The sequence below is a fragment of the Rissa tridactyla genome, chromosome 2, assembly GCF_028500815.1.
Source record: "Rissa tridactyla isolate bRisTri1 chromosome 2, bRisTri1.patW.cur.20221130, whole genome shotgun sequence".
In the NCBI taxonomy this organism is placed as follows: Eukaryota; Metazoa; Chordata; class Aves; order Charadriiformes; family Laridae; genus Rissa; species Rissa tridactyla.
This window is the reverse complement of record NC_071467.1, coordinates 47,839,760-47,970,394: the sequence shown is the minus strand read 5'-3', so window position 1 is coordinate 47,970,394 and position 130,635 is coordinate 47,839,760. Positions and strand designations below refer to the sequence as shown.

General features: G+C 42.9%; 1 protein-coding gene across 6 annotated transcripts; it reads right to left on the bottom strand.

The window, feature by feature from the left end:
• Positions 1 to 19,405: 19,405 nt before the first annotated feature.
• On the bottom strand, positions 19,406 to 125,088 carry GAREM1 (GRB2 associated regulator of MAPK1 subtype 1). Of its 6 annotated transcripts, XM_054193563.1 has the most exons (8): positions 124,716 to 124,792; positions 123,505 to 123,624; positions 121,837 to 121,961; positions 99,974 to 100,114; positions 45,349 to 45,479; positions 33,574 to 34,752; positions 28,078 to 28,244; positions 19,406 to 24,399 (listed from the first exon to the last, which is right to left on the bottom strand). In XM_054193563.1, exons 3-8 carry the CDS (start codon positions 121,925 to 121,927, stop codon positions 23,487 to 23,489), a joined length of 2,622 nt encoding a protein of 873 aa, XP_054049538.1. In that variant the 5' UTR covers positions 121,928 to 121,961; positions 123,505 to 123,624; positions 124,716 to 124,792; the 3' UTR covers positions 19,406 to 23,486. The 6 variants fall into 6 exon arrangements, with proteins under 6 accessions (XP_054049538.1, XP_054049541.1, XP_054049539.1 ...); XM_054193566.1 differs by lacking the exons at positions 121,837 to 121,961; positions 123,505 to 123,624 and adding an exon at positions 116,489 to 116,684 and having other exon boundaries at positions 124,716 to 124,793; XM_054193564.1 differs by lacking the exon at positions 123,505 to 123,624 and having other exon boundaries at positions 124,716 to 124,786.
• Between the last annotated feature and the right edge of the window lie 5,547 nt (positions 125,089 to 130,635).

Here is a 130,635-nt window from a genome sequence, read left to right as displayed (position 1 = left end):
GGTCAACTGCCTTGTTCCTGTCCTTCGTTCAAGTGTGGGTCTCTGCTGGTACCCGGTGGCTGCCCCTCTAGCAAAGACCCAGAGGCTTAAGCGAATGTTGTCTTCTCTGCTCCTCCTTTTCTGGGCTCTGGACTAGCTGTACAGCTGGACCCAGCAAAGTATGTGCACATTGTCTTCAAAGCTCTGTGCATGACTCATTCCCCACCGCTGAGTCTATCAGGAGTCACAGCATGGGCTTAAAAATAAAATAACATAACCCCAGCATTTAAGTCAGTGGCTCGGGTTTGAAGTAAAAAAAAAAAAAAAAAAAAAAAGGTAGGTTGTTATTCTAGCTACTTATCTGTCTGTCTTCAAGAAACTCAGCATTGCAGAAAATCTTTTAGGCATGCCACCTAATATCTATGCTAAACAGTACACACAGCCTCATATTCCTGATTTAGGCAAACTAGACCAATTTCATTGCTATTTGCATCACACGGATCAGCTCGCTCAGTCTAGCTTCTGCACAAGTAGCAAATAGCTGAATCATAATGTCTAATAGTCTGGCTGACACTGTATTGTCTAAATGCAAAAAGGGGACCGATCCTAGACACTCGCTCTCTCCTTTCAGCTAAGCATGTCAGGTGTCTTGTACCACCCACGCCAGGCAGACTCAGCTCCAGAGTGCAAGGTAGGAGTCCATGAGTTGTCATTTTTTTAGGTGCAGATGAGAACAAAGTTGTATTTCTTCATTTTATTTTCCCCACAGCTCTCCTTTTCCACTGTTATTAGAGCTCAGGGGCTTTTGCTGAGACACAGACGCCACGTGTCAGTTAAAGTACCTTTGATTCTCATAAATGGGATCTTAATTCCCCCATCTACTTGGACTGCATTTTCAAGCTATCTTCAAGTGCCGGTAGTACAGAGATTCATGTCTCAAAAGGAGATGATAACCACTAAATAAACCGCATTTTCTGAACAGTCATGCAGTCAATTGCTGTTTGTTAAATCTGGAGTTGTTGCTTAGAGACTTTTGTAGTATCTGAGCCAGTAAGGGCAAAATATCTGTATTTTGCCCGGATTGTGCTATGAAATTATGAAGAAATTAAATATATGGTGATCTCATTTCCCCACTTCTTTTATATATTCTAGTTTATTACAAAAGACATCTCTAAAGTCAAGTTTTAGTAATTCATTTTGTGCAAGAAGATTATGAATTTTTTGCAGCAGATAGATTCCACGTGGCTTCTCTCCTTGTCCTCTCCCCTTTCTGAGCATCAACAGAATGAACTGAGGGAAAAGAAAAGACCACAGCAATCCCGACTGGTCACCCCTCCTACACCCAAAGTAATAATTTTCTGGAGTGTATATGGATAGGTCTCCTTTGTATTAAACTTCAAAACCATCACCGTTGCCACCTTTTTCTTTTTTTCATGGAATGCCTTTTTCTTTTTTTCCCCCCAAAGTTCATTACTTAGAACATGTACACTATAACTGGTATCATAAAGCTTGCAGACAGGTTTCCATTCCAGTTTTCGTCTTCATTTGCTCGCAAATTCCTAAACTTCCACTTGAGATGAAACGGTCTATGCTTGATCTCTGCCTTTGACTTCACCTACTGTGAAAACAAAACAGCATCTAAGAAGTTTAACCTGAATGTCTGGAACTTAAAAGAACAAAATCAAATTTCATTGTTTCCCAAGGTTGCAATGCTTAATCATACAATAAACATGATTGCTCTTCCAGTGCAATACTCATGGGAAAAAAAAGAACGTGTGTTTTTTATCAGATTTAAACCTTATCTCTAAACTTGATGGAACATTTTGATTAACTTCTTAATGATACCTTTTCTGCTTAGCGGTTACTAATATGTAACTAGAACCAGCCATCCTGTGCTGCTGGAGCTCTGTGTACGTGCATTTGCCCTTGATTTTTTTTTTTTAACACCATCTGGATCCATGCAGTCTATGCTACAAAAAGCCAGATCAAATCTTGTCAGCAGCACGTCTCCCTCTTCATCTGGGATTGCTGCTTTTTTTTTTCATACCTCTCATCATGTTGTGAACACTTGGGTTTGGAGGCAGCTTTCACTCATGTAAATGATGTTTACTCGTTCAGCACAGAGCATTGTGAATTGCATAAAATAACACTGCAACTTCAGTTGAGTTTGTTAGGTAAGCTATTAGTTTATTAAGTTTGGTAGTTATTAAGTTGTTTAATAAACTTCATTTTTTTAACTTTGGTAGGAGTCTCTGTTTCCTCTTAGAAGAGTCAGGTTTCATTCTGACTGCTGGTGTCATGCCTTTGTCACCAGAAAAGATTTGTCAGAGTAAACTGAAAGGAGAGAAAAAAAATGAAAGTATCTCTCATCTCATCTGGCTAAGGAACATCCCCTGCAGGCACTCAGGACAACTGCAGGTTCGCCTTGGCCAAAAGGAATAGTGATCATGTTTAAGCGTTAGTGTGTGTGATCGGGAGGAATGGAAAAAGAAAAGCTGCTGGGATAAGAAAATATTAATTTCCTTAAGGGAAAAAAAACTCTAAGGTAAAAAAAGAAAATTAAATTGAGATAGTGAAAACCCACCATGGGCCACTGCATGATAGTCCACAGGCCACGTCTCCCAAGCAGATTGATGCTCTTTTGCGACATGAAGCCTGAACAATTCCTCCTGCTCAGCAGCCCATGTGTTTGCTCTGCTTTTCATAGGTTCCCACCTCACAACAAGATCAATTGCCACTACTTACGTTCTTTTTAAACCTATTTCCATTAGCTTATAGCAATGCACACGTCTCACTTGCAAGCACCATGAGACCCCCCGCTGCCCCAGCCGCAGCAGCTCTCTCCTCGGGGAGGTCTAAGAAAGTGGCAGCCAGGGAGATGCGAAGGCTGCCCTGGCACAGGGATCACATAAAACATACTTTGTCGCTGGAAGCTGGAAGCCTGAAGAAAAACTTGGAAATGTAACCCCTTCCATGGCCTCTGCTGGGGACAAAGCCAGTGGTGGTACCCTGTGGTGCTGTCTCTGTTGTCCCTACGGAGAGGTCATCCCTGCATAGCCTGCTGCTGGGGACAATAAATAAGAGTCGTTCTTGCCTTGGAAGATTTGCTGGAGGAACTGTTGGAGACCAACGCTCTGTTTCACAGAGCCACGGAAGACCAGATATAAATATTTGCCGTCCTCCCTTGGGAGGGAAGTGTCCGTCGCACACTCAATCCCCCTTGCCAGGAAAAGCTGTGGCTGCCCCATCCCAGAGCTCTGCCTCATGTTGGCTTTCCTGGCCAGGTGCCCGAGCGGTCACACGGTGGGAGTGACTGTGTAGCCATTTGGTTGACATCAAACATCCCCACTGGCTACACCCCTGTCCAAAAAAGACCTGCAGAGTTGCCTGGCTGGCAACCGCCTTCCCCCGAAGAGTGAATCTTAAGCGTTGGAACAAATTTGAATTTCTGAGAAATACAAATAGCCACAGATGCATTCATTTTGAATGCGGTCCCAGCAACCTCAGAGGTATTTCTGAAATTAAATGTGGGGAAAGGAGGAATAGTGGTTTATTTACCCCTTTTCCCCCTCAAGTTTGTTTACCTTTTTTCCCCTGGGGTTCAAATGAGCAAGCCGCTCTGCCCTTTGTGCTAGCAAAGTCACAGAAATGCTTTCATTTACACCATAATCATGCCTGAGTGCCTCGACTAAGCGGTGCCACTTGCTCTCCTAAGAGCAAGTTATCTTGGCTTTCACTTGCCTTGGTTTATACCCCTATTGCACAAAACTACTTCGCAGGCGTTTCAGATCACCCTCAGATCAGCTGTAGTTGGGCTTATTTACATATTTTCTTTCTGTCTTGTTTCCCACAGCACCTCAGTCATCTGGTGGAATAGGACTGGGCAGGCGAAAGATGATTTTTTTTTTTTTTTTGTCCATTCCACAAAAGACTTTCCCATTTCTTATTAGGTGGCATCAAGATGATTTCAAAACTTTGTTATCAAAAAAACCTAGGATTTTTTGGCTGGGGCTGGGGTGCAGGAGCTCCATTACGTGGGCTGATGCGCACACAGGTGCGCAGCGTGCAGCCGGGCGCGCGGGGCCCCTCGCACAACAGGAGGGTTTTAGAGCTCGAAAGACGGGAAGTTCGGTATCTTTGGAAATGCACGGCTGAGCATCATTTTCTTAATCAGCAGTTACAGCTGCTGTCAAACTGCCTTCCTGGTGACTCCCCGCTGATGGTGGAAGCACTTTAGGGAATATTTTGCAATACGAAGATCACCTCTTAAAGGGGAAAGCAGAGCACTTTGCCATCTTTCAGCTGTAGGGCCAAAGCCTTTTGCAGACTGGTTTTCGAGCAGTGGAAAAAATTAAATAGCCTAATAAGCAGTAGAGAAATCCTAACCTTTTTTTACTACCATTTTGTTCAGTATATATTTATGAATGATTAATTTGTGCTGAATAACTTGTACAGTATCCGTGATAGCATGACTTCCTTTACTTTATCAAACAGGAGTGCAGTAAGCATCCTCTCCTTCCCCACCACTTTTGGCTTTTGTCACAAGGGGTGATGAAAGTATTTGAAATTTAAATAGCTACCAGTGAAGTCAGAATATTTTTCGCACATCCCACCCAAGAGTCACTGTGTAAGACATAGCCACACACTTCTAAGGGTCTGGATCATCTCAGATGGAGCCACACATTATCAGGATTACCCTTGTCTTTTCCCAGCTGCAGCTGGGCTTATTGGTCATTAAACCTCAAACTTCAGTTATGTTTAAAAATATGGCAACCCCATGCAAATACAGATGTGTGCAGTACAAAACTTTTACGGAAGGGGAAATGTCGTGGGTCCCAGCAGTCGGAGCCCCAACTCCTCTCCATGGATGTGCAAAAGAAATGAGGGCAGGAGGAGCATCACGGTCACGCCTTTCAGATCCAGGGACTGCTGGATGCAGGCCCAGACCTCTGAGCTGGGTGTTAGGGATAGTCATTATATATTTGCTGATGATGTTGGGGGCTAATTGTTCCAGTAAACTTGAATCTTGGTACTTTCAAGCTTTGGCAGGAATGAACTTGAATGAGATAAATGTTCTTGCACTTACAGTGTATTTTTACAATTAATTGACCAAATACTCCTGGGAAATGGGAAATCAGTTTCCTCAATTTATTGGAAAGGCAGTTAAATTGGGACTATTAGGAGGCTTAAGTAAGAGCACAGAGTAAATCGCTGCCAAATCAGATTGAGAAAAGGCAACCCAATGGTACCTGTTTGTTGGTCTGATGCTTTGCTGCCTCGATGGTGCCGTTTAGTCCAGCAGCCACAAGCAGGGACACAGCACTCGGTTGGTGCAAACCCAGGACCTCTGGCAGTGCTGGTCTGCCACGGCCACAATCGTCACCAAGATACTTCTTCCTCCTTGGCCCCCAAAACCTGACAGCCATCGGCTTCATCACTGTTGGCAGACAGCCCTCAATAGCTGGGATGAAGGTGGTGGGAGCTGGAGAGCCAAGAGTCCTCACTGATGGATCAGGGGATGCTAACCCTGCTATTGCTAACTCCAGGGGAGCCTGGGGCTGTGGCCTCAAAAAACAGAGTTTGCCGGGCATCTGAAGGGTGGTTACATCCAGCTTTTATAAGCTACCACTTGATCTCCATAGTAAGTATTTTTTATTCAGTGTTTCTAAGCTCCTTCACAGTAAAATGCAGAAGATGCCTCTGACAGTGCCGCAAGTATGTTGTGAGTATCTTGAGATGGCTATTGAGAAGTAGCAAAGTGCTTCCTCTTTTCAAGTAACGAAGATCAAAGCTTCCAAAGTTTAAAACGTTCACTTAAATCTTGTAAGTACCTTGAAACACCATCAGTACATGTTTTTTTGTAACCTTGCAGCCTTTTGTTTAATTTGTCATTCAGAAACACAGCTTCCATATAAATGTCATGAGGTGTAATGTTCAACTTCAGTTTAACAGGAAAAAATTGTGAGCAAATCAAATCAACAGTAATAGTTATTCCAGGTACATGAATCTGCCATGCTTCACCAGCATCTCCAAAACCACAAGTTCAGGCAACTGAAAGAAGACAAAGCATTGTCCTGGTGTCCTGGTGGACAACAGGATGACCATGAGCCAGCAATGTGCCCTTGTGAACGAGAAGGACAATGGCATCCTGGGGTGCATCCAGAAGAGTGTGGCAAGGAGGTTGAGGGAGGTCATCCTCCCCCTCTACTCTGCCCTGGTGAGGCTGCATCTGGAGTACTGTGTCCAGTTCTGGGCTCCCTGGTTCAAGAAGGACAGGGAACTGCTGGAGAGGGGACAGCAAAAGGCTACCGAGATGATTAGGGGACTGGAACACCTCTCTTATGAAGAAAGGTTGAGGGACTTGGGTCTCTTCAGTCTGGAAAAAAGATGGCTGAGGGGGGATCTTATCAATGCTTATAAATACTTAAAGGGTGGGTGTCAGGAGGATGGGGCCAGGCTCTTTTCAGTGGTGCCCGGGGACAGGACAAGAGGTAATGGGCACAAACTTGAGCATAGGAAGTTCCACCTAAACATGAGGAGGAACTTCTTTACTTTGAGGGTGGCAGAGCTCTGGAACAGGCTGCCCAGAGAGGTGGTGGAGTTTCTGTCTCTGGAGATATTCAAACCAGCCTGGACACGTTCCTGTGCAACCTGCTCTAGGTGACCCTGCTTTGTCAGGGGGGTTGGACTGGATGATCTCCAGAGGTCCTTTCCAACCCCTATCATTCTGTGGTTCTGTGATAACAGAGACAAGTTCTTGAGCCTTCAAGTTCACAAAGTTGAGGGACTCTGGTAAGAAATCCTCCACGTTTTAGGATTTTAGTTTTGTTTTTTTTTTTTTCCCAGCATTTCCCCTCCAGAATGTTCCTGAGTCTTAGCAAACTTGGAAATCTTGCACCACTGATTAGCTTCTAAATTGCTTTAGACAGTTTTAAGAGTTGTAAGATTATACCAAGAGTATTGGTGTATAAGAAGAATTGCAGTTTCTCATTTCAGCCTCAAACTGGAAAGAAAAGAAAGAGAAGCTGGCATTTCTAAGGTCAGGTGTGTAAATTTTTATAAATATAAATTTGTATCTATATATATATAAATATATAAAAAGAAACCACATACCTAACACCCCACCAGACATTACTGCAACACAGGTAGGTACCAAAAACATCTTCAGAAATCTTGCTGTTTCATTAAAATGAGATAGAACTGCTCAAACTACACTTTCTTTCTTAGAGTTCTTGCTTCAGAATCCTCCCAGAATAAATCTTTTCTTCTTTTTTTTAATTTAAGATGTCATTCCAAATTTCGAGGAAGTATGCCTATGTCCAACCTAGTTTTACATTTTATTAAGGGACCAGCTTTTGGCTTTATTAAAGCTTTAGTAGGCAGTCCTTTGGATTGCAAAGCCCAGCAGATGCATTAACATGTCATTGAGTGCCATTATAGAAATACTTTGAATTTTCATGGCTTCACATGTGCTATATTTGGATACACAGCAAGGTAATTCATGTGCTGGGCAAGCACTTTTGACAAGGGGTTTGTTGGATAACAGATCCCATCTGTACTGACATGGTTAAAATGCCAGGAGTGTGGTGTGGATGAAGCATGGTTTCAATAGTGCCAATAAGTCAGCACGCAAGTTGCCCTCTTCAGGAGAGAAAGGACATACTCAAACAGAAAGATTTGAATAGGATTATTGTTTTAGGTTAATCCATTTTTAAAGCAAGTTATCAAATATTTGATTGAAGCTTTGTAGAGAAACAAAGAGCTTGATTTATGCAAGGAAGCTGACACCTCTGCCAGGAGCTGTTAAGTAGCAGGTTAGCATTGTCAGGCTAATGCAACTTAATTACGGGTACTGAAAACAAAGCATCTAGAAATGAAGTCACAACTGAACAACCACCGTGCCTACAAGTGACAGAAGTAGAATAGTTCCATCAACTTGAGCGATAAACTGAAGCCCATTCGTGAAATCAGTGGGTGTCTCGCCCGAATGAGCAGTGCAGGATTAGACTCGATTGCTCATCATGCCGGCACTAGTCAGAAACATAGAACAGATGTCAAGTAAATAGGGAAGTGTGGGACGAAACAGAAATAATTGTAAAAATGTGCCCAAGGATAAAATAAATTGATCCTAAGACACTAACAAACATTCTTGTATAAGACGAAATGAGTCTTTGTACTGAGTTGGCTTTTATTTTCTTGCTAATATTGTATAACAGAACTCCATTGGCATGATAGGAGGGGGGATAATAAAATAACTTATCAATGCACTATTAACTCTACATGCTCTTACCTAATAATAAGATATTGATGTCTCCTTTAATGCGTGTCCCATTGTTGAGAACTTTCTCATTACCCCGCAGTAGCATACACAAAATGGCTTTTTTAATATACTCATGGCCATGAACGTTTGGTGCTAAAGACTTGCTTAAATGGTCAAAGATATCCTATTTAAGAAACAGCAAACACTTACATTGCACATTACCAACATTAGAATGGAATCTCATTATCCATTAGCCAGTATTAGTGCAATTTATAACTTACTTTAGTTTGAGCTTTGCAGAATTTCTTGATCTTTGCCACATCATCAGCTGAGAATGTGGGTGCTATTTCTTTGCTCATCAGTTTGATATTATTAGCCAGCGTTATTGTCCCGGGTATTTTCCTCCAGATGCAGAGAAATGTCATGAGATTAACTATTAAACAGATGAACTATTAAATACAAACTGGACCCTTGTTTTCATGACACAAAAAGCTGCTTAGGAAAGAGAAAGTGCAAGTGGAATCAAATTCAAAGAAATTATTAGATTTATCCATTTTATTATGGCTTAGCAAGTGAAATCCACACCAAAAGAGGATTTAAAGAATTTCCAACATGAGAATTCAAAAGAACTAGAACTACGTTGTACAGCTGTATAGCACCGGGGATTTTGTTTCTTCCTTGCCCCGTGATAATGGGTGAGCTATCTGTATGGCGTGGAGCAGGGGACATCTTCTCCAAGAACATACTCTGATGTTAGGGCTTCCTTTGAAGGAAGGAGAGAGGACAACTCAGGTTTTGCTTTGTTTTCAAAAGGCTTGTCAGACACTTGAGCTTCTCCTAAACACCGATCAGACAAGCCTTGAAAACCCCACAGGGTGAGAAAAAGCAATCATCTCAGAAACCTAAATTTTAAAGCAGGAAGCAGGGCAACATCACCTTAACTTCTACTTTATGAACCTATTGATCTTTTGTAAGTTTACAGGCTTTGCAGGGACGTGCTGGTGAGACAGATGACCCTTCAGAAGGGCCGTGATAAAATGCTTTGGCGAGGGGAGAGTGCAATTGATATAAACCGTCTAGAGAAAGGAGCGAAGGCAGCCCAAGATCTGCGCGTGAGCAACATGAGCACCCCCCCAGGGCATGGCTGCGTCTCCCAGGTAAGAGGACTCGAACAGAAACTAAATCAAAAAGGAATCCAATTCCAGCTCGGGCTGCCTCTGTAGGCTCCTAACAAGCTTCTGTGTTTGCTGAGCCTGCCTCAGCCATTGCAGTCAGGCAGAGCTCTCCCAGCTGCCCGGTCTGGCCCTGCCCAGGCCGGGGCTGAGCTGCGGATCCACCACAGCCGCCCAGGCCGAGGGCTCATGGAGGAGCAGGGAGACAGCCCAGGGGGCGTTCAGCTGTCATGGGGGGAGGGTCCGAGGCCAGGCCAGACAAAGTGGGGAAATTTGGCAATGAGGAGAGGAGGATGGGTGGACATGGTTGTCCTCAGCTTCACAGGCGATGCGACAGGCGTCCCCACTGGCCACGCGGAGCAGCAGGCCACAGCCACCACAGGCGAGCCCTGACTCTGGCTCTAAAAAAACGGCATCTTTATTGTAATCAGTACAGAAGAAAATTACGATTAGAATTCATAGCACGCGCAACCATGCTGACAAGAAGTTTTAAACTGTTCACGGTAAAAAACAATCCCTACGATTTGATATCACGTTCACTCCGAGCCAGCCCTGACAGCCTCCATTGCTGCTGTACCCAACCGTGCGGCCAGCCGGCAGCCCCCTGGGGAGGGGGTGCTGGGCAAAGGGACCTTGGTGCAAAGAGATTTTTATGACTCCTGCACACCGTCCAAAAGAAACTAATTTTTCTGTAAACAGCTTTCATGCGATACTTGCAGTGTTGTAAGCAGAACTGTTCGCTCTTGGGATACGCGATTTTCGGGTATTTCCCCACTGAGGAGGAGGATGGATGGCAACCCCAGCAGCAACACTCCCACCATGGTACAGTGAGGAAAGGAGCACGCAATGGCACATAAGCTGCCCTTAAGTGAAACCAACCTTACTGCGTGGGCTTCTGCATTTATTTCTCAGACAAAATTCATCCTGAAATGAAATAATACGATTTTTAGAAGCCAGAGGGGATTTCAGCCAAGAAACTAAGACAACATTCATCAGCAAAATTTGACCCAAGGTGTTATTGAGCCACTTACGCCTGTGTTATATATCAGAAAAATTCTTCCCAGAGAGCCATCCTCCATAAGAGCCACTGCTTATTGCTCTGCATTTTGCAATAAGCCAAGTTCATAAATGCATTTTTAATTGATGTAATGGAAGACTTGGAATTTTTTTGGGGAAAAAAAGGACTATAATTCCTTCAATTATGCTGAAATAATTCAGATAACACCTTGAGGTAAATCAGGACATCCAGACCTGAAGAGACGTTTGCCTGGAGGTGCTCGCTCTGCATTGACTGAGAGGTGCCAGCTCCCCACCGCAGCCACACGCCCAGGACCAGCACAGGCAGTGGGCACCCAACGAGACCAGTGCCACCAGCAGAGCAGGGGAAAAATGCTGTATTAATACTTGCCATTAATACTTAGCGATTAAGAAAACCCAACAACCAGTGCATATTGCCTTTTATACAGCTGAGAGACAAAACACAGACCAAGTTACAAAAAAGCTTAAATCCAAAATAATTACATTTTGTCACAATTCCTTCCACACAGCCCAAGCTACCAAGGAAGCGAGCTGCCAGCACCCGGGGAGAGACACGATTTGCTCCACAGCTCCCTTCAATCCCAGCATGAAAATTTCCAAATGTTTGAAACAGGGAGCAACTAAATCTTTTAATGCTCTCTGAAAAGCAATCAGCTCACCGAACGCATCATTCAGCAGCCTCCAATATAAAATAATTAAACCATGAAAAGCTGCTGCAGTAATCTTACTTTAAAATCCTAAATTCCTTTACATTTTGAGGATCTGATGGCATTGACTCCAGTCAGACACACACAGACAGGGCAGAGACCGCAGGAGCTTCTCACAGCTCAGCTGAACACACCTCTTCCATTCCTTGAGCAGAGGCAGCTTAACTTTATGAAGATTTGTTGTTGCAGCAAAACTATCCAAGAGATACAACTAAATCCAAATTCATTTCATTTCCAGCCAAATTATATTTTGATGTAGGTCACTAGAAGCTAATCTTTCATCTCTGTTTTTCATACTTGAAAATGAAGAAAAAGAATTTCAGATTAAACAGCATTTATCATACTAAATAGAATTAAATCAAATGGAAAATTGCATAAAGAAACTCAGCTAAAACAATCAAACTAAAAAAGCCCTTTACCTGTGTGAATGTAATCTTTGATTTTCTCAGCAGAGAAGAAAACCTTATTATTAAGCGAACTTAAAAGGGAGCCTGGATTACCCTTTTCCCATTTCCCTGCACTTGAAGCGTCAGTCTGTCTTCACAAACAGATTTTGCTTCCTGTCTGTCAGGCAAGTTCACTTGCTTGTTCTCACATGCTGGAAAAATTCGTGTTTTCAGCATCACAGAAGCACTTAAGCTGTACAGTAAGCAGCAGACGATTTTTTTATTCATGCCTTTTTTGTAAGTTACATGCATATATACACAGACACACAGGTGCATACATGCACCTGCATTCAGTAATATAACCCAGCTTTAGCAAAAGACCGAGCTAATCAGAGGCTAGCCTGCTTTTAAAAACCTTTTATTGATGCTCTCACTTTTAAAGAGCTCCCATCTGAAATAGCTTATGGTAAGTATTAAAAATGAAGAAACAGCAAAGCCTTCCAGAAGACACCCATTTAAAATGATCTGATATATTTCAGTATAATTGAAGGAATTATAGTCCTTTTTTTCCCCAAAAAAATTCCAAGTCTTCCATTACATCAATTAAAAATGCATTTATGAACTTGGCTTATTGCAAAATGCAGAGCAATACGCAGTGGCTCTTATGGAGGATGGCTCTCTGGGAAGAATTTTTCTGATGTATAACACAGGCGTAAGTGGCTCAATAACACCTTGGGTCAAATTTTGCTGATGAATGTTGTCTTAGTTCCTTGGCTGAAATCCCCTCTGGCTTCTAAAAATCGTATTATTTCATTTCAGGATGAATTTTGTCTGAGAAATAAATGCAGAAGCCCATGCAGTAAGGTTGGTTTCACACAGAACTTGAGAAATGCTAAGGTTTAGGGTCCAAGGCAACATTTACTTTGTTCCTTGGTATTTGGGCATGTTTCCTTTAGATCCCCATGAATGAGCAGGTGCAAACTGCATCCCTTGAGAATTGGGAGGGCTTTTTTTTTTTTTAACCCAGTCAGAAAGAAGCATCCCCTAATTCAAGGTGCTCCACAGGTTATTGCATGAATCTCAAGCTCCGTAAGTACCAACAGAAAGTTGTAACACCTTGGAAAAGCATGCAAGAACAAAAATACCAGCAGCAGAGTCACAGATGGTTTACAAACACAACGGGCTGATATTGTTTTAGTGGTGGCTCAGGAGGCTTTAAATTCATCTGTTCCTAAAATCTTCATTTTTGCCTCGTGCTTCTGAATAAAACCCAACATAAGTTTCAGGTAAAATTTTGCATTTTAGCATGAAACTTTGAAATTCATTAGTGAAGACAGTGACTTTTAAATACAAAATACTACTACTGTCCCTGAAAGCTCCTAAGATGTAAATCCCTGGAGACGGGGAAAGCAGTCCCAAGAAATGTCCCGGTGTGTCCTGTTCCCATTCCTTTGCCATGCTCTTTGCTTGGGGCTGCTGTGAGGGAGGCGATACCGAGCTGCAACCTCAGGCTGAGCCACTGCGGCTCAGCTTACGCTGGCTCTTCGTCTCTATGTTGGTCCTTTGTGTTTGGAGATGAAAGGCACAGTGTGTCAGAGAGGCCTCTCCTCTGTCTTTTAGAAACTGCCTTCTCATCTCTGGTTTTCCACAGTTCAAAAGTAAGACTTTGAAAAAGATTTCAAAGCTGCATCTTGTATATGGAAATTCATGGCTCCAGGCAGGTTCATGGTCAGCTCTGAGATTTCAACTTTAAGAGTAAGAACCTGCAGCCTAAATATAACTCCTTTTACTTGTGCTTTGCCCTTCTCTGTTTTTTCTGTTTAAAGCCATCAGTAGGAATAAGATGGCACCAATTTTCATGAATAATCTATATAGTTTTGCTTTAGGTAGGTATTTTGATTTTCTTGTAAAAACACTGGGTTAAGGAAATATGAACACAAGCCATTTGGATAAGCTACAAAAATCAAATTCCAGCTGCTAGTTATCAAATATCAGTCACATTATATATGCTTAGGAAGCAACTAAACAGTAGCTGAAGGTATCTCAGAAATACTCAGGAATGTATTCCTCCACAGGAAGCTGAGGAAGTAACCAACCCGCTTTCAGGCCAGTAGGAGCAGAAATATTGTGCCATACACTGGGCTTGGTGACGGGTTCATTTTACACATGAAGACCCTAGGGAAGAAGAATGAAAGAAACTCTGTCAACTGAAAGCTTTGTGGTCCTTAAAACAGTTCCCTGCGCTCAACAGCTGTGGGTTATTTTGTAAACGTTAGTTACGTGCTTTTATAAGGGGATATCACCCTACAGCAAGTTAGTCTGCAATGGAAGCTCAGAGGTTAAAGCTCTCAGCACAAGAGGGATGCAGCCGGCAGGAGCAGGGCAGGAAAAGGATGGGCTGCTTTGCCTGGACATACTAGCAGGGCTCCGTGTGGGACCAGAGGCAGAGACAGCCACCCACCCGCTGCAACCGTCCCGTCACCCGTGACAAGAGGCACCCAGTCAGTCTCTGCAGGCCAAAAGGTAGCAGAGGAGGGTGACAAAATGAAACGATATGCTGTTTCGGGTTTGTAGGTCAAGCTGGGAAAGCTGGATTTGTTCTGTTTGTCGCTTCTTTAATTAGTGGGCTTTTTATCCTTGGCCTGCTGCGCTCCCGCTGGAGGCTCAGTTGCCAAGTCCTAGTTTTTAGCATTGCACAAGAAAAAAAAGCCAAAGTTAACGTCGGAGACCCTGTGAAATGACACTTCCTTGTTTCAATAAACCAGCTGCAGCAGAGAAGACTCAAAAAAAAAAAAGAAGAAACAATATGTGCCCTTACTTTTTTTTTTTTTGAAGTCAGGAAGGAAGGGTTATTGGAAAGCTTACTAGATAGGTGAGAGAGAAGTGTTTAACTACCACTGCCTTTCATTACAGGAAGCAGAAGACAAAAACTTTCGAGAAATTAATAGTAAGGCAAGAGTAACACGGCAAGAGTCTGTGGTTACACAGACCTATGTGGGACAGATGTAGACAGAGGGCCATTCCCATCTCTACTGCAGTTTCACTGATTTGTTAGTAAAAGGAGAAATTTCAGGGCCATGAAAATGGTCAGAGGGCTGGAACACCTCTCCCTTGAAGAAAGGCTGAGAGAGTTAGGGTTGTAAGGCCTGGAGAACAGAAGGCTGTGGACCTTATAGCGTCCTTTCAATATATAAAGGGGGCTCATAAGGAAGATGGAGAGAGCCTTTTTACCAAGGCATGTAGTGACAGGACAAGAGACAATGGTTTTAAACTTAAGAGGGTAGATTTAGATTGGATATAAAGATGACATTTTTTATGATGAGGTTGGGGGGACACAGCTACAGGTTGCCCAGAGGAGTTGTGGATGCCCCGTCATTGGAAATGTTCAAGGCCAGGTTGGATGGGGCTTTGAGCAGCCTGGTCTAGTGGGAGGTGTCCCTGCCCATGGCAGATCTAGTTGGAACTAGATGATCTTTAATGGTCCCTTCCAACCCAAACCATTCTATGGTTCTTTTTGAAGGATAAAAATACACATTGTCTTCAGGAGGAAACTGGTGGACTGCTTACAGGATGGCCTGTGCTTCATTATTCAGGAGCAAAGGCTATCTGGAACTAGCATTTAGGATAGTTTCTAGCTGTCATACATTTCTCCCACTTCCAGAGCTGCAGTTAAATAAATAAGATTAGCCAAGATACATGCAGTTCTTCAGGGCTCTGCCAGTTCTGAACAGCGTCGACCCATTAGAGCTTCCTCCTGCTTTCTGTTTGCACTAATCCACCGGAAACCCAGCCCTGGAGACCTGCTTCACTGACCCCCATATTCATTAAGAATAATTGTTGATACTGTATAATGGAATAGCAGCAGCGCAATTAAAGCAGCTCCTTCTTGTGGCAGAGCTTTTATGGGATTGGCAGAGAGTCCTAATGAGATCCATGAGCCCATCTATCACCCTCTGCAGCCCCTCCAGCTGGTTTCATCTGTCGGCGGCCGTGTGCCAGTCTGACGCTGTGTGGCACGTACAAGTACTACAGCAGCCACCGCCACACAAAGCAAGAGGACACATCCCTCTGCTTCATTGCCAGGTCCTTAGACTTGGCACCTCAAATATGCTGTCTCCTTTCTCCCTGTTTTCTTTCTTTTCATTCTTCTCCCTCCTACCCCAGACTCCCTGTGAGGAATGGTTTTCATTTAATCCAAGCGTGTTTGGCACCACATTCCTTTTGTCCCGCCCAGGAGTCAAGGGCATTTTGAGGTCTCATTGAGCAATAAAGAAAGAATTGGGTCATATTTCTATGCTCACATTGTGGCGGCCTGGTTATCCATCTTGAGCTTCCCACCTTTGGAATTTGATGGTGAGAACAGGGAGAAGACACCTTCTTCTCAAAGCCGCTCTTCGTGTCAGCTTTTCATTGTGCCGAATGAAAATGAATAGCGATGCTTTTATCCTGGGAAAGGAGAAACACTGGATCCAGGCAACTGAATAAAAATATAAATACCATCAACTTTCAACAAAAGTTGATCTTCACTGAGCATGATAACCACAGGCAAGAGAAGAAAAAAAATAATCTATGTACAGAATACAATTAATCTTGAGTTTTTGCATAACCCCCAGAGCTGCCATTCCAACAGCTGCCCATAGAGGCAGAGGCAGTGGTTAGCAACGGGTGCCAAGGGAACCCTTAAAAATCTTGCTGCCATGGGAGCAAGGCTGCTATGGAGATGGTCCAGCAGCATCGAGGGCCTGGGCAAAATCACTGAGGGCAGCTGCCCAAGCAGCCCAGATTTTCTGTTCATTCTTCAGTGGCAAATCCCACCATCTGCTCGTGACGTGAAACAAAGGGAGAACAGGAGAACTTCGCCCAGGTTTGCAGCTTTTGGTCACCCTGTGCACAGGAGAAAGTGGTTGCACAGGACATGTGCATCTGATGACATAAAGCATGTTTATATCTGGGCAACAGAGCATGGTGCAGAGTGCCCCGAGCAGTGATGACCTGAGCTAGCACAGTCTACTGCAACTAAGGACTTCAGTGATTAGTCACTGGCAACATGAGACAGGACGTCAGGCTCTCTCAATATCCTGAATCCTATAGCAACTCGACTCAAGGACAGGAGCCCCAGCGAGAGCGAGAACAGGGTACATACACACCTAACAGATCTAGGGGAGGTCTAATTAGCAAATTTATGATACGAAGAGGAGCAGCATGTCCACAAGTGTTAAGCTTGCACTTCCCAAAGAGAGCTGTGTTTTCAGGTCCCTCCCCTGCCTGCATTCCTTATTCACATTTACAGGTAGCCATGGTGATTAGAGTCAGACAGGAGATTTATGTCAGGCTTGATGACTACTATAACACACACACGTAAACAGAAAACACCTGTCTTAGAAGAGCTCTTCCCTGATAGGGGGATGGCCACATTTTGGCTTGGGCTATAGCCCTTCCCTTCCCCTTCCTGCACTGAATGCTTTCCTGTAGACCCTTTTGCCTAACCTGGAACCAACTGACCAGAGCATTCAGAAAATTAATTATTTTCCTTTCCCCTCCTTGGAGAGCGGAGCAGAGATGTGCCCTAGACAGCCCTGCTCATGGCGGAAGAGATTTTTCTTAACTTGTGAAAGCAACTCTGCTTCTCTCTGTTCCCCAACCCACACGATGCACATCCTGCCTCCAGACACGCTTCTCCCCTCTCCCAGATGTGAGGGCTGGAGGCAAGTAAACCCCATCTGTCTCAAATCCAATGGCAACCATTGTTGCAGATTCTGCCCTGCTTTATTTCTCATAAACATACCAGTCCCTCCATAAAACCCTCCACAACTTTCTTTTGGCCTAGTACGAGCGAAAGAAGGTTCAGCCCAAGGGGAATTTGGCACAACAGCACCTTACCTGCATGACGTGTGGGTGGTTGTAGAGCTGACATTTCCCCCTGTTGCCAATATTGGAGGGAACGTGAGCAGACAATCCAGAGCACAACGTTGTTTTGTCTCTTATTTTCTCCCCACCCAATAAATGCTTCAGCGACATTTTGCAAAGCAGAAATACTTGCGCGTGGTCTTTGCACTTGAAAGCATATCCAAATTATAATTGACTGCATTTCTCTAAAACAAAGATAATCGGCTGAGGGCCTGGGAAAATAGTGTTTTAGGTGAATATCTGCTGGAGACAGGAAAGCTATCTGGCAACAAATTCTGTGGGGAACACACAGCTCGATGCTCTTGCTGAAGGGGACCACGTGAAATTACAAGACAGGGAAAAGTAATGTGTCTTGAGAGGTTAAATGCAAAAGTCTGATCACTCCTCTCGATTAAACCAATCTTACTTTGTAAATTCACTATTTGAGAAGTGCTTATTTCCAAATTATACCGAGATGAGCAAGAGGATAAGTCAGTGAAATTACTGAACAAAAACCATTTTATATAATACAAGCAACCCAACCAATTCCGTACAACAAATTCTGTACACGTTTGAAATATCATGAAAATAGCGTCTTTAATATACAGTTTATATACTTACAATACGCGGTTTAAATTTGTTCATATACATTACAGGGATATTTATTTGCACCTGGTTTAAATAATAATCTGCCTTCAGCCTTTTACACAAAAGCCCAAAACAGCACAGAATTCCACAAAACCCATGCTTCGTTTTATAACGGAAATGTACTTTTTTGACCTACCCAAAGTGAACCTAAAGAGCTAAGAACTAACAGAGATTTTGAATATAATTCAGAAGATTGTCCAAGTCAAGAGAATCACTCTGCAGATTTGCACGCTGAAAATTTGGTTATTACGCACAGAAATGGTAAAGTCTGAACAACTCCTGGACTATTAGGAGTTTAAGACGTAACAAATGAAGAGTCATTTATTGCTAGGTCTCAACAAGGGGCCTGCGTTTCCCTACTGCCCTGCCACCCCTAATACCATGAAGAAAATGGACAATCCCTCACTTGTATTAGGATTTCATTCGTACCTTCTAGCTCATACACGGGAAAGCTGCAATTTCACAGCATCAAAAAGAGGAGCCAGGAGAGCTGGGCGAAGCCCTTGTCCTTTCACACAGGGCTGGTGTTTGGCTTTTAGGTAGCGTGGTGTACCCCCCGCCTGGCCCGCAGGCAGGCACCCCCCCGGGCAGCACGCAAGGAACTGGTGCCAGCACACTTTATGTAGCGGGGACACAATCAAGGAGTTGACTCAAGAAGAAAAGATAGGGGAAAACACTTCAAGTATTTACAGACAGATTTGAAACGTGGTGTTTTTTTGCGACAAACATCGCTATTCACGCTGTTTCTCTTGAAGCTGTTGTTGTGGAATAAAGTCAATTAAAGTGGCAAGTAAAATTGTTGTATTGGAAAAAACTGTGCAATTTGCAGTTACTTCAACCCTTGCTTCTAGCTGCAAAGAACACTTCAAAATACATTTTCCTTCCAATTTTGGATGGACCAAATGTTTTCTGTCTCTAAATTTCTAGCCGTAGGCAATTTTTACAAAACGGCAAGAATAAGAACGCAAATATGCACTTGATTTCAATACAGCTTTGGTTAGCCAGCCAGGCAGCAACACAAAGAGTCTTAATCCTAGGCACAACGAGCATTTAAAGGAAACCAGCATTTCCCCTCAAGTTTCCTCCCCATTCCTCCCCTGGTCGATTCCGTGTCCACCTCCAGAAAAGCCCCCATGTCAGAATCCAGCTTTCGCCGCTGAAGGCAGCATCAGTCCTTGCGCTGCCATGCAACTGTTGCATAGAAAGGATGTGTTTCTTGGTGCAGGACAAAGAGACGGCTCCATACAGAATGACACACCAGATTTTTTTGCTACCAAAACCCCCAGACAAACAAAACCCCCAAGGATGACACACAACTTCAGACATCGATCACTAAATAAGCACCAGAGGCCTTACATTTATTTAATCTGAGGAAAGAAGTCCAAGGTTAGGGTTGGGCTATTTTAGCAGAGTGCCGTGAAAAAGTAGAAGACTCTAGGTCCACTCTGGCATGACACGTGTTGTCTGAACTCAATAGCTACATCTCTGTTAGCAGATAAAATGGGCCAGAGCCTTCTCTCAGGCCCCAAGGACAAACAACAGAGCTCGTATCAACATGGGTGAACTCCACTTCTCTTCAAAACCAGGCTGCTTTCCCCGTTGCTAACCTCCGAGCCGTGCTTGGGAGCTGCCTGGGATCACTCATTGCACAGGCCGGTTGGGTTGCACCAAATCAGGCAAGACCTCATGTCAGCTTCTCAGCAGCAAGGGACTCCCACAAGAGAGTGCCCGGCGCTGCTCGGTTTGCTAGGGCGGTTTGCAAGTCCTATCAAACCCTGAGTGTTGTCTCCTCCTATTCACATCAGCTGGTAAAAAGTTCATATCACAGGGATATTCCCCAGAGTTTTCAGATACTTCCTAATCACAGTGGGAACATTAAAGTTACCCTCCATCTCAAAGTACAATAAGCAATGCAGCATTTTGTAACATTTAACAGATTAAAGTCGCCAGGTTTTACACCCCATCCTTCTAAAGGGACTGTGTGGTTCTCTGCTAAGGCCTGAAGGACTTAGCTCCTGCCCCATTTCAAAGGTGCCAACATCCATTTATTGCCAGGGACTTTCCATGAGATCGACACATTCACATTGGTCTGCCTTGTTCAGCCTTCCTTCTACAGCGCTGAGGATGGTCCTGACCCCCTGAACACCATGGCAACAAAGCTCAAGAGGAAAGCAAATAAATTAGATCCCATGGGCATCAGTGTTGCCATAGCCTGGCTACCTACACAGCGGTGGAGAGGCCGAGCCACCATACTCAGATGGGGGCTGACCTCTTCTCCCTGGTGACAAGTGATAGGACGAGAGGAAATGGGTTCAAGTTACGTCAGGGGAGGTTTAGATTAGATATTAGGAAACATTTTTTCACTGAAAGGGTTATTAAACATTGGAATAGGCTGCCCAGGGAGGTGGTGGATTCACCATCCCTGGAGGTGTTTAAAAAAAGGGTAGATGGGGCACTTAGGGACATGGTTTAGAAGTGGCTTTTGTCAGGGTAGGTTAAAGGTTGGACTCGATGATCTTAAAGGTCCCTTCCAACCTCAGCAATTCTATGATTCTATGATTCTATGATTCTATGATTCTACTCCGTCTCCTGATTTCACCAGAGCAGATGCTTCAGTTCAGCTTGGACATCACAGCAGGTGGCTTGACGCCGCAGTCATCTAATTCACACAACACAAAGGTTAGGAACACCTAAATTGCAAAAAATGGCTTGGAAAATTAAGATGATGAGCTGCTAAGGGCAAAAGAAAAGTGAAATGCTAACATATTATGCATAAAAATGAGTAAGCAGTGCCAAGCCAGAGCAAGACAACTGGAAGGACATCAATAGCAAGTTTGCAATTAGAGGCTTTAGCTGTACTTTTGCACACAGGATCTGCTTCTGAAATCATTGCACATTTCTGGGCCTTTCAACAGGCCAGTTTTATTTTGGTCTATGCATACGCCATCTTAATGCAGCACGCTCATGAATGCAAATTTGCAAATTCCACCAGGGTGATGGCCAGAAAAAACATTCCAAGCAGGTAAACAGAGATAACAGAACAGGTATCCATCCGCAGTCAAACAACGTTATTTTCTTGAGGATGTTAATATCCTAGGGGCATCCGAAATATTTAATGTTAATATTACAAGACTGCCTTTTTTTTTTTTTTTTGAGAGAGAGAGCTATTTTACTTATTTTACCTGGAATTTTTTACTTACTTTACCTGGAATTAACAAGCCAAGTAAAACAAACAGAAGTACCTGACATTTAAAATTTGGCCCTTTCAAATCTGAATGCTCATTGGACATAGTGAGGGATAAATGCAGTTGACTTCAACTTGCACATGCCTACCAACAAGCATACACATCTGAACAGTACTTGGATTTGATTTAGTCTTACTTGCAGCTAAAATATGTTAGGACGCTAATTAAAATGCACCCGGAGAAAGCTATTGATCTGTTGCTAAAAGTCAATACATTAAGAAAAAGAGTAGGATTATGAACTCTTGGGGTTTTTCTATTGGGATGTTTTTTGGCTCACTGCTTTCTAGTACCCACGTCAATTGGGCTTTGCTCTCTGGTTGGGAACCGGTGGTTTGAATTATTGCAAGACAAATGATGCATCTTGACTTCCGCATGGAGACATGACATGAAATTTGCCCGGGCAACAGGAAACTCCATTTGCAGGAAATTCTTTTTAATGAGTCAATATGGTTGAGAGAACAGGCAACAGCAGCCTCTCATTTTGTCCCTCCTCTGTATTTCCTCTTGATGCTCCCACTACGTGCTCTACAATGGAAAAAGTGAGATTTTTTGTACTTCAAAAAGGTAAGAAAAGCAGGTGATGGTGTCACCCTGTCCAGGGCTCTGCTCAGCAGCGGATGAAGGTGAAGCTGCTCCAGCATCCCTGGCTCTGACCACCTGAGGATCCTGGGCACGCACGGTTGCTGAGGATGGACACCACGGACTGTTTCCTGAATCCCTGCAATCAGTACTACAAAAGCAGAGGATCCTGGGGTTATTTAGACATAATTCAGAGAGCTCTACCAAGCACAAGACATCAGCTAACGGACTAACAAAAGTTAATCCTATTTCTAGCCTTCGAAACAGTTAAATTTGAAAGGTCTCCAGGGGCAGCCTAATGTCCCCTTCCCATTTCTGTGCTCCCTTTTGACTGCTGCCTCCATGTGACATCTATTGCAGTGAGTTTTTGCAGCTGGGCAACTGAATTAGCACATCTTACGATGCTACGGTTCCTCCCACTTTGACACACGCATCCTCCTGCATCCACTGCAAACAGGACAGGTGAACTCAAACATCACAAGCACTTCCCAAGGCATGGCCCAAACCCTCACTTGGCCCCTTCTTACCAGCATGTAAGGCGCTGTTTCTGCTCCCACCTCGCTAATGCTTTATTTCAAAGGCATCCTACAGGAGTACTATCACCTTCCCACACAGATCCGACCGCAGGAATAGGATAGCACATCAAGCGCATTTTCAGAGGATGGTAACAGCAGCAGAGGAAATAGGAGGGGTTGCCTTTCGCCAGAGCAAGGCCATTGCAGGGGCTGCGCTAGCAGGATCTGCCGAGAGAAGAGTCTGTGTGCTGAACTGCTTTTCCCATGAGAAAGCTGCACGACCAGAAGTCATGCTACTTGCTCCAGCCATCCGACTACAAAAGCAACTTTTGAAATCTACAGGTCATAAACTTTTAATTGGCCAGGGCAGAGTGGCTCAGTAGGAAAATCCCCCTTCTCCCTCCCCTCTGGGCAATGAGCTGAGCAAGACTCTTGTTTTGAAAACATTTAACTCTTTTTGCCCAAAGTCGCACGGAAAGTGTATCCACATTACAGGTAGTCAGGAAGATACTGTTAGTAAAAATAGGCTGCAAGAGTAGTGTATTAGTGGCACTTCACAGCAACTCTTAACATTTTCAGATGTAGTGTCAAAATGATGTTTTTGTATATCTGAACGTGCTTCTTGTTAACAGAAACGGAAGAAAGTCACAGCATGTTGCCAAATATTATTTGAACAGAAATAATCCCGTAAGAAATACATTTTTTTTTTGCAGTTAACACAAAACTGTAAACTGGATTGGTGTGTGTCTTTCAGCATCAAATTGTTCAGTAATAAATACAACTAAGTCTTAACAGACTACGAAGTAAAAGTTCCCTTAGTGTCCAGTTTTTAGCAGCTGTTGAACGTTCAGGGATGCACAAGGCACACCTCTGCAGATTCTCTACCTTTATTATTGACAAACCAAACCAAAAAAAAATATCCATCCACCACTCGAAAACGTTTATCTGCATAGTAAGAATTTTTCTACTACTATTTACAAGAAGGGCTTTTAGTGCAAAAAACAGGAAGTGATGTATTAGCTGAAGTGCATCGAGCACATCGCGTACAGTTTCTCTAATAACTAGTCGGCATCACATCTTGGGCCGCCAGCCATTAATGAACTGTAGTATTTTCTTAACCTGCAATTTGCTTAGCTTAAAGTCTTCTGACAGGATTTCTTCCGTAAGCTGAACCAGTAAATTGCCATCAATCTTCTCTGTAACAAAAAATGATATGACGTCTTCTGACAGACCAATAAACCTCAGCGATTTAGACACTTCCTCTATGGAGAGTCCAGAAAGGTCCGTAGGTGGCTGCCAGGGAGAGCCATCCCCACAAGATCTTGGTGCTAACTGGAGATGGAGGGGAGATGAGAAGGGATAAGACACAGAGAATGTATCCTGTATGCCCTTTTTAACGAGATACTGATCTTCCAAGAGGTCTGGAGAACCAGTTTTCAACTCCTCCTCGGCACCATCTATTTTCAGTGGCAAGGGACACATGTCTGTAACTGTTTTCTCTTCACTTGACTTCGGTGCCCGAGGAGGTAAGGCAGGACACGAATGGCTCTGCTTTGTGTTGCTGACTCCCAGAGTTTTCTCATCAGTGCAGTCTAGAGAGTAACTTGCCGACTTTGGACAGTTAGAGATGGTGTTCGTGAACTCTGCTGGGGTCAGCGGGGAGTACCCCGCCGGGAGCTCACACCCATCGAAGTCAAAAGTCAAAGGTGCTGGACAGTTTCTCTTTGGCGTACCTGGAGTCTTCTGTCTGGGGTAACTGTAGCTCTTGCTTGGATCGAGCAGGAAATCACTTCTATTCTGGCCTTCAGCAGTCCCCGAAAAATGGTTTGGCCAAGATAACCTCGAAGGCAGGGCTTCAGTTGAGGGGCTTCCCAAAGGCATCGTGCTCTCGGGCTCTTTGGACTCGGATTTCATCATGTTACAAGGGTAGCAGGAAACAGGTGTGCTCTCAGTTGGGTTGGTGTTGTCGCTCTCTGTGACATTGCTTAAGGAACAAAGCAGAAAGGATGTTGTTAGTACAAAAAAATGTGGCATTTGAATAAATTAATAAATCATCTGACAGAGTCAGAGGGTGGCTGTCACAAGGAAAGAATCTTCTTTCCTCTGGCAGAACTTTTCAGATTTGAATTAACAACACGTCTGAATAATGCATTGACAGTTCTTTTACTCCTTCTACGAGCCTGACAAGATGCTGATATACCCAAAGGCCTCACGTCTTGGTTTTTCAAGCTTGTAAAAAAGTAGATGTCTCAATTCAATTCTGTATCATCTCCTGAACACTCAGTTTTTCCACTGGCAAATTCCTGAGGGACGCCACCATGGAAAAGGAACAGCCTCACATTCACTAGAAGATGTTCTAATCCTGTATTTTATATTTATATACCGCAGATGTGTCATGGCATGCAAAAGCTCGTAACAGGAGCAGGTCATCATTGCACCAGACCCAAGCTTGACTGACGTAAGAGATGACCTAAAGCTCTTTTGGAGCCAACGTTTTCATTTGTTACGGCACTTGCACGTGCACACAATCCTTCCCCACCAGTCACCGGTGCAAAAACTGCACCAGTGCACAGTATAATAACACAGAATAAGTTAATGCTTACTGCCAAAGGAAGAGTTTTACCTGGAAGTGTAAGCAGACCTAGCTGCGTGTGCTGAAGTATCAGGTTTTAAGCTTACCCCGCAGTAACTTAGTTTTTCGTCCATATCCTTCAAAAGCTATGATGAGAAACGCTTGCTTTTCAAAGGCACGTAAAGAAAGTCACCCTGACCTACTTCCAGGTGGTAAACTAAGCTCAGCCTGTCTGAGGGAACTGATGGTTTATATCCAGGTGTTCCTGAGAGGCAGAGACGCCAACAAAAGCATGTAATCTGTTATCAAAAGCAAATGCTTGCTGCTTTTACGCCACTTTCTTTTAGAAAGTCTGAAGGACTGGGAATTACAGAATCTGGAATTCTGGCCAATTAAGCCAGAACACTGGAAAAACAATTAGCAGATTTACAAAATCCTCATCTAACAAAACAGAGGGAAACCAACAGTTGAAATAATTGTTTTAATTACTCACCTCCCTCTTCTGGAAACTAACTAACTCAAGAAAGAAACTAGGTAGTCATTTTGTGACAGCTCAGTGAGAACCGCTTGAGGAGGGCAGCAGCTTTCAAAAAACCAGCATAGTTCTGAATGGATTGACACAAAAAATAGACCCCTGTGTGCTTACAGTAAGTCAGAGAGGCAGCCAACCTGGACTTGCCCAGCTCAAACACAAAGAGCAGATGCGTAAAAGCAGCTCTAATCTATATGACTGAAAGTGAGTTATAAAACTAATTTTATAAGTTAGAAAACAGCCCTAAGAGATGCAGTTTCCCCTCTCTGTCTAACCATCCCTCGCTCTCCACTCCATGCCCTCCAAACTTTTATTTTTTACTGTTTACGTCACAAATACAAGTCTGCAAGTTAAAGCAGCTGGATGTTTACAATAGCAGTTTACAAGGCTGAAAGCGTTGGGGTTGTTCAGCCTGAAGAAGACAAGGCTCCGGGAAGACCTCACAGCAGCCTTCCAGCACCTAAAGGGGGCCTACAAGAAAGCTGGGGAGGGACTTTTTACAAGGGCATGTAGTGATAGGACGAGGGGTAATGGCTTCAAATTGGAAAAGGGTAGACTTAGATTAGATATAAGGAAGAAATTTTTCACTATGAGGGTGGTGAGGCACAGGAACAGGCTGTCCAGGGAAGTTGTGGATGTCCCATCCCTGGAAGTGTTCAAGGCCAGGCTGGATGGGGCTTTGAGCAAACCTGGTCTAGTGGGAGGTGTCCCTGCCCATGGCACAGGGGTTGGAACTAGACAATCTTTAAGGTCCCTTCCAATCTAAACCATTCTATGATTATTTTTTTTCCCTCCTCAACAAGAATACACCGTCATGCGGTCATTTCTGGCTGTTTAAAGGCCAACTGCTGTGACATACACAGTGCAAAGCATTTTTCACAAATCTAGCCATTGGGCTGTTCAATTCAGAGAAGACAGTCAGTGAGGTGTCGTAAGCAATACAGAGGAATTAAAGGGATTGATCGTATTTCTGTTCTCTAATTCAATATCAGAAATGGGAACATTTAATGATTTAAAAGATTAACGGAATTACTGGAAACTGATAAAGTAACATTTTCAAAGTGCTTCCTCATTCATCCTCCACCAAAATTAACTCACTGGGACTCAGTGCCAAAGGATGCAAGAGAAACCTCAAATACAGCTGAAGTCAGACATCAGACATTTTTATAGGCAGATAAGGACAAATCATATTGGTTTTGTTTGGGTTTAAAATATTGGCTGCAACCCTTTACAATCCAGAAAATAAGATCATTGATAAAAATGGGAAGACATGAAAAGCAACCTCACTAGCAACCTGGTTACTCCACACATTGCCATTTTTTTAGCAGCATCCTCTGCAGCACTCAGTCAATTCTACCAAGATGGAGATATCTGGTCTGGACTCAAGCTGGAGATGAATTTCATGCAAATATTGTGAAGTTCAGGGCAAATAATACCACCTGTATTCCTGAGAAACTTCACTTCTCATTGTTTTCCTGGTTTCTTGGGAGGCAGATGTATTCTTAGCTACAAAGAGAGAAAGCAGCATTTGGTGGGCCTCAAATGCTGGGAGGTCTGGTGCCTCCTGTGGAGTAGACCTTGACAGAACTACCCAACAGGCTTTCATAAAAACAAACGAGCAGCCTTGATCTAGAGTGATCATTGCCAGATACACAACACTAAGCTGCAAATGTGCAGTATGGCTTAGAAAGGCAATTCCAGCATAAGTTATTATACCAATGGCATCTAGGCTGAAATGATTTCAGTGGCATTTCAGATCAATTTGTAATATCCAGACAGGTAGTATCTTGTCATTGAATAGATACCAAAAATAATGGCAACAAGACAATAAAGTCAAAAAGAAGGTGAGACTTCAAAAGCTATACACTTTCTAAAGCCAAAGGAAGAACACCGCATTGCTACGAAAAGGTTTGCAGCCACATAATCCAAAATCTACTTTTGACTAACCTGAGTGGATTTTCCAGTTTGTGGGCTAGGTTTGTGCTGAAGTGGGTTTGATCTGGAAGCTGTCTGGCCCCCTTCCGCTACACCTCACTTTGCACTCAGTGGTGTCTGCTGGCCTCTCTGTTCTCCATCACACCCACCCCGTTGGTTCCCATATAGATGGCACAACACATTTCTGGATTACTACACCCCTTTTGTGCCCCCACTTATCAGAGCTGGTTGCACTGCATGCATGTAGCACTGAAATCCCACTCGAAAACTAGCTTTGAGATGTTCTGGTTTGAAGATTCAAGTCTTGCAAAAATTATACAGAACTGTACAGGATTTTCCATTTAGACAGCCTGTGCCACTTTACAGTGAGATTACCTATAGCAATATGTGCAGGTATTTAATGTAAAATGCTACATCCTATCTAGTAAAACATAGTTTCTGCTGGAGCTTTGCTTCCCCTTGATTCTTTAAAAGTAACTTGACAGATTAGCCCATTTCACAAAAAGTCAGCAACTCCGACACAGTACCACGCCTCTATACACAAGCACCTTCAAAAAGAATATTGTTAAATTTAACTTTCTCAAAAAGTGCTAGCACAGGGCTCTGACAGCTCGAACACGTACATGTTGTGGAGTCCCGAAGAGTAGTAGGACAGAGTAGGGCTAGGAGAGCGGGTCTGCTGTCGTGCCGGTTTGACTGTACGAGGAGGGATGGACGGACTGGTGGAGGATGGCTTTGAACTCCGTGGTGGGACGGGGGGAGCATTCAGGAGCCTGCATTCCTCTTTTACCTGTACAAAAAGAAGCACATGTAAGTAAGCAGCGAGAAAATCTGGGCAACAGCACTCTTAGCCAGATGAAACACATCTGGTTCTGCCTTATTCTGTGAAAGGAAATAATTAAAAAGGGAGGAGAAGAGAAAAATGATCCTAAGTATATACATTTGCAACAGTATGCGGCTGTCATAAAGAAGCCCAAAAGAATGCCTTGCTACCAGTAGAGCTACTGGCAATCTTTTTTAGGGTGCCCTTCAGTAGTTTGATATCCACTCATTTAAAAAGGAGCAGCAATGAAACAATGTAAAAGAACCTTCCAGTAACATACAAAATCAGACCGACTGTTCCAGAAATTTTACATTTTGTAAGGAGCAATTCATTAGGCTTAAACTTCATTAGCGTTGTTTATTTAGATGTAATGAACCAGGCTTACGTAATGAAAAGATATCAACAGACTTTGATGTTTCCTGACTTCACCAGTGATACTCAGCCGTCCAGCTCTAGGATAATTCCCAGCCTTCCTCCCCCAGGGACAGTACATGTATCCTGTGTTTACCAGATGCTGGTATTCAGACCTGGAGCTTCAGTCCTTCTGCAGCTGCCAAAGCAGCCCAGGATAAGGTTAACTACGTAATGTACAAGTTGAAAGGTGTGGGCAGAAGACCCTGTTCAAGTAACGCACCCAGCCAACGGGTCTACCTTTTTGCAGCCAGCCAACTTTGCAGCTTAAAACACCCAACTATAGCACTGTACTCCCCACAGAAAAACTGATGGAATTAAAACCTTCATCTCATCAGTACATACAGGGAGGGAGTCTTTATCAGGGAATGTAGTGACAGGACAAGGGGTAACAGTTTTAAATTGAAAGAGGGGAGATTTAGATTAGATATCAGGAGGAAATTCTTTACTCTGAGGGCGGTGAGGCACTGGAACAGGTTGCCCAGAGAGGTTGTGGATGCCCTGTCCCTGGAAGTGTTCAAGGATGGGGCTTTGAGCAACCTGGCCTAGTGGGAGGTGTCCCTGCCCATGGCAGGGTGGTTGGAACTAGATGGTCTTTAAGGTCCCTTCCAGCCCCATCCATTCTATGATCCTATATTTGGGAGAGCAACTTTATTTAGTAGGCCTAGAGGTGAGCAAGGCTACTGAGAAGTAGGTTGCCAGTCAGGATTTTTAAGGACTCACCACCTCCCCCTGGGCAGGAGCAGACCTCTATGTTCTCCTTGTCTGAAACAGTCTTAGATGCAGCAGAAAAGGGAAATTCTCTTTGTGTTTGAAAGTTATAGTTTATTTTTAAATTCAACAACACTGCAGAACTAAAAGTTATCTTAGCAGTTCTGCAACACACAATTAGCAATTAAAGTGATTTAATTTATTTAAAAACAAAATAAATGTGGAACCTTTTGCAATCTTCAGTGCTTTCAGAATGCAACAACCCATTTAGTACTTTTGTGAAATGGAAAATTGGGGACTAGGACATTATAGTACATTTTTTCCCTAATTCAAAACAAGTCAAAATTACAGGAAATGCCCGACAGCATAAAACACTGAAATAAATCTTGCTCTAAGGGTTCTTATTTGCTCTTTCAAGAAAAAAAAAAAAAAGAATCAATTTCATTCATGTTTGTTATTGAATTCAGGCATAAAACTCTTCAACCATTTTAGTGCCGTGCCCCAAGGATGCCTAAGGACTTCATTTTTATATTTTCTTCTTTTCCCCAAGTCAGACTAGGCAAAGTTAATACTGCATGCTACTGAATATATACTCATGGGGTTAGAGAGACCATTCAGGGGAGCTCTTGGAGCACAGCAGACGGTCAAGGGGTTAAAAGGAATTCTTTCCTGGGAAGACTGCCGGCATTCAAAGGTGCTGGCATACCAAACTATGCCAAGCTCCCTTGCTGACCTAGATTGCAGATCAGAACGAGGCCATAAATAATACCGGTTTGCAGTCCCAGTTGGTCCCTCGTCACAAGACCGCGATTACAGCTGCCAGGCACAGCCCTCGGGAAACCCAGCAGAGGAACAGAAAGGAGAGATCTTGCAAGAGCAAGGGAATGCTTCAGAGGAGAGCTACCCTCGTTAGGTCCAAGCGAAGAGCAACGAAATCCACGCAGGAGAGGAGGGGAACAGCTGCCGTGCGACACGATGACTGCGATGGCTGCTGCTGTTACAAGGAAATACTCTTTCGCCCAGAAGCACTAGATGCCAAGCGGCTGCCAGATACAGACAAAGTGCATGTCGGAGCCTTCCCATGCTCCAGCACTCCTTCCCGTGACCTGGAGATGGTGACCCCTTTCCGATGGCGTGAGGTGGATTTTATAGAGCTCTGCTCCTTTTCCTGGGTGCCAGCCCAAGCTCTGCCACCACCCCCTGTGCCCTGGGGTATCACTCACAAATCTGGGCATCGCAGGTGCCCATCGCAGTGACCACTTCTGACGCCACCAGGGTAAAACCCACCCCATCGTCGGCATGACCGTGGGCATAAAGCAAGGTTCAACACTCCTTGTCAACCGGAGCCTGCACTGCTGGCACGCTCCATCGGGGATGTGCTTTAAATCAATCAGGAAAACAGCCTCTGATTTTATGCAAATTAGCGTTTGGGGACTGAAGCAATTTGAAATTTACAGGCCTTAATTCAGAGGTTACCCCGCCCCCCCCCTTGCCTTCTGCCTTCATGCTACTTTGATTTTCTGAAAGGTTGTTGAGAAAATAAGCATTATATATCCGAATGCTTCATCCTCCTGCTGAGGAGAAAACCAGAACAGCTTCTGAAACACCCGAATGTCCTTGTCTCTCTCCTACAACCAGCTCCTGTACACACATTTTAAATTTAGTGCATGCAAAAATACAATTGCCAGCCAACCTTTATGCAGAAACACTACAGAATATCATTCTAGAGGGAGTGATGACTAAACCTCATGTTCATCAGCAGCTCCTGAGATCTACTTATTCTATAAATACCCTACATGGAAACCATGCAAACATCGCCTTGGCCCCAGCCCACTGATGAATTCAGTAGATCACTGATACTCATTCCAAAGCTGTTCCAGGAAGCCACAAAACCAAGTCTAAATGATTATCATCTACAGAGAAGCAGGGTTTTTTTATTTTGTTTTATTTCTTATGGGGTTACACCCCCTGCCCACCTCTAAATGCAAGCTAATATCTTTAGCAGAAATTAGTTCTCCTGCACGGCTAGAAAGTAATACCAAAATTGCTGACAGCACTCACACATTACCTCAGTAACATAAGACACACATGACAAAATCGACAACTTTTCAAAGTGACCTTAAAAGGCAACATATGTAGGTATCCCAAAGGCCGCCCTGCCGCCCCCAGAAGGGAGTCGCTATGCCACGAGGGATCCCCAAGCATGAGGGTCCACACCAATGCTGTGCAGGTGCTCCATGGCTCTCCCACCATCCCAAAACCCATGTCACAGGTGTGAGATGAGACACCCACGCCTCCGGCATGACCCGGGGTGGGGGCCAGCAACCCCCTGCCAGGACGGCTGCCCTCACCCCGCCACAGGGGCAGCCTTCCCCCGCCTCCCCGCCTTGCCCTCCCACCCGCTCCCCAGCACTGGCTCCGGTACTCCTTTGACCCTGCGCTGAAGCAGTTCAGCTTGCAGAAATCAGCAGGAAACTAATCATTTTCCAGATCCAGACCTGGCTGCCTGCCCAGGAGCAGGAGTGCCAGAGCCAGCACAAAAGAGGAGCCAGGACCATGTGGCTGGGAAAGGAGGAGGAGGAGGAGGAGGGAGGGACCAGCCCCACATGGGTTTACATCAGCATAGGCTGCCAGGGAACCTCATCCTGATACGGTGCTGCTGGGCACTTGTCCAAGGGAGTCTGGACAACGTGTCAGCGCGTACCTGACCTCGGAGGCAAGGAAGTGCTCTCGGGTTCCTGCACCTAGACGTTACACATAAACACTCTTTGCTAAGAAGACGTAATGTCTTGACTTTCCTGCCTTTGCTGCGGCTGCTTTTCGAGGAAGTTTTGGCGGCATAGTCCAAGGGCTGCCGTTGTGTGTTCCATGCCTGCACTGGCATTGTCCTCCCCTCTCCTCATCGCACCTCCCCAGCAGCTGCAGAGCCAGGCCAGGGGGATCCGAACAGCGACCCACTGCAGGCTAACCCAGCACAAATAAATGCAACAATAAATACAGGATGGAAAGGCTACGGCCAACACTGCTGGACTGTAAAAGGGGAATAGGAAAGGGACGGGATCACCATGGTTTGCTGCAGTTTGGCCTTAGATTAGTCTCACCTTACTGGGCAGCCACGCTCTTGAAAATATCACTGGACTTGCAAATGGAACAGTATTTTATTTATTTAAATTCCAGCAAAAACTCTGCAAAACTAATTTGTTAAATCATAATATCTGTCAAGAATCACATGACATAAGTATGTATCATTTAAATTTTGCTAAAGATTCCTAGGCACTCTTTCCTGGGGGAAGTTTTCTTTTTTCTTTTGTGTTTTTTAAAAAATAATGTTTAGGGCTATGTCAAGAGACCACGTAATGGCTGGATTTTCCACCCAGTCCACATAAGCTCCAGTTGATAAAATATACTTGTATTTTTGCCTCTGAAGTCTCCATGACGTTTCAGGTTTGGAGAAGTGATTTCTCCCATGAGTTTTCATTAGAAAACCTAGGACAGGAAACATGCTCTGTTTAAAATTGAGACCTCTAGAAAGCTCATTTGTCAACTCTGCAGAGTTTCTATTTAAACATGTTTTCTTTCAATAAGCGGCACAGAGCGATTAGTTCAGGTCTAGCTTGATAAAGTTTCCTTAAGGTCAATGACACTTAATATTCTTCAAAACCTGCCATAGACTCATAACCAAGAAGAAAATATCTCATTAACAAACACTTCAAATCCATAAAAATCCTAGCTGTCCTCATTATCGGGGCCTATCAGTTGAAGACGCACACACTTGGGTGATCCGAGGCAGTTCCAAGCGGAGTCACGCCACAGAATAGCGCCACAGAAAATATGAGAAAACATGGAGGCCACGTGGAGAGATGATGGGGAAAGCAAGGGAAGGAAGTGACCTAGCAATTCTTAGACCTTGTTGGTGGGAGCAAAAACCCCCAATAATATCACCTGAAAGTATCAGGATTAAGTTACTAGATCAGATATATTAAATATACTACGGTGATTCTTAGGATATGATTTACACTTGGTAGGAAACTAGTTGAAGTTGCACATCTCACAGTCTCCCTGTTTCCTTCCCCTCTGTGTGCGCCCCCCTCAAGTCTTCCCTTAAAAAAATCCCCAAGCAAATTCTGCACCAGCTGAAAAAAGAAACAAACCAACATAAATAACCCTCACTTACTGCTTCTGATTTGGGAGGCACTGGAGGTGGAGGTAGGGAAACATCTGAAGACTTTGTGGTTGCTCCGACAGCCGCAGGCACAGGAAGAGATGCGGTACCACACTTTGATCGGAAAGACCCTCTGTAGTTGTCACATTTGTTCTTCTCACTTAGCGAGCGAGTGAGAGGCTGGTCACCAGCCTTTCCAGACCCTTGGTCCAACCACAGCTCTTCGTAAGGAAGTTCGGGTTTTGTAGGCAGAAACATCGATTCTTCGCTAACTTCAGGAAAAAGGTAATCGCTGCTGCTGTCACCAGACTCCTGGTACTGAAGAGCATCATGAGAGAACAGGGCCCACTCGTTACACAAGTCCCTGCAGCCGTGGAGGTTCACTTCACTATTGCCATGCAAGTTGTTTCCATAGACGCACACCGAAAGCCGGTGGAAGGACTGAGTAAGTTCGTCCCGTGCGTAGCTGAGGGAGTTCGGCACGTGGCTGTGCCCCGTGCATCGGCTCTTCTTCGGGCTCTTGCAGTCTTCGTTCCAGTCAGCTTTCACATCTCGCACAGCACGGGAATACTCATCTATGTCAAACTGTTCCTGGCATATATTAAACCAGTGCTGGATGAGGGATTCGTGCCATAGCTCCCCCTTCACCAGACTGTCAGGTAGAATAAATTTCGGAAGTGTCAAGTGCAAGGGAAAATGCATGGGAATAATTTTGTTGCCACGAAGCACACAACAAACCACCACAGTCTTGGTTTGAATGTTGACAAACTTGTACCTGTGCCCTTCACGGATAAAATGCAGGTCATAAGGGTTTCTTGGTGTAGGACTCGGAACAGTCACGTTAACGGGCAGCCTGGTTTTTTCTACTATATTGCGAATCGTGTGCTCACCTTCTTGCATCTGCACCTCCAACGGGCTGCGGGTGCTAAACTTGCCCTTACACTGGAAAGGGAGACTGATGCTTTCGTTGGTCCTGTGGTTCATGCAGATGAGGCAGGGCATTTTGCCTCTGCCTAGTTTACTAATTGAATTAAGTTTCCCAATTTTTTTGAAGATGGTGTTCAGTCGTGACTTCTCCTTAGAAGATTTTGCATAAAGGATTTCTGCTTGCCCCATTAAAGTGAGCTCATCCCCAGTACTAAGGGTAATGTTGTAAACCTCAGTGTCTTCATTGCATTCACCTGAAGCCACCTGCAAAATAATAACAAAAAATTTGGGTTTCGCTCACTGGAGATAATACTTCAAATCATATCAAGTCTATTGAGACTGAACTGACTATACACTGGGAGAAACTAAACTAACTTTATTTGAACAGCTGAGTAGTCAAGTGCAAGGTGTGTAACCTGAAGGTTGGCCAAGTAACCTTTGTTACTGTTCTGCACATTCCTGCGTCTTCTGTGAGGGGAAACAGCCACCTGAAATTGCCAAAGAAGGCAAGAGAACAAACATAACCAGTTCTTAAAGAAAGGACAGATCCACATATCCCAGCAATTCAAATAGCTACCTGCGTCATGCAGCAATGACAGAGCATATCTGGTTCCCTCGGGTATCTCTTTCCCACCCCTTTGTTTTTGCTGTTTGCTAGAACTTATTTGCCAAGCTCTTGAGGGAAGCAAACTTCTTTCACCATCTTCAGCTCCCTGAGGAGCAGAAAAGGTGATCTCATCATTATGGATGAAGCATATCGCTTTGATATAATCTCTTCCAGGCTAGGGGGAATGACAGATGACATCTATTCCCTTAAGGAGAAGTCAAGAATATCGGTCTATCCCATATGCCTAACTCCCCCTCTGCCTTGCTCTCCTAGTCATAGACTTCCTTCCTCATTTTTTGATCATAATTGCAATTAAGAGATTAAACAACATATGCACAGCCATGTGTGTGCTTTTCTAGTATGGAAATTGTACTGGAAAGAAAAAAAAAAGACAAAACAGATGTCCAAAGCTCATTTGTTCCTGAAGTTATTTCCTTAAGACTGGAATAACTCTTTATAGACAAGATTGCTCTGTTTCGTATTTGAATGGTTTAACTTGAAAAGCCCTTTCCAAGGACCTAACGGAACCCACTCAGCTCTTCATCATCATCATCAGATACCTCATCATAAAGGATGGTGCATCAGATAAATGCTACTAACATGTATAGACCATTTTATTCAGAAAGATGGAATATACTAAAAAAAATGCAAAGGAAAACATACACTGAAATAGTATATCCCTTCCTCACCTCCACAACCCCTAAAACCCCACAATCCCTGAACATGGAGCAGTGTGAAGTTCAAATTCTGGGCTTCAAATTCGGGTGTCATCACAGAATGGCCATTGCATGGCATCAAGGCTGTAATTCCCATCAGTTAATAACTGAGAAGCGCTGTGAATAATGCTTCCTCTTGTAAGACGTGATCTGCAGCTCACCCGTATTTGTAAAGCTGTGATTATCTTCCGCAAGCCCTTCAGAGCAAAGGCACAGGCAGCTCCGCCGAGGTGTGCCGCCTTTGCACTTCAGTCCTGGGGCTTCCGGAGAGGAAGTCATTCAAGCCCTGAATTATCTAAACAAACACTAATTGGTCTAATCCAGGAAACTGCTAGGTTTTATGGTACGTAATACTCATTCACAGTTCACACCGCTGGCCAGACAACATTTTTGAAACACCGCAACATGAAAGGAAAGCACTCGGGTTTTTTGCTGATAACACCGGTGGGATGCTCTTTGCTGGTTTCTCCTCAAAACTGCCGCAGAGCTGGGGGTGGCCACGTAGCCCTGCCTTCGGTGGAGCTGACAGGAGCTGAGGACACACAGGGCTCTGGTGCACGTCTCCCCCTTCTCTTTTTGAAAGGGCACGTTCTGTAAAAATATCAGTTTCTAGCATCAACGAGTACCCACAAATGGCTTCTTTGGACAACATGAGCTACGCTACCAGAAATTTTAACTTGAGACAGTATGGATACAGCTTTTTCTTGCTTCCTGCGGGGACACCGGCCGGAGCGAGGGAGGTGTCACCACCTACGGCTGTGGGAGCTGCTTCTTGGCCAACTCGCAGTTCCCTGGTGATTCGCAAACAAACAAGCCGCTGTAGAAGGAAACGGCGGGTCAGATGTGAAACCACAGGGGTAACTAACTGGCCGAGCTTCACAACAAAGGTCTCATGAAGCAGCTGCTTATTAATGGCATCCATTTCCACCAGCCAAATAGCAAATGGATTTTTATATTCCCCAGGCATGTTTAAAGGCAAAATTATTCTCAATTAAAAAATATGGAAATATTTTTTTTATAGTCACAGGATAATAATAGGTGAAATAAGGCTAAATCTTACTGTGCTGGAACAGAAGAAAAATCATGCCACAGTTCTAGTTTGGCACGCTGAGAAAAATACTGTTCTGCACTCTTCCTTCTGAACATAAATATAAGGTATCAGCTGCTGTCCAAAATTGTAATAAAAAACTGAAAAAATGAAATGAAAAGTCTAAGACTGCACAACTTTATTCCTACCCACTAAACCTTACTATGGTGAAGTTAAGGCTGCTGGTGCATATTTTAAAATTTAAGTTCTGAAAGTGAAGAAAGCTAACTCCTCTCTTCTTGTGTTAGGTTAATTCATTCATTACCGTGTGTTAGTTAACATCTGTAAAGCATAGATGGTAGGTAAATATGTGTTCCAGGATATTAGCAACAAATACATACCATACATATCATATCATATCATATCAATATATATCATACCATACATAGCAATCACTCTAAAATCATCTAGAAACTCATGCACAGATATCTCTAAGTTTTTGTTTCTCAGATTACATAGCTAAATGATCTTCACTTTGTCCTCGTAGCAATAATCTATGAAAATCAAACTTGCTCCATCTTGTTCACTCAAACAAGAGTCAGTGGTCACAAAACTTATAGAAACATCAACAAAGGACCGTGGACTTTAGCACAGGACATCAGGTGAGACTTGTAGAATCCTCCAGGTTGGACAGGACCCCCAGAGTCATCTAGTGCAACCTGCTCCTCAAAGCAGGTCTAGTTATGGCAGGCTGCCTAGGGCCATGTCCAATTAAATTTTTAGTTTTTCCACATTCGGAGAATCCACACTTTCTCTGAGCAACCTCTTTCTTTGTTCGACCACCCTCATGTTAGAATATTTTTTTTTCTTATACTGAAGCAGAATTCTCCTGTTCCAACTTGTGCCTGTTGCCTCTTGTCCTCCCACTGGGCACCTCAGATGAATCTGTTGGTCTTCTTTATACCCTCCCATTAGATAGGTATGCACAGCAGAGAAATCTCCCCTCAGCCCTCTCAACGCTGAATAAACCCAGTTCTCCCTGCCTCTCCTAACACATAATTTGCTACAGCCCCCTAACCATCTTGGTACACTGGAATTGCTCCCACTGGAAAAAAAGCTGTTTCCCAAACTGGAAGCAATACTCCAGCTGTAGCATCATGAGTGCTGAATGATGGGGAATAATCACCAACTGCGACCTGCTGGCTGCACTCTTGCTTATACAGCCCTATATGCTGTTGGCCGCTTTTGCAACACCACCGCTGCTGTCTCACCAGGTACCCCTCAGACTTTTTCAACAGAGCCACTTTCTAGCCTGTCAGCGTGTTGCATCCCAGGTGCTGGGCTTTGCCTGTGCTTTTGGTAAACTTCACAGGGCTCCCACTGGCCCAGGAAATCAGTCAGGCACAGCAGCTCCCCAGAACAGATTTCATTCATGCTAAATAATACACCTAAAGACAACACGATCCAGGAGAAAGAGCATACCATAAATTATTCCTAAAAGGCAGAATAGATAACCCACGCTAGACTTGTCTCCCTCTACCCTCTAAGCTTCCAGCACTGACCCAACAGGATTTGCACCTTCAGGCACCCCTACGTTCCTTCACACCCCTGCTGAGAGCTTGCCCCGTGCACCCTCTGCTTCCTGCTACGCAGTCACTGGTAGGGTGTAGCAGAGCCCTACGCTATTTCAGACACTCGGACCTGCTAGTGGCATGTCCCAGCCCACGCGTGTGACACGGCATATCACTGGTTACGACGAAGAAAAGGACAGCAGCGCACTGTCTCCGAGTGACAGAGTTAAGATGGTCCAGAACACAGACTGACCAGGTGTAACCATATATTTTTGTGGCAAGCTGTTAGAATGTCCTCATGTTTTTGGAAATTGGGTAATGCTACAGAAGGCTGAAAGCACCTGAGAAGCCTTCATTCAGCTGTGTAATGTTCCCGGGCAGGGCTGACTCCGGTCCCAGTCCGGCTCCACTCTGCCCCACACTTCCAGCTCACTCCCCTCCTCCTGTTTTGTCCACACTCGAGCAATGCTCTTGCCTCCTTTGGGACTTCTCCCAGGTTTGGTTTCGAACCTTCAGGTGTGAAGACCTTGCTGGTAGGAAGCTGAGACCAGCTGAAGGAATGGGACGAAGGAAGGTAGGACATCACATTTTCCTCAAACATCTCCACAGTGGGACTGTGCCCTCATGTTTTCATTTTTTGTGTGTACCACCCCCTCACATCGTCTATTTAAAAAAAGGAATTCTTCACTGGACAATTCTAGTGCAACAACATGCAGCAGTAACCACCATACCTCCAGTTGCTGTCATTACCTTATAAACACAAAGTCTCCCCCAGTTATTAAACTATTAGCCTTGGGAGCATCCTGAAATAACTCCTTCCCCAAACACATTTATCGTCATGGTTGCCCTGTTTTACACATTATAACAATGATGCTTTATGCATTAAAACAATTACTCCTGCAGTTTTACTTTCCTCTTGCCCCTCTTTTGCCTTTCCCAGCCAGTTTTCACTTTCTGGTGAGAACAATCAGTAAGTTTTCACTTTCTGGTGAGAATAATCAGTGCTTCTAGCTCTGTGGAAGAGGCAGTGCTTGCCACACTATACTCCAAAGCCTTCTAGAAATCACTAGCAGATGTTCAAACTGAACAACTCCTAATGCAGAGGACCCACAGCACCAGAACCTACTCCATGCTGTACTTGCCCTCTACCTCCCTACTGCCAGATGTTGATCCATATTAACCACTCACTATTGATGCCAGGAAGCTGACCACAAAGATTACTGGCTTACAGACACATCCCAGAACAGCAGTGGGCTAAGTCACTGTAATGTTTTAAATTTTAAGACTCCTGCAATTCAATAACATCCAGAAGCCAATTATACCTACTGCAGGTGACAGGCATCAGGAAAGTGATGAATGATTATTTAGGAAACATGTTCTTTTGGGAAAGCTCAAGTACATTGTTTCTTCTGCTTAAGGAAAGGTTAACTCAGACAAATAGGTTTTGATAACACCTGAGTCAATATCCCATCTTGGACTCCAATTGTTCTAATTTGTTACAGTTTGACGTAGAAGTCTTTAATCACTTGGACACAGGTGAACTCCTTATAAAAATGATTTGTGGCTTTATATTGCTCGTTATACCTGCTAGATTTTATTAGAGTAACGCAAGCATTGCATTCACTTTAAAAATACACAGTTAGGATTTTTTTTTGGTAGAGCTCTTCTCAACTGTGAGGTCTCTGATTCATAGTTACTGCATATGGTTTTTACTATTAAAGCCAAGGGGCCAATCACAGCACTACATATATATCTAATATATCCTATACACATTATTTTTTTTTACAGGTCAGAAAAAACGGATAAAGATTTTTTCAAGTATAAACCAAAGAGTTTGCAGACCAGCTATTAGCAGAAAAAATAAGCAAACTTTTTCAAGGAAGTACACTAAATTCAGTGACCCATTTCACTATCCCATTTTTCTTTTATAAAGGTCTATCTCCCAAGTATCAGCAGCTACAACTCTTCATATTATTATATGTTCATTTCCCTCTCAACTGAGAGGGACTTTGCCCTGATTGCTACGTTAAAAGCTGACTTCAGTGCTGTTTAGGCACGTCTCAAATAAATCAAAGTATTCCAAAAATGACCCAAAACGTGGCAGGTAATACCAGAGAGCTCTAACACAAAGCATGGGACCATTTCTGTTTAACGTTTTTATTGATGACCTTGATAAGGACATAGAGTGTATCATCAGCAAGTTCGCAGATGACACCAAGCTAAGTGGGAGTGTTGATCTACATGAGGATAGGGAGGCTCTACAGAGAGACTCGGATAGATTGGACCGATGGGCCAATGCTAACGGTAGGAGCTTCAACAAGGCCAAGTGCCAGGTCCTGCAGTTGGGCCACAACAACCCCATGCATCGCCACAGGCTTGGGGAAGTGTGGCTGGAGAGCTGCCTGGCAGAAAAGGACCTGGGGGTTCTAATTGACAAGCGGCTGAACATCAGCCAGCAGTGTGCCCAGGTGGCCAAGAGGGCCAATGGCATCCTGGCTTGTATTAGAAATAGTGTGACCAGCAAAAGTCGGGAGGTGATTGTCCCCCTGTACTCAGCACTGGTGAGGCCACACCTTGAGTACTGTGTCCAGTTTTGGGCACCTCGATACGAGAGAGATGTCGAGGTGCTGGAGCGAGTGCAGAGGAGGGCAACGAAGCTGGTGAAGGGCCTGGAGAATAAATCTTATGAGGAGCGATTGAAGGAGCTGGGACTGTTTAGTTTGAGGAAGAGGAGGCTGAGGGGAGACCTCATCACTCTCTACAACTACTTGAAAGGACATTGTAGAGAGGTTGGTGCTGGTCTCTTCTCACAGGTAATTAGCGATAGAACAAGAGGGAATGGCTTCAGGCTGCAGCAGGGTAGGTTTAGGCTGGACATTAGGAAAAAATTCTTCACAGAAAGAGTGGTCAGACACTGGAATAGGCTGCCCAGGGAAGTGGTGGAGTCACCATCCCTGAATGTGTTTAAGACTTGTTTAGATGTGGTGTTAAGGGATATGGTGTAGGGGAGAACTTTGTAGAGTGGGGTTGATGGTTGGACTCGATGATCTCAAGGGTCTTTTCCAACCTAAATGATTCTATGATTCTATTCTATGATCTCTTTACGTGGGACGTCAGGAAGGCCACGTCATGAAGCCACTGAGAGGCAATGGCGCTCGCTATCCTGGCTCCTTTCGGAGCAGAAACATTCCAGCAGGCACATGGATGTAGGCACGAAGCAGCAGGTCTAAGCTTCTCTCTCGCTTGAGCTGTGCACCAGATGCTGGAGGAAAGGGGCAGCCACAGCATGGTGCTGCCAAGGCAAGACACCAACGTGCCACAGCCTGTGTGTAATGGGGAGAGATGGGGAAGAGAAGAAGAAAAACCTTCTTGGAGCTGAGGCTTGCAGCCTTATAAGGCCGGCATCAAGGCACGAGGCAACGAGAGGACTTAAAGCACTAATTCTCAAGGTGAAGTACTATGAATTGCCTGCAAGTTTGGAGCTAAAATCTACACACGAACTGATTTAAAGAAAGTCGCTATTGCAACGTATAAAAATGCCAGTGTTGGTTAAAACCTTCCACATATGTGCGTTTTGGAAACTCACGGAAAGTTTACCAGAGCCAACAGAACTGCAAGCAGAACTGCAAGGAAATCAGGAGATCAATTTTGCTCCACTGTACTGCACTAACATTTGTGGGAAGGGGAAGGGGAAGGGGAAGGGGAAGGGGAAGGGAAGGGAGAAAAGAGAAAAGTTTTCACAATAGATTTATTTCTGCCAAAATGCACGCTGTATGGGCCAACAGAGTTAAACCACTGTGAACAGAGGATTATGTTAAATAAAAAAAAAAATAAATCAGGTATCAAAAGCTCACACCAGCCAAACAATGTCTTTGATAAGAAAGAAAAGAATCCTTATAGGGCTAATTAACTAACCCACCTTTCCACCCTGGAAAGGCTTGGCAAACAGCTTCACAGCCTCTCCAGGGCGACAGAGTGATATCTTCACGACAAAAATGACATCCCGGAAGATCTGAAGGGTTGTGCAACATTAAGTGGGCTGTTTTTTAGAGTGCAGGAATTCATGGCTCGTCCAATGCTCAATCTTTCAGATAAAATTGTTGTTTTTTAAGGGAACTTTTTGTGGGGTTTCTGTTCCTGGTTTTGTTTCTGAGTCTTAATGCAAATAGCTTCCTGGGTATTTGTGCAGACTGTCATCTGTATGGGACCAGAGCATCCGACTGCAGAAACCTACTGCTCTTGGTTCAGCAAAAAAAAACCAACAAAAAGCTAGGCCCTGGGGTAGCTCCACTTCCTTAATATTTTTCTTCCTAGCATAGAGAATCAAAAAAACCCTCATTTTTGTAGTGTAATGCTGTTACCTAAGCAAAATTCTCTGCAATTGTGTGCTGAATATTAATACCAAAAAAAGGTTATCACCTATTTGGTCAGTGAGGAAAAGACAGAACGCCTCTAGTTTTCAGTTAGGAACAGATTAAATACCTTTTTACTGAGTGAAATAGCTTATCTCCAGAAGTTTCTAAATTGCTGTGCCTGTAAATGCTGCTGGCCACCTGAGGTACCTGAGGCAATTGACTGGGTACACAAGCGCAGTACTGACACACACGTATGTCCAAAGAAATTACCAGAAGCAGTTTTAGCCATTATGAAAATTTGGATTAATCTAAAATTTTTATTTGCTACTCTGTGAAAAGTGACTCCACCTTCCACTCCCAGCTCTGCTTGATGGCACGTGTTAACAGCCCACCTTACACAAAGTAAAAATAAAGTAAATCCCCCCCCTCTTTGGAGAAGATCCCATGGCCCGTCACAGCCCGAAGGCAGTTCTCTGAACAGCAGCACTAGCTGTAAAATTCTGTCACAGCAGCAAAAGGATTTACACGGAGGAGGAAGGTTCGCACCAAGTCGAACCATAACCGTGGCATATCCGCACACGCAGGCAGACCTTAATAAGCACAGACAAAACCACGCAGTGACCGTCTGGTGTAACTCTACAGCCTCTTTCTCCAAAAATTAGCCATGAAAGACCTGAGTGTTTGAGACGAGAAAGAATTCCCACAGTTCCTCCTCATCTTAAATGCTTCATCAGATATTGTGGGCATTTTTTTTCTTTTTATATCGGATTAGCTACCTTCTGAATTTAAAGGGGCACACCACATTGGACAGAAATCAACCATACTTAGTTTTCCTCCCTTTGCTCTAATCAGTTTGACAGGATCTCCCATGTATTAAAATTTTAGCATACATAATTCTCTTGCATGTAAAGGGTTATTAAACACTTTAATAAATCCTGTTAAGTTCATTTATTTTTTGGAAGATGATAACCTTGGAACAGACTTCTATGAAACTGGAAAAACTGCCAAGAGAAATGCTGCCAAGATAACTGTGTAACTAGGTTAAACCTGGATTATTATTACTGTTATTTACATTAAGGAGTATACTATAATATCTTTTTTAAATCAATTTGATATCTAACAGTAATCTCTGCTTAATTCTTAGTTTGCTAAATATGACAAAGAGTTTCACGAACATTCATATTAAACTCAAGACACAACATTTTACATTTAAACAAGCCTGCAGACAAATATTTTTCTCCCTATAAAATCAAAGCTGCACATTTTCCTGTGCCACTTTCCTGATTTGGTCATTGATCAACTGAAAAATAACAGCACAGCACTGGATAAGGCTAGCAGTGCCAAGGGAATACTGATATTCCCTGGTAGAAATGGAATTTTCTTGTTGTCTTGATTTGCCCAACTACATTCTAAACATACAAAACTGTTCCAACTTTCTCATGTAGCCTTCATTCATGAAAGGCTCTGTTTTATGGGTTTAGGTTAACGGAGAGCAGAAATGGAAATAACCTACTGTCTTGAAAGGCATGAGTCTGTGTTGCTAAATGAATTAACTGATGAGCTCTGGCACTTACAGCAGTCTTCAGCAATCTTGCCTCACACCTATAAAAATTGCAGACTAGCTGGTGACCCTCAACTCTAGCAGTGCGAGAAAGAGAAATAAGCCATTAAAAGGCTGTTATAAAAACCCCATGTCACTACACATGGCACCAGGAAACTCTATATTGGTTTTGCACCAGCAGGATCAACCAGTTTCCCCTGTAGGGTACATGACGTGGATCTGCGCCATTGCATCCCAAGCTCTAGGATGCTCTGGAACCAGTCCAGCAACCAGAGTGGTTGCAACCCAGGTGAACCCAAAGACCACTCTGCTCTGTTGGCAGAGCTGACCTACCTTGTGTAGTGTCACACACATAGGTAGGACATATAGGTAGGACAACGAAGAACAAGTTCTGTCTTCACTGTGTCATGCCACTGCCCTGCAGTGTGTTTGGTGACAGCAAGCCCTCTTACACTCATGGGATCGCTGACCCTCTGATGAGCCCAAGAGGCGTGCACACACACACGAACACACACACGCAGAGAACAAGTGTGTCTTTTGTTCTGGTTTTCTTTTTTTTTTTTTGTTTTATTCACAATGCTATTTAGCTGCAGTAATTTTGAGACAAGCAAGCCCATCATTTCACCCTGCGTGCTCTCTGAGAATAAGTCTTTCTGGACAGGGATTTGAGCAGCTGCTGCTTAGCAGAGAATAAAATTCAGACTGATGGAGGGGGAGGGGAAAGGGGGCAACAAACAACATTTGTTTAAAATCTGGCAGAAGCATCCTAATTAGATGAATTATTGGATGGATCATCAGGACTGCTCCCCAAAGTGCCATAGGACAGGAGAGCCCTTGAAGGACACGTTGATTTAAGACTGCAAAAACAATCCCGAAGAGCACCATCATTGAATGCAGAAGACTAAAGGCTCATTTGTCTCAAAAATCACACTTCCCACACAGTGCCGTTGCTCACTTGCCGTGTATATAAAGGTTGTAACAGTTAATCATTTAGACAGGGATAAATATTTATTCAGGGACTACCTTAACGTTGAATGTTATTTCCTCCATGACGTAAACTCGTTCAGGAAATGCTTTAGCCACCTCCTCCACACTGTTAAAATACTGCACTGGCTCCTTAATATCTCGGTCTTGTTCCAGCAGCTTAAACTGCCCTGAAAACAGATGATAAACAGAAGAGTTGTAAGATATTTATATTGGACAACTGTCACTGTGGCAACTGCTGGCTCAACTTCTTCACCATTTCGCTTGGTCAATTTTTCCGGTTATTAGCAGCCAAACAAGAAGACGAAAGATTGCAGAGAGTCTCCTGAACCTGCTGTGAGAGACACCCAGACTCACCAGGTCGGAAAAAAAAGAACGTGTGGGAGCTGAAGTTAAATTAAAAAAGATCCTTTTATCACATGCTCTCTAGAAATAGTAAATAACTCTGGAGGCATGTGTGTTTGTGTACTTAATTTGGTGTAACAGTATCTGTACAGATAGCATTTTTTGGCCCTTAATATCAAAAGCTTTACAGAAAGAAAACACAGCCATTACTACAAAACCCCAAAACAATAAACATAAGGGTTTTGTTTCTGTTTTTAGCATCATCAAACAGCTATTAAAAAATGCCGGGCTAAAGCCCTTTTCCCCCCAGCCTTCCCTAAGAGTGGAAGAGCACCTAACTTTCCTTAATCATAAACTAAGCCCTTTGAGAACTTTAGCTAACATAAGAAATTAAACCATACACATTTAAAACCCTTTTGAAGGTGGTCGCCTCTAGAAGAGCATTAGAAAGAAGTGTTTCTTGCTGATTTTACCTCCCCCCAGCATGAAAACCTTGGCTATTTTCTACATCTTGTAAAAGGGAAGAACTAAGTCCCGGGCAAACCTGCCAGGGAAGTCAATCACCTCTGTGCGCTACAAACACAAAGTTTAAAAGCTTTCTTTTATAAATACAGCGATAACAAAAGCTTAGGTGGACGTATTTGCTGTTGGTATGACTAAGACTTAAAATCAGTGATCTTCCCAAATTTAGAAACTTTAACTACTAAGTTAAAGGCTGGTCTCAGCAAGAGAATAGCACAGCAAGACTCGATGTAAGAAACAACTCAAGAAAACGAGTAAAAGGCTGCATAAAATCAATGGTCAGTGCATCTCCTGTAAGTCATATTTTAACATTAGCAATGCATGCAGCCACTGGATTATTGTTCCCAAACTGTGCTCAACTTCATTGAAATTCATCCAGTACATCAGGATGTCAGCCACCTACAGAAATATTTTCTCATTCCTTCAGCATTTTTGCGCACAACGCCCCGCTGCCCCTCTACATCCCATCAGACTTGAGACTTTTGTGACACGTTCAGGAGAATTCACCCACACTGAATGATTTCAGCCCACCTCGCAGCAGAGGAGGAAACGAACGCAAGCTCAGCAAGTCCTGACACCCCGTGAGAACCACCCATCCCACCATCCTGCCAGGTGTGCGCACACACGTGTACACGCACATGCACACCAAGAGAAGCGCGAGACCAAGAGGCTGAGCTCCTCCACCCAACCACAGCATCCCGCTGATGGAGGCACACACTTTTTAGTCGGTATGCTCGAGTGGTTGTAAGCCTAAATATCAACTTACAAGTCAGAAGGCTTCCTTTTATTGCCTTCCATACGTTCTGTCTTTCTAAAATGACCACAGTAACTTTGAAGTATTATCAGCAAGGTAACTAAAGATGCTGATGCTGTCCACCATGAGACTGTATTTTGCAACTGTTCAATAAACTTCACCACACTTCAAAAATCAGTTGCCTTGGAGTTTTCCTAATTTACTGTCTGCTTTAGGACACACTACTATTTGAAGTTCAGCCAAGGCAATTCAAGTGCTTCAAAGACCAACCAACACTGGGGTAGAAGCAGCAGGACCTTTGGTCTGACCTGGAGAAGCCATTTGTGTAGTAAATTACAGCAATGTAGTTGACTACAGGAATGGCTTCTCCAGGTCACACCAAAGATCTGCCTCGTGCAGGATTAGACAGGAGGCACAGGAGCCTCCACAACAGCTGTGTAAGGAGGACTTTAAGCACAATTAGCAATACCCCCCAGAGTCTCCTCCGCTCCTCTAGGAGGAACTCATGGCTCAAGGATGCCCAGAGCAGGGGAAAGTATCTTTGGGCTTTGTAGCTCCAGAAGTTTTCTTCCCTGTATATTTGTTTAATTGCTTACTGAAGGTTCTCTAAAACTTTCATTGGAGACATACTCTCTATCTCGAAAAACTCTGGCAACCTCTTCTTCAGCATTTGGAAAAACACGTCAAGTACTCAATAGAAACGTGCCAGCGTCCTGAAGCTGAATTCCTCAACCCGTCTGCTCTGAGCCCCTTTCGGTGCAAAGCAATAGAAGGGGCAGGCAGCTGGCACCTCTGGGCTCAGGGAATCTGGACAATAAGCAGGGAACAAGAAGCAGGGAGAACAAGCTTTGGCTCAGTTAGCCAAAGCTGGAAAGCATGTTGTGACTGAAGCCCGAGGTGCAGCCAGGGAGACATGAAGAGAGAACTGTGCTTTTTAATTCCCAGTCTGCCATATAGATCATTTAAGTCCTGGTATCAGGATTTCCCTGTCAGACACCATGAGGAAGATGCGTTCCCCAGCTCTGCAGGTCCTTCTCCCTGCAGGCATCCCGCTTCCCTGCAAAGGAAATTCAGGTGTGTGGGGGAACTGAGTGAAGTCAGACCTCATTCCACATGGGGTCAGGACATGCCAGGACACTAGGCAGCAGCAGGGACTGTGAGTTACACCAAGGAGCACCTGATAGCACAGAAACACTGCGACTCTAGAGCAGAGCCAATGACTGTATTTCACAGAGAGTCACTAAGGGCAAGATGTTCTTAAATTTTACAGAAGTCATCACACAGTGTTCGTTCTCCATGGGCTGATCTGAAGCTGTTGCTGCTCTCTCCTACTTACTTCTGAATTCCTCCTCAGGAAGCATTGCTGTCCTCTTCGACAACTGACAGAGACACCTGGATGCAACCCTAATTAATTGCCCGATTTGGGATCCAAGGGTCTGATTTGTTCCCTGAAGAAAATACCCCCAAATCACAGCAACCTCAGACAGATCCAAATCCAAAATCCAGTGAGGTTACTCCTGATTTAACAATCCCCCCTTATGTACAGCACAGGGTTCAATACAATACTGCACGGAAGCTACATAGTTTTTTTGAAACTGTGAGATACTAAGTGATAAAATTTTGCTAGTTCAGAAACAAACTGAGAATGCTCACTTCAGAGCAGGAATTGAGTTGGGCACAGTAACAAGGCATGAATTCACATGAACAAGGAAGGAAAACAACATATTGCATAATAATACATTATATGAAAAATACTCATCCAGCACTTTGAATGAGATGGTGGTCTTTAATTCTAGGTTCTCTCGTTACTGTGTTTGGAATCATAATATTATTTTACTATGACTGTCATGTATTTAACAATAGATAGTCTGGCGTCAGGAAAGGGCTAGTTATCCACTGCAACCCAAACTTCCCAAATGCCTCAGCACAGAACAAACGCTTTAGGCTCTCTGCAACTGGGAGCAGGGTCTGATACCTATTGCAGGCTTACACGTGCTTCTGAAAAAAAAAAAAAAAAAAAAAAAAGAAAAATCAGCTGGAGTTGCTTCGGTACAAAGAGATGCTCAGAACCATCTACGTCGCTATCTGTGCCATCCTCCCCTTCCTTCAGCTGAGCCGCGCAAACACAAAGCCGTCTGTGCCTCCACTGCTAATAAGCAGCAGTTCACGAGGAGGTTGACTACAGAGGAGTACACACAGATCCCAAAGCATGTAATAGAAGGGCAGCATTAATCTCCCCCTGTTACGAAATCAAGAAGTATGCCGTGCATGGAAGCTGTCAGGGCTGGATGTTAGTTAAAACGCCTCTTCTTTGGAAAAGATGGTTTATAACTTGAGGTTTTCTATAGACAGTTTTTCTAAATTTATTTCCTCATTGAAAAAGGCAGACTTTTTTATTGGAAGGAGAGCAACAAGGGCTGAAGAGGGGCCTGCAATCCACATTCGAGCCAGATGTCAAGTAACTAACTAACAAGGAGGAAGGAGACAATTTCTTATTATGTTTCTCCCTGGTCTCTACTCAAGCTGCCATAAAAGAGACAGCATGGCTGAAATACGAGTTAAACGGACATAAGTCTGGCTTGACTGCAAGTTAAAGTGGAATTTTATTACACTTTGCAAGAGGCACGATTTCATCGGGAGACTTTACAAAACTGCCAGTAACCTTAAACAATCACAAGGCAATTTGACTCTGTGTTAATTAGGAATTTAACCAAAAAAAAAAGTAAAGAAAATATAAAGCTAAAACTATACTTTTATAGAATTACCCCCATTTCCCTCTTACTAGCACGAAAAGAATAATGGAAAGTTTCTCTAGTAAATCAATGCAGGTTCAGAAAGATCAAAGATTTGTAACACCTACACGGTCCACCGAGCAGGTGTGGTTACTCCTTCCCAGCCAAATGCAAGGGTGTAATGAACGACTACTGCAAGCTTTATATCTCTTTATCTTTCAGCCTGGCCTCTGGCAGGCACAGTATTGGAACAGTTTCATTCTAATATATATTATCTCTGCAGATTATGAATTCTTATTTCCCTGCGAAGGTACTTACAGCAAAGACAGTAAATCCACTACTGCTGGAAATGAGCGCAGAAGGATAGAAAGGCGGGGAAAGACCTAAACCAGGGTTTATCCTCCAGTTTATGGAGGCATTTATTAAAACCCAGTAGGAGCAGGAAGATCAGTCCATCTTCCTTCTTGCCAGAAGCTGGCCCTGCAACATCTTGAGCAGGGTCATTAACCAGCCTTTTCCGTCCCAGCCTTCAGGTTGCTTCTGCTGCTTCCACCGCTTTGGTTCTTGCAGGCTTACACACGTTCGCAACTCTAATCCACCTCATACACGTTATTTCTGTAATATAAAATCCCCTGCTTTTCACAGCAACTTGCCGCTCAGCTCCAATTAGTCCAGCCATTTCCAAGTGTTCGGAACGTTTCCAAGACAGAAACACTCATTTTTTTTTGTCTGTATTGTGCCTAGACCGAGGGAGCCCTTATCTATGGCAAGGGTACACAGACTGAACAAGCAGCCAACTTTTCATGGATATAAAAGGGTGAGAGCATGTATATGCTGACATACCAAAAAGAAAATCTGAAAAAAGAAATTATGTTAAAAAAAAAAGAAAAGAAAAGTAACTGCATGCCATCGGTAGGAAACACGGAAGGTCACCAAAACATCGGCTCAACTGCGTTTGCTGGTAAATGTTTCTCCAAGGAGGCAGGAGTTGTATTGTCTTTCAGCAGCTTTGATTATTTAGTAAGTCTCACATCTCTCTATGTGAGACTGTGCAAAGCCCAGCGCTTGTCAAGAATGCGCAGACGGCACAGCAGGGTAGCAAGAGTACTGCAGAGGTTTGTGTTTCATATTATTTGTTGACTGCTGACTGCTTTTAAGTATTTCAAAGAACAGCAGAGCTAACTCAAAAAGAAAAGGCTCTCTACCTGCCAGAATACAATAATTTTGGAAAAAGATAATTTTTGTCTACATTTTGCTGCATTCCTGTGCAGCCATCTGATAGGAAATAACTTTGTTTTCCTCCCCCAAAACAATGATTCTTGATATAACTGGGCAGAATTGAAGAGCGTAAACCTAAAGCATAAATAAGACATAATAACAAAGGGCACATAGAGGTGGCTTGCTAGATATCAGGGAGAATGCAGTTGCATGAATTGGAAAGCACACTTCAGCACGCCCGGTTCTTAGATGGACCTGTATAATCTTCAGCTGACAGCGTACACAACTGCCCTCAATGCCTGATGCAGAAGTAAATTTGTCTCAGTGGGGGATGATGGAAGGAAATCTCAGTTTATGGTCTCACTTGTCACCCCATCAGCTGGATCATATGGTAGAGCTATTTCGTCCCTACCTAATCCTTAAACAAGGCAAACCAAAGACTCTAAAATAACAGATTAACACATAATCCTAACACTCCAGCCTACATGTAATCTTTTTAAAAAAACATTTTTTTATTTAAATCGACATTCACCAATACGTCTTTACATAGAACCTACATGTGGCATTTTGCTGTTGGAAGAGGTGTTGCCATGGCAGTGGTTGTAGCTGGCTAGACCTGAAAAAAGGAGGAACAAAAAAGAATCTATCACATCTTTGATACATCTATTACGTGACTAACTGGAATCAAGGTGTAAAAAGTTAATATTGCAGCTCTTTCGGGGACCTAGCACCAAGTAAATGTGAAAATGTTTGACAGACGTGCTGAACTAATGATGAGTGGGAAATGAATGCCTTGCTTCACTTTTGTCACCTTCCAGCTGGCTCGAAACCTAGTTCAGAGTTCTCCAGAGGAGAGAAGAGTGCCCACAGTCTCAGGTCCTCTGAGCTGCCGGGTCACCACTGCAGAAGGGACAGTGCAGGGGGAAAAGACTCATCGCAGAGAGAAACTGCACGTATGAATGGAATTACAGAACGGTTTTCAACAGCGAGAGCAGACAGTAGTCCGCAACTGAATTAGTGCAGACAGGCTCACAGCCCTACTGCCCAAGGAGGGGACAGGAAAGCTAATAATCTGCTCTGTCACCTCGGGGTTCCCCATTGAAGGAGCTACTGACTCTACCTCAGGGTGGGACCTGGCAGCAAACTAACATGGATGCAATCCTATGGTAAGTTCATCCCCTCAGCCAAAGAAAGAGCAAGATGACCCAAAGGTACAGGTTCACCCTTATCTGCCACGCCGAGAGCTTCTGTGAGCTATATAAAAAAAAATAAATGGTTTGGGAAGGCAGAGAAGGAAGGAAGCTTTTCCGAGTTTTAAGAATTGTTTGTTTATTTTCATATTGTAGCCTGCTGAAACCATACAGAAGACTATGAAAGGGTGGAAAATACACCAGGAAAATACATGAGAGTCTTAGGTACACAGCTTCCAAAGGAAAATGACTCGGCCACAAACTAGAAAAACTACGATTGATTCTTATATTATCATCACCATGAAATAGCTATTAAACAGACTTTGAAATACTGCCTTTGCTTTTTAAGAACTGCCTGTCAGTACTTTTTTTTGAGAGGAGGAAGAGGGGTGAAGAAGATGACCTCCCGTGTCCCCACCTACACACAATCTTCTGGGAGTTTTGGGAATGCCTTAAAAAACCAGATGAAACATGAACTAGAGACATATCTAAGTAAACATAATGCAATTAGAATTCATCAAGTGTACTGGAGCTAAACTTATGGCACTGCAAAGCAGAGGGCAGGACACAAAGGCACATTCAGTCAGTAGAGATTGTGCAACATTTCATGGGGAAGGAGCCCTTCAGAATGAATAGTTCAACTTCTCGGAAGTATTATGAAGATTTTGAGGCCTTAAACGCTTTTATTCCTCTCTGTGGTACAAATACCCATTCAACCCAGAGCGAATGAGTCAGGCATCACAACCTGGCGAGACGTGTCGAAGCAGAGCATCAGCACGCTGACACATCGCCTGCGCGTACCCAAACCCACCGTTGGAGAGATCAAGGCAGGGAATCCAACCACGTTTCCCACACAGCAACGCAATGCTGGCTAATCAAAACCTCTAATCCTGGCTGGCAAAGCAAAGAGGATGGCACAGCCTAGTTTTCTCGTTTCTCTTATCTTACTTTTATGACTTTTAAGTACCATAACAAAAAAAAAAAAAAATTTGATTCTGTTGGCAGCTTAACAAAGGAAAATCAGTTCAAATGGTGACTGATGATAGCTTAAAGCAGATTTAACTCACAGATATCGCATGAGAGGGAATTTTAGGTTACAGATGATGTAAAAAGACAGACAGGGAAAACAAGCCGAACCTCTAACCTTTGTTTCATGTGTTATTATCATCACAAATAAGAGATTACCACAATGAAATGTTCCATTTTACAGGGTCACATGTTTGAGTGTCTGGACTGTAAGTTAACTAGAGTTAACTTACTCACTCAGTTATCATTGATCTAACTTGTAATTAACATCATTCTATTCCTTTCCCATGTGCTGACAACAGACACCAAGAATATTCCACAGGCAGCGTGTTAGTTCACACGCTTAAGTGACCACACAGAGGAGTCTGATGACTACTGCTCTGTCTGACTTTCTTAATTACTATTAACAAAACGTTGTTGCTAGTTTCCTATTGAACAGTAAGATGGCATGCTCTCCGGGTGAATAACAGAGCTCATCCAGGTCGCAGCACAAAAAGCCATCAAGAGAAAGAGAGAAAAGTTGCAGAAAGCCCAACTAAACCAACCCAGAGCTTGCATGACACAGTGTTGTGAAGACGATGACTACGCTTAACAGCAGCTGCCTGATGACAAAAGCTTTTCTTATGTGACTACTGACACTGCTCCCTTGGTACCAGAGTGAAGGCCCACTTAGACCTCAGTTACGAAAATGACAAGTGTCACTAAAAGCTTATGGCTCCAACCAACTAGAGTGGCATCCAGGATCCTTATGAGAATGTCTGCTGGAAGAGAGGATGATTTGATAAAAGGTGAAGCCAGTTTATCCCTTGCTTAACAGAAACCTCTACCAAAACCTGTCGTCCTCTCTATGAACAACCGGAAAAGAAAATGATGTAGAAACAAAGGTGAAAATGTACATGGTTACAGTTCTTACTGCACTTTGAATCACTTGTCTTACTAAGCAAATACATGGCTTTCACTTATACATTAACACTGATTCAGGGCTAAAAATCTGTCCCTAAGGAGTGGATAATCCCAGTCTGGATAAGCCAAGGCAAGTTGGAGATCAAAACTTGCACTTAAGTGCAAGTACCTTAACAGCATCTTACATTGTTCTGCCCAAGCAGATTTTCCCGTTTTAGAGAAAGAGATTACATACATTTAAAATTAAGAGGCAGCACAGGCTTAATCTGCCTTTGGACCTATTCTTAACTAGGTGATCTCCTCCCAAATCATCAGTGTACATTCATCCCAAGACATTCATCAAGAGAACAGGGATGTCTACAATAGATTAACATTTAATTAAAGCACAGAAGAAAGTTGAGATGAGAGTAACAGAATAAACTCCCAGTTAACGTTTGAAATTAATATTACTAGTTCAAGCAGGTTCAAACAGGCCATGTTAGAATACCTGTTAAAGGTTAGCCAAGCGTGCTGGGATTTTATAGCACAGCTGAATCAAAAATTTCTGTCTTTACGCCATAGATTCCGCCAATTTATTAACGCTAATTTCAGTAGAAATTATGAATGTGTGAGAACATCAGATTTAGTCTGTAATGCAGAAGGAGCAAAATACCATTTTTTTATTTGTAGTCATTACTGTGAGGAAAACACAGTAGCATAAATTTGTTCCGTTTGGGCTGATGCCCCCACCAGGAACGGTGCACTTGTAATTTATAATCTGAATGAGTACAGAAACCCAACTCCATTCTTCTCCCGCTTCAGAGAGCACCTCCTTAGGGGAAATCCACACTGGAAGAAACCTTTCTTCCCTTTCACTCTCCCCATTTTGGTTGCTAAAGAGTGAACTTTAGTTTCTTATGCAACCGAAGAGTCAATGAAAGAGACTGGAATATCTTCTAAGGGCAGCAATATTTCAGAACCGGAAACCAGTGCAGCTGCAGTTGAACAAAATTATTCTACTTTTGGTATCTAAATTTGTTCAAAAAGGTAAAGAAGAATTTGGCACTGATGGAAAGTTAAAGTATTTTAAACACAGACTGTACTTACAGGGAACAGTTTAATTTATCTCCTCATTACCAGTGATTACCAAGTAAATGATATTTATTTAAAGTTAAGATAAAAAACAGCACACAAAAAAGAAAACTCATCCACCAGTGGCAACAGAGAAACCTTAAACTGAAAGATGAAAGAGGCTTCTTTCTCAGATGAACAACTGAGTTTGGAAAGAGAGTTAATCATTTTAGGGGACAAAAATTTGTTTGCATTGAAGAAAGCAAACTTTTTGCAATTTAGAAACCACCAGGTCCCAATCTCTGTATCAGGCCTTCACTGAATTGTATTACTTCATTTTGTTGATTAAAAAATTGGAGAGAGTTGCAATTACAGGGAGGAAGTTAAGATGTGCAGATGCATATTTTTGGCCATAACTTGGATTGCAGAGATTCTAACCATGAGCGACTTGTGGATCTAGACCAGACACAACTTTTTGGATTTGGTAGCCATCTCTTAAAAAATAAACTTGACTTAATGGAAGTGTTTTTTCCAAACGACTCATACACGTTCTATTTCTTGGCAAGTCGAAGCTTTTGCTAAAATAACAGCAGCAACTGCTGAGCTTAATCGTTAACTTTGCCTGACTGAGTAACAGCTTTTACTTATTTATTTTGCAAAATCTTCGAAGTCAACACTCGCCAAAACTCAAGCTCTTAGCGTTTCTGCCACAGTGCAAAGACACTTTCTTTGATTGCAAACCCACCACCCTTTCTGCTTTCTGCTCTTTTGCTGACAGATCTTTTTCCTCCTGCTACTCCCACGTGAGTATCCCCATTTCCATGGCCTGACTTTAGGGCCATTCATTGCTTTCATGCTCGCTGAGCGGCCTTTTGTGCCTTTCAGGTTCTGACCCCGTCCCATGCTCAACAGGCCCCTGGCACGAGTGTAGGACGGTGTGTCGTGAAATATTCCACCCAAGAAGGACAGTCATGTCCACAGTCCTGCCTCTGGCAGGCACTTGGGCTGCAGTAAACAAAGCTAAAGAAAAAGCGCATTCACGGAGCAGAAATCTTGAAAATGTACATAGATCAATTCTGTATAAAAAGTGCTTTTGTTTCCTGTTCAGGAACAGGTTTTTTAATTAACTGAATGGGAGGAGTTGTAAAAACCAGGAACAATGACTGAGTCAGCAGCTCAGTCACTTCTTAGTAGCTTACAGGGCTTTACATGAGACAGAATAAACGTATTTCATTCAGAGTCAGACATTTTTATCAATGTGTAGAGAGACTTCAGAGCTTGGGCTTGGTAGCCTGAAAGACTGTCTGTGCATTATAGAGCGGCTTATTGTTTCAAAGCTCATATCTCATCTACTTGCTGAATATACATGTGGTTTACAACCTCTAACAGTGTCTCTGTATCTTTTTCCTCCTCTTCTCTCTCTCTCAAATCTACTGAAGTATTGCACTCAAATTACTGGAGAACCTGTTGCTCAAATAATTCCCAACATTTGGGTATGAGCAACAGAAAGGAGTTGGTGGTCGTTCTTCTACGTGCTTAAAAAGACAATTTTCTTAGGAAAGATACTATCACTTTGTATCGTCAATGCCCGGTGCAGACTGTAGCTCAGTTTACGTATTTACAAAGTGCTTAAATTAGGAAGGAATTCTATTTGTTATAGCTCTGACCACCAGCAATTATGAACAAGTTCTGAAAAACAAGTTCACTTTACTTCCGGAACAAATTAGACAACATATTTAAAACTGAAATGAAGCCAATTTCCAAAGAAACTCCTTTAATTACACAACAGATCTGGTTTATAAAGCTAAAGTCTCCTGTCAAGGAGAGTGTTCAGTACATTTACGCTACAGCTAAAACTATATTAAAGAGGATTTAAAAGAAGCGTAGAGCCAAAAAAATACACGACCTGAAAATCATCTTAATGAAATACATGTAGTAGCTTATGCTCCAAAAATTGTCATCCATAACACTGGAATATCTATCAAGCATGCAAAGTAGCTTGCAGCAAGCAAACATTTCTAATTTTTGTCGTTTAGGATCAGCAGCCACATTTATATCACCGCCTCAGTTGAGAAGCAGAAGGTGTTTTGATCCCCGTATTCTGCCTGAGGTAAGCCATCTCTTCACTCGCTCTGTAGGAATGCAACAGAGTTTCTGTCAGAATCGTTTGTCTGGTTTCCAGTACAAGAGGACATTGATTCAGCATTGTGCAACTTATCTACGAAGCAGACAAAGCTCTCAATAACAGCTCAAGATGAATGAAGGCAGCTTTTAAGAATAAGCATTTTGGCGTATGTTCTCAACATGTGCTAAAGTGTCTCACAAAAAAAAAGGGGGAAAAAAAAAGGAATAGAGGAGCCAAGCTGAAAAGGTGGGTGAATAGAGATGGTAGGTAAGAGCACACTGCTTCAGCACTGCCACTTCATTTAGTTTTCATTGCTACTCTAAAAGGCAACAAAGACGATAAATCTAAAATTCATACCTAAGCAAGATACGCATCTGCCTCAGCTCTCTTGAACATATTCCTTCACACACATTTTGTTTCATTACCTTAAATAAGGTGGGTACCATCTAAACCCCTCTCTGGCAGTTCAAATGATCACAGCTGGATCCAAAAGGTATAAAGAAGAAGAATGCCCGGCCAATTTTTCCCTCTCAAAAGATGTCTGCCAGGTTGGTGAGAGACAAACAAAACCAGCTAGTGGGGGCCACCTAGCCTAAAACAGCTCGACAGAAAAGAAATGCTACAGACTACACATGGGGTGGTTTAATTTCCAAAGTGTTTCTAGAAGACCACTTAGGGGATTTTGTTCTCTCGAGGTAAAGGATAATTCGTGATCTAAAGAGTTGCACTATGCCTTATTAATGCTTTCTGAAATGCTATTGAATATTTTATCCCATATGTGTTTCTAGTGAAACCTTCTTGCTAGTATCGGTTTGGGGCATCTCCGGTTGAAGGCCGTTTTTGCACCAATTCCATTTTGTAGCCTTTCACAGAAAGGGCTGTGAAGTGGTAATTATCAGAGTGGCTGGCCGCCTATTTGTCTTTGAATGCACGTGGACTTCCCCAGCTGCTAGATTATCATGAGATATGTTATTACATACTGATTTCTAAGTACACAAGCTAACATTAGCAGCTGCAAACGCTCCAGAGAAATTTTGTGCTTTAAATTTCTGTGAAAAAATTTTAGCTTTAAAACAAGGTGATCTTAAATCTACCTCTGGGATTAAGGGAAGTATGTTTAATATTTTTGGTTCCAAAAAAAAAAAAAGTTATTCCTTGAATAATGAAACTAAATCAATACTGACAGTTTGTATTAGCACCCAGATTTAAGGTTGGGAAGATGCCATTAATAGAAGAAAAAGATATTATGGTTTCAGACACTTAGAACTGGTTAGTGTAGATACGTAGAAAGAGAGACAGATGATGGTTAGAAACCAGAAAAACTGGAACATCCCAAGCTAAATGCAACTCAAACCCAAAAACCATCAAAAGATCAGTCTTTGCTAGAGTTATCACAAAGCACTGAAAAAGTTTCCCAATAGTTTAATGTTCCTTTAAGGAAAATTTCTATTTCAGTTGAGATTCCTGAACACAGGGAGCAGAAAGGCAAAGACACAGTTAAGAAACCCCGCCTTTGAAATGACATGAATTGCCCACCTTGAAGCAGTAATTTCCCAAAAAAGTCCTTTCCTTCCTTTCTCAACTGCACTACTGCATACCCAGCAAGAGCAAAACGCAACATCATACATGGCCTCCCACACACCGAGCCTCCTCAGTCATACAGGGGCACGGCCATTACCATGCTGCAGAAGATCACTTGGAGAAGGGTCACCTGCTCCAAGGAAGCACCCCAAGACTTCTCTCACCCCTGCAGTCTGCCACCTCCTTCTACCACGCTGGGTTGCCTTGAGGGGACCAAGCGTCTACCCCACCAAAACCCTGCCATTGCAAGTGATGGTCTTTACCGCCAGTAAACTTGGCCAACAGTACGTGCTGGGTTCACTGAAAGTAGCCACAGGCAAGGCTTACTCTGACTGGACATACGGCACCACAGCTAACAGGCTTATCTACACGCAGTTTCAATGCCTGCTTAACTAAATCAGTATAAAACATGTTGAGTTAAATCACTGGAAAGACTGGGACCAGGTAAGACAAGCCAGATACAACCTGGTTTACAATCTGTGTCATTTTGTGTGCTGGGGGCTCTCTGAGGGATGTCAAAGTGGGCGATTCCAGGGTCTTCACCTTTCTTCCCAGCAACCGCTCTGCTTTCTTTGAGCACAACACGCAAAATTCCCCAGCTGCTCTTCAGTCTGAATTGCCCAAGAGGCTGGGAGCCTAAATACCTCTAAAAGTTACTTAATGTCTTACCTAGAGGTTATTCTTCACCATCCCCTAGCATTGCACTCCTGCCTGCTACATGGCTGACCAGGCAGCTCAGTTGCCAGCTCCGGCAAGACTCAGCTGAGCCAGCTCTCAGAAAGCTGTATGCCAACTGACCCAAGGTTTTCCTTGGACAGGAGTCAGAAAACCGCTCTGCATGCTTTCCATCTGATTCACATTAAATGAGCCTTGTGATAGCCAAACACGACGAAGCGACAAACATCTGCAATATGATAAAAAGGTGGCTATTTTTCATTTTCCACCGTAGAGAAGACGAGTGGTGTGTCTAAGCAGAATGAAGTGTCACGTACGCTATCACACACATCTGCTTCCTTGAACCAGCACGTCTGACAGCAGTAGGGCAGATAGGGCAGCACCAGGTTTCGTCCTCAGCAGCGCAGGACGTCTTCCAGGTCCTGGCACGAGACCTTGGTTGCTGTCACATGCTGGGCTGCTGTTGCTTCCCTGCTGGTGCAAAGCAGGCAAGCCAGGACACGCTGTGATCTTACACCTCCATGGTGCAGACCCAACGTGCCTCACTTCCAGGATTTCCAAGGGGAAAGCCTAAGGCCACGTCAGGCAGCTCATCTGTGAAGCCTGCACACATCTTCGTGCAGAGCTGAAAGTTTAGCATGGCTCTTTATATTTTATTTACTCGCTTCTTGCCTGGCAAACATCACGTGTGCCAGTTCCTCCCTGCTCCCCCTCTCCCTCGCTCAGAATTACTTCCCTCTGAAGAAAGGAAAAGAAAGCACGTAAAATATATCTTTGATTCTCTTGTAGGAAGTAGTATAGCTGTGAATCAGTATGACACAAATTTCTTAATAAATGCATGAAATGTACAGTAAAGAAATCTATGCTACTCAAAATAATTTTCTTCTACCATTAAAAAAAGCATTAGAGTTAGTATTAATATTGAGAGAAATTAAAGTTAAAAAGCATTCTTCCCAGAGTAATAACAGAGGATGAGCTTATCTATGACCATATAGCACACTAATGATCAGCAAAAAAAAGAAGGTTAATTAGTCAATAAATTGAGCCAGACGCCAATCCTTCACAACAGAAAAGCTACTATATTAGCAGCTTACATGTACCAGAAATATCAAAACCACACACTTAAGATCTTCATGCAAGATTATAGCACGAAGCACTATGGGCTAATCCAGGAATGCCAGACAATTTAATTACACTTTCTACTGAAAAATTAAACCATGTGCATAGCTCATCAGACCAAACCTTCTAATATGTTTCTGCTTTTCATATGCAACATCTGTCTGAAAATGAGATTTTTGTTTCTCTTATGAAATTTGATTCAATCTCCATGGCCAAACTCAAGCAGTCTTGATGGAAAGAGGTGAGGGAAAATGAGCAAGTGTTGGGTCATCTGACTGGGCCTTATCACACAGTTCAACCTCTAAATAGTAAAAATGTTAGAATACGACAACTCTTCCTTTACAGGCGAAGGCAATAGGGCAATGCAAGTATAATCAGAATTTCTTTCCCCCGAAAAAATATCCTAAATTTTCTTCAGTTTCTTCCTCCATGTCCACAATTAGGGTCTCATTCCTCATTAAACTTCTCTGACACTGTAGTGCTATCTCACTAGTTTTGTCTGTCTGCTTGAGAAAACCATGTAGGACTTCACACGTGCAACGTAAAGACAAAGAAATGACACAATGCTGCTGCTGAATCAGCTCATCTGCCATCTTCATCACCTGCCACCTACTGTCACTGCAACGTGAAGCAGGGTGAGCTTTAGAAACCTGCCCGTCATGAGGATCTGGGCAATGCACAGTGCTCCAGCTCCTATCAGATGAATGACATCTATACTAAGGAGAAACATGTGAGTAGGGATTTAACCCAAAAAATGCTTGCTGTAAGTGTTGTTTTACAAAGCTGTTACACCAATAAAAAGTGCTTTTCTGAAGGAAGAATGCAAGCCTGCGTATTTATTCCATCTGTATTCTATCTTACGCTAGCAATTTGCGACCCGTTTTTTCAGCAGCCTCTTTCCAAAGGATCTTAAGCTGTCTAAGAAAACTTTACAGAATAGTTCTGTATTCAGAAACTTGGTTAAACTTTTCCGCCCCTCATACAGATCTGAAGTTTTACAGCTATTTCTTTCTTTTCTGCAGCAGAATTATTCTGAGACGCTTTCCCAGCGCTTTGGTGCCCGCAGAAGGGATGCCTGCATGCGCGCTCACTCAGTGCCACCAACCAGGGCTGGGCAACCCTACATCTTGGTGAGCAACTTCAGATCACGCTACCCCTCTTCTGTTTCATTTGAGCTAGCGCTTTGAATCCAACCTCTCACATCCCTGCTACAAAAACCAATCTGTTTGCTGCAGTCAGAACTCCATATACAAAAACCCGAACTGCTCCACATATAATCCTTGGGGCAAAGCAGCTGATTATCCACCCTTATGGTCAGGGAACCGTGAAGGTTTGGAAGCAAATTTCAAGTCACTGCTTCAAATTCAGCAGGGCAGGAAATGCATGAACATACAGATCTTATGTTAAATGCTGAAGTTTTAAATCACCAGTTACTGCATGGTACAATTTTCTTTTCTATTTTCATTGTGAATCTGAGAAGCCTTTCAATAAAAATAAAAATAAAAAAACCACCACCAAAACCCCTTCAGATTGAACTCAACGTGGTCCTGCAATAGTTCCAACAGGTCAGCGTTCCCAAGGAAAAATGGTATAGCTGAAAATTAATTCTGCCAACACTAATTTCAGACCCCTATGAAGAGATCATTATGAATGTTCGCTCACAACATTCACCCACACTTACACTAATAGCCTGTATTTGACTGCAAATTTCCTGGTGACGGAAATGCGATACAAAGCAACAGCAAAACGTCTTGCCCACGCTGCCGTCAATTTAGCAGAAAAAAATCAACCTGCATTCCTCTGGTTCAAGAAAAGTTTCATCAATACACATCAGACAGAGCTGTGTATATGTTCTTTTAACGATTTCCAAGTAGTGTTTGCTCATTACGGTAATTAAAATAATAGCTCAATCCTTTCAGGGTCGACAGTTTTCTAAAAATTGAACTGCTTTATTTCAGCTTCATCCATCACCAAGCGTAGGAAATCATTCTTACACCAGAAGGGGGTTCCTTCTCACCAGGCAATTTACAGGATAATCCGAGATGCTGCCGCGTTGGGAGAAGCCTGGCAGCACAAGGGGTGCATTGTTAGTAGCCCCCTGCCTTGCAGGGGCACCCTGGCTCCCCTCAGGGCAAGGGTTCAAAGGCTTTACACAAAGCAGTGGAAGGGGCAAAGCTGCAATTCATCCTCCGCCCTGCTCTTTCTCCTTGCCCGGGGTGCCAGAGCCGATGCACTGGAGATAGGTTTCAAGGATCAGGTCTCCGCCTTGACGTTCTTCACTCTTCTGACTTGACAACAAACGCTCCTGAAGGCTGGTGGTAAAGAGAGGGTTTGGGCTGTGTTTCCTGCCCTGTCAGGACTAGTCCCACAGGAGCAGAGACGCAGCTTAGCTATTACACAGAAGGGAGGTTTGTTTTCGTTTGGCGTCAGAACTGATACAGGGAATCAAAGGGAGGATCAGCGCTGAAGATTTATTTGTATATCGAGGGGAAATCCAGAAGCCATTGGAATTGTTTACAGCAGGTTGAAAGAATAATACAAAGAACAAACATTGTGCTGACAGATATCCAGATGGGAGTTGTAGGCAAACCTCAATGCTTTTAGCCCAGCTAAGTTTCATTAACATTTACATATCATTTCAGGATTTTATTTTTAATATTTAAAAAGCACCAAATTATGAAGGTTTCAGAGAAACGGGAGTCCTCCTTCCCACCACCAACTTTGCTTTGCGACTGAATAAAAATTACCTGGCAGAACAAAATAGTTTGAGCAACTGGTGCAGATGACAAAAAGAGGAATGGAGGACAAGGTGTAATGCACTGTGGAACTACAGGATGGTGCTTGTGCATCTACAGGGCTTTTCTGTGACAGAGTTTCGCAGAGTTCTTGCCAAGTTACTCACTGCCAGGAACAGGCTTCCCCAAAGTTTGAAAAAGGCAAAAGAAGGCAGGTCCATCACCTTCTATTCAAACACTTAATTCTTCCTACACAGACTCACTCCGGCTACTTGCATTGTCATTTGAAGGCCCTGTGTCATAGAATATGTTGGGTTGGAAGGGACCTTTAAAGGTCATCCAGTCCAACCCCCCTGCAGTAAGCAGGGACATCTTCAACTAGATCAGATTGCTCAGAGCCTCATCCAGCCTGGCCTTGAATGTCTCCAGGGATGGGGCCTCCAACACCTCTCTGGGCAACCTGTTCCAGTGTCTCACCACGCTCATTGTAAAGAACTTCATCCTAATGTCTAATCTAAACCTACCCTGCTCTAGTTTAAAACCATTGCCCCTCATCCTATGGCTACATGCCCTTGCAAACAGCCCCTCCCCAGCTTTCCTGTAGGCCCCCTTCAGGTACTGGAAGGCTGCTCTAAGGTCTCCCTGGAGCCTTCTCTTCTCCAGGTTGAACAACCCCAACTCTCTTAGCTTGTCCTCATAGCAGAGGTGCTCCAGCCCTCTGATCATTTTCATGACCCTCCTCTGGACCCACTTCAACAGGTCCATGTCCTTCTTGTGCTGAGGGTTCCAGAGCTGGACACAGTACTCCAGGTGGGGTCTCATGAGAGCAGAGTAGAGGGGGAGAATCACCTCTCTCAATCTGCTGGCCACGGTTCCTCCACGGTGTCTAGGAGGATGGTGGCAAACCACAGCAAGGGATGTTTCCCCACCAGATACAAGAGCCAGTCAGGAGTGATGTGTCAAGGAGTTGCAGTATTCCATGGAGGCCACTCTCTCCTCAGTGGGAATCAGTGCACAAGTATTCAGACTTGTTTTAAGACAGAGTGCCACAAAAGTTGAAAATACCTATCAAAGTTTACCAGGCAAACCCTTTTTGTGATACCAAATTTTCTGTACTTCTGTACCAATGCATTATTGGCTACACCACTGACAATTTTTTCCTGCACTGGGTATGGACGGAGTAGAAACATTTAATGTTTTTCAGTCTATCCAAGTAAATCATTCCAGGTTGCTGCTGGAGGCAAGAAAGGGTGAAAAAGTAGCACCAAATCCTTCACTTTCATATAATGACACTGAAGTTAAAAATAGATTTATAAAATATGCGTAATCCTTGATCTCCCTTCAAATCAAAGCGATGGCTAGATTTGTGAGTGATTAGAGACCCCAAGAGCCATTTGTAAATGGCTGGCTCAGACTCTGCTAAATCCTCCTTCTTTTTATTTAGCCAGTTTGCTCACCTGGCAACTACTCAAAACATAAATTTTAATGAGAAAAGTATCCAACCACCTCCAGCACATGAAACCTCTGTAACAGACATTATGAAGGGGGGAAAAAAAAAAAATAATAAAAGAAAAAAGGTGTTGGTTCACACAACACTGGGGGGAGGGGAGACCTTTTCAGCAGTAGATGAATTCAATGTTGAGAGGAGGTCTAAATCTTCAATATAGGCAATGTATTTTGTGGTTCCCTGCACAACTAATCTGTTGTTACTTATTCTTTTTCCTTCAGTATAGATGGACCCCATGTAGCAGGGAACAGGGTTTTGGAGAACAGCCCTCATTTTGTGCAGTACAATAAAGCCTTCTCAACTCTTACACTGCCACTTGAACCCTCAAGTCGTACACAGGCGAGAGAAGGACAATTTTGAAATGAATAATTGATTTTAGTCTCCTTTGGGTGTAATGCCACATCCCTACTAAGGGCTGGTAAGAACTTTTATGTAATATTTTCCACGCCTGGTAGTTTATACAAATGCACCCTATAGGTATTTCTTGGCTTTCCAGGAAAACAGAGAGCTGCAAACACACTGAACAGATTTCCAATCAGATGTTCAGTGAAAGTTGGAGAAGACAGCATTAAGTGTCTGATTGCACTTGACCAATTAGCATCCACCGTAGACTAGTGGATAGCTGCATTTGTCTAAGGAAAAGGTTTTAGGCTGTATCAGTGACGTGTTAGATCACAGCCAAGGAAGGATTGCCGATCTACCATGACTCACATGGATTAATATTTCCCAGAATAAATTTAGTAATACAGAAAGAAGTATAAAAGTGCCCACAATAACCCAGAAAAAAAATTTCCCAACTGAAAGCCAGTTTCGGTGAATGTTAATGTTTTCATATTGCAACACCCAAGAATACAATTCATATACTAAATGTGTTCCACTTAGATAAAGTTTTAACAGATTTTTATCCACGGAGGTTCAGAAATGCAAGAGTAATTTCCAAAAGACGAAGGAATTCCCATTCTCATAGTTAGAAGTGAAAGGAGCGGGCTGGAGAGGGAAGTGACTGTAGTTAAAACTGTCAAGGAGTCTCAAGGAATGAACATGTATTGTCTGACCTGAATCTATTCCAGTTTCACGTGGTATGAGAACAGAACATTTGTTTCCAGCTGAAGAACAGAAAAATAAATGGGTTTCCATGGCTTTCCTGAGTAAAGCTGTATTTGAATTTGTTTTGAGATAGCACTTTTGGTAAAATGGTTCAATTTAATATTAAATAGTTCAGAGCACTTCAGGCTTGTTAAGGATACAGTAGGTTAGACTGTTGGCTCACTAAAATAACACTGCTTTTAAATATTGTACAATAAACAGAAAAGCACCCTTAATTTCAAGCAAAGAAAACCATGATCAGCAGTTCATACTTCATTAAAAAGGATGGAATTTATTGCTCAATAAGAAAGTTCAAGATGTCAGATTTTTGCCATTTGTTGCAAAGCTGGACGTTGGTGTGAGAAGCAGGTGTGACGCAGGGAAGAGTTGTTCAAGCATGCTAAAGCAAGCACGTCCTGCAAACGCCTCCAGAACACTGAGGTTTCATTTAAGAAGTTTGTCATCTTAAAGTGGTACTTGTCAGCTTTATGTTTCTGAACCTGAATGTGCCTGAGCACAGTATCGGCACTTCACGTACTCACCCCCCGAGGAGAACGTATGACTAACCTGCCTTTTAAGGATACCTATGCTGAGCCACGAGACACGGGTCAGAACTTCAGCATTCACTCTTGTGGGAAATTGGGCACTGAGAGGGATTTTATTTTATCTTTTATAAGCAATTTTTGGCAAGTGTCATTACCAGCACTGGAAGAAAGAAATCGCAGAAGATAGAAAAGAGAAAAAAATAAAAGAAAAAAGGAGGAAAAAAAAGGTTATATCTAGCAAGGAACTAAATTTAAATAATATTATAAAATTATGAAGCTTAGAAATCACGGTCCTTTAGCTACAAAAAGGAAACTCTACCCTAGTTAGCACAGTGGCAGTATATTTATTGTACCCCAAGGAATGGGGGGAAAAAGGAGAGGTGAGAATTCAGAGGAAGCTATTTGGCATCTATCCCAGAGAGCCACTAAGCCCTCTCCTTCCTTTCCTGCCTGAAGCCCCAATCCACCGGATCGCAAAGAAGAGCTTCCAAGGAACTAACTTATGCTCTGGTTCAAGGGAAATCTGGAACCGCATATACGGAGAAGGAAACAGTGTTGCTCAAGTCTATCAGGGACATTACATCTGATGGCGAGAAAGTTTGAGCGCACAGATAATTTAGGGGAGATGATATGAACAATTGGCAAGAGGCTGTTTATTCTTAAAAAAAAAAAAAAAAAAAGACTAATCCTAAAATGCAAAGTTGGTTTCTGCTCGTACCTGTTCGCCTTTGAAAAACTGTGTGGGTGTTTGACTAGCCCAAGAGGCAACCTGGAGGGGTGGGAAAAATCTCCTGGAAGGAAGAAAACAAGGAGAAGGAAGAAAACTGTGTGCATCAGGGCAACCACTAAGATGAGCCTGAGTATTCCCAACTTGGAATCATAAGAACTTAAACCAGTAGGATCCAGTTTTCACAAGTTAACAGCCATGAGCACTGAGACCTTCTCTCTCAAGAGAAAGGAAGAGAGGGGGAGGAGAACCAGCAAGTTAGCCAAGGAAGGCCATCTGTTAAGTGAACCTCAGCTATGAACTCAAGACCTGCCCTTACGAGGCTCAAACACTAATAGAAGCGTCCAGAAAACACCAACAGCTAAGCAGAAAAATTCCTTTAAATGAAAAAAAAATGAGGTGTCTTATTTCAAGAGTGTTATCATATGCTGTGGCCAATTAGTCACAAATTAGATACAAAAGAAACTTTACAAACTGCAAAATGAGAATATTTTAGTATTTTTGAAGGCATATTCTTGTCGATTAAGTTAACAGTTAAATTATACACACTTGGCAAATTTTCTCCTGGCAATATTAGTAAAGTTTAGAAAGAACTATCTTGGAGAGATACAAGGAAGAAAAGGGGGGGGGGGAGGGAAGAAAAAAACCCTCCCACACAAATCCCCAGCTCCTAGCAGAAAGGGGAGGGGAAAAAAAAGTGAATCTGAACATCAGCTCCAAATTTCATACTATAATTCAGAAGGTAGGGAACCAGAGAAACTCGATGGCTATAGCCCTTACCACTACTCCTTGTAGTACCCCATAGAACTTCCTTTCCAAGGAAAAGAAATTTCACCAGTGCACTGCAGGTGATAAAGACAGGTTCATTCCTTTCCTCATCTTACTGCCCAATTCTTAACAGCATCTCATAAAATGAGATAAATGTCAGAATAAAATCGTCCATTTTAAGCTAAGGTTTCACTACTACGGTTTTTAGCTTTTAGTAATAAGCAGGAAATAAAGGGATGGGATGGGATTTCTACCCTTACAGGACAAATCTGTAATGTCCTTAACAAGTCGTACCATTTAATTTGGAAGGGACCTCTGGAGGTCATGACATCTAATCCCAGACTAACCATTCCATCAAGGTATGAAGGTGTCCAAGGCTGGAGACTCCACAGCACCTCTAGGCAATCCCTTTAAACCCCAATCGTGATGACAAAGCTTTTCCTTACATCTAAGTGGAATTTTCCCTGTTGGATATCGTGTACATTGCCCTTTCATTGTGCACCTCTGAGAAGAGCCTGACTTGTCTTCTCTACAACCCCTCTCTGGCTGGTGGAAGACTGTGCATCCCTCCCCCTCCCATGTTTCTCTTCTCCAGGGTGAACAAGCCTAACTTCCTCCAGCTTTCCCCATATACCACGTGCTACAGCCCCCAACTATTCCAGTGACTTTTTGCTGTTGCTTACTAATTCCAGATGACACACTAAATTTTGCAGTGAGCTCTTTATGGCTAAATAAGCTCGCCAGCAAGATCATTTTGAAGTCAGCAACCTTTCTTCTTTGACATCATCTACTTCCCTTTGTGTAGTATGTTGTTACCATATCCTTCAACATGAAGTGTGTAGTTTCATAATTCTATCTATAAACAGTTAACATATACTGGAAATGGAAGCCAAGCCTCCTCTACCCCAAAATAAATTCCTGATATATATGACACAAAAAATATCCACACCACCAACTGCTTGGTTCCTCTTTTTCCTCAGATTTTGGAGCTTTCAGGATACATTTGTATAGTATTTTCTGGCTTTTCTTTATACTAAATAATGAAAGAAATTTATGTCAGTAATTATGTGACTCCAGAAACTGTGGTGTTAGAGAAAATAACAAACGAAACAATTATTGAAGTAAAAAAACCCAAAACACCAAACAACAAAAAACCAAAAATCAAGAGTTGAGAGGAATTCCCTTGATGGTAACTGAACAGTTCACTCCCTGCTAAGAGAAGTAAAAAAAAAAAGCTAAAAGATGCTCCTGTGACATCAAAACCGACAGAAATATTAAAGACCTGAAAAGAGCAGGCACAAAGACTGAAAAAGACACTTTGAGAGTACAAAATGCCAGTCATGGGAAAACACTCCCTCCATTCCCATGAGAGCTGCTAATCTCTCATTTAACCTCCCCACCACTTCGCAAAATAAATTATGAAGCCAGAAGGAGCCAATGTAATCATCTAAGTCTTATCTCTTTGATAGCACAAGCCAGAGGACTGCAATGAATTATTTCTTTGGGGTTAAGGCTTATGGGTTTTTTTCTTTTTCCAAAGGGGAGAAAAAAATTCCTCCATCAATCTTGATTGAAATGTTTCCAGGGAAGGAAGTTCTACCCTCAAATTCATATTTTTCCTCATGCTCACCGCTACCATTTTGTTTACTTTCGGTTCCAGTTCTGCTGTGACTTGGCCTGGCAGGCTCTTTCAGCCTTAGAATTACATAGCTTAATTTCACTGCTTTGATAAGGGAAAACTCTTGGAGACTACAGCTGAATAAAACTAACTGCCCTTTCCAAACCCCCAGAGTTTGCAAGCAATATTCTTTTCAGGCCTATCATGTTTATCCCTCTTCTAGGAACCCTGCTTTTCTCCCAGTACCTCTTCCACTGTGAAAACCTGCCATAAACTGTGTATCAGCTGCAGTCACATCAGTCCCAAAGAGAGAAGGAGATTTGTATATGCCTGTTTTATATACCCATTGATTACATCTGGCCTTTTACCACGTAAATCAGACAAAAATCTCACAGTGCATGACCAAGTCCTTTTCAGAAATAGTGCTTCTTAAATCAGTGTTCCACTATCCTGTAATTGTAACTTATATTCCTTTGCTCCTGCATATATAATTTTTATATCTGTCTGTACAGAAATAAATACAGTTTTAACACAGATCAGTATGTAACCTGGTTACTACTTATGTCTGACCTTCTGTTTCCCAGTCCTTTAATTCATTAATAAAAATACTAAAAACCACACAGATGAGAAACAATGGGTATGAACGCAGCTTTATACAATCTCAGTTCTTAATTTACAGAAAATAAAAGCAGACATTCAAAGGTTCCCTCTTTCCTCCCTTCTCTTGCTTCCAGTGCAGAATTTATTGTCTCTAAATCAATTCTGGCAAATATCTGACCTGTTTGTAAAAACTTCCAACATGAGAGGTTTCTCAAAGTGCCTAGGCAATTCCTGCCAATATACAGAAACCTCACATTCAGAAAAGTTTTTTGTGATACTTTGAATAACTCCTTTAATTCTCCCTTGCTAGAGCTGTTTCCTTCAGAGGTTGTGTTTTCTAGATCTTGATTATTCTTGCTGCTGTAATGGGGACTTTCAGTTGTCTGTATTTTTCTTGACGTTCAAAATGTGAACATGCTGCTTGGCTGATGCCTTACCAACCGCCGACAGCGCAGAATCGTATCATCCTACAAACTAGAAGTTTCATCTCAGACACTTTACCCCTCCCCTTTCCTTGAGGCAACATCATGACACCGTTGACTCATGTTCAGATTTATAAACAGAAGTAAACTATTACTACATTTGTTTTCCATATCTAAATATCCAGCTGAAAATAAGGTCTTTGATGTCTGTTGCCAGCAGTGTGCTTGACGCCTGCCTTTTAACTTTTTTTTCATGCTCTCATTCTAAAGTGGATTCCCTTTCAGCTGTCAACAATTTTCAAACTGCAACCATCAGTAGCTTGGATGGTTGATTTTCAGACGTATCAGAAGGCCGCTTTCTTAATAAATAAAAGCATAGCAGAGCAGTAGATACAGACCATAAATACTACTTGCTTGAATCTCAGTTCTCTGTACGGGTGAAAGGGAATGCTTTCATTTTCATTACCCCCAACCACCTTCCAACATACCCCCTCAGCATGGTCAATACCTTTGCTAGTTCTTCAGGAAAAAGAAAATATATCATAAAAAAATCCCCCAACAATCAAATAACAGGGAAAAAGAACTACTGATGGCAAATACAGTATTTTAAAAACCAACTCAAGTGTCACATGGAACAGGAAAAGAAACACGTTCTTTATTTGTCCTATTCTTTAAAGTTTCAGTGAGATGGAACATCTTAGAGAACTGGACCACAAGTAGGAAAAAGAGGTACCTGCAATGATCACCAAGATAAACAAGCAAAGTGTTCAGCTGCACACAGGCATTTCTGTCTTTGTAGCAATACAGAAGTAGGCTATAAAAAGCCAGCAAGGGAGCACTCAGGCTGCAACCCTCTCAAACATTCCTGAGTTTTGACAGCTTCTGTTCCTTATATAGAAACCCAATTGTTTTCATCACACATACACTCCCCACGTTTTAGAAATGCTTGTAAATAATATGCACTCCAAAACTGTACTGAGTTAGAACATTTGATAGAGTAGATGTTTGTATTGAATACCACTACAATAGTTTTCCAAATGGGACGCTGATGTGCAAGAGCAGTGAGGGCAGTGCAAGATGGGCAGTGAGTTGAGAAAGAGTCAAAAGAAGCATTTTAACTATGTGAAGTAATGGGTAGGAGTGATATTACGCATATATAAGTGCGAGTGTCTTGGGTTCCAATAGCTCCTAATGAAAGGAGATGAACAAACACTATGAAACAAATGTAGAAGTCTTAATTTTAACAATAAAAAAAAATTCCTATCTTTTCTAAATGCTGTTGGACACACAGACTGGTAGTGAATGAAATAATCTGTTGCTTGAAGCAATTAAATTTCTTTACTTGTTACTCCCTAAGATATGCTTAAAAATTCTGACATGGGCTTTGAATTCCTCAATGTAAATTAGTTCAAGAAACCAAGAAAACAGAGAAGCTTCTGTTGAATATCCTCCTTCTGAAAGGTGTCAGGAAAACATTTTTTTTCCCTCCTAAGGAAGAAGTCAGAAGCAGCATTAAGAATACGTAAGAGTTTACAGAAATAAACAGTGAAGTAACACCATAAAAGGCAGAAATGAGCCATAAAATTAAGAACTACAAAATGTGACATCTCAACGACGCCTCCCAAGTAATGATTAATATTTTCCTTGCCTCATATATCTGTACAAGTTCTGGAAGCTGCTGTATGCCAGGCTAGAGCCTTCTTTCCGGAAAGAAATAAAAATCCCTGGATTTCTCTTTTAAAAGCCATAAACCAGAGAAGCATGAAGGAGCTTAAGTGAACCAACTCCTGTACTTTGTACACTGAGTGCAGAGGCTACCCTTAAAGTAGCTTGAATCTTGGAAGCTGCTTTCGAGTATTAGCAGTTACATAGTGCTAGTCCTCTGGATTCTAGAAAGGGACATAATTTAAGAAACAGTTCTGCCTGACTGATTTCTGAATCGCTAATTGAGGTAGCAACATTCAAATCTCACAGGGAGGGAAGTACTTTTAAACTGGAGTAAATATCATTAAAACCATCCTCATTCATAATGAAAGATGCTACTGTCTTACATGAGACCAACAGACATGAATTGCATTTTCTGTCAATGAACCTAGTTTATCCTTTCCTTCAAGCATATTTTTCCACATTTTACTAAACAGTGTTTTGTACCACAAACGTAATTTTTCCAGTGCTCCCATTCTCAGCTGTGGAATTAAAGTAACCTAACTTTAGCAAGATTTCAAAACCATTTATGGAAGCAACATTATTTTACTAAGTATACCAAGATAACCACTATATAAATTTCAACAACAGTCTTGTTTGGTAACAGCATACGAAAGTGTTCTGAGTCCTAGAAATATTTCTAGATGACCAGCCAATATTCTTTTAAATCAAGTGATTAGCACACCCCAGCCACCTAACCATCAACAACAATAAGCATCTTTAAGAACCTCTTGGCTCATCTGATTTTTCAGGACACTACCTAAGCTTAAATACTACTAAACCTACTACTCCCAATAAAGACTAATGAAAGAAATTTAGAAAGGGCAATCACTTGCTTTCTTACACAGACACATTGCTGTACTTTTCACTATATAGACAGATTAAGTAACTCTATATGCGTGTAAGGTATTTTTACACACTGATCTTCTACTGCATGCCTAGTATATCATATTTGCCTTTATTACTGCCCCCCTGATGCTTATAGTCACTATAATGTTTAGGATCTGAATTACATCAGAAGTAAAAGTGCTATGACGTTAATTAGAGAATAAAAATTTTCTTATAATAGCTTTGAGTTCAGGTCTATTAGAAGACATCAATAGGGTCTTTCACATGGTTAAAGTGCCTAAATTAAGTTCTTGCATGTGTGGTCTCTTTAATCCAGATTAATCGCAGATAGTGAACACGTGCAGTGTAAGATCACGCACCTAGCTCACTCTCTGAACCCTTCTTTTGGTAGCTAGTAAATGAATGCTTTTGAGAAGGACTTGCAGAGCAGAAGTCCTCTTTAACCCATTCTCAATCAGGTAAGTGTAAAATTACATAGTAAACAGCCATCTTCAATTTTCTAAAAGAGAACTGGTTGAGATCAGAGGTTAAGAAGGTACATCCAGTTAGGCAGTGACCTATTACAGTACAGAGATACAGGAGTTGTTTTGTGTGTTGTTTTTTTTTTTTAAATACTATCCATTAAAAAATAATATCTATTTTAACTGTATAAACAAAAAAAAATTAAAATGGTTACTTCTAAGCAATCTTCACTGGATTTTTCCACTACAGCCACTGGATTTCAGATCCTGTAACACCCTTCCTCATGGTTCACTTCTTAGATTTGGGACTACAGGTAGCATCTCTCTTCCATGCCTCAAAAACAAGGCAGTCAGCAGGCTCACCTGCAACACAAGAGATCCAGCTTTCCAGTCTGCTATACTAGGGACTGAAGTGGAGATTACTCATGTTCAGGTGACACTGCTGGCTACTCTATAAGAAGATGTCTAACGTGGCTTTTTCTCCCCCCTGTATAACAAGAAAACCTCCTCTCCTCACTTGCTGCTTCCCACAGAAGACAAATTTCCCAGGTGTTGAAGCACCAAGAGTCAGAAGGTGTCTTAGCTGAAGGCACCACTCCAAAAACAACATGGTGTCCACAGAACACTCAACTGGGCTCCTTCCATGCTGCTATCCATCAAGTAACAATACCTGGTCACACAGAAAACAAAGTCTCACCCTGTAAGGCCAAGATCAGAGGCTGAGATCATTTTCTGCTGTATATCAAACTGAACTGTGCTTTGCCCTCCTACTTAGATACTCACGTCCTCCATTTTTTTTCCTCCCGCCAAGGCCTCCGTGTGTCTCATCCCTCCCGTGCAGTGCAAAAATAGCTGTTCCTCCCTAAGGACCATGTGCCCCAAAGTCTGCCTGCCTTTTCCAACTGTATCTTATGAAATTCCAGCTGGTCTAACAAAAATATTATGTCTCCCTATGTAACTTGTTGTCACAGAGAAACAACATACCTACAAACACTACAGCTACCATCCCTCTCTGCCTGCATTTTTCCTTCTTCCTCACTTTTTCCACAGAGAAAGAAAAAATAAGACATTCCAGGGTATCCGGGTTTTAAACCTTTAGCTAGGATTTAAAGTCAGGACTCCAACTGCTACCCAAAAAGCTGCCGTTTGATTTACAGAGAAAGGACTGAAACTGCTCAGACTGCTAGCCAAAGGCCTTCTGCCCTCTGATACCTCAAACATACCCTGGCATTTTGGCACTAGCTAGATGTAGCGTCCACAGAAACATGGGACTGGAAAGAGTCACCTGGGCCAAAGTTCACATTTTCGATCAACCGCAGACCATCACAGTAACAGTTCTGTAGTCCATCGAGATTTCCAGGATAACCAGCCCCCACTGTTTGTCTCATTTTGGACACGGGCACCACAGGATTGTGCACTGGCCTCGCTGTGACCAGCAAAGGAGGACTAGCCTATAGTTTAGAGAAAGACCAAAGCAATTCTTTTACGAAAGGGTTCATTTAATCAGAAAGCATTACCAACCTCTGCTTTCCATAGACACGACTGGAAGACGTAGCTCGCCAGCCGTCTCAGCAGGGAAGTGGCTCAGGTTTATGCACCCAGATTTTAAAAGCCTAGGTCCCCATCTTCTCCCAGGTGATCCTTTCCCTTCCCAGGGAGGAGAGCACCCTCCCTCAGACCCAGACTGGCTTCGCACCTGGCCACACAAGCCCCCGGGTCAGGGCAAACCCTGTACCACCCTTCAGAAGAGGCGGGTGGCCAGCTGTGGCTCTGAGTAGGGTCTCTACGACCACTACCAGGCAAGATTCACTCCAATGTGATTTTCATCCTGAACTCTCTCCTCAGCTTTCACCTGAAAGTCTCAGCCCTATGCCCAGGGCTAGAATTTCTCTTGTGATCACAGAAGGTCAAAAATGCCTCACCTCATCCAAGGAGGTAGTGGCCACCCATCAAAAGCTAGTTTTCCTGTTAATACACACTATGGGATGTATTCCTCAGTTTGGGTCATCTGTGCAGGATTTCCAGACTCAGAATGTAAACTGGTGGAACACATATAAGCCATAAACTTTGAGTTTTAATTCAGACAGAGGACAAGCAGTGAGTTTAAGCTTCTTTTGGATGCTTTAACAAGTCGACTTACATTCATCCACCCATATGATATTGTCAGGCATCTTTCTCCTTCGCTGCAGGACAGTCGTAATTACCTACAAACCTTAGGTCCTTACACAGATTTTAATTAAGTATGTCTATAAACTGATTTGTAAGATTACAGACAGCATCTGAATATCCAGGAAAGCCCTTAGGAAGCATTTAGTAAAGTAAGAGAATTCACAAACAAAAACACACCTGGAAAAAGCTAGATAAAAATGTTTTGGCAGTTCCCCAACAATTTATTTTACTGGTAGCAATCAACAACCACCACAGACTCTGATTTGTCATCTACTACTTTCAGAAATCATGAGGCCAATCCATTAGCCCCAAATACCACCTCAAGCAAAAACTCCATTCAAATCAAGCTTCCAGAAACACTGAGCTAGGAAATGTACCCTTCTCCACTCTTGCTAAGTAAAAGGTAACACACACACACACTACAGAAAGTTTATGCTTCAGAGTAATGACACGACAAAATCAAGTACTTGGTAGTTATAGCTATTCTTGATTAGTCCGGAAGTAATATGCAAATTAACGCACTTTAATTCGGTACAATGTCATTTCAATCAGCTAGGCATAACTGAGTCAATATGCAATCAAGAATCCTCATAAACAGAAGTTTCATCATCCAAGTTAGACCAGCATAGTCCTTCGCTTGACGTAAGTACACTTTAGCCCGCACAGCAGCTACTGGTTTTATATATAAAATAACCTAAAGAAGAACAAACCCTGTACGTCCTACTCATCCACTAGGGAAGAATCAGACCAGCAGAGAACTGACAGCAATCAGCACATTTAGTAACTGAAACCTGGTTCTATCCTCCTACTTCTGCCATGCTTCCTATTCTCACCATCACGTGAAAGGTGTCAACATCTAGTGTTGCCAGGCTTGCTCTGCCTCTATCACTATTTCAATTCCATTTTCATTTAAGTTTTTACTTCGATACAGCCCCTAGGTGAAAACGTACCCAATGGACACCTTTGGGGAAGATTTTCAGGACTATCTACCACCCAGCAGCTCATACCTACAAAAGCAGAACTGGGTGAGAAGTACAACACCTATGTCTTTGAATTGGCTTGAGGATGTGCTGATGATCATCATATTACTTACAGTACTTGTTTCAAGTATATTTAATCAGTGAGGTGTGAGCCTTAATTTTTGCTTTGCATTTCATTTTCTACCAATTGTCTTCTATTTTCCTGCAGGGGCTTAGAGAAGATTCGTTAAGAGTACGCACAGTTCAGTACACAAGAGACTTTCGAGGGAAAAAGGAAGACTTCCAAGTTTGTTCCCTCTGCAGCAATGGCTTTTAATGGTCTATCAGCTACATTTAATGCAACTGCGAAAAGCAAGATTTTTTTGTTATTATGCTTACACTGGCCATAGAAGTATCAGGATCTGCACTGAAAAAAATATTCAGATGGGTCAAAGACATAACACTGAAAGGAGAACCCTGTGCAACTTGAACAGCAGAAAGTGGTCCAACCACTCCAGTGAAGCTACAACGACTGTCTCCAACTGCCCAAGTCTGTCCACCGATGTAATGAGTTTGCTGTACTGAGACAGCCTCCGGGGTATCTAACTTTCAAACGTTAGATAAAAGTTGGAAACAAGGAGCAGAACAGCGTCACCACCCTGCTAGTTCTCCAAAGGCCAACTAGTAGGTGCTCCCGCAGGCCATAATTAAAAACCTTCTGCTTTGGAACCAAACACCTCTAGGAACTAGTTAACTCGGCAAGATTTGTGAAGAGCAGAATGAATGAATGCAGTCTAAGACACTCAGTTCCACATAAGCATAATTAATGTATCCAACTACCATGCATAAGACTGACATTATCTTGGAAAAACTCCAAGGGTCACAGGCATGATACAGGAAAGGAAGCTACAGAAGGAGCTACTGTATTTGCTTAATAAATCTATGGCACAGACTGCTGTCAGTGGATTTTGTTCCAAGAAACTATGCAAACAAAACAGTCCTTACAGACAGAAGAGAGGGAAGAGGGTGGGAGAGAGGCAAGAAGGATTTGATCTCATGATCTCTAGCAAAGTTGAACAGCTTAAACATTCGCAGAAAATGTCTGTGGAACTCATGAATTTCTGAATTATTGTGACAAACTTCAATTTCACAGCTTAAAGAAGTGGTCTTCATCTCCTTTAAGAAACCAAGAAAGTGCCACAGCTTGTTGTTTGAACATGAGGCTGTAATTAAACAGATGACTTGGTTTTTGTTGAGCCATTTGGATTCTTTGATAATTTTACATCTTTTTCCAAGACGGGAGTCATCTGCGCATTGTCTATAATAGCTTTTCTAACAGAATAAATGCATCAAATTTTACACAATCACCTTTCCTATAAGATCACTGGAGAATCCTAAATATACACAAAAGTTTGATTTTTCACATTACCCTCTCAGATCACTATTGTTTAACTAGTAGAGTTAAACTGCACTCTCTCAGCACAGAAACATAAATGTTAAGCGTACAAAAGATGTCTTTATCACAAATTCTTCTAAATTTAAGACTATATACACCACAAACGTAAGGATGCCTTAACATTACACAGAAATAATCTTTCTTCATTCAGCTTTGGGAACAGGAAAAAAATGACAAAGGGTAACCAGTTCTTCTTACATGCCTCAGCTATGCTGCCTTTCAGTTAAATTGGATTAATATACCACAAAAGGTGTTACTTTCATATCAGACTGGCTGTAAAGTAATCACTGAAACAGAACATTAAGTAAAATACATATGAACAGGATCTCACTACTAGCTCTCTCAAAGTTGTCCTGAGGAAACATTTCAAACAGGACTCTCAGACAACTTAGTAGATGGCAAAATTCACTGTGCTGCCATTTATTAATTAAGGCTTATTTTCGAGAATTAAGCTCACATATGAGGGTCTCTTGTAACTCGGAAACTCCTTGCAACTAGGCCTTGGCATGTGATTCTGGTACTCATTACCCTCCAAACAGGCTTAATTGTTTTGCAGAAATACTTTTTTCCTTCACTTGTTACTGTTAAGGAAGCTTGGTATTAGTACCCTGTTATTTTTCTGTTCTCTGTAACAAGAAATTTGCCTTCAGCGGCAGCATCATACAACTCTGAATTACTAAGAGTCACTAAAAGAGGTGGCAGCAATTAGTAATCATAGCTTTATATATAGATAGGTAGATATGTGTGCATATACGTGCGTATATATTTTTATATATGCACATGCATATACACATCTAAAATACATATATACATACCAATTTTAAAAATAGGGACCTTACAAACACCACCAAAAATCCCACTTCATAAACAAAAAATTTTTCCCACAATTTCCCCCTCTCCACATCTACCACGATACACTTAAAGCATCTGTAGACACTCCTTCAACACATTACCCTGACCCACTTCACTGCGGAAAGCTAGTGAAACAGGCTCCAAATATTTCATTCTGCAGCTGGTCTTTAAGCCCTAATAACCAAGGGAGGTTGAAGTCACTCTCTAATCTCCTAATGTGTAAGAATCAACAGAGCTCCCCTTTGAGCAGCCAGCCTACGCTGGAGCACAGAACAGATTGTGTCAATGACAGCTGCTTTCTGGCAGAACAGGCAGGCTCCCGACCAAGAAAGGGAGGCAGGAAACATCACTCAGTTGTGGAAGAGGTTGCCAGCTTAAAAAAAAATAAATATATATATAAAAAAAAAATCATACAGACATTTGAATAAGATCTGTGCAGCTCTAAAGAGAGCCCTAAATGTATATACTCTGCTGCCGTCTCCCCTTCCCCTCTCCTCTCTTGCTCGCCTTCAGTAGGATGCAAGTTTCCCACCGCAAGGACTATTTGCTTATGTTTCTGAATGATGCTTAATATATCATAGCTGCTCTACAAAGACAAATAATAAAGTATTGTCAAGCTCTCTAACTAGTTAAACCAGGTTTGAAATTAAACATGTGATACAGATACTCACTTTTCTTTAAAAAGCATTAGACGTAAGAAAATGAGCTGTAGCCTGCTGACTGATCTCAGGTATCACCGTGTGCGTATACACACATACAAACACATGGAAGCACGTTCCTTGCAATCGTGTCAGCCATGCAGAAACTAGGCATGTAATAAAAAGGAGTTTCATACCTCCGTGTTCTGCCCAGTTTGTACAAGTATGATTTTAATTTGGAAGTAGCCGCTAAATACGGCTTAAGACCAGTTGCAGTTTAATTCGAGTAAGAGGTTTCTAAACTTACATAACCTTTTTTTTCTGGGTGTCTGTAGTGTTCTGCAGCACAAGGTTAGAATTTTTTTAAACACTACATTTTTGAAGACAAGTTGCTGGAATTACACTTTTGTACTTCTGGGTGTATTATGTTCCAAGATGAGGGGGAAAAAAAAAAATTCAGCCCAAGTACCTCTCCCACCTCTGTTAAAGAAATAGAAACAAAATCTCCCCAAGAAAAACTTGGCAACCGATCAGCAACTGATTTTTTTAAAGGACCATTTAGATATTACGGCTGCAACAATCGACAAATATGCATTCACATAGTTTAGCTGTATGATTTAAGCTCTTGTTAGCTAGATTTCAGTCCTGATTAAAACCTTTGTCAATACGTTAGACACAAAGCAGGCTGCAACTAACTGCTATGTCAAATCCACATTTATGTGCAAGCAGTCAACATACCAACCAAAGGCTTTTAACAAAAGGATTTTTACCAGTTAGCTTCAGCAGGGTGAAGAAAGGACTGGAAAAGGGTATGGGATTAAGCAGTTGTAGAGGAAATGGACTATCCAGGTTGGTTGTTCTGTTGAAAGAAGAATGTCATATAAATCAGACTCAAAGCAGTCCTAATACTATATGGTCGGTGGAGAATATTAAATTGCAGACTGGAACCTTTCAAGAATGGCAAAATGGGTGTAACGTAAATATACCAGACGTTAACAGATCAATTTGGGGATGAAAGAAAAGTCCCAGCCCCTAAGAATAAACACACGTACAAACAGATCCAGTAATAGGAAGAGGTTTGCAATACAAGATAATACTAATAAAACAGGAAAGACAGTTACAAAATTCCTTCTTGTAAGCGTCCTGATTACATCATGAATTTAAGACTATAAATTATTGTCATTACTACTTCCTCTAGTGCTTTACATTCTCTTTACCAAACAGAAATAGCATGCGAAGAGTTTATAACAGGCGTCCCATTTTGCTCAGAGGCAGCAGTGCCCCACTTGGCCACTGCCAGCCACATGCCAGCAGTGGGACACCTCCGTGGAGACAATGCTCCAGCCCACAGGACAGCTACAGAGCTGAGGCACAGCTGGGGTGCACGAAGGGAGCTATGTAACCAAAAGCTGCTGCTGCTTTTGAGATGTTAGTGGTTGGACAGACATTTTCCATCCTAGCTACATGATGCTCTTCTAGTTTTGCATCTGTGTTCATGAATACACTGCAACTCAGTGCCAAATTACAACTGATCTCACAAATACTACTCTCTAGCCAGATAGCAAGGACTTTTAAAGCTGGTCTCTGGTTCAGGATCAGGCTAGTTTAGTTACTGTCCTTAATTCAGGGTCTCTGTAACACAAGCCCACGTGAATCAAAACCTAAACACTAAGGGACAGCAGGACAGCAAGACAAAACTTGCAGGACAGCGGTGCTTAACAGCTTACAGAAGAACATGTATCTCTGAACGACTGCAAAACAAGAGGGAGAAAACAGTCTAAAAGTGACTTTGCTATATTTAGGAATAGCACAATCAATACAATACAGACATCAACTCCACAAATAAAACTCGGGTCAGTCGCCAATGCCTGAAGCCAATACATCTGCAGGGGAAAAAAAAAAAAGTAGTAAATAAATAAATAGATAAATCAGTCTGATAGCATAAGGGGGAAAAAATTCCAATAAAAGGATTTGCCAAGCACAAAAGAAATGCTTTTTTCCTTTCCTTCTTTTGGGAGAATTTACCAAATCTAGTCTATAGGAGTTTAGCAATCTCTCAGCTATTCTTCACATGTTTACTTTAATTTAGTGTTAATTAACATGAGATTGTTGAGCAGTCAAAAAACATTAAGGTGATACCACACACAGACTCAAAATGACAGCAAAAAAACATAGTGGCAACCCAACAACCTCTACTAACAAAATAACTCTGACTTTGCAGCTCAGAGGGAAATGTTGCATTATAATCTGGACGCAATCAAATCTCTGGTGGGTTTGTAAATCATTGCTAAGAATAATCCGTCTGGTTGTTTACACTATTTAAAAGAATACTGATGTCGACACCCAAAGTTTGATTTCCATGTTGGTCTAAACTCTTGCATCTGTAACTATTTGCAGACAAAATTTTGTCATCTCTATTAGTCGGACGTTCTGGAATAGGCAAACATTGTCATATTAGGTCTCCACAAATCATAAGTGATAACTCCCATGTAGAAAAGTCTGCAAAAGAAATTGAAAAGATACAACAAAAAACTCAACCAAAACATCTACCACCAGACTGAAAGACATCCACAGAAACAATACTGTGGGATTTTACATTTACTCTGTTATTGACTTCTGCATCATGTACGTTCCACTGACAATGAAAAATTCTTTAAGTTTACATGGCCATGAAAACAAGTAGATTTGACTACTTATGGAAAGCAACAGTTTGGGTGTAGGGTTTTTTCGGTTTCTTTGTTTTGTTTTTTCTTTTTTTTTTTTTTTAACTAAAAAGTTATTATACAGAATTAATCCTTATCAGCTAGTTTTAATATGTGCAATTGTATCCACTGGAAGGGAAGAGAGGAGAAACAACAGTCAAGCGCATCTGTTTCCAAATATTTGATTGGATATGGTTCAAACAGTCTGCAGCCCAACCCTTACAAGAAGAGGTGCTCTTATTAAATAATACAAGTTCTTTGTATATGCTCTTGCACCTGCTCTTTTCAGTGGAAAACACATTTATACTGTTCTTCTCTCCTACAATGTTTCTGAGCCATAGCAGCTAAAACTAAGAAGCCAAGATTTGGTGCTCCAGAATGCAACACTCAAAGCCATCGGTGTGGGTGGTTTGAAGTGACTAATTTACTGCATTTAAAATGAATAATTGTACTTACATGCCCTGAGTTAGTAGGTACACATTTTGTTGTTGCTGCCATTACATCTGAACTACATTAACTGATTTGGCTATAATTTATTTCTACATGGATATAGATGGACATTCTTTTATAGCCGCCAGATTAAGCTTCAAAGTTTAAGGCAACATGCTTTTGGATCTCAGTTGTTTCTGATTAAGATTCGAAAAAATTGCCATTTGTAGCCTGCACCTCCTCTCATCCAGGACACTGCGTTCAAATAGCTAGAAGTCACCCACATTGCTTCCTTGTATTTCTCACTTTTTGAACTATGGTAGTATCAGCAGAATACCAGGGAATACAAGTATTTTCAAATACTCAGAAGTAGGCTCTTCTCGAGAGCCCTTATCAGTAATCTAGCTCTGCTCCCATTGAAATTAGCAGGGCTTTTATTACTTTCTTGAAAAACAAAAAAAATCCATGGGTCAACTCAGGAAATGTTACGCACTTTGGCAAAACTACTTGTAACAGAGAGTACAAAGTTTTCCTCTGACCTGAGAGACCAGTTAAGAGCTTCATCTAATCCCTCCCTGATGCTATTTCTGTTTTCACTTATTCCAAACGTTACCCAAAAGTTCTGACATCACCCACGTGCCATAACCACTCTCCTCCTACGGCAGAGAAAGAAGAATGTTCTGCTTCAGTGAGGAATTACCAAGATGAAAGACCGATGAGATTTTTAAATGTGAAGAATTACCTGATGAGGGTTCTAAGCCCCAGAACTACAAAAATGATAATTCAAGACAAATTTCTGAGCTATAGCATTTGTTAATTTTAAGCATAATTGACTTGTGCAGCTCATCTGGCCTAAGAAGCCACAATATGACACGTTCTAGCATGCAGCAATACAGAGTTGCAGCTGCATACCACAAACAGACCCCAAAGGTAAGAAAATAACGTACAAAGTTATTTTTAAATCCATTTCAGGGAAACTGTTTGAGGACATAGGTAAGAGGGTGTTTGTATTCGTTTTAATGGTTCCTCACATAAAAGAACGATTTTTTTTTTTTTAAACAGTTTTGGTTTTTTATTTGTTTAGTACAGAGAATTCCTGGAGGGGAGACTAATATTTATAACGATGCTAGTCAGAGCATTCTGTCTCCATTCCCAAGATCATCCCTCCAACTAAGGAAAGGAAGAAACAAAAAGCCGCCTCTGCCAAAACCAGACCAAGTCATTTCTATTGTTGACTTCTTTTGAAGTCAATGATACTGAAGCCTAGGGCAAATGCTAACCAACCAGGTCCCGCATTTTAGTTTTCCAAATAGCTATCCACACAAGGTCTTGAGCTTTACAAACAACTAAATCAGCCTTTAAAGAGAGAACTTGTTTTAAACTGATCCAACTAAACTATGAACGTGATCAAGTATTACTCAAGTGCTGCTTTTCAAAACGCAACAGTTGAAACTTTCGATTCAGATTGGGAAGAGCAAGACTTACTGTTGCTCTAGGTGAGGCCCCAGGCAGTAATGCTTATTTTTTCCTCCCCTTTATTTTAGAAATGCATCTGAGGATCACCTTGACTGGATCAGTAACTACAAACTATGAAAATCAATCAGTTCCCATCATCGCAACACACAACAACAAACACTAGAAATACGCACATAAAGCACACGTACGGTTCCCTCCAAAGTGAGGGTCCCTATTTATACGCAATACAGCTCCTATCCATCATAGCAGCTTATGAGCACAACAGGCGTTTAAAGCTGAAAATGTTCTTACCCCAAAGAAGTAGCCTGCTACTAAACAAGGCAGCAGACACTTTGTGTTATTGATTTGGGCAGAGCAATCCTCTCAGAAGCATTCATACAGTGGTTTTGTTTTCAAAATTTGAGGAAGAGAAATTTGATTTTCGTAAGACATAAACACTTATTAGGTTTCTAATTCTAGGACTCAACCCCCCTTCCCCGCTCCCTTTAGAGCTTTTTCAAAATGGAAAGGGCTGGCTGGAACCTTCTTTTGCAGAAGCTTTCTAATGGAAACACCAGCTTCCTTGCACACCCACTCAGATGTATACAGGCAGTGTCAATCTGTCATACAGAAATTTCACAGCATCGCAGACTTCTTTTGCCATCTCCCTCAAGCACACTAGTTAATTTTATTCTATGTTCTTAAAATTTGTTACATTCATGTATTTCAGTATTTCATTTAGCTTCAAGTGTCTAAAGCACTGTAGTTTTGTTGAAAATTGCATATGAAAGAATTCCTTCAGCTGTTTTTTGAGTAACCAGAGATATGGAAAATTGAAAAGCCTGCTTTTGGGGTTGCATGAAATTTACCCTACCCTTTTTCAGATGAATTTAAGATAGTGGAAATAAACTAGTTACCTTACTAGTTTATTCCCAAATAGGAATGCAGTCACTGCAAAAACTTTCTACCACTTACTGTACAGTTGGCAGGACCTACCGACTCCTCATCGATCCGATTTAATTCATCATGCTACAGAAGTGTATATGCTTTACAATGGAAAAACTAGATTTAAAAAAAATAATGTTTAAATATCCCCCTACACATATACCAACAGCAAAGAACATAGTTTAACTGAGCGACATTGGTAAAATTAGGTAGACAATTTTGCTGCATTGCTTTTTTTTTTTTAGTTATTTGCCCATAAGAGCTTAACTTCCTTAAAATATATTTACATTTTTCCCCAAAAAAAGTTCAACCCACTCACGCTGAATGGTTTTTACTGCTCACGCACAAAGAAAAGGTAATGTGGAAGTAGTGTGCTTCCTGGCATACAGATACCTTGGGAATCAAATCGAAGTGAGATCTGGCATTTGTGTGTGTATATATAGAGAGAGAGTGGCTGTTACTCACACCTTGCTATGATAATATGACTTGGCAAATACAGAGAGCAAATGCCTTCCCCCTCCTCCCTTCCATATTGTACTGCTATAATTGGTCACCAGCAATTTGACACAGAGGTGGTTTGTACGTAGGGGCTCCAGGGTCCAGGGAAGGTCTGAGGAGGGAGAACTTCACAGGAGTCGCTGCGAGATGCACGCAGTTGGAAGAAAGCCCGTGAGACTGCAGATTAACAGTCTACAAAAAAAAAAAAAAAAAAAAACCCACCCAGACTGTGTTGGGCAGCTGAAAAGCTCGTCCCCAGATTTCGAGCCAGTTTGTCAGACGCTAGACCTGGTAGCGTCCCAGACTAGCGGCACAGCCCTGTTCCCAGGCTGCTTAGATAACTGCGCAGCTAACAAGATGGACCGGGAGAAGTTATTTTAAGTTGCAATTACTAGTTCATATCTTATCAGAAGAGCTGGATGCGCACAATCGTTGCTGCTAATAGCTTCCCTTCCTCTTCTGAAAGAGCAACAAGAATTTTATTCATGGCAACTAAAGACAGAGTAAATAGCAGCAGGTGAGGGGTTGGGTGGACTCTGCTGCTGCAGCCACCCCACTGAACTCCAGTACCTCCCACTCTTCTTGCAGGCAGTCCCACTGAAACAGGTCTGAAATACAGTTCTCTTTCTTGTAGAAGTGCTTAGCCAGCCCTTTTTCTTACAGTGACAAAGGATCCAACTAAACCACCGTGTGGTGGCTGTGCCCAAAGACGCAGTCTCCACGAGCAGCCCTCTCTCTTTAGCTGCAGGCTGGGCAGTCCCCACTGCACACAGAGGGTGGCAAAGGACCTCGGACTTTCAAAGCAATCACTGAGCAGCAGGGAGAAGTGTTAGAAATCACAGCTAGAAGGAAAAGTGGCACCTCTGCACATCAGGCGAAGCAGAGCTTCACGGGGGATCAGTAGCAGGATGACAGAGAACAAGGTTTGCTCCATTTGCTATACACAAACTAACTTCAATATGAGAACAAACATCAACATTGGATCCGACATTAAAAGTCACTGTCATAGCACAGAATACTCTTCAGCAGGCTCGGTTAAGTGTTGAAGGACAGCCTGACCTTGCGACAAGTTCATCTGAGGTCATAAGGTTGAATGAGGTAGTTGGACATAAATAAGTAAAAATGTTTTTACTTGCATGACTCTTTACACAGCTACACCTCGGCGATGGATTTCTCTTACATCAGTCACGCAGCTGTTACTAACAGCAAAGACTGGTCATCATAACTTTTATGCTCCCATACTGGTGGCACATAGAGTTTAGAAACAATGGTCCCATCAATCCTCCAGATCCACTACTGGCTACCAAATACAGTATTTTCCATCAAGTATTTAATGAAATTAATTTTAATAGGTTTTTATAGACCAGCTGCAATCAGTTACTGTGGCCTTTTGGACTACTGTGGCTTTCAGTTATGTTACTTTATTTATGATTAGAAAACCCCACATGTTGTAAAGAGGTACCTATGGTACCCAACCACCACTGAGAGGTAAAGAACTGGGTACTTTCCAGCTTTCTAAAATAGGTTCTGGAACATTTTCTTATAGTTTGGTAACAAATAGTTGAAGAAGCTAATGTGAGGCTTTGTCTTTCTCTAATACTTACATTATAATCCGTTCTCCCTCTCCCTGCAAGAAAAAACTCACCAAAAGGTTGCAGGATTTTTTTTTTTTTTTCTGGCAATAAGATGCTGCTCTAAGACTGTGCCACACACAAACTGGATGAGCAGCCAACTGCTGAGTGGGAGGCTCATTAAAAAGAGCCATTTGCTTGCCATATGTCTCTTTCTTCTAGACAGACTAATTCCAGTCATTAGAGTTTTAACCAGAAATGCAGATTAACAAAGCAACTTTTTGTTAAAATGGTACCAGAAATTTTCCTAAGCATCAGAGTATGGAGAACCACTCGGTGCTTGGAGTGAGTTGCCAGTTAGAAACAAGAGTCCTGATCCCGAACCGGGACTGGCAGAGCACCTCATCCTTGCAAGGCTGGCATTTCCCAACCTCCCATAGGGGAGCCCCAGTCCCACCACCTCTTTCTGCCCTCCACCGCCACCCAGGCTGCTGCTGCTATTGTCTCCTGCTTCCCCCCTCCACCACCATCTCCCCCTCATTCCTCTCCCTCCCAGCTACGACCCTAACACTTCCCCCACTCATTCCCACACCCAGCAGGATGACTACAGGAGTATAAGCGGAGAAGACCAGCCGGGCTTGTCTGCCATTGAGAAGTCTGTGCACTGTGCTCCCAGCTTGGGAAGGCAGCACAAGCACATCTGCTCCCAACCATCTATCTAGAACAGGTCTTGCAGACCTCCAGGTCCACACTGTGTATCTTTAGTGGCGTGGGTATTACCCACACCAGTAGACAAACACAGGTACCCCACAGGGTTCCACAGACTTCCTCCAATGGGGTAGTGGTCAGTCAGCAGGAATCAAATTGGCAAAAAAACCAACCAATCACCCAACAAGCCCCAACCCCGTAGGATTTCAAGTGCATCCCTCAGCCCCTTTTTTAAAACCAGATAGAGCAGTTTTTCAGATAGGAACATATGCATGCTAGATCTTCTTATAAATGTTAGTCTCTCTTCTATTTACATACTGTTTTAAGACACTACCAGTCTGAAGTTAAACTCAAGTTCTCCATTAATTTTAATTAGCAAGTTTGTCTAAATTCACTTGTTATGATTCTCTAGCAACTGTCCTCATGAAGGATCTGAAAGCACTTCACAGGAAAAAACTGATACCACAAGCAGTTAGAAGTAATGACCATTTCCCCCATCCAGCTTCCCAATAACATCTAGGGAAGGCTAAAGCTGATTTACTATCCCACTGCAACTCTCATTCCTTCTCAGAGTATTTCTCATCCCACACCCAAGGATATGCTGTAGCTCTTCCCTTATACAGACACTGAGGGATGCATCCTTCCCAGCAAGCTGGTTCTGGGTTTCCAAGCCACGCTCATAAGAATCTCTCAACTCGGCACTATTTTGTTTTTCTTCTTTCTTTTGGTGATGCCATTTATGTAGCAAATGTCTTAATTCCCCCCACGCACTTTGAACCCTAGACATTAAATAATCAGGGACAGAGGAGCTAAAGAACTGGATTAGGCAAGCCACCCTGCCCATCCACCTCACCAAGGTTTCACTTTTCCTGTCAAGCTTCACAGGAGTCCCGCTTGGCCTGCACGGCCTTTATTTTTTGAGTTTGGAAATGTAGAGGCCTATGCAGCTCTTTATCAGAGACAGCTTTCCCTAATCAGTGCTTCCTACTGAATGCTCTTTCTCCTCCGTAGATACACATCTCACACTTGCCTATGTTCAAAAGGTTATTAATGGTAAAATACATAAATATAAGCAAACCTATTCTTCTGGCAGAAGACAACAAGTGCATGTCCCACCATTTTGATGAAGACCTTCAGAAACCTTCAGATGCGATCATGCATCCTAATCGCATGTCCCTCCTTCCTCTTTCAAGCACGTATGCAGCCATCGTGGCAAAAACAGGACCTTTCACAGGATGAGCCGGTCCACACACACACTAAAAGAGGGATCAGGTGAGCACCATGAAACAAGGCAACAAGGAACAGACGCAGCCAGCTTGAATTATTTAAGCCACCCAAATGCAGCCAGCCAGCCTTGGCTGGCTATTCCCAGTCTACTGCAATACAGAATTCATGTGAGATGAACCGGAAAAGGTTGAACTGGTAACAAATATTTCAAGAGCATGCTGTGAAGGTGACTCACACGAAAAACATAACCTTCTTAGCATTTAGATTTAAAAGATCTGTCTTACTGTACATAGGCTATCAACCATCCAAGATGACAGTAGCATCTGTCAGCATTGTAGGTTTTGTGACAGGTGGCTCACCAGCCAGGTGCTCCTAGTTTGAGGACGCTCCTGAAAGCCCCCGTACAATATACACATGTACACTGTATTTCCTTCGTTGCCTCTGCCCTGTCTGTCTTTGGGATCAAACTGCATGCTCTGGTTCAAAAGAGGAGCTGACTCTCACCTGCAGTAAAGGGAACGAGTGGGAGAAATGGAGCTTCACGTCTGCACATAAAGCTGTGAGGAAAATAAGTACAGGCTTCAGTTTCCCACTAATACGTAGGTCCTTCAGAATGAGAAGTTAAATACCCATGTTTCTCCCATCCAGTTAATAATGGTCACCTTTGCTATTACTGTTAATAGCTTCCCACACACACGCACTGAAACAAGTTAATCTCTGCCAACTGAGAACAGAAAATCTCTGCACAACAGCTCACAACAGAGGAAAAAAAAAAAGCCAGTTTTTCCACTCCTCGAAGTTTCAAAGCTCACAGAAGTGCCTTTCCCTGACACAGCAGAATTACTGTCTTGGATCACAGGCTAAATTAAACATACAAATTACATTCTCCATATAAACAGTTATACGTGGCTTAAATAGCATGGTTTTATTTTCCTATTGGCACCAATTGGAACAGTAGTGCAGTCAAAGCTTAAGACATCCGTGATGTCAGTTGCTTTAATAGGCATCACTGACGTGACCGGCTCTCGTTCCCAGACGTGAAGCGTGCTGGTTTCCATGGGGAGGATGCTGACCGAAGAATTCCTACCGCACTTCCTATCGGTTGTTTTGAGCAGCAAACACCGGCTCCAAGGGAAAAAAACAAAACAAAACAAAAACAACTCAAAACCCAAAAAACCAACAAACAAAAACACAACAAAAAGTCTGTTTGGGCATCCAAAAATTCACAAGGTGACATCATCCTGTGTGACAGATTTCTCTGCAGCTCCCTCCCCAAACACACACGACCTATCAAACCCCCTGCTCTACATTCCTGCCAGCTGGGTTGTGTATTTACAGAAGGGAAAGACATTCATAATTTTTGCCTTGCTTGTTTGCCATGTGAGCTCAGTCGTAATAGTTCCCCCTCCAGCCCCGAGAAGCAAAAGGGACAGTCAGTCTAAAAGAGATTTCTTAGACTAATCATAGGAAGCTAATAGCAATTTCTTCCTTCTCAAATTCCCATGCAAATTTAGACCATGTAACAAGTCAGAACATTGGCAAAGGAAAAAGAGGGGACGAACTCGAGACAAACTGAAACCAAAGGCAGAAGAGACAGCCAAATGTTAAAAAAAAAAAAAAGAAAAAGTATGCAGTAAACCATACCCAAATCCCCTAAGCATTAAGGGCTGTACTTCTCTGGAAAAATCTTTATCTGTTACCAACACGTACTGCAATCCAAGAAAGACTATCATGGAATAGTCAAATTGGGGACTGCATCATTCTTTGTAAAGATTTCCTAGCAGTGACACGTGCTTGCTTTCTTCTGTACCTGCTACTCGGTTCATATGAAAAACTAAAGCCCAACTTCATGCACCAGAGCTAAGTAAGAGATTAACAAAAGACATCATTATCCATATGAACTATCAACTCAAAACATACCACTTTTCAGCTCCAACAGATTTTTATAAAAATTCTTCCTCAAGGTACAGAAGGGAAAGCATATATTTTTTTACTGATTAAACAGTGACCATGGCCTTTACAAACACTTTCTCTTTATTCTCTTCTCCCACCAAGGGTCAACTTTGAGGCCAGATGGGGTGGTGTTAAGTCCGTAAAATTCCAATATTCCTACTTTAGGAAAACAGGTGTGAAGTTCCAGACTTGCGGTTACAGACTATAGGCTAACAAACTCTCTTTGACCTTCTGACTACCCTTAAAGTTTTTTAACTGTATGGTTTTCTACATGCTTGAACATCTACTTAAGGGTAGGAAAGGGTGAAGCAGCTTCATGCTTAATTCATGGCATGTTGAGTGCCTAGAAACAGACAGCTCATCCCTACCCCAACCTCTCCGGCAGGAGCTTACCAACTGGGTAGGCTGTAGTGTTCATGCATCTCCTACCTTTTAAATACTTAAGTTACACCTCATGAAAGAGGAAAACAGCTTCTCCTTGGGGAACTCAGGAGCCACATTCCCAGTTTCCTTGTAGCTAGTACTTAGGGCAGCCTCAAGTGGTCGGAAACGTGGGATGGGACCAGAACCTCAAGTGCAGTCTAAATACACCTCGAATTCCCGGTGGGGGTCAGCCTTTTCCTCTCAGCTTCCTAGTGGTTAAGTTAGGCAGCTTTTAAGACCCTTCTCCCAAGCACTTAAGTCTTTCTATCGTCATGCAAACGAGCCCAGTGCTCCACTGTACCAGCCAAGAGCTAAGGCAAAGTAATTCAAGCAATGCCAAGCAAATCCTGTGTGATTTAGCCCATCTCCCAGCCTTCTGGGAGCCAGTTTCCTGACTGCTATTCTACCCTTCCCTCAACTGCAATCTTTCAAAACGTATTCCTCCCCAGTTAATTTCTTTTGTACAAGCCTCTAGAGTTTTTTTCCCCCCTAATTGATGCAACTCCAATCAGCTTCTTTGCTGCCCACAGAGATACGAAACAAGCAAACAACACAAACAACCCCCCACCACCACCTTACGGTGAATAAGTCCACAGCTGAATTTCAGCAAGTTGCAAGTTTGCCGACTTAAGAGTAACAGCCAAGAACTGTAAAAGTCTGAGAGGAACATGTGATACTTCAAACCATCAGCTGTAAAAGCTGCAAGTTTCCCCTCTTTCCTCCTACTCCCTTTCCCTTCTCACAAATAAAACACAGAAAGTTCAATGCTGAGGCAAATTCGGTTTTGTGTGTGTGTTGTTTTTTTTTTTTTTTTTTTTTTTTTTTAAATGAGGGTAAGATGATACTCATGCTTAAGTCCAAGTAGGGGAGAGCAAGACAGCTGTATGTAAAAGCATACGCCTCTTTCCACCTAGTGCCTCACTGAGACAGTATTGAAAAGTATCATTATCATAACAAGCTTTTGTTTCTTTTAAGGCACCAAGCAAACCTCATGAAACCAAACAAGTTTTATAGTACAAACTGGTGTCTACAAGCAACAAACTCTTATTCCAGCAAGAGGGAAAACGCAGGTATTTTCTTTCCATGAACTTCTGGGACATAATCGGACTCTTCCTCCCTTACTTGGAATAATACTACCCTGCGAACTAACCCTACTGTTCTCATTACATCAAAGAGCAGCAGCCTTTGAGAGCATCTGTTCAAGAGCTTGCTGCTTTGAGAGCTACATCAGTTTCAGACTTTTCAGCTGGGCCAGGCAGCTAAACTGGAAGGTGGATGGGAACTAAAACAGAGTTGAATGGGGTTTCAGCAGAAGGCTGAACACAAACTTTGATATATCCAGACGCCAACCTGAACGTCAAGCAAATTTATGAATTCTGTAGGTGGCTCCAGAAATCTCTCACAGACATGAGATCGTATACATACAAAGTGAGAAGCAGACTCATGATCCACTCCTTTTAATTTATGAGGAAGAGAACGTTAAGGAAACTAGACACTGCAAAAGAGTCTGTCTGACTCCAGAGAGATGAAGTTGAGAGTGAAAGATTCTCAGCAGTGCAACCTGATGAAGAATTGCACACCGCTGTTTCACTAGAAGTTAAATTTGAACCATCTCCCTACACTGAAAAGGTATTTCTGATCCATAGCTTGCATTCTGGGAAGCTGCCAGCACACAATACTAGAAAGCAAGTACCATATATGCTCAGAACAAATTCCTTGGGCTCAGGACACACGGCTCAATCAAAAATCAAATAAGCAAGCAAGCAAACAGAAAAAAAAATAATTGGAAGACATATGCATATATTCCTCAGTAGGTATAAAACAAAATGCAAGGTATAAGAGATTCTGCAGTACAGGTGGTCAGACAAAAGGGGAATATTTCATTAAACTTAGGTAAAAAGCTGCTACTTTGCCAGACTGGCTAACGGGGGGAAATAAAGGAACCAGAAGAACACATGCACCCACAGGTGCAAAAGAAATAAGCAGTTTTTTGGCAGCAATTTCAGTGGCTGCATTTTGATCCTGTGATTTGATACGGCACGGTAGATCAACAGAGAGGCATTTGCCAAAATTTAAACAGGCACAGAAAAGTGGAACAACAAACATATAGGACCATGGGGAAGTCTGACAGCAACTAAACTTGTTGAAGGTAACACTCTGGGGGTAGGTGGGGAAACAAAAAAAGATATTTGCTCATGTATGGAAGAACACCCATTATTTCAAGGTGACAGGTTTGAAAAATCCAGGAATATGAAGAGACAGTTTCCAGACTACAAAGCCATGATTGCTTAGAATAGAAAGAAGAGGTAACAATTAAACTAAAAACAAGTAGATAAATATATGTTAAGGCATAATCATTTCCCTGACAGAAAAGCATGGAATGATGCTATATGGGCAATTACAAGTGTTTCGTACATGACTGATCTCAGACTTACAGCTGAAGAGACATGCACTGCTCACAAAAACGAGTGCCCTCTGCGATATCCAGGCGCTACTCTACAATCAGACTTTTAAATGAATACCGAATAGACTTTCTTCTATTTGTTTATGGAGAGAAAAGTCAAGTATTCAGAGCTACAGAAGTTCTATTTCTCTTTTAGAGGCATGAAGACTAGATGCTGGTGGCAATGCTTTTATTAGCAGTACCTGTGAAGAAAAGCTTTCAAACCTCCAACTGCTTTTCAGATCATGCAACCTTGTTCAAGAAAAAAAAAAAACAACACAAAAAAATGATACTCAGGTACCAGGGGGTTAAGCATGTGGGTTGGTTTTTTTTCTTGGTTTTCTTCTCAGAACATACATTCATTAATCGTTTACCAGCCCTCAGACACACGGCAGCCTACCTCTCTCAGAAGCAATGCATTCGAGACCTGTTCTCTAGAAGTTACACTCAGTCGTACAGCACAAAAGCCCCAGGAGAACTACGTGATAGTTGGGTGCCAGGTTAAGTTCAAAGCAAAACACAAATTAAAACGCAAAACACGTTTCATATCAGGGAGTGGTGTACCTGTTGGCTGGAAAGGACTCACCTAAGTAAGTTCCCTACTCCAGAGCAGTGTCCCTCCCTGTCTTAGATCTCACCCACCTCTTTGAACTCAAAAATTACCCCGTCAGAGTTGTACTGCTCCACTCACACAGAACAGGCGTAGCTCTCTCTGGCACCACACACTGTTCCCAGGGAGGCAAAGCCCAGGACAAAGGGCTCTTTGTCCAATGCCGCCTTCCTTCCAATCTGCCGACCAGCAGATTGACGGAGTGAAGAGACTAAATTGAATGTAAGACAGGGAAGCACCCCTCTGTCCTCGAAGTAATCCAAGTTGGCAGCAGATACCATAAAGTCATCAAGCAAAGGACGTTTGGCAGTATAATGTTTGCTCTTTCTCTCTAGGGCCACAAAGAGAGCCATACAGCACACTTACAGAGACCTAACATCTAAGAGGGCTCAGTATCACCAAAGTAAAAATCCAAGCTCTTCCAGATCTTGGATGAAACAGGTTCAGGGTAGGCACTGAGCACGAGCAGCTGCGGTCACCATCTCAAGACAGCTAGGGGATGCCTAACTCACACCATACTTCAGCAGTCTCCTCCCTCAAGTGTCCGAGGTCTGACTATCCCAGAGTGGGCAGCAGCAGGCCTGGTGGGACTGTAAAATTGTGCCTTAGAGGCAGACACGCCTTTGGACATGAGAGAGAAACTCTGGCAGCTGCACATTGCAAAATCTCAGGGAGCTCTCCTGCTCCACTGCTGCAGAGGCAAGTTCACTCTTGAGAAGACCTGCAGAGAGCGTCTTCCTCCGTGTTAGCAGGACACAATGGGGAATAGGCCCATCAGGCACTGCTCCATGATTAACAAATCAAACCAGTAGAAACAGGTTTCAGTAGGACATTTGTTGTACACTGAACACCGTTCACATGTTCTAACGCTAGAGAAGGGACTTCTGACTCATTCCCACCCATTGCCCCACCTGGGGAAGGTTCACATGACATGGTTTTATATTTCCTCATTTAAAAGGCATTAAGAAAGCTATCAGCACACTTAGGTAAGCAACAGGACAGGGCACCAGCGATTACTCGGTATTGGCAACTGCACACCTTCACTATGTGGTGGGGAGGTGTGGGTTCACAGGAAGAGTATTTCCAACACCCCGGATGTGTTACAGTGAGGCACACCCTGCAATAGGGTGTTACTTTCTAACGTCTTAAAAAAAGTATTTTCTTCATCAGTTGCCTCCTATGAGCACACAGATGGCAGCACTGATGCAAGAAGTATTCCCTCCAAACCTTGGACAAAGCAGAGTAGAAGCTTAAACAAAAATAAGTGGCAGGAGTTTGTATTTTTTCTTTTTTTTTTTTCTTCCTTTTTTTTTTTAAACATCATCTCAAGGCAACATCTTTGCTCTCTAAAGAAAAAAAACTCTTAATGGGCAAAACAGGAGAGCAAACGAACCACCAGTTGCAACAACAGAGATAAGGCCCTAAAAACCACCACTGAGAGTCCTGTTATGATTTGATTAAATGTGGGAGTATTTGGGGCAAAATAACCTAGACGCTGCCAACCCACCCCAAAGCAATTTTTCGTTCATTACATACCCTCACTGATACTAGCACAGCCTTTGAAAGAAAAGACTACATTGCGTAGGTGAGGGTACGCATGCACACATGGGTCACTCCACAGCCCTCTGTGCTGCTTTTTTTATATGGGAAGTTTTAAGCAACCACATCCAGCTCCACAAAACTTTCACATCAGTCACCTCCACACATAAGGAACTGTAGCCACGTAGCAAAGGTGCTTACAACAGACTGAACTTGGGCTCTTTAGAGTCAGAGTAGAAGATTGGTGCAGCTTGCGTTGATGGATCCTCAAAAATGCTTTTGATAGTTTTGGCCTATATATACACCTGGAAGGTAACACAAGAAGAGTCAGACCACACCCGAGGGCCACAGCATTCAAACCCCCAGACGGCGGCTTCAATCGCTTTCAGTTATCACAGAATACGTTTGAGATGTGGTCATCAACACCCCTGGGACAAATCGTCCCATGCAGCTACCTCTGCACAGAGAAGCAAGAGCCGTACCTCTTGACAAGCAGCAGCACAGTGAAGGCTAATTCTGCAAGATACCAACATGCTCTGTACCTTCCAAATTCAGATCATAAAACACTGTTGCCTGGAGGCTACTAACAGAGACATTTATCAAGGTAAAGGTTACAGTGCTGCCTAAGCCAAAACTAGCGGTAATATTTGTCATCAGCTGGCAGGTACGAATGATACACACTCACTTTTAGAGCAAAAATTTAGTAGTAAGGATATCACAGTACCAGGAACACATAAAACTAGTTCAGACAGAAAGCTGGTAGGACCTTGCTCTAAGCATCAAGTGTGAATTACAGGTACCTGAGGAAAGCAAAGGACATGAAAGCAAGGTCCATCTGTTGTGATGGTTTACCTTGGAATCTTGCGAAGTCCACTCTCTCACAGCAAGACAGGGCACTATCAGGACAGTAATTTTAATCTGCTCTCTATTCTATATGCACGTAAAGACTTCTTTTGTTTTAGGAGCCAGAAACACATTAGCCATTTGGTTTTAGTTACATGAAAATTGAACTTGATGCTACATTAACTTTAAAGAGAAGCAGACTGGAAAGAGTATTCAACAGGGAATGGTTAGACTAACAGCTGTCATATATGACAGTTCTGACAGAAACAGCAAAAATTAGCTATGTCAGCCATCCCCAACAGAAACAACCAGGGTAGCAGTTTCCCAAGTAGGGAAAGGAGCATCCTGAGGTCTGCAGAACTCAGGTTCTGCTAACGAGATTTCACTTAAATGTAAAATACAACATTTTCCTTCTTTAATAAGGCTTTATTGTATTTAGGTTTAATAAGTGTATCAAGAGCCGATTTAGCAAGTAGCAAAATAAGATTTACTTTATACTTGTATTTATGTAGGTGAGTGATGACTTCGTGGTACTTAAGCCCATAATCTTAGGGGAATAACATCAGTTTCAACTTCCCTTCCTGCTCAGCTGTTGCAACCAAAATAGCGCTGCAATTCGCTACATTAAAATTGCGCTAGGGAGGAGAAAAAAAGAAAGAAGTTATTCCATGAAAGCAGAAACAAACCTGGAAAGTCATTTTAATGAACTCTTTTGTTCAATGTCTAAGGGTCATGCCGGTAGGCAGTATAGCAGTAATGTCAGCTGTGTGTTCATAATACATGTCCTACTTGACAGAAATTTAAAAGCATGCAAAAGGTCAGTCCTGTAATCCAAAATTTATACAGCAATACAGTTTACAAGCATTTGCCTATGAGGACATAAAACTCCTCCTCGGAAAACAAAACATGATGTCTGAGCCCCTGAGTTCTAGTTGTGTTTTCCGCAAAGATGGAAGTTTCTCGCAGGCCGATGCCCCAGCTATCTCCAGAGCCGGCAGTATTGCTGTGTCAGGCCAGTACCCAGCCCAAAAAAGTCTTCTTAGGCAACTACGTTAAACTTCATTTCTTCAAGTGCAGGGTTTGGATCCCAAAAGCAGTGATGCCATGAGGCATGGCATAATGCAGCGCTGAAAGCACACGCAGGGTTAGCTTATAGGTTTCTGAATGGTAATCCACAGCTGCATACGCTTATCTTTCGGGTATGGAAGACGTTTCTATATCCATTTAGATGCACCAGATCGCAGTGCTTTGCCAACTAAACCTTCACACGCTTGGACACATTTCTTATAGGCAAGTCCATCAGACGTGCTCTGGTACTGCAAGCGAGCACTGATCACTTTTGTGAAGTTCCTTTGGCAGCATTGCAGCCCATCACACATTCAGTAAGTGCCCTCGCTACACGTCAGTTTCTGAACTTTCCCGTATTTTCATCTCATTAATGAGGGGTTTGTGGCAGGGAACTTTCTGGAGATTGTTTGACAGCAAAACATATTCTGCCAACTAAACACACACTCTTTTCCTGCATTAACACAAGCTGGGAAGAAAAACACATGGATGCTTTTGCAATACCTTAGGGTACAGGTTTCGATTTTGCTGGTATCTATATAAATATATGCTATGGATGAATGGAAGTATGAAGAGTCAGGAAACCCTGCTTAGCAGATCTTTGTCAATTTCTTTAAAAATTAAGACTCAAGCTTTCGTAAAACCCTTAAAATCCAATCTTCTTTCATGCCAATAGCCAGTTTATTTTCTGTTCTCCTGCTTCCAGGAATCACAGTGAGGATTCTAAAACGCACCATTCAGTTTGAAGGAAGTGAAGTGTTTATCTGGCCACGGCACTGAAGCTTAAGCAGCCAGGAGGTGAAATAAATAAATAAATCGATGTTACTAAGCACAGGCACTAGAAGTTGTTTATACTAAGAAAGTTTGAATTCAGAGTTTTAAAGCCACGTATATTACGGCACTATATGCCATCACACCAAAGCTTTTAAACACGTCTTAAAAACATTAACCTTCCAGAAGTGAACTCCAAGGAGAAACAGTACATAAGGAGGTAACTGGTGTTAAGTTCGTCACTGAAATAGGCTGCATCGCTGCAGTCGCAGCACTGGTGTGACTGAAACAAAACATTTCAGTCAGCTCTTGTACAACTCAGCACAGCCTCATCACACCAACATTTTAAAGGAGACCGTAAGAGATTTGAGCAGATTACTCAATTGACAGCTGTCTATACAGAAGACCAAGTAAAACACTCATCCCACATCTCTGCTTCGTAGCCATGGATCTTTCAGGTCACACTTTCCAGCTTTTTAAATTTTGGTATTTACTGCAGTAAGATAAGCACTTCCCACTCATACAGTGTTGCCCTACTCCGCTTGTAAATAAGGACATTAAGCAGTGGGAAACAGTATTAAAAATCATTTCTGAGGAAATTAAAAATAATTTGAAATCATAAAATAAATATGGATTAGTTGCACCATATTACTTGGAAGAACATTATTACCGCATCGTCCAAAAAGGCAGAGTGACAAGGAGCTACCAAGGAGCATTAGTGTAAAACTGCAGTATTATTACAAAGGGTCTCTGGCTTTTAACATGGAAATAATAAAAAAAGTCCCCTCCAGCTTGAGTATGCAATGAAGTGTAAAACCCACTCCATCTTTGACCCAGCATTTCAAGGCATTTTCAAACTTTCACACTTTTGTCACCATGTTCACAGATGAGAAGCCATTCATTGTACTCAAATTGAAAACAGATCTTCTATGTAGCTACCTGTTCCGTCAACCTGCTGCCCAATGAAATACATCTATTTAGTATCCCTGGGGGTAAAATAGTATCTCTTGCACCCTGTAACGTTATTAAAAAGTTAAGTCACAGGCACCGGCATCAGAGGTGCCATCTCTCTGCCAAAGTGATCAGCTTAAGTGGTAGGCAATTCATACTCTTTCAATTTGCATTTCAGTTCAACAATAGCTTTACCTGCATAATGTACGGGGATTTCTATCTTTGGCCCTATGACGTAGTGACCCTCCTCCAGACTGTGAGCTGTAATTGTCGTCCACTGCCGACATGAATGAATCAGAAGATAATCGCTCTCTCGAAGGCCTTCTACAGTTTCTCCTGCAAAACAGATGTAATTTATTAAAAAAAACCAAAAAATCACACATGAAGAATTATGAAAACTTCACAACAAGCATTTTATACATATTGCTATTTATTTTTTCAGACATTATTATATTTAAAAATCCAATTAACTAAATTTCAATTCTACATGGTATTCATTTTTGCAACATAAGCACTTTATCTTACAGTAAACCAACATAAAGCAAAACAACTCAGTGTATGAATATAATACCACAGAGGTGTAATGCAGATTACTCAGCAGTGGCTCTGGGGCTCCTTTTTCAGCTTTCTGCATAAACAGACTTTTCGTATCGCTGTTTATGTCCGCCTATCTCACTTGATATGAATTCTTGAGAGCTCTTTTAATTTTTAAATAAAGGAAAAAAAAAAAGTACCTTTTCATATTTTGAAAGATAAGCATCACACTACCCTACAGGTACCCGAAGCCAAATCTTGTTCATCGCTATGAAGTAACTGGGTATCACACTTGCAGATTTCAGCTTTGTCACTCTATCCCTTTGCAAGTTACTGCTTTACATACCTGTGAAGGTATAGGAAGGGACCTCTGGAGATCATCCAGTCCAACCCCCCTGCCAGAGCAGGGTCACCTAGAGCAGGTTGCACAGGAACGTGTCCAGGCGGGTTTTGAATGTCTCCAGAGTTGGAGACTCCACCACCTCTCTGGGCAGCTTGTGCCAGTGCTCTGCCACCCTCAAAGTAAAGAGGTTCCTCCTCATGTTTAGGTGTCCCAATACCCAGCTCATCTTTGCAGTGCCCTTTGTTGTACTGTGCTGTCTGCCCAACCCATCCCAAAACACAGCCAGCGATCCAGCTCTCCTTTCTTCCCCTGTCCCTACCAAGTCCTCTGCATTTCCACCATGTACCCTCCCCTGCTCCACCAGCTGCAGTGCCCGATCAGGACTAGAGTGCTTTGCTTGGCTTTCTGGCAATTGCAAGAGCCACATTGTATAGACTACTCAAAGTGCTGGCTATACATCTCAAGCATGATATATGAACAAAATTTCATAGAGCAGGGCGTATCACGGCAGACCGCTCTTACATACCTGCAGTCCTACTCAGTACACTTCTGCATTAAACACACAGAAAACAGCCTTTCTCAAGGTGTCTTTAATGCAGCCACATGAACTTCCAGGAACACTTAGCAGACACTAAACATGGGCCAAGAATAACGAAGCTTTAAATTCCATTTTCCTTCTCTCCCACCAGCTCTCTGCAGTTACAGCCAAAAATAAAGCAAGTAGTTTAGCCCTGGAATCAAGTTTGGACAAAACCCATCCCCTTCAGCTACTACAACAAACTGCACTTTCCCTTCACTGTCCTCTAATATCCTTAAAAGTCAGTGGAAGAATGAGACTTTCCTCAGCCTGGGGCAGCAGACATTTCCACTGTTCAGTCTCTGCAGAGGAGAGATACTTCCCATTGAGCATTTATTTTTTTGCCCACACCAGGCAATCTTTTCCAGCATAGGCAGTGGCTACTACACACCCCATTCCTGCCTGATTTCATGCTCCCATTCTATCAGAAAGCGCCCTCCTACACGATTCAAAACGCGGCAACTGGTGTGTGTGAGAATTCTTAGATTTAAAATCAGAAGAGACCGTTACGGCCACCTGCTCTGACACTCTCTGGCCACAGGATTCTGCTCGTTTCCTCCAGAAGCTTGGGTTTGGCTAAAGAAGGGAGGGACCCCTCCCAACCTGCCTGCAGAGTCCAAGAGGTAGACTTCCCTGGGTCTGCTGTCCCACAGCCTGTTAAACCTTAAAAAAAGTTCCTGTTTTGCTCATTCGGGGCTTTAGCTTATAACTGTGGATAAACTGCTGTTATGGGGATGTACACGGAGAAAAAAACCCAAAAACAACCCAACACCAAAACGTATACAGAGCTCCTTAGTACTGGTTATTCTTGCTCCTATGCAGGTATCATTTCCAGGTTTCCTTCTTTTTCACAGCACAGAAAGTAGCTTCCAGGTAAGCAGGATGTTTCAAGAAGTGATTCCAAGCGCTCCTTGGAGCATAGTCCTTGGCAGCCCAGCCAGGCAGACAGACTGCTTGACACCAGCTCCTGTCCCCTGGAAAGCACCACCCCCACCACCCACAGCGTGCTGGGAGAAGGGACTTCAGAAAGCCTAGGGGAGAGAGGCAAAACTGCCATGCAGCACCGGAGAACTCTTCAGTCCCTACCATATCTTGAAGGAAATTCAGATGCATTTGATAGAGGGGTCATGCACCCACTAAATGTTACCAAGTCATCTGACCTTGAGCGTCTCCTGCTTTCTACTCAGAGAGCGACTCCTAATACGTATAAAAAAATATCTTCAGCTTGTGTCAACAGAGCGTTACAATTTTGGGAAAAAACACCATAATAATAATATATGGTGTTATTTGAAACTCATGTTTCAGTTCAGAGAGTTACACTCATGCTTTCTGTAATCCATGGCAACAAGTAATTATTCCATCCCACAACAAAATAAAACCAATGACACCTAAGGGAAGAACTAGTATTCTACTAGTTTCACTGACAGTAGTAAACAAATGTTGAAGAAAATACAAGGCATCTCTGGTAGGCTTTTTCTCTGCCTTATGGCTTGTAACTATAATTTCAGAATGTTACCTAAAGGAAGGCTGGATTCTACATCCAGGATTGCAAGGAAATAATTACAATATGGGTCATCCTTGAAGACTCTCACAAAGATATTCTCAGGAAAATAACGACACCCATGATGAAAAGGTGCTTCCAGTCATGGCTCACATGCCATGATCTGTTTAAATGGTTACTCCACTAAAACTGGGTGGGACAGGTGAGTGTGAAAAGAGATTACTAAGGCAGGCCCAAAAGTGACTACGTCTGAAGCTGGAAGTAGCTGTATTTTTTAAACAGAACCCTGGAAACCATTCTTGTTACATTAATTATTTGCTCCAACCAATCACATTGGAAACAAATGTCGTGCTTTGCCACAGGAGTTCGAGCCCAGGAGAGGAGGTAGAGCGGATCCAAAGAGGAGGTCACAGTTCCCCGGCTCCCTCACAACAGGCAGGTCTATCCACACCAAATCCTGACCTTTCCCAACCATGGTAAAACCAAATTCCTGAGGCTGCTTTGTAGGAAGAGTCTCCTTGTCACCAAAGGGATTAATTGACTTGCAAAACCACCTGGCTGACGATGGCCTCCGTGCCATGGGGGGAAAAATACAAGGAAGGGTCAAACGTGACTGAGGACAAGAAGACATGGCCATATGTACTCTCTTCCTTCTTCCATTCTTTTCTAGTCTGTCTCCTCCCATAACACTCACTCACTGACTCCCGGGATGGAGGACCTTTCAGGCAGGAGACACCTCTGACCCTAGCTACACGGCTCAACTCCTGGCCCAAGCACCGACCAGACTTAGCCCTTTATGCTTTTCTCAGCCAACTGTACCTTGCAAAACAGCCACACATACCCAATCTCATTTTTACCGCCCCCCCTCAGTAACAGAAGTTATGCAAGCCTTTCATTAATCACATTTTAACTATGTGGGAGAGAACTCGGCAGTCCTCACATCCACCAGCTACGCAACTCGGTTCTCACCTATTCAACATACTCCCACACTGCTGCTTACACAAAAATCAGACTCCATGAGAAAACAGAGAACACAGGCCACTCATCTTTAGTAACAGTTCTGTCTCTTATGATCAAATATGGATTAGCTCTATCTTCTCGCCCTCTCCTCCCCGCCCCACCTGCCTGCAACATAATTAAACCACTACAAAGAATCTACAGGCAAATACTTGAGTTGTTTTTTTCCCCCAAACAAAAAACATAGAAGCAATGGATTATCACATGCAATTCCCTACCCCTCCCCAAGTTACCAACCTCTTTCCAAAATATGAGTCAAGTTTATTCATAATAAAGCCCAAGACTAAGAAACCCATGATTCGCTTACAGTGCCTAAACCCTAAATAAAGAGTTAACGCCCATCCTTGCCTCACAATAAAAGCCTCACACCTCCAAATCGAAAAGTTAGCTGTTATGTTCATACACAAGCTGTCCTCCTATAAGCGCTCTGACCACAACCAGTACTTGGGCTGCTTCATCGTGAATCACCGAAGCAGCCCTGCAACAGCTATTCATGTGTTCATGGCAAATAAGATGTATTACCATTTTTAATTACACATTCCATTTCCATACAATTCCTAAAAACTACAAATATTGCAAAGCCCACCCCTATTGAAAGCCAATTGCAGAGGGAGCTCTGACCCTGAAAGGAAAATTGTTCACATGTTGATATAGTCAAAAAAACAGGTAATTGCTTAATCAAGATTCCCATGCTTATTAAATACCACCTACATTAAATGCCAATACTTCTTTAATAATTCTTTCCAGTTCCAAAACTGGATCATCCACATTTGGCAAATCTTGGCTCTGTCATTGTAAACACTCCAATCTCCAATTAACAGTTAACAACTGTAGCAAGACTGGGAGCAGAATACCTTGATCTACAAGTTCGGAGATGAATTTCTGTTCTCACTTGCAGTTTTCAAAAACCAGGTGAGAAAACGGAGGTTGGCTACACGCAGGGACCAAGTTTATATACGGCAATGCCGCAGCACAGAAAGGAAGCCCATTTCTTTTGAAGCAAGCAGTGACCTCCCTGCAGGTTGTTACCACCACTTACTTTCTAAAGGCGCGCACTTTTATTTAGTTTAGCATTTCACAATTTGCAAATGTCCGGGGTAAAGCCTCAGGAGTAGAACTGAAGACCACTCCAGTTTTGAAGGGTCTGAGTGCTCCCACCTCCTCTTTGCTTCCTTCCAGATCAGCGATTACAGCTTGGCCCATTACAGTCCGTAAAAGAAAATTCACGCAGGTTCTACGTATTTTGGTTAGCCAAAGACAGCAATGACTTTTCAACACCAGCCACTAAAGAAAAATCATGAAACAAATGGAAACAAAAAACAAAACAAAACCACCAACTTTTAAGGTTCTCCTCCTAGTATAGAGAAACTAACATTCAAGTCACTGCAAAATGTGCAGGCCAACGTGACTCATTCACTCACAGAAACTACACTGCTAAAAATAAGCAGCGATCTACAGGAATATAAACACTTTATAATGCCACACACTTTGTCATCTTGGCTAGGAGTTTGCATCACTGCCTTAAAGCATAAGCTTTGCATCTGGAGACATTAAAATAGTAGGTAACAAGCAATTCAGAGAAAGAGAAGAAGTCGCATGCAAGGTTCCAGCAATGTAACAGATACCATTTACACACGCCAGATGAACTAGATACCATCTCCTCCTGCCAGGAAGATGGTTACGGAGACATTCCTCTCATCTCATTCATCACTGAAGACTGTAAAGTGAGCTTAACACTGCCCCTTGCACATCAGTTCAAGCATGCAGAATTTGCTCTTCCTGGAACAAAAAGGCTTACAGAAAAGAGCTAGGAGCTCACGAGAAACTTAAGATGGATTTTGTGAAATAGCTGGTGAAGAAGATGCCTGCAAAACTCCAGGGAAAACTCATCAAGGCTTTGGGCCATGTGGTTTCATTAAGCCTGAACACCATCTGCATGCAGGTAACAGCTGCTGTACAAGCAAGTGCATCACCCAGCCTGCCTTGGTCAGTTAAGTAGGCGGTGAGTTTAATTATTCCACCTGATGTTCCACAATCACATAACATATCATTACATAGGAAAACCTCAGCAACATTAAATAAAAAAAAAATCATTTCAGTGGGTGCTCAGCCAGGTACTACAAAACACACAAATTAATATCTTCAACTTTATCCCCACTTGAGCTTGCACTAACACTTGCTGGGAATAAAGGGTTAATTTGTGGAACAGCAACATACTGTCAGCATGTGGCTAGTATTACAAGGGAAGACTAGCAACCAAAGTTTATTTTGCAACAACTGGAAGCTAAGAGAAAGCAGAATGATTACAAGCCAGGAAGAAGAAAGAAGTGAGGTTCTCTCTTATTTATGGCGCTATCATCGCACTGAGGAGCCTTACTTACACGGTGTCTGCTTCACTGGACGTGCAGCTCCACTGGACTTTCCCTGGCCGAGGGCCGAACAAGCCATGCATTAAGATACACCTTAACATTATCCTACCGCATCATGAAAAACAAAGTACAGCCCCAGCCAGTATGAAATGAAGTTATAATTTATTGTTAAAAAAAAAAAAAGACAAAAAAAAAAAAGAAGACAGTATTATGGACTTCATGGCTCTGAGCAAAGAGATGTTTCGGGTCAGAGGGAGGTCACACTGCTAGCACAAATACAAATGCCAGCACTGCTGTTCCACTCCAAAAGAAGGACTCTACAACACCGTACACTAGTCAACTAATAAAAGCTGCCTTGTTTTTGGAAAGGCCAACTTGTGTTTCTGCAAACATTTGCTAGTCACATAGCTCCCTCACAGGTAACAGCTTAAGACGAATTTGATTTCTTTTTATCGTATTGGAAGATTCACAGCAGGTAAAAGCCGAAGCCAAGGCCTCCTCTCGGCACAAAAAGCTCAGGGGTCCCCCCCATCTAAAAGCAGGGAGCCCAGGGCCTCGCGCTGGTGAGATGGCCCACCTGAAGAGACCACACACAGGTCAGAAACACCCAGCTGTGCACAGCGAGCGCCTACGAACTGTGGGCACTGCCCACGCTAACTTCAGCCTCCTTGGCAATGAGGGTCTGCGAGAGCATCACAGGCACCTGCAGCCTTCCCAAGGTAGGCTTTGGGGTCTCACCAGGTGTTAAAACCAGGCTGGGCACCACAGCACCCTTTTGCCTTTAGAAAAAAAAAAACTGTAAATTTTAAAATCAATCATAACTTGGAGCTATTCTCATCTGGGAATCTGTGTTTCCTTTCACTGGTGGGCTCATCCTTTACACAGTCTTCAAACAGCTCCTGACACTTTGGTTCTGGTTCAGCCAGTTGGTTGTTTGGGCTTCTGATCTCTTGAAATACAAGACAACAAAAACCTAGGCGTAACCGCCCACAAGAAACAGCAGACAGCACCTCCTTGTTCCATACAAAACAAGTAAGCCAAAAAAGATCAAGGCATACATCAGGCTGCATCACAAAGATTCTTCCCTGTTAATTTCAATTTGGTCTCATTTGATGCAGGGACACACGGAAGCATCACTAACACTCATGAAGCACTGCACTGAGTATGTTGCTCTTATGTTAGTAAGAGTTCTTTGAAAAACATACACAAAAGAGCCAAACAGTCCGCATGGTGATTAGGCTACTGGAAGAGAACTCCAAGTAGTCAATTTCCCACTATCTCTGAGGCTTAGCATTTACTTTTATTGGAGTCTGAATTCAGAGAGCAGTGTGAATTCTTTCACTTAGGGGACCAGACTGAGCTCCTAAATAACACTCTCTGGTTTTAATACACGCAACGGAGGAGAAACAAAAGACATGGGTATGTGACAACTCAGCAGAAGATGAATCTACTATATTCTGTTTGTTAATGAAATACCTGCAGTGCTGTCATACATGACAACATGCGATCCTTCACCTCCAACGCTCAGCCTTATTACCACAGCAACATCTCGCAGGCAGAACAGGTGCCTCTTCTCCTACAGATCACTTCACTAATACCTTTCTTGTTTTATACTGCTGAGCTTGGAATTTATGTTTTGGGGGATGAAACACAAAGTTCTCGTTAAAGTCCAAATATTCAAATTAGGACAATTAAGTTTCTTTTATTGTTATTTAGCAGGTTATGCAACCTCTCCTCACGACAAATAACTTCTATCTGAACTCCGAAGGAGGGTGGAGGGAGGAAGTCAAACCTTTTGTTTTCTGCATGCTGCATCATACTCCAGAGTATCTGTTGGGTATTTATCTATGGAGACATACCTCAATGAATGTCAAGGACTAATAAATATTAGGGTGGTGTGCTTGCTTAAGCTTTGGCACTTGGTTACTGAGTCAAATCTCAATGAGCCGTTCAGCCTGCCAATCCTATTTCTTGCGCAAAAATAAAATTTGCACTAGTCTACGATGTAGGTCAGAGGAAAAAATTCATTAGGAGGAAAACAACATCTGAATTTTCCAGTTTGAAGTATCAACAGGAATTTGTATGGAAAAAAAACCCCCACATCCTTGTAATGTTTCTTAAAAAAGGAAGGAAAGAAAACCCCAGAAACATTTTGCTACATGAAGAACCCTACTTGTAGCAACAATAAGGAACATTGGATCTACAAGGATTGAAAATTTTATCTTTTTTTCATCAGTACGACTGAACAGATGTTTGGAAGAGTTACTCTTGCATAAAATGCCTAATGGGAGATACGTAAAAAGAGCATGTAGTTGTAGAAAATACTACTACTACCAAAGAAAAACCTGCTTTGAAAGCCTCTCCATGTTATCACTTTGTCATTCCATACACATTCCAGACACAAAAAAGGTAGATTAAAAGAAATTATCTAGCTGATCAGACAAACTTATTTGTTTAAAGAAAAGCAAAACAATTTGCATGGGGCTGTATCATGCAAAGTCTAAATACAGACTGCCAGTGAGTTAAAAGGGTAAATATTGCAATTTCTAGGAGCAAATATTGTAGTTTCTGGGAGTGAGATGGAAAAAAAAACCAACCATAACAAACCCAACCCATGTTAAAATTTAAACATCTCAGGGCTGTAAGATGTAGCGTACTAAATTTTTAATTTAAAGTGGGCAGATTCATTAGGAAAGCCTGACAGTGGTCTCATCTGACTGTCTATGTGTCTGAACATAGTGGAAAAGATGAAAGCAGAGGGCTCTGTCCCCAGCTACACAACCTTTTGAGCTTGCAACACAAAGATCTGGAATGAAAATTGCAGTTATATCTAGGACTGTTGACAATCAACCTCTCTTTTCAGTTTCCCTTCTTCCTTCTCATACAATTTCCCGAGTAGTTTTAAATACGTACTTCCATTTAATTGTTCCATTCCTGCAGCACATTTGTTTGTGCTGGTTCCTATTATTCGGATCAGCCAGTATTTCTTTCATGATTCAAACTGCAATCGAACACCCCTCTCTCCAAAGAAATCCAAAGTAATATTGACTTGACCTTCCATCAACTGCATAGACTCCGCATCTTTCAGTGGATGAAAGGCTTCCCCTGACAGCATAAGGATTCATACTCATTTTGTTTTCCAGATGACTTACATGCTTCCTTCCTTTGCCAAAAGCAAGGAAAGGCAAAGGAATTGCACCTAAAGGAGGGAATATCAGGCAAAAGTGGTTGAAAAATCTCGTATGCTGCCTCTCAAATTAAGATTCAACCAGCTGGTCTTCAGAGTTGCTTTTTACATTACAAAAGAGTTTAAAAAAAAAACAGTGCCTTTTTTTTTTTTTCTTAAAAAAGTATATTTTTATTTGAGCCACAGGAGAGCCCAGGCATCGAAGCCAGCTCAGGCTGTGCCTCACAAACTTATCAAGAATTTCAGATGGCTTCTTTGGTACTTTGCTGCAGAGACCATGCAGGACATGCCCAGAAGAATGACCCAACCCCATCCAGCCCAGACTGAGACACTCAGCTGCCCAAAACTGCTCATCTGCAGCAAGATCCGTTACCAGCAATTACACTTTTCTCAGTCTTGCATGGCAGAGGGAGAGGGACTGATTCTTGTCGCAGCTTCAGGAAGAGCTGAGCAAGATGCAGCTACCCAAGAAATAATTTGACCAGGATTAAGCCTCTCCCCACTGTACCCCTTTCTCCTTGGATCAAACACAGCTGTTGTTGGCCACACTGCAGCAATTTTCAGTCTTGTCTGAACAACAGGACATCCAGTTTGCTTCACTGACCCTACCTGCTTAGCGAGGAAGGGGCAGGGATGGCATCACCCTCAGACCCTAACCCTACCATCACTACTTGCGGTACTTTGTGCATTGATGTAATCCCGCAGCCTCACAGCACTGTGACCAAACTTTGCTCTGGGTGACCACTACATATTTCACAACCAAGCGAAAGGAGATAAGGCTTTATTTCTGCCATTTCCAATCCCCCTGCAAAAGCCTGATACAATCAAATTGCTTTAATCCAACTGATGCTGAACTCAAGCTATCACCCACCAATACCTAACAAGAGAGCAGAGACTCCCATCCCCCTATTCTTTTTATGCCTGCCAGCAAGAAGACAGATTTATTTCTTTAGGATTAGAATTTTGCTATTGGAATGACTGGATATACCAGTACTGTTGCAACAAATCAGCATAAACCATAATCTTGTTAACAGGCTATGGGACAGATTAAGCCACTGAAAAATCCAGTTTGTTCCAAGACAAGCTTTTCTCTAGCTGCAAATACACAGAGACAGCATCTCAGCCAGTCTTCAAAAAAACCTGTTTGACCTACTGCAGGGAAGAGGAGCACAAATATTTTAAATAAACACTAAGTGGAATTCTGGTGCCACTGCCACTGATGGTAAATGCTCTGCTGACTTTAGCAATCTCACAGTTTGAACCTTGGCATCTTGCTTTCTTTACATTCATAAGAAAACTAGTTAAAAAAAAAAAAAGAAAGAAGAGTAACAACACAGATTTCATTGAGCTTTGTTTGTGTTTGTTTCAAGCCTTCAGAACAAACATCCCAGAATGAGAAACCTTACTTTTTATGAACTCAAGCCAAACAAGGCAAAACACATCTTTCAACACAGACTGCTCTCCACCCCCACAAAGGGGGGAAAAAAACAACTCAGTACAACAACATCTTAACATTTGCATTCCAAAACACAGTAACTTTCTGCTGCTATCATAATTACTCTTCTTATTAATGCAGATGTAACTGCAGATTTGCTGTATCCTCATGGTGGATTTAGCTGTAAGATTGATCCAACAGAACAGTCAATCACCATGGTTACTCACAAACCACCCTAGAAAGTCTCAGCAATTCTTTAAACTACTCCCATACCCTGAAACATGTTGAATGGTGCCAATTATTTATCATAGTATCTTATATTTGAAGAAAAAAAAAAGTAAAAAAAAATAATTTTAGAATCATTCATTTAACTGAAATTCTTATGGAAGAAAGATCTCTGGTTTTGAAGTCACATAAGATCACAAACCTGAAGCATTAATAAGAGTAAAGAATGCCAAGTTTAACTACACTAAAAGTGATCGCAGGTTAAAAATACTGAGAAGGAGAAAGCTGCGTAACTTTTCATTGCATGCAAGAGAGGTTCCAGCCTAGCTAGTGTTACCACAGATAGGGAAAGAAAGGAATTTTTAATGTCAGTCTCACGTTTAGTTTATTTTCCATTTTGAATTCTCATGGCCAAAGTGTGTGTGTGGGGGGAATACTTAAAATATTTATTTGCCCTTTGCAATAAAGGCACCGGGTTTGGAAATGAGGAATCCAAAGTGTAGCTTTCATAAGCAGTCTGATAGGTATGAATAAGGAGAATGACAGCACTACCTGACCAAAAGAAAAGCACAGCTGTAATGAGTCTTCTCAGCAGCCTGCTGCCATCTAAATCAGCTCTTTTAAATACTTCATTAAGAGAGATGAGGTTTTCTTTCATTAGAGGCAAGCATTCCTCGTGCTAGAAAGCTCCTGCTCAGATGCATCTATAAACATTGTGAGGTCCACTGGAGGATACACTTCCAAGTGCCTGTTTAACATCAGGTGCCTAATTGGAGAAGCTTAATACTTAGAGGTGGGAGATCAGCATTCAGCATTGCACTTCATGCTTTTACTGGCTTCCTATTTATTTCCAAGCACAGCTACAGAACAGTTGCTTTAATTGATAAAACTGAAGGCAGCTGCACACCTTAGCTGCTGCAGAAGGCATCTCCCACCACGTGCGATGGTTGGGAGTCTGGTCAGGGAAGTCTGTCTAAAGCTCCCCAGATTCAGGATGCCAATGAAGAAAACTTGAACCCTACCAACCTTGTGGATTTAAGACATAGAATTTGATTCTAGATTGCCCTGGCAGACAGAAAAGCAGCCTATTCATTCAGACATTTCCTGGGCACAGCATGAGAGCCGGGGAGCTCTCATTGATAGTTATTTATAATTAGATGATATTTGGAAATAGTATCCAAATAAACATGCTCAGTTCTCTCATTATATATCTCAAGTCCTAAAGAGAGACTATGCTGCTTTGTGTTGCACAGCAGTGATCCCTGGTTGAACTTGGGGCATCTCAGACAAGCTCCCAATTAAAAATAAAGCTGCCCAAATGCAGGAGCCCAAATGCTCAAGCATAGTTTTCTTTGGCTTTGAAAGAACTCATCATTACACTTTAATTTGCCTCTGATTTTTTTTTCTTTTTTTTTTTTTTTTTTTTTTTTTTGCAGTCTGGGTTAAGGATGGAATAAAAACAGCTGGAAGCGAGCAAAAGTTCAGCTCTGCTCTGAAGTCGGGTTGCCACCTGGCTGCTTGCCCAGTGGCCTGGCCCATTTCCCCCTGCTCCCGGAGACCGTGCAGGCACTAATTAATTGTGCACACACAGCACCCACTTGTTGGGGCTGCCATTGCCTTTGCATTTTAGCTATGTCCATCCTACCCCTCCTGCTCAACCTGGAAAAATTCAAATATCACTAAAAAGAGGGTAATGCCTCTTCAAACACGGGCTGACCGCATACACTCACAGAAATTTTGGATGTTCAACTGTAATTAGGCACCGGTTTGGTTACCTCCTGGTACAGTGAGAGTATCTGAGCAATATGGGAATACTAACAAGAGGAATGCAATCAAACCTGCACCTAATTATTTTCTAATCAAGAACAGTCCTAATCCTGAATGCAATTTATTTCCATTGTTTCAGAGAAATCCACACTTAAACTGCAAGGTATAAGAAGAATGGCTTTGTTTTTAATAAAACATAAGGGATAAGTGAATAACATCCCTTTGATAATATTTTTATCATCTTAACAAGGCACAAAAGGAAGAAAACAAAACCCCTCCTGCGAAGAGGAAAGCTTCTACTCTTGGTGAGCAGCATGCAGAACACAGAGTGAAGAAAAGCCCATCATGCCTCACTCTCCCTTTGAGGGCACATTTATCTTCGCCCACAGGCCATTTGGCCTTCAGATATTTTGTTACATATTGACAGGAAGCCAAATGATATTCGACAACGCAACCCATAGAACAGGCAAAAAGAAATGATCTTTTCCTCCAGCTTGCCCTATACGCAGCTGCGGTGCTGTCGCAGCTCTGCTGTGTTTTTGTCTACAGCCACATCCTGGGCTTGCTGACTGCAGGAACACACATGTGTAACTAGTCACATTTTGTATTTGCATCACCTCTCTGAGTCACATACGCACTGATGCTTTCTATATTTTCCCGCTACGAGTATAACGTAGCTTCACATTCGGAGGTGAAGACAGAAAAAAATTACTACCGTAGTGAAATTACATAAATACAACTCAGGTAAGATCTTATATATTGCCCAATATGCGTGGTTATGGCCCCCTTCAAAGAGGGAAAGGGGCATTTTGACCTTTCACTAAACAGAAGCCTGAACAAAACTGTTAAGAAAGAAGCAGGAATAATTTAATGGTTTTGAAAACCAGTCTTCCAACAAGAATATACACATAAGATTCTCCTGCTGGCTAGTCACGTCGTGTAACAAATGGACAAGGATTGCTATTATTCTTACAAACACACAGCATCTCCACCCACTTTCTGTAACTCAAGCAAGCAGTCAGAGCTGGCTGACAAATGGAAGCACTACATGCAAAGCCTACCAATTCACCTTTGAGTCCTGCCAGCAAAACTCCCTTTGTACTGAAGTTAAACCAAACACCGTGTCAACAGCGAAGTGCAGGACTCCACAGAGGAAGATCCCACGTTATCTGCGCTGATATAAACCACCTCTCTGCGGCTAACCTCAGAACACCTGTCTCCTTCCAACAGCAAGGAGTTGCAGGTCCAATTCCTGGTCTCAGTGACCAGAAACTTTAAAGTCTCTGGGAAGTGTCTGAAACAACTTTCCCCACTTGCTTGCTCACCTCTGGTAGCACATACACAAGCTGTCACTCCTGGTACACGCACAGCCAAACACCATGCTGCTGTCTGGTCCAAGAAACACACCCATTTCTTTCAAGTTGAGGGAAAAGACGAGGACATTTCGTCAGAGTTTGCACAGGAGCTGTAAGAAGCTGGAGGACAGGATGAGAACAGAGCAGCAGCAATGCTGGAAGAGGTGAAAGGAAGGACTATCCTATATGTATCCTATATCCTTCTATGATAAGGTGACCCACTTAGTGGATGAGGGAAAAGCTGTGGATGTTATCTACTTGGATTTTTGCAAGGCTTTTGACACTGTTTCCCACAGCATTCTCCTAGAGAAAGTGTCTGCTCGTGGCCTGGACAGGTGTACTCTTCGCTGGGTAAAAAACTGTCTGGATGGCCGTGCCCAGACAGTGGTGGTAAACGGAGTTAAATCCAGTTGGTGTCCGGTCACAAGTGGTGTCCCCCAGGGCTCGGTGCTGGGGCCGGTTCTCTTTAATATCTTTATCAATGATCTGGATGAAGGGATCGAATGCACCCTCAGTCAGTTCGCAGATGACACTAAACTAGGCGGGCATGTTGATCTGCTTGAGGGTAGGTTGGCTCTGCAGAGGGATCTGGACAGGCTGGACCGATGGGCTGAGACCAATGGTATGAGGTTCAACAAGGCCAAGCGTCGGGTCCTGCACTTGGGACACAACAACCCCATGCAGCGCTACAGGATTGGGGCGGAGTGGCTCGAAAGCTGCCCGGCAGAAAAGGACCTGGGGGTGTTGGTGGACAGCCGGCTGAATATGAGCCAGCAGTGTGCCCAGGTGGCCAAAAAGGCCAACAGCATCCTAGCCTGTATCAGGAATAGTGTGGTGAGCTGGACTAGGGAAGTGATCGTCCCCCTGTACTCGGCACTGGTGAGGCCCCACCTCGAGTACTGCGTTCAGTTTTGGGCCCCTCACTACAAGAGGGACATTGAGGTGTTGGAGCGTGTCCAGAGAAGGGCTACAAAGCTGGTGAGGGGTCTGGAGGACAAACCTTATGAAGAACGACTGAGGGAGCTGGGGTTGTTTAGCCTGGAGAAGAGGAGGCTGAGGGGAGACCTTATCACCCTCTACAACTACCTGAAAGGAGGTTGTAGGGAGATGGGGGCTGACCTCTTCTCCCTGGTGACTAGTGATAGGACGAGAGGAAACGGGTTCAAGTTATGTCAGGGGAGGTTTAGATTGGATATTAGGAATCATTTTTTCACTGAAAGGGTTATTAAACATTGGAATAGGCTGCCCAGGGAGGTGGTGGATTCACCATCCCTGGAGGTGTTTAAAAAAAGGGTAGACATGGTACTTAGGGACATGGTTTAGAAGTGGCTTTTGTCAGGGTAGGTTAAAGGTTGGACTTGATGATCTTGAAGGTCCCTTCCAACCTCAGCAATTCTATGATTCTATGACTATCCTATCTGAAAGCAAGAAAGGGTAACAGAAAGAAGCTCCTTGCACTGTTCCGTCCTGCTGCTGCTAGGCAGTACTGGGTATTTTTACCTTACAGCGACCTTGGAAATGACTGCAGATAACTTGCAACACCTACCGGAAGCCCACAGGTGCAGGGCAGTAGGCTGGGGGGATGGACTGAGTGAGACAGACTGGAGCCAAGGGCCCCTTGAATCCAACCATGCCCCGAAGGGACCCACTGAAAGACGTAACAGGAAAGCTGGGCAAGAAGAAAAGATGTATGCACATGTGCCTTCCCTCCCACCCCAGGATAAAAAGTTTCCTTCATCTTCCCACCCCAGTCTTCCCTCTTTCATGTCCAAAATGGTGAGGTGCCAGGAAGGAACAAGCATAGTCAGTGCTTGCTTTTAGTGGGGCAAATAAGTAAAATTGCCAGTTGGAACAACACCACCAACAAAAATACTGCAAACAGAAAAACAAACCCATGGGAGGGGGTATCTGAGCATTTGTGGACTACTTTGAAATAGATCCTGGAAATAATTCAGTAAATAAGTATTTAGACTGTATGACTCTTACAAACCCAGCTGCAAGGCGACCATGCTGTTTCAGTCCAGCAGCCCAGCTGGCTTCAGCCACAGCAGCACAACAAGGGGGGGACGCTAGGATAAGGACAGTGGGCACAATTTTTAAATGACTGCTTAGGGTACACATAGGGACCTTCCTCCGACTGTAAGGAGAAACTCCCCAGCTTCCTCATCACCACCACTTTGCCAGAAAGGTTCCCCCTGCTCATTTCACAAATAGGATTGCAGCATGTTATGCCCCATCCCTCGGAGTGTTCAGGGCCAGGCTGGATGGGGCTTTGAGCAGCCTGGTCTAGTGGGAGGTGGTCCCTGCCAATGGCAGGGGGGTTTGAACTAGATGATCTTCAAGGTCCCTTCTACCTTGAACCATTCTATGATTCTGTGTTGTGTTTTACATAATATTTACATTTGAGTCACTAAGGTTAAGCCCTGGCATGAGGCAATTCCAGTATCTGCTTCATCAGGTTGAGTTCTCTGGTGTCTTCTAGCCTCTGAGACCGTATTTAAATCTTTATCCTTGGTTCTCCTCAGGAGCCCAGCAACATCCTCACAGGCCAAGGAAACACGCACGAGTCCGAGTTGTCTGTGATTACAACCTGCATCTGTTATAACATCAGGAAAGAAAAAGCCAACAAACAAAAAGGGTACTTTCAAACAATTTTGCATTTCCCAAAGGTTTGCACCTCCAGAAAGCTCGAAGAGACCTTCCCTGCCACCAGATTTGCTACTTTCCACAGTAAAATCACCACCCCCTCCTCTGCTGAGAGCACACCAGCTCCTGCCCTGGCACAGGCACGCTGCGGCCCCCGGCACGGGGCTCCCCAAGCCCCCCTGAACCCACAGCTCCAGAGGCTCATCTGTAACCTCTATAACATCTCTATGCTCGTTTCTCCTGCATATAGCCAGCCACTGAGGCAGCTGTTGGTGTTAATGGCTTGTATGAGCTAAATGCAGTTACCTCTTTCCCCCCTTCCCTCCCTGACAGACACTCCACCGACTTCTTTCTTAAGGCCAAGTTTCTGATGATTCCTTTGCACAAACTGGAAGCCAAAGCAAACTAGGACAAGGATGCTGGACTCCATACCCTCCCCACCGCCAGGAAGATGTTTCTACCCCCCCGGCATGCAGCAACAAGCCTGACAGGGCCATACCCCACACAGCAGCAGCAGAAGAGATGGAGACGGAACAGCTATTGTTGCTGATGCCCCAGCCAAGCGTGCAGGTGCCCAGCAAAGCTGCGATATTAGCAGTTTTATGACAAAATGCACACTGCCACAGGGACTGCAAAGCAGACGTGGCCCCGATCCTCAGCAAAGACACACTCTTCAATCTGCTCACACACCACCATTTTACATTTCTGTGCTAGGGCCTCAGATCAGCAGATCTGTCTTACCGGTGGAGGTGCACTGAAGTTAGCGCCACAAGCTTTTCATACTGTAAATGGTATGAAAATCGCAGACCGCAAACGCTACTTTGTAAAACTCGTTCCAAAGGGAAGCAAAAATTTCAGACTTGAAATATTGGCTCACTAGGTTTTATGAAGGTTGGTTTTGAGTCATATGCAATCCACATTAAGATGATGAATATTTTCCTATAGGGGAGAGACTTAAGCTTCCCTAATCCAACCAACTTGTTACTCCTAATGCCAAAAGGAAATACAGCAACACCCATGCCCTTCACTGCTGACAAACCACCACTGGAATGACTGGAACATGCTGTAGTTCTTCCCACAACTTCCATCGAATGCTGGAGCACCAGACCCTGCTGTCCAATACCCTCCAGCACTTTGTCTTGGCATACTCCCTGGAGTTCCTTTGCAGGGCTATTACAGGGAGCGCCAATTCATGTAATCACCGAAGCCAGGAACACCTAGTCCCAGAACAGTACTTACAGACAAAGCATAAAACAACAAAACCCTTCTTTCCTATGCTAGACTTGTACCATTCCTTACTACCGTACCTTGCAACAGCAGCACGTGATTCATCACACCACATTTGTTTCAAGATTAAGGGTTTTACTAACTGTTCAGGACACCTTAATTCCTTTGATTTTATGTATATCTTGTGCCTTATCTGAAAGCTAGGCGCAATTTAAATGGAGGAAAGAAAAAAAAAAAAAAAGAAGAAAAAAAGCCAAGGCACTAAGTTTTCTCCAGGACTTTATCCATGGATTTAAAGTTAGAACACTTGAATTCCAGTTAAGAAAAGACTAATGGCGTTTCACCTTCCAATACCCGAACTACAGAATTATCCAGGAGGAGTGTGTCCAGGTATCTACACAAAGGTTTCACCTAACGGAGTCAAAACTTTAGAAACCGAAATAAAGAGCTACAAGTTTTACACCTTGCATGGCAGAAAAGAATATGAGCATTTATTAAGTATGTAGGAAATAAGAGCAAGACAACTATTCTGCGTCTTAGCAGCCCTACCACACTACCAAGGGTCCAGAGGAGTGCAACTGGCATACTGGTTAAAGAACACGCAGTAGACACTGTTGTACATTAAATCACTGCCAAACATGAAAGCACCTCATAGTAATCATGGATTTTTAGGTGTAAAACAGGTATGCTGCCGAACTCTTCCTCTGCCTCACTGTAAGCCTGTGCTACTCCTGGGAATAGGTGTTGCCAAGTTACTGGCCTCCATCTCCAGGAGGGCACTATAATCTTCACAGACACCGTTCAGCAGCTGCAGATTTTAAATGAATTAAAAGCTTTTTTACTAAAATGTCTCTGGAACACATCTCTGCCACCAAGGGAAAAGAAAAAAAAAAAAAACAAACAACCAAAACAAAAACCCAGGAGCAGTGGTTAGTGGCAACCTGTCAATTGTTTTTTTTCATTCAATTGTCCTGATGGAAACAGCAGACCACAAGGTAAAGGAGGAAAGAAGAGGAAGCAAGGAGGAGATGCTGCTGAGATTATACTTTAATGGCAGAACACACAGTATAAACAGTTCAGGTTTCAAAGCCGCTCAGCATGTAAGGAAGAAACCAAGACACGTGGATACAGCGTATCTTGAGGATTTTTGACTTTGAATCAGAGACACTTGCCTTTCTGTCCAATATATGAGAATTGTCACCTACCACACCACAGCACACAGCCGGCCGCACCTAGAGCGGGGAATCAGATCACGGCCACTGCCCAGGGTCTGAGCATTTCTGAAACCTCTTTCTTGGTCCGCTCGAAAGCTTTGCCCTACCCCCACATGATTCCTTTTAAAGATTTATTCAATAGCAGACTACTGAGACACCCTGCACTAGCTTCTTGAAAGAAGGAGGTCATTCAAGACAATTAAAGCGGATAGCAGCATTCAGCCCTTAAAAGAATAAGTGTCTTTGTCGTTTCAAAGTACTGTTCAGCTGCACAGATAACCCACATTTGTAGAGCGATGCAATACGAAATTTTCATTATGTACACAGTCACACTTCTATTGAGTACGATGTTCTTTGATAAGCTGCGAGGGTGCTCAGTTTCCAGATATATGGAACCAGAATAAGCCCTACAGTAATGTGCTGCAGAGAACAATAGTCCCCTGAACATGACCAGGGTAGACAGATGTCACCGTGAAAAGTTTTGAAATAGGAGAGGAAAGAGAACCTGAAATAAAATACTTAAGTAAATAAAATCTCATCATCCCCAGGAGCAACAGCAGCACAAACTCAATACTCACCCACTGCTGATATTCACAGGAGTTCACTCATGGGTAAGAAAGAGGAAATCACTCTTTAAATTTTCTACCTATTTTATAGATTTTTCCTTCCTTTATAGCCACTAAATGTGTCATTTCATCTTAACAGCAACCACACATTTACAGTGGATAGAGATGAATTTCCTTTGGAGTCCAAGTGGCTCATTGCAATCCATGGTCTCCCTTCCAGAAAAGTTCAGCACGGTTTCTTCACCATGCACAGTCGGGAATCACTTCTCTGTGAGTCGAGGACAAGCGCCACTATCTTTGATTCCAAGAGCACCAGTTTCCATGACATATTTTTTATCTTTTTTTTTTTTTGGAGCATGTATAAATATGTTTATCCCTTGTAAAAAAAAAAAAAGAAAAGAAATAAAATCAGAGGACTACATGCCCTCTTAATCCCAGAAACTTTAGCCTTTATACCTAAGCTATGAATTTCTGTGAACTCTTCCAGTTCACACCCAGTCTGTGGGTGAAAATTACATACTAGCAAAGGCTGCTCTTTACTTGTGGAAACACAGCAAGAGCGGCTAGGGGAAAGGGAGTCCTGCTAAGAAAAAGAACAACAGACTCTTGGAGTTCAAAGGGAGCAGTAAGCTTATGAAGAAAAGCTCGGCCTGAAGGTCAGCTCTATGCAAAATAGTATTTTCTAGATCTTAATCTTGATATCATTTCTCCTTTACTCTCCAAAATTTTCCTTAGAAAAGTAATTACCAGAAATTTCAAGTCCTGAGATAGTGACGCACATCATTTCAGCATTAGCCACAAAATACAGTCGCAGCTTCGCTTTTAGCCTTTTCTAGTGATGACCTGAAGACAGGCAACCCAAGCCTCACGCGCATCCGTGTTTTCTCAGAGACCGGCAACGCTCACCTTTTGCCCTGTTGCAACAACCACATTCTGATAAGATCTCTTTCTGCTCCGGGTTCCCAGAGCCAAACCTTTTCCCCACTGTACCCAACTCTCATGGTTTGGGCTGGGCTGGCCACTAAAATACACCTCAAACCAGGACACCACCCACAAGCCTCTGGGTATCACTGGGGTGGGATGCAGCTGTGACAAGGCAGATCAGGACAGCAAGGGGAGAGGACAAGAAAAACACCACACAAAGCTCACTCCTCTCTTGCTCTTTGAGTCTTGCTTCTTTTCATCTGAAACAGCCCACTCAGTGAATTCCACAGCGTGAGATACAGTCCATTCATTTTCTTTGGTATAATGTTTAGCACTCTTTTAGCAGTTTTGTATTTGAGTTATCCTCTAGAAATACTTAAGCTGTTACGTATGTTGGGAAAAAAAAACATAGAAAAAAACCAGTCGATTTCTCTCAAGAGGGAGTTTTTTTTTTTCCAGTCTATTTGTTCAATTAATATAACAATATTCACCAGCAAAATATTAAAACACGTGAACAGATTACAACAAACAAAACTTGACTTATGACTTAACAGCATCCAAAAGCATAACCTGTAACACAACTAGACAGCCTTAAAATTTCATCTGAAAAAACAGAAGATTACTTATTTATCATTTCTAGATAGATAAGGTAGGCACAGTTGCCTAAATACTTCCAACTATATCTTGATGTAACGACAGATGACTTCCTCCCATTCCTCCTTTATCTCATACCATCAAGAAAACCCCTCCCTGCTTAGCAGAGGACCAAATTTGGTGTGCATAAATATTTCATAACTTCATCTTGTCAAGAAATCAAACTGAACTACTTAAGGGCATTCTTCCAGGAGCTGCACATCCAAACTCGAAGAATAAAACTGCATTCATCATAGCCATTCTCCCCCTTCAAACTGAAAGGCCTGAAGGTGAAGCAACAGTGAAAACCTGGAGATCTTGTGTGCGTATCATCTATGAACATTATATGAACATTATCCACCGAGTGCTAGATGCCATTAAGAAATCTAGAAACAATACAGTAAGGCTGGCATCTGCTGAAGAAAATACATCTCCAGCTTTTCAGTCCTCTCTACATCCTGGTCCTCCAGAAGAAAGAAATTCTGGCTTTCACAAAAACCTCACGATGACGGAAACAACAAGCCTAGAAACAACTCACTGCTACAGACAGAGAAGCCAACCATGAAATCAAAAGGTGACTGAAGACAGACATCTACAGGTGGTTTGATTTCCGACAGCACGAAACACATGCAGATTCCACTGATCTGGAGAGGAATTCAGCACCTGAAAAAGAGACGAGGCCATTTCTGCGCAACTGAACCCCAACCCACCAATGAGTATCTGCATCCTGATAGAACTGACACAACTTTGTTAGCAGAGGTAGCCTTAAACTTCCTGAGCATTGGATGACATACATTTGGATTGGACTCTGCATTTATTTTCTCTAGTACTGCATCAAGAAATTCTGACAGGGCTCCACTTGTCAGCTTTGCAAGAGAAGGACAGGGATGCAGAGCAACCACCCCGGGACAGCAGGTGCTCCTGTCATTTCACAGAATCATAGAATGGCCTAAGTTGGAAGGGACCTTTTAGATCATCTAGTCCAACCATCAACCTAACTCTGACAAAAGCCATCACTAAACCATATCTCTAAGCACTATGTCTACCTGTCTTTTAAATACCTCCAGGGATGGTGCCTCAACCACTTCCCTGGGCAGCCTGTTCCAATGCTTAATAACCCTTTCAGTGTAAAATTTTTTTCCTAATATGCAGTCTAAACCTCCCCCAGCACAACTTGAGGCCATTTCCTTTTGTCCTATCGCCTGTTACTTGGGAGAAGAGACCAACCCCCATCTCTCTACAACCTCCTTTCAGGTAGTTGTAGAGAGCGATAAGGTCTCCCCTCAGCCTTCTCTTCTCAAGGCTAAACAACTCCAGGTCCCTCAGCTGCTCCTCATAAGACTTACTCTCCAGATCTCTCACCAACTTCCACAAACATCGCATGTTCCCCACTTTCCTCCTTCAGGACGCTACAGGCTGATTCATCGTTGCCTTCTCTTATTGCAAGACGAATTCCTTTGGAAATAGAAAAAGTGTTCTCTTTGTACCACCAAGAACATGGCATCTGTGTTCTTTATAAAATATTGATTCGTCTGCCATCTGTAGTCCCAGAAGTTAAAAGGTATGTCCATAAGAGTAGGTAAAAGCAGACCAAGGAGCTTTTGCCCATACACTGAACTGGCCAGACCTCACCCAGCTCCAGCCCAAAACCCTCAGGACAGTGCTATACGTGAGCCTGCCTCCCAGCAGGGTCCAGCATGGGGTTGAACCGTTACTCCCAGGACACCTACACCAACAGCTGCCTCCTGTCTGGCCACCTCAGGGCACAGGCAAAAGCGCTCGGGTCTGTTTACATCCACTTGCCTGAGCAAATGCTTTAAGTGGGGAACATGGAACAAAAAAGCCTTTGCACAAGATCGGCAACACCTTCGTCTCCCCAACAATTACGGGATATTCCCATCACCAGGTCTGTCACAAAAAAAAAAATAAAAAAAAAAATTTGCTTGCCTCAAACCCCATAAACTTTCTCTACCCACAAAGCTCTTTCAGGTCCCTTCCAATGAAGCTAGAGAAGAAGAGCAGGGAGATTGGGAAGTATAACACGCAAAGAGGGAAATTAGTAAGTCATCAATACATACATCCTGCTAAAGCCTGAATCACTGCCAGGAAGCTCAAGTAAATTGACAGCCTTAAGTGCAGTGACTGGAGGCCATCTTAGCTGGTTCTAGTGACAGAAGGTATTACCATGAGGAACTCTTTAACGTACCAGCCTTGCCGTTCTCACAGGACAAGATACATTCGACATTATGAAAACCAGCCAGCTGCAGTTAAAAAGGCAAAGAAGCTTTTCTTTAACCTGCTCCCGAGCACCAGCTCCAAGGAAGCCCTAAAAGGGATAGGAAAAATACTGCATAATCAAGGGACAAAGTCAAAAAAGCCCCGGCTTGAATCATCACTGGGTTATGGGAACTGCAGTTAAGTAATAAACCAATCCTGGTCTTGACCTGCACACCGGGGAGTAGCAGAGGGCGATGCCCATGCTCATTTTTAACTTTTCAAATCAATACAAAACTTTCTAAGAGAACTGTTCTATTACATCCTGTAAGTACAAGTTGACTCCATAAAATAAGGAATTAAAAAGCCCAGAAAATTTTCCTGATTCGAGACTCTCGAATCAGGATGTTCCTGATTCGACCCTCTGCATTCCCTTAGAGACAGGGGACTTGGACAGTTTTCACGGAGCGACCACGCAATGCACACACACACTATTATAAAGCAGCTGTCTGAGCCTTTATAAAAAATTTCCCATATTTCCCCAGTTCTCTGTGCCGACACATTACTTTCTAAGACACGTACCTAGGAAAGGTAAAATGCTGCTGTCATAGCCATAGACTCGTTTCCTATTTCCTGGAGTAAACAGAAAGCTGCCAACTTGGAAACTGCAGGTGAGCACCCAAGCGAACAGCAATAAAAAGTTATCTGGAGGCTGTAAAGGCTTCTTACTTTCCTCCTCCTTTTACGGTCAGTGGCTTTTTTAGCCCGGCGCAACACTTGGGGTTTAGCCCACTCGGCTATTTAATATCCCTTCTTATTCGGCCCTTGGTGCGGCATCACCTCACCACACCACACAGCGCCGGGTCTCCAGCGCCGAAAATGCCCTTCCAGCATTTCACTGGAGACCGCGAGGACCTTTCTCAGGGGCTGGTGGCCAACAGGCTTCACCGAGCCCCCCCCGGACAGCAGATATTTTGATGCCAAGCGAGGCACGGACCCCGATGAGAGCCGAAGCCTCGCACCGACACCCGGTAAGGGCAGATGCCGGTGTTAAGGACCGCACGCAAAGTGCCGCGGGCGGCGGCGGGGCTCTGCGGCTCCCTCCAGGCGCCGGAGGAAAGGGGGGTGCCCCGCGGGGGTCCGCAGCCGCCACCCCCCGCTCCGAGCCGCCACCCCCCGCCCGCCCCCCGCCGCCCCACGCACCGCTGTCCAGCCGGGCGATCTGGGGGAGCCGGTAGGTGCTGACGAGCAGGTCCAAGGGAACGGCCACCGCGCTCCACTTCACGTCCTTGAGGCTGCAGCCCAGCGGCGGGCCGGGGTCCATCTTCCCGGCCCGGGGAAAGGAGAGGGGAAGGGAGGGGAGCCAGACGGGCAGCGCCGGCGAGGAGGTGGGGGGCGGGGGGCGGAGGGAAGGAGCCCGGCTCAGCTCAGCGCCGGCCGCCCCGGGACATGCCGGGCTAGGCAGAAGGGGAGGCCCGCCGGGCTGCTGCGGCTGCTGCTGCTGCTCCCGCCGCCCCCCGGGACCGGCTGGGGCCGCCCGCCGCCGCGCCTGGCCCAGGAAGCGCCATCCCAGCACTGACTAATCAACAGGGTGCGAGCAACGCCTGCGCAGCTGCCGCTCCTCCCCGCGCCGAAAAGGAAAGTGCCGGGCTCCCTGCCCGCCCGCCCGCCCGCCGGGGACCGCCGCCGCCGAGCCCGTCCCTCTCACTCCACCCTCCGACCGCTCGCCCGACCTGCAGCTCGCCCGCCCGCTCGCCGCGCAGGGCCCCGCCGGGGGATCCCTCGGGCGGCCCCGCAGGGGTGTGTCCCTCCGCGATCCGCCGCGGGTGGGGTGAGGTGGGATGAGGGGATGGGAGAGGTTCTGGGGTCTCTGCCCGGGGCGGGGAGGGAGGAGCGGGGTTTACGGGTGCTGGCGCCCCGCAAAGAGGCGGCGGGGACCCACCTGCCCCCCGCCTTCGCGTTTGCAGCCGTTAACATCGTTTCTCGCAGCGATGTTTGAGGGAGCAGGATGCGGCGCGTCTTCTCGCTATTTAATTTAGCATAGGAACTTTGGGAAATTCATCCTACCTCAAAAAGAAACAACAAACCACAACCCCTCAATTAGACGGCAACTTTGATTATATATCTTTTATTGTAGTTTTCACCTGTGAACCACGGATGGCTATTTAAAGTATGAAGAGTAGTGCATAGAAGTTGGAGGGAAAAATATTATTTCTACCATTGTTACTCCACATACCAGTATTACATATATTGTGTATTCGAGGGTCTTCAGACCACGGGAAGAATTTAAAATCAACTGCTAGTTCTCTTTTCAAAGTGGCTTATGTGATTAGGTTGATGGCTGGCCTAGATGATCTGAAAGGACCCTTCCAACCTAGGCAATTATTCTATGATCTTCGTGAGATATTTTATTTGTTATCATTTTTTATCCATTTTTTATCTCCAGACTGCTAGACTGCAGAAACTCTGGGAAATTAAACCAGAAAAACGAACTCCTGGGTGGTTGCACTGTTCTGTGCCTAAGTTTATTTTACTCACTTCTGTGTCAAAACTGTTTATTTTATCGCTGTCAACTTGGCTACATTTAAGGCTGTACTGTCGACTGGAAACATACAAAGTTGCCTCGCAGTGATGTGTAAAATGCCTGGAAACATCCACAGCTAACGCGTCTCTCCAGGCGCCGTATCTTCGGCAGCATCTGAGGCTGCTGGGGATGGCCGAGCTCGGGGAAGAGCTGCTGTCGCACGAAGAGCTCTCCTCCATCTTCGGCGGCGTCTGAGGCTGCTGGGGAGGTCTGAGTTCGGGCAAAAGCTCTCCTGCCGCTCGCCCTCCCTCGCTGCGTGCCTCCCTAACTGCTGGTGCCAGCAGCACCGCGGGCACGAGGAGGGCCGAGACAGACACCCTCTTGTTCTGCTCTGCTGCAAACAGAGGCCGGGACTTGATCCCTCCCCTCCAAGAGGAAACAAAGACCGTGGAAGCCAGTCGGCACAGAGGATTACAAAAAACCCACGTTGTCTCGCTTTAAATGGGTCTGGGTCGGTTTGAACCTCATCCCGACATGGGTCCGTGCTTTAGCTACGCAGTTTGGCACTGTGATTTCCCAGCGCTATGAAAAACCTTCGTTCTCTACACTCACTTCTGTTAGATCCCACCTACCGTAATGGTTAGCTTTAAAAATATGACGCTGGATTTTTTTCAAAGTAGCTTCCCTTCTACAAAGTTCACCACATGCTTTGAAGGACGTAAGTGAATTAAGCTATTGAAGTGCAAAGTGATGTAATAGCGAAGAGCAGCGTTATTGTTGAAATAGGGAAAGCAAAAGCACAGTTTTAACTCATTCAGGTTTGATGAGGTTATTGGGTGCAGTGTATAAGGCAAAGCAGATCAGGTCAGACTGGGATTCAGCAGGACTTGAAGCACTAGTCTGTCAAGAATTGTATTTAAACACTGTCTTGGGCACTATTAATTCCAGGATAGATGCTGTCTCACAGAGTATGCTTCTCTCAGACATCATGCACTTCTGCTGTCTGGGAAGAAATGCGTCTTTCACACAGAAATAGTTACTGCTGATTTTTCTTTAAAGATCTTTTTCATTCTTCAGATGGTTTTAGATCTCCTACGGCTTTTAAGTCTGTCTTCACATAACTGTGTTTGTGTTCTCTCCAACCAGCGCAACCCCAGCCCGCTCTTACCCGTCCTACTGGAACAAGATGCATTTTTTAACAATGTAACTTTGAGATACTATCTAAATTTCATTCACTTATTTCCAGGCAAAGAGACATCATAAAGCTCACTAGTATTTAAATGTCTCACTGGAGCTCTTAGAGTGACTTTGTTACTTGTCCTAACCATACTATAGCTCAACATCCTTGAAATATATTCTAATATTACCTACACGGTATTCAAATCACCAGCACATACGAATCTCATGCGATTTCTTGTTTTAACCGCACCTTAGGTATAATTAACACTTTAGATACAATAATTTCTCTGATGTCTAGCAACGCCTTAGTCCTTTAGTGTGATCTCTCTCCAACCGGGGCAAAATGCTACGGAAGCCATCAGGCCTGGAGAGGAGCCCTGTGAGCAGATCCACCTCAGGACCAAGGCCGCGGTCACACATCTTCTCAGTTTTTGTGTATGTGCCTTTCAGGCGGCGTTGAGAGACAGTCTTTATGTATCAGCAGCAAATTGTCGCCATAAAACCGTAAGCAGTGGCAGGAGGAGGACTCGGAATAATTCCTGAAATTATTCTTAAATGCATTTTGAATTGACTTTCATGTTGATTTCACAACACATTTATGCAGCAGGCCGTAAAATCTCTAGTATATGTTTATTCCATTGCCAATAAAATGATATTTTAAAGCATTTCAGATCATCATCAGTTCATATCTATGCTAACATTTGAAATAGAGCCGTTCAGAAGAAACTGGTTGTAGTATGAATCTGGTAATGTGCTTTACACTGTAGTATACATATACCAAATAAAACTCTGAAACTTACACAGTTAGGTTTCATGTGAAGCCATCATAATCAGCATTTCTTTAAAAACCCCCATGGATTTGCATTCCTTCTTCCTCCATGTGATTTGCCTTTATATCGAAGGCCTGATTTTCATAATAAATATTTACAAGTCCAATGGGAAACAACAGGAGATGCAGTGATCGTTCCAGAATCGGATCCTGAACACCCACCTTTCTCTGGGGCGAGGGGGAGAGGGGAAAGAGAACGATGCATCTGGTAGAGTTGGTGTCTGTGCATCTCACGTTTTGAAAGAGAACTCTATTCCTGTCTTACTGCCAAAACCCAAGCAACCTTTGCTCATGCAGGGTATTCTAAAGAGATCTGAGGGTCTGGTGTGAACGTTCACCTTTTGTCTTCTATTTCACGGTAAGAGGTGTCCTGCTTTTTCCAGAAATCCCTTATTTAACCTTTATTTATATCTAAAAATGCCATCTGTGGGAATTCGTGCAATACCATGGAGTATGTATGGACAAAACCAGAAAAATAAGGTCCCAAAATGTTAGAAAACTGGATTTAAATGATAGCAAGGATGTCACAAAGATGCATAGTGAGAAGACCAAGGAAAAAAATAGTCTGTTATTCCACAGAGGGGGGAATCTATTTAATCCTCACCTAAAGACTGGTGATGCTGAGACGCCAGTATCCTTAATGTCTTTTTTAACTTCAGTCTTCAATTTAAGAAGGCAGATGTGATTTCACTACTAGCACCACTGACAAAAGTCTAAGAGCTTAGACTAGAAAAATGAAGAATTAAGACTGCAAAATACTTAGATAAGTTAAAGATTTTTGGATAGACTGGACCTGATGAAACTCCCTTAGGGTTCAAGCGATGCTAGAGCTGCAACTGATCATCTCCAAGAATCAACAGAGAACAGGTGTGGTTCCAGAAAACTCAAAATAGATTGCATCTTTCTCAAAAGGTGGAAGGAAAGAGCTCTACAAACCGGCTAGCTGAATTTCTACTCAAAAAGAAAAAGATTTCAACAGGTAATCCAACCATTTGCAAGAATCTAGAAAGTAAAGATACAAGAAGTAACAGCATGGGTTTGCCAGTAACAAATAATACTGGATCAATCTAATCTACTTCTATCAGATGGTAAACAGGCTTTGAGGACAGGGTAGAAAGAACGAGGATCACAGGGTTTCATGTAATGGGCTCTTAACTGAAAAAAAATATGGTCTAGACAAGTACATAAAGTATATAAGTGCAAAATTATTTGGAAATAATTATTACCCCCAAGCTGAAAGGATACATTGACCGGGATTTCACTGAGATCTGTCTTGGATCCAGAACTGTTCAGTAGTTTCAACATCTTTGATGACTGAACAGAGTACACTTATTCTCATTTGGGGACCATATCTACAGGGAGAGGCTCCAACTATGCTGGAGCACAGCATTACGATTCAGAAGGATCTTGGCAGATCGGAGAAACTGAAATGCCACCGAGTAAGGAGAAACAGAAGGTTCTACACATACAAAGGAACAGTCAACTGCACAAGTACGTACCAGGATAAAAAAGCAGTTCTTCAGAAAAGAGATTACGGATCACGAGCAGTGCTAGGCTATCTTGCATTGTGCTGATACTGGAATGCATAAATAGGAGTATCACAAATATGACAATGAAGAAATCCTTTTAATCTATCCAGCTGTTATTATTTAAACTGGAATTGTCTGCTCAGTTTTCAGGTCTACACTCCAGAATAGCTGAGAACCAACTCAAAAATATCAAGAGGAGAGAGACAAAAATGGCAAAGGATTCTGAAAACCCAAACTACAAGGGAAGGTAGAAGGCACAGGAGTTTTCTGGCCTGAAGAGAAGAGAGAGGGCAGGCAGAGGCATTCACTTACGTCAAGAGGAAAGGGAAAACCTGCTTTCCATGTGTAGCAGTTAGGTTAGGTATTAGGAAACTTCCTGCTTGCCAAACAGGCAAGTAAGGAGTGTACAGCCACTCCAAAGTGCCGTGAAATCTCCATCATTGCAAGTGTCTAAACACCTTCCTGCAGTACAGCAGGGACAGCTGATCTGAGGCTGAGATAAGACGAGGACCTAGCCAGCCTCTCCAAATCCTTTCCTTCTTCCTCTGCTGTGGTTGTAATTAAGGCAGGGATTATCCTTTGTTCCTTGTTTTGAGATTTTGCTCTCAATGCCAGCTTAAGTGACTGGCCATGACGAGTACTCTCAGGAGCAGCTGTAAATATGTGTCCCTTCCCATCCTTTGGCACCCCTTCTGCTGGCCAACTAAATGGCCTGGTGGCACAGTAACCTGGCAGGATGCTTAGGCACATTAGGTCCCATGTGCTTCAGAAAGCATTTTCCAGTGGAGCCCATTGTCTCAGTACCCAATTTAATAATAATTTGATATTACGACAATCTGTAAACAGCCCTCAAAAAGGAAGCAGCCATATTTCAGGAGAGTAGTGACATCCCAGAACAATAAGCCAGTGGAGTTAGTAGTTATTCTGGACGGGCTGGGATAGCTCACAACACAATTTTGCACAGTAGTATTATTCATTCACAAATGGTGATAAAACAATTAAATTTAATAATCAGCAAGAACCACATCTCCCAGGCAAAAAAAAATAATAATAAAAAGACAT

Excerpts from the sequence above, each read along its gene's own strand:
- GAREM1 (XM_054193562.1), bottom strand. The coding sequence starts at position 124,836 with ATGGACCCCGGCCCGCCGCTGGGCTGCAGCCTCAAGGACGTGAAGTGG. Across the intron at positions 100,115-124,715 it reads GATCGCCCGGCTGGACAGCG|GAGAAACTGTAGAAGGCCTT; the intron begins GTGCGTGGGGCG and ends TCTGTTTTGCAG. Across the intron at positions 34,753-45,348 it reads AAATAACATTCAACGTTAAG|GTGGCTTCAGGTGAATGCAA; the intron begins GTAGTCCCTGAA and ends ATTATTTTGCAG.